This window comes from Glycine soja, chromosome 15 (assembly GCF_004193775.1).
Source record: "Glycine soja cultivar W05 chromosome 15, ASM419377v2, whole genome shotgun sequence".
NCBI lineage: Eukaryota > Viridiplantae > Streptophyta > Magnoliopsida > Fabales > Fabaceae > Glycine > Glycine soja.
The window spans coordinates 6598813-6712980 of record NC_041016.1 but is presented as its reverse complement, the minus strand read 5'-3'; the positions used below and the strand labels follow the sequence as shown (position 1 = coordinate 6712980).

General features: G+C 30.8%; 15 protein-coding genes and 1 pseudogene across 22 annotated transcripts in view; 4 read left to right on the top strand and 12 right to left on the bottom strand.

The window, feature by feature from the left end:
* Window positions 1-3823: 3823 nt before the first annotated feature.
* On the bottom strand, window positions 3824-6339 carry LOC114387168 (nodulin-26-like). Its single transcript, XM_028347298.1, has 5 exons — window positions 5997-6339; window positions 5174-5398; window positions 4749-4946; window positions 4374-4435; window positions 3824-4205 (listed from the first exon to the last, which is right to left on the bottom strand). Exons 1-5 carry the CDS (start codon window positions 6120-6122, stop codon window positions 3995-3997), a joined length of 822 nt encoding a protein of 273 aa, XP_028203099.1. The 5' UTR covers window positions 6123-6339; the 3' UTR covers window positions 3824-3994.
* Window positions 6340-30379: 24040 nt separating this feature from the next.
* LOC114388110 (probable LRR receptor-like serine/threonine-protein kinase At1g53440) lies at window positions 30380-31511 on the bottom strand. The gene is made up of 3 exons (XM_028348443.1): window positions 31487-31511; window positions 30709-30827; window positions 30380-30616 (listed from the first exon to the last, which is right to left on the bottom strand). Exons 1-3 carry the CDS (start codon window positions 31509-31511, stop codon window positions 30380-30382), a joined length of 381 nt encoding a protein of 126 aa, XP_028204244.1.
* Window positions 31512-33830: 2319 nt separating this feature from the next.
* Window positions 33831-35382, bottom strand: LOC114387872 (pyridoxal 5'-phosphate synthase subunit PDX1-like). The gene has a single exon (XM_028348101.1). The coding sequence runs from the start codon at window positions 35273-35275 to the stop codon at window positions 34340-34342; it is 936 nt and encodes a 311-aa protein (XP_028203902.1). The 5' UTR covers window positions 35276-35382; the 3' UTR covers window positions 33831-34339.
* A 7652-nt stretch (window positions 35383-43034) lies between these two features.
* On the top strand, window positions 43035-44301 carry LOC114387344 (probable C-terminal domain small phosphatase). Its single transcript, XM_028347517.1, has one exon. The coding sequence runs from the start codon at window positions 43161-43163 to the stop codon at window positions 44025-44027; it is 867 nt and encodes a 288-aa protein (XP_028203318.1). The 5' UTR covers window positions 43035-43160; the 3' UTR covers window positions 44028-44301.
* Window positions 44302-47035: 2734 nt separating this feature from the next.
* On the bottom strand, window positions 47036-47727 carry LOC114387615. The gene is given in 2 exon segments (XM_028347816.1): window positions 47036-47576; window positions 47578-47727. Coding segments are annotated over 2 exon segments (354 nt in total). The 5' UTR covers window positions 47668-47727; the 3' UTR covers window positions 47036-47312.
* Window positions 47728-51430: 3703 nt separating this feature from the next.
* LOC114388243 lies at window positions 51431-55815 on the top strand. The gene is made up of 5 exons (XM_028348637.1): window positions 51431-51803; window positions 52153-53079; window positions 53663-53863; window positions 54251-54446; window positions 55362-55815. Exons 1-5 carry the CDS (start codon window positions 51690-51692, stop codon window positions 55544-55546), a joined length of 1623 nt encoding a protein of 540 aa, XP_028204438.1. The 5' UTR covers window positions 51431-51689; the 3' UTR covers window positions 55547-55815.
* A 479-nt stretch (window positions 55816-56294) lies between these two features.
* On the bottom strand, window positions 56295-61407 carry LOC114387496. 2 transcript variants are annotated; one of them, XM_028347694.1, is made up of 6 exons: window positions 60811-61407; window positions 60184-60333; window positions 59150-59359; window positions 58198-58242; window positions 57575-58095; window positions 56295-57179 (listed from the first exon to the last, which is right to left on the bottom strand). In XM_028347694.1, the coding sequence occupies exons 1-6, from the start codon at window positions 61385-61387 to the stop codon at window positions 56520-56522; spliced, it is 2163 nt and encodes a 720-aa protein (XP_028203495.1). In that variant the 5' UTR covers window positions 61388-61407; the 3' UTR covers window positions 56295-56519. The 2 variants fall into 2 exon arrangements, with proteins under 2 accessions (XP_028203495.1, XP_028203496.1); XM_028347695.1 differs by having other exon boundaries at window positions 59150-59341.
* A 699-nt stretch (window positions 61408-62106) lies between these two features.
* Window positions 62107-63310, bottom strand: LOC114388108 (transcription factor bHLH149-like). Its single transcript, XM_028348440.1, has 2 exons — window positions 63284-63310; window positions 62107-62677 (listed from the first exon to the last, which is right to left on the bottom strand). The coding sequence occupies exons 1-2, from the start codon at window positions 63308-63310 to the stop codon at window positions 62207-62209; spliced, it is 498 nt and encodes a 165-aa protein (XP_028204241.1). The 3' UTR covers window positions 62107-62206.
* An 18-nt stretch (window positions 63311-63328) lies between these two features.
* LOC114388107 lies at window positions 63329-65837 on the bottom strand (annotated as a pseudogene).
* A 430-nt stretch (window positions 65838-66267) lies between these two features.
* LOC114385691 (transmembrane protein 230-like) lies at window positions 66268-70440 on the top strand. 7 transcript variants are annotated; one of them, XM_028345721.1, is made up of 6 exons: window positions 66274-66425; window positions 66520-66637; window positions 66825-66935; window positions 68602-68656; window positions 68764-69057; window positions 70009-70440. In XM_028345721.1, exons 5-6 carry the CDS (start codon window positions 68787-68789, stop codon window positions 70086-70088), a joined length of 351 nt encoding a protein of 116 aa, XP_028201522.1. In that variant the 5' UTR covers window positions 66274-66425; window positions 66520-66637; window positions 66825-66935; window positions 68602-68656; window positions 68764-68786; the 3' UTR covers window positions 70089-70440. The 7 variants fall into 7 exon arrangements, with proteins under 7 accessions (XP_028201524.1, XP_028201522.1, XP_028201521.1 ...); XM_028345720.1 differs by having other exon boundaries at window positions 66274-66637; XM_028345718.1 differs by lacking the exon at window positions 66825-66935 and having other exon boundaries at window positions 66275-66425; window positions 66537-66637.
* A 7245-nt stretch (window positions 70441-77685) lies between these two features.
* LOC114388244 (heat stress transcription factor A-4a-like) lies at window positions 77686-79746 on the top strand. The gene is made up of 2 exons (XM_028348638.1): window positions 77686-78481; window positions 78611-79746. Exons 1-2 carry the CDS (start codon window positions 78263-78265, stop codon window positions 79568-79570), a joined length of 1179 nt encoding a protein of 392 aa, XP_028204439.1. The 5' UTR covers window positions 77686-78262; the 3' UTR covers window positions 79571-79746.
* A 6506-nt stretch (window positions 79747-86252) lies between these two features.
* Window positions 86253-93873, bottom strand: LOC114388106 (transcription repressor OFP5-like). The gene is made up of 2 exons (XM_028348439.1): window positions 93775-93873; window positions 86253-87376 (listed from the first exon to the last, which is right to left on the bottom strand). Exons 1-2 carry the CDS (start codon window positions 93871-93873, stop codon window positions 86333-86335), a joined length of 1143 nt encoding a protein of 380 aa, XP_028204240.1. The 3' UTR covers window positions 86253-86332.
* A 2373-nt stretch (window positions 93874-96246) lies between these two features.
* Window positions 96247-99074, bottom strand: LOC114387827 (U-box domain-containing protein 17-like). The gene has a single exon (XM_028348030.1). It carries the CDS (start codon window positions 98620-98622, stop codon window positions 96472-96474), a length of 2151 nt encoding a protein of 716 aa, XP_028203831.1. The 5' UTR covers window positions 98623-99074; the 3' UTR covers window positions 96247-96471.
* Window positions 99075-106218: 7144 nt separating this feature from the next.
* LOC114387028 (fasciclin-like arabinogalactan protein 11) lies at window positions 106219-107411 on the bottom strand. The gene has a single exon (XM_028347130.1). It carries the CDS (start codon window positions 107309-107311, stop codon window positions 106370-106372), a length of 942 nt encoding a protein of 313 aa, XP_028202931.1. The 5' UTR covers window positions 107312-107411; the 3' UTR covers window positions 106219-106369.
* A 2883-nt stretch (window positions 107412-110294) lies between these two features.
* Window positions 110295-111428, bottom strand: LOC114387571 (fasciclin-like arabinogalactan protein 12). The gene has a single exon (XM_028347769.1). It carries the CDS (start codon window positions 111325-111327, stop codon window positions 110476-110478), a length of 852 nt encoding a protein of 283 aa, XP_028203570.1. The 5' UTR covers window positions 111328-111428; the 3' UTR covers window positions 110295-110475.
* A 2398-nt stretch (window positions 111429-113826) lies between these two features.
* LOC114387678 (protein STICHEL-like 3) overlaps window positions 113827-114168 on the bottom strand; it is a 7459-nt gene continuing 7117 nt past the window's right edge. Inside the window, exon 6 of the mRNA XM_028347886.1 lies at window positions 113827-114168. This exon is cut by the window's right edge and continues 34 nt beyond it. Coding sequence (XP_028203687.1) covers window positions 114110-114168 — 59 coding nt within the window. The 3' untranslated portion in view covers window positions 113827-114109.

Below are 114168 nucleotides of genomic sequence, written 5' to 3'. Positions count from 1 at the left end.
AAAGGTTTAAATCATTGTTTATAACTGTTAGTAATTACAGTGATAGAATTAATCATCGCTCTTGAAAAATAATTCTTTGGTCGGTATAAAATGTTGTTCGACCATATAGATAATTTGGCAGTATCCTAGAAAGAAATCAATGTAGTTTCTTTAGTTGGTAAGTTCAAAATTGATACAAGTTCTAATGTAATTAAAAACTTATATTACAATTGACACATGGACAAGGAGAATATGTATTTTCCATTTCCTCGCTAAATTACAGGGTTATGAACACTCTAAATGGGTGATTCTTCTCTTGCACTTAAACCATAACACATGGTAAATGTTCAAAATATGGAATTAAAAAACAAAAAAGACTATTCTAGCATTTGCTTTTGAATCACTCAGCTTCGCGACCTTTGAGGAAAGAGGCACTCTGGGTGATCTCACGCACTGGCTTGTTTGTGTATCTGATGAAAGTGTAGACCCATGTACCAGCCAGAGCTCCAAGAATTGGTGACGCCAAATACATCCATATTCCTCTGTACTCATGGTGCAAAATAGCAGGCCCTAAGCTTCTTGCTGGATTCATTGATGCTCCTGTGATAGGTCTGTCAAATTTAATAAATAATTAATCTCGTTACTCAAAAGTGAGTTCTAATAAATAATTTTATTAAAGGTTGATATTTATTAGATGCATGGAATTAATGTTGAATAAACATGAAATATGTGATGATCAACGTCTAATAAAAACATAACACGTGTCTATTAATGTTATCAAATAACCGTTAATGTCTAATTTTTGTAAAAAAATTAGAAAATAAATTTGTGAATTAAATTATATGAAAATTAAAATCGAATTGTGAAAAAAAATAAAGAAATTAAATTTATAATTTTATCCTTTTCTTTTAAGTTTCATAGGCAATTGTGTTTTCCTCTAGTCCAATTATTACTCCTTAATAATTTCACTGTTAAATTAGTCCAATTAATCATCATCTCCACCCACTTTAACTATTTGTAATTTTTAATTAGGTACTTGAATATCCTCTATTCTGGGCTCTAACATGACCCTGTCAAAATATATAAATTAGTCAAGGAAATGCAAAAGAAGCGGATACTTCAGACACCTGTAACATAATTACAAAATTAAAAAAAAAGAGTCTAACTATAACTAATAATTGATGATGAATTTTAGGTTTTCTTCTTTATTTAAATCAATCAAAAGTTAATATCTAATTCCCAAATACTCATCTATTTAAGAAATTGATATATCTGAATAAATTCATTCTATACGAATAAACTAACAATGAAACTCACAATTATATATTTAAAAGAGAAAGTCATTATTAAATATGTCACATTTTGTTGATAGGTTATTTTCTTCTTCAATGAAAAGGAAGAGAACATAATCATTTATCTTCCGTGCTCTTGTTGTTTTTACTTCCTCATTAACAAAAAGAGGCGTGTGTTTAAAATTTAACGATGAGGGGTTCTAACAAAAACCAAAAATGCACACCTACACAATCAGTGCATTATCCTCGTGTATTAGTGCATAGCATTCATGTGATTCTGATAATATTTTGACGCATGCTATGTCAACATTCAACAACTCAGCCATGTCTGATCTTATCCGCTCTTGACGAGTCACTGCAAAATTTTGTGGATAAACTTTTTAGTATTCAATTCCACCTTTAATCATCAACTCCTGGTCAAAAATGTTTAGTAGCCCATGTTTCCCTTTAATACTTCACATTCTTGTTCAAGTTACAAACCTGTCATATAACCCATCATCTTAATGCGTAGGATTCAGCACACCACATATTATTGTCGAACAAAATATAATTTCTATCTCTTCGTTAGTAATTAATCAAAATATTAAATATTTGTCTTTCTTAATACTCCAAATAACAACTAACTCGGAAATTTTTATCAAATAATTTTTTTATGAAGAAATATATATATATATATATATAACATTCTTAGTAATAAATAAATAATTTTAAGAATTAGGGTAATACTAAAATTAACAATCCGTGGAGCTCCAAACCAGCACACAAAAAACATTATGACTTATCGGCATTATTTAAGGTTTGTCATAAACTTATTGTGTAAAATCATTAATCAAATCTCTCTTATACATAAAAATTATCAATAAATTTAATTAAGCTTGTGTTTAAATTTGAATATACAGGATCGTGTAAAAACTTCTCCATTACATATTGTTGGTATGAACTATGAAGCACATTGAACATATTTCCTATTATATTTGTGTCAACTCTAATCTTGGGCCGATCATGACGAACCCAATATTAGCTTTTTGTGGCCTAATACACTTCTTTCATCACTAGTGACCCTTCTATTGATCCCAAAATTTTATTGATACCGCCTTTGAAGAAAGAGTCAATGAAGTGATCATATGTGGTCAAGGTCCCGTATGGTACATTCTTTCAAAATGCCAATTTTTGGGGTGTTAGATAGAATTTTCTCTATGAGGATGACTAAACACGAAACTTTACAGCAACGTAGCAAAGTTAGTTAAACGCACACCATACATTTTTAAGTAATCTTTTTTTTGTCAAATGTTTATTTTTATTCTATATGATACTATCTGATATTAAATTAATTTTAAATGTCATTAGAAAAATTAAATATCATTAATCAGCTTTCGTGTAAGTTAGTTAAATATGTTTATATTTAGATTTAGATGTAGTATTTTTTAGCATTGATTAACATTTTTCATGAATAAAAATCTATTAAAAACTCATTAATGATTACATTAACAAATAAAATTCATAAATATAATAAATAAATTCATAATAATCAACAAATGAATATATTAATTCAAAAGATTCATTAATGACACTATTAATATTTAAGGTATTGGTTAGCATTTATCATAAATAAAATCTATTAAATATTTATTAATAGTACCATTAATAAATAAAATTGATAAATAAATGCATAATAACTAATAAATGAATGCATTAACTCAAAATACTCATTAATTACCATACTATTAAAACCTATTTTTCTTCTCCCATAATAAAAAATGTGCATTTAAAATTTATTTTTTATTTAAGGCCAACTAACTAATATGATTTATTAAATAAATTAAGACAAATTATTTGAAATTCCTTTATTTTGGAAGGAAAAAAGTTCAACAAAACCTCTTTACAAATTATAATTTAGATATGATATTTTATTTTTAAAATTAAAATTTATAAATATAATATTTAATAATTTTAATATTCATAAATACAAAGAAATAGATTTTTTTTAAGTTTTTTTATCGATAAGAACAGAAGACAATTGATTACCAAGTTTTTTTTATTTGTAATCATTTAAACCAATTTTTATTTTTCAATACTTAAAATAAATGTGCACTTAAACAATATTTCTTATTAAATGTGGCATTAACTTATATGATTATTACAAAAAGAAAAATGAAATTATTTGAAGTTCTCTTATTTTGAGCGGATAAAATTGCATAAAAAAATCCTTATTTTAATAAAAGATAAATGATTTGGATAAATATAATTCCCTTGATTTCGTAATTTGGCAATATTACAAAAAGAAATTTAGTCGTGTGGTTTAATTTCATAAGGCGGCGAATTCTAATTTACTTATAATTTCTCCTAATAAAAGAAATAGAGTAATGCTATTTTTTTACAATATTTTAATAACATTTTTCCTTATTTCTCATTAATCTTATGTCACAATTTGTTGTCTTATTCTTGCCTTTATGGTAAAATATATTGTAAGTTTTTTAATATATGAATAGCACTATCCAAAAATATATACTAAGTCTTCTTTTTTTGTGTGAGAATCAAAACATATAGAAGGATTGTTGCATGGATAAGGAGAAACTGTATTTTTCATTTCCTCTATCTATATTACAGGGTTATTCGGCACACTAAACCAGTAATTCTTTCTTAAATTTTAACCCTAATGCATGGTGAACTTGAAGATAAGAAAATGAAGAAGAAAAAACAACATTCTTGCATTTGCTGTTGAATCACTCAGCTTCACCACCTTTGAGGAAAGAGGCACTCTTGGTGATTTCACGCACTGGCTTATTTGTGTACCTGATGAAATTATAGGCCCAAGTACCAGCCACAGCTCCAAGAGTTGGTGACACCAAATATATCCATATTCCTTTGTACTCATTGTGCACAATAGCAGGCCCTAAGCTTCTTGCTGGATTCATTGATGCCCCTGTGAGTGGCCTGTCAAATATAAGTAATAACTAATTTCAGTACTCAAATGTGAGTTCCTAGTTTCCCAAGGGTTCAATATCTTAATTTTAATTTATTGAATAATGTAAATTATATTCTTTATGTTAAAAGCATGCAATGAAATGGCATAATCAATTCGGTTTTAAGATAAGTAAATACCCGGCAAACATCACATTCAGCAGTACCGTAGACCCAACTGCAAGCCCTGCCAACTCTCCAATCTGCAGGATTTTAAAACAAAATAAGTTGAATTAACAAAAGTTGTGAAGTAGTGTGGAAGAATATTCAAATATAGATTTTGATACGCATTGCATTTGTTGTGTTGTAAACTTCTATTCGACACGTACAAATATGCTTATGCAGTTAGGCAGTTTTAAGTAACCATCTTTTATGTGGAAAGGCTAAAGAGTTTGGCAAGATATGCCAATGCCAACCCCTATTTGCTAAATTCAAAATGTTCAACACAAATTAGGACACACCCATCATTAAAAAAGCAAGTTTTTCTTTCTTTTGAACAAGAACAGGAAAGATTACCGCTCTGTTATCGGTGGCAACGCCAGAAATGACGAACATGAGATAAAAAGTGATTATGAATTCGACCACAAAAGATTGCAAGTCAGAACCGCCAGGGAGTGTTCCTGTAAAGTGGTCACTCTTGCCATTGAATATAAGTCTGAGAGTTCCACTAGCAAGTGTGGCTCCAACGACCTGAGCTATCACATAGGCGGGTACCTAAAACATATATAAAATCAAGGAAAATTCAATAATTAGCTAGAGACAAACTAAGACCATCATACGTTTTGTTTGGAAATAAAGTATGGTTAACCAAGCATAAAATCCTAAGAAACTATAATGGAAATGACACAACATGCTTGACCAAATTAAATGAGCATAATATAGCAGCTGAAACAATAAGTAAAGTGAAAGAGGGTGTAATAGGTTCACTAATTAACACTCACCTGCTTCAGTGGAAACCTTTTGGTGGTAGCATGAGCAATAGTGACAGCAGGGTTGAAATGAGCACCAGAGATGTGACCAACAGAGTAAACCAAAACCATAACAGTGAGGCCCCAAACAATTGAAATCCCAGGTTGTGTGACCACTTTGTCCTTGTCAAGGTTCACCACCACTGAAGCACACCCTGCAAATATCAAGAAGTACGTCCCCACCACCTCTGCTACCAACTATATTCAATAAACAACCAAACCAATTTAAATTTCCAGCACAACATTATTATTCCAAAAGTTTTGGATCATTATAAGCTTCTAAGATTCTAAAATCAACTAATTGAAAGAAGAAAAAAGTGTGATTTTATCATATACATCAAGTAATCACTATAAAGAAAAAAAAAATATTTGTAACGAAACAATTTATATTTAAATTTTAAAAAAATTGTCACTAAGAACGCGTTTATTCCTGTTTTCACTTTTAATTTACAAAACTTTTCAATATGCTCTTGTTTTCAAGTATATTTTTAGCAAACAATGAAAAACAACTTTTTAGCAAACAGGAAACATGTTGAAAAACAGATGGCCATTTTGTAAATTAAGAGTGAAAACAGGAAATGAAACAGAAGTAAACTGGTCCTAAAAATTTTGTGACACAATCATTAGTAACAAAAAAGCAACTTTTTGTCACTAAATTCGGTCGCTAATAGTTTTCTGTGTGAAATAGTGAATGAAATCCATATGGGGTTGGAAACAAGAGCACTTGAATGAGTTGTGGACAAAGGAAAGAAAGGATTAGGATTCAGGAGAGAGAGAGAGAGAGAGAGAGAGAGACCTTCTGCAGAAGTGGCACACAGTCTTGGTTAGATGAGTCATCACACTTTTTGGAGGCATCACCGTTTACATTTAAAACCACCTGGTGGCTTCCATTGTTTGCTGAATTATCGGCCACCACAGACATGGTCTTTGGACAAAGCTAAAGAGATGATGGAATGAAAAGGAAAAGGGTGTCTTGCTTTGTTAAAGAAAAATGCTATGCTAGCTTTGTATCAAAGACCACAAGTGATGGAGAAGCGAGGGAGGAACTCCAATTTATGGGCACCAAAAAGTTGTAAAAGAGTCAGGGAGCATACAGAGAGAGAGAGATTCAGAGATTATTGGACTTTTATCATTTTTTTCCAGGGGACGTTTAGACCAAACAACCACTTTTAATGTCTCCACATATTTTTTTGGTAAGTACGTTTTTTTAAATTCTTATTTCTCACCGAATATATTTTCTACCTTACTGTACATTGTAATTTATAGATAAAACTATTATCTTATATCATAGGATATGTTAATGGAAAGTGTAATAATTATAAGATCTTTTTAAAAATTTATTTATTTTTCTTTGTAAGATTATTTTATAATTTTTAGATATATTAATCATTTTTTTACATACACTTATTTAATTATTTTCTATCAAGTATCAATAAAAAATAATTAAGTGAATAAAAAAATAAGATAAGAATAATTTTAAGATGTAATACAAATAATTAATAGATTTAAAATTATTAATTAAATTATTTATTTTTATTAATGGACGTGAATGAATTAAAAAAAATATAAGTAAATAGAGACAAGTAATTCATAGTTGTAGCTAATGAGTTGTGTCGTGACTCGTGAGGAAGGCATTGAAGGCTTGTCCAACTACCCACCGGAAATGCAGACGGTAGCATCAATGAACAATGGCATTTTACGTTAATTTTCGACGAGATTTAGGCTTATTTTTGGGTCTATATGTTCCTATTTTGTCGACTGTTTTAATTGGAAAATTGAATTAACGAAGCAAAAATTGAAAGCAAACAAACTAAACTAGGCCTTTGAATAATTTTGGATCGTGGTAAAAAGTGGATAAGATCACGTGAATTATAGGAATTCTAGTTTTAGTACAATAGGAACTCTAGTTTTAGTAATATCAAGAAAACGTTGATTAGAATTTCAATTTTCTTTCTTTTGTTTTTAATGGTTGCCATACACACACCATCCTGAAAAACGTCTCCTCTAGATTTTTTTTTTTTGTTTAATTTTCATTTACGTATACTACTTTTATAAAACTAAAATAAAATAATAAATGAACCTTTTTGTTGTAATAAACTAAAATAATGTGCAACATTTTTTGAGACGTTGAGTCGGAACTCGGAAGCGGGTTACTCTTAAATGTATCCCATCGTGACAAAATGTTGCGACAACAAAAGTCACTTAAGCCTACAAAAGTCTAGTTTATTTTATCAATAAAATAAAATAAAATGTAGCATTGAGAGAACATGTTACATATAAAATCATTCATAAACATTATGTAATAAGATCTCTCTTTGTAAGCGTTTGATTAAAAACATGATAATATTTAATATGTAGGTGTTTTTCTAAAAATAAAAAATAAAAGCTCCATTTTTATTCATTTTTTTGTTTACATAAATAAAATTATTGAATTTTTTAAAACAAAACAAATTAAAAGATGGAGTTTGAATTTGAAATGAATAAATTAAATTAGATATTATTATGTATATTAATCAATACGTATAAAAATAGGTTTTTTAAAAGATATATTTATAGAAAATGGTCTATTTATGTCTTATAAAAATTGAGACATTTTCACCTGAAATTAAGTGTTTGTTATTGTTATTTTAACGCGTGGTAAATTTTACGAAGTTTTCTAACTTTTTCTTTCTTTCTCATGTAGAGGAATTATACTTCTAAAAAGGTATAGGAACGATAATTTTTTTATTAAGTGTTAAAATATAATATTTTAATTAATTATACGGTGATAAAAGAATTGATAAACATTAGAAGATATTAATGGTAGAGATTGAATATACAAGTTATCAAAGATTAAAGACCAAAAGTCATTGACGATAAAAATTAAATACAAAGTCATCGATGATAAAGATTTAATAGAAGTTTGTAGTGATTAGAAATAATTATAATCTGCACTCTATAAATATATATAACTTGTATATTATAATAAGGGGGTTGATACACAATTGCCTAATTCATCACAACACAAACACACCCACTATCAAAATTCACAAAGATTTAGAACTTAATCATATATGTATTTAATTATCAACTTTTATAAATTTATTTATTTTTATTTTACTACACATTTTTAAATCTTTAACTTTTTTCAATTTTCATTTTTTCTCAAAATTTTACTTTTTCAATTCTTATTTCTTATTATTATCAAAATTACTTGCAAACTAATTATTGAACCAAAAATATTTTTATCAAAAATTATTCTATTATGTTATGAATTATAACCTTATTATAACTAAAATAGATATGTTTATCAAAATTAATATTGTAATTTGTATTAAATATTGAACAATTTTCTATTAAATTAAAAATTATAAAATTGTTTGTTTAACTAAAAAGAACTCATAATTAAAAATGAATTTTATATTTCACTTTTAATAGAATCATTTATTAAAAAATCTTTTATTATCTTAAAAATATTTTTCTTTAAAAAATAGATACAATTTTCACGATTAATAATTTAATAAGCTTGCATACAGCCGTAATTGAATGGTTTGGTCTATATACATTATTTCGTACTATTTTTTTGTTGCAGATTAACGTCTTTGGCTATGTGAAAGTGCTAAGTTTTCCTGTGAAAACTATTCATCAATAAATATGATAGAATTAATACTTCACACATATAAAGTATAGGAAAAAATATATTAGCAACTTCAATTTGTAAATCGCATGCTCAATCCATTTAATCTGCGAATTCTACTCATCAACTTTGATAAAGTTATGAATAAACGAATCATTTAATTTGAAATTAATAAGACTCGTAATTTTAGGAACTTTACGGGTCTAACTTGAGGGCAAAGTGGATATATCCAACCCTAAAGTTAGAAGTTATCAAAGGAGACGTCAAATTCGATGGCTGAACGTTATTACTTCATTGCAATTTGCAACGCACGTGACATGTGGAAACCCTTCTTTCCGTAATGTAAAAAATAGCATGTGAATCATGCAGGAAAGGTACGTAGTCCCCCTTTTCATAAATAAATAAAAAAGTTATATAATTAATAACTGGATTACATACATCCTGTTTAATAAATAACTCTACAGGATGTGTAAAAATTAGTTCAATAAAAAAAATAAATTGAATTAATTTTGAATTGTTTTAATTAATTTTTTTATATTTAAATAGTTAAACTAATTTAGAAATTGATTTAAAATTAAATTAATTTTAAATTGAATTAGTTTTTAAATTTATTTTAAGAGCTGAAGTAATTTTAAACTGATCTTTTAATGAAAATCAATCGAGTTAAGTTCGGTTAGATTCCGATTCAATTTGAATCGATTATTTTACACATCCCTACCCTACAAGATGCAAATCATAGAAAATAATTTATTTTTTAATGAAAATACAACGAGAAGATTTTAAGCATTGAGCATTGGATTTGGGATTGCATCATTTACATGCATGGTCGTCGTACAGTTTTTTTAGAATGAATTGTCGTGATTGTCTTACGCCAATTATCTTACCGATCAAGACTGCCTGTAAAAATCCTCCAACTTTGCCTCAAAAAAATAATAATAATCCTGCAACTTTGTAACTACTGATAGATAGTCTAAAGTTTCATAAATACATGTTTGTATAACACTAATAAATATGTAGTAGTGTATGAGTATTTATAAACATGTAACTAATGTTGAAAATATATATAATTTAATTTTTATAAAAAATATATTATTTTATTGATAATATAAACATAAATTAAAATATAAAAAAAGTACCTAATAGTTTTAATTTTAAAATATTAAAATTAACTCAATTAATGAAATATTTTATTAATAATTATTTATAGTAAAAATCTCTTTATACTTAATATTAATTAAAAAGCTAAGTGATTGATTAAAATAATTAAGGGGATTAAAACATCCTTTGATTCAATAATTAACTAAAAGAAAAATATTAATTTAAATTCATATACATACATATATATATATATATATATGTATATAATCTCATACTATTGTCTGAGAAAACGAACACATGGTCTGTCAAAAAAAGAAAGAACACATCTTGTTGGACATTTTAGTGTAATTGATCTCTTTATTATGTTAAAATAAGAGTGCACGCTTGTTTTAATGTAATAACGAGATGTTCGGTTTAGGCAAAGGTTGGAAGTTACATGGAAGTTACTAAAACTTCCATCAACGGTTGGAAGTTACATGGAAGTTACTAAAACTTCCATCAACGACAATTTTTAAAAATAAATAACTTCCATCAACCGCCAATAACCACCTGTTCTTTGATTATAAATAATCATCCTGGTTCAGAAAGCATAACATGTGAAAAACTCACAAGACCAAAACAAAACTCTTGAATTATAATCTTCTGATTTTATCCGATTGAACAATTTTGGTTGAACCCCGAAATTTGATTCAATCTGAAAGTGTTTATACACGACTTCAGATTTATCCAGGATTATCTCGATTTTCAAAATTAACCAACAAAAGATTGAATCAAATCTTTCGAGATGACGAACGATAGTTCGAAGATGACAAGCAAGTTTGCAAAGTTGGACAAGTTTGAAGGGCAGGATTTCAGAAGATGGCAGAAGAAGATGCACTTTCTCTTGACAACATTGAATGTGGTGTATGTGCTGAGTACACCGATGCCGGTGTATATGGAAGGCGAAACTCTGGATCAAACAAGGAAGCGTTCGAAATGGGAGAACGACGATTACATTTGTCGTGGACACATTCTGAACGGTATGTCTGACTCTCTCTTTGATATTTATCAAAATGTTGAGTCTGCTAAGGAATTATGGGACTCTCTTGAATCCAAGTATATGGCAGAAGATGCCTCAAGTAACAAATTCTTAGTTAGTAATTTCTTTAATTACAAAATGATTGATTCGAGGCCTGTTATGGAGCAATATAATGAACTGCTGCGGATTTTGGGTCAGTTTACTCAACATGATTTGAAAATGGATGAATCCATTGCAGTTTCATCTATAATTGATAAACTGCCTTCTTCTTGGAAAGACTTCAAGCATACCTTGAAACATATGAAGGAAGAGTTGACTCTGGTTCAACTCGGCAGTCATTTCATGATTGAGGAGTCGCTGAGGGCTCAAGAAATTGACAAAGTCAATAATAAAACCGTAGCAGGTTCCTCTTCCGTTAATATGGTAGAGGAAAGTGGAACAGTTAAGAAAAATTACAATGCTAAAGGTAACAAACGGAAATTTCAAGGAAATAAGAACAAAGGTCCAAACAAACAGACAAAATTGTCATGTTGGAAGTGTGGGAAACCTGGTCATTTAAAGAGGGATTGCCGGGTGTTCAAAGGAAAGAACAAGGCTGGTCCAAGTGGGTCTAATGATCCTGAAAAGCAACAAGGATGATGACGTTGCTTGGTGGTTTGATTCGGGAGCAACAAGCCATGTGTGCAAAGATCGTCGTTGGTTCAAGGAATTTAGACCAATCGATGATGGCTCTATTGTGAAGATGGGCAATGTTGCAACTGAACCAATCCTAGGATTAGGTTGTGTGAATTTAGTTTTTACTTCCGGAAAAAGTTTGTATTTGGATAATGTCTTATTTGTACCTGGTATTCGTAAGAACTTATTGTCTGGTATGGTTTTAAATAATTGTGGTTTCAAGCAAGTACTTGAAAGTGACAAGTACATCTTGTCAAGACATGGTTCGTTTGTTGGATTTGGTTATCGTTGTAATGGAATGTTTAAATTAAACATTGATGTTCCTTTTGTTCATGAATCTGTTTGTATGGCCTCGTGTAGTTCTATAACTAATATGACAAAATCAGAAATTTGGCATGCTAGATTAGGACATGTTCATTACAAAAGATTAAAAGATATGTCAAAAACAAGTATGATTCCTCCTTTTGATATGAACATTGAAAAATGCAAAACTTGCATGTTGACCAAGATCACTAGGAAACCTTTTAAGGATGTTAAAAGTGAGACTAAAGTCTTAGACCTTATTCATAGTGATTTGTGTGATTTGCATGCTACTCCATCATTAGGTCATAAAAAATATCTTGTTACTTTTATTGATGATGCATCAAGGTATTGTTATGTATATTTATTAAATACAAAAGATGAAGCTCTTGATAAATTTAAAATTTATAAGAAAGAGGTAGAACTTCATCAAAATGGGCTAATCAAAACTCTTCGTACGGATAGGGGAGGTGAGTATTATGATCCGGTTTATTTTCAATCTACTGGAATAATACATCAAACTACAGCTCCCTATACACCACAACAGAATGGTGTAGCCGAAAGGAAGAATAGAACCTTGAAAGAAATGGTGAATTCCATGTTATCCTATTCGGGTTTAAGTGAAGGATTTTGGGGTGAGGCTATGTTGACAGCCTGTTACTTGTTGAACCGAATTCCTAACAAAAGGAATAAGGTTACCCCATATGAACTTTGGCACAAAAAGACACCAAATTTGAGTTATCTCAAAATTTGGGGATGTAGGGCTGTAGTAAGGCTTACAGAACCTAAAAGGAAAACCATAGGTGAAAGAGGTATAGATTGCATATTTATTGGATATGCTGAACATTCTAAAACATATAGATTCTATGTGCTAGAATCTAATGATTCTGTTGCTGTGAACTCGGTTATAGAGTCACGGGATGCTATCTTTGATGAACAAAGGTTTACATCTATACCTAGGCCAAAGGACATGAATTTCATGTCGAAAGTCTCAGTTAATATTGAGGATATACCTTCAACTAGTACTGAAACTAGAAAGAGTACGAGAGTAAGAAAAGCTAAGTCATTTGGTGATGACTTTCAACTCTATTTGGTTGAAGGGTCAAGGAATGATATTCAATTTCAATATCAATATTGCCTTAATGTTGAGGAAGACCCAAAGACTTTTAGTGAAGCAATGGCTTCAAGGGATGCTGTATTTTGGAAAGAAGCAATCCAAAGTGAGATGGATTCCATCATGCAAAATAATACATGGAAATTGGTTGACTTACCTCCTGGATGTAAGCCATTAGGATGTAAGATGATCTTTAGGAGAAAGATGAAAGTGGATGGTACTGTTGACAAGTACAAAGCCAGATTGGTTATCCAAGGCTTTAGGCAAAATGAGGGTATTGATTTTTTCGATACATATGCTCCTGTTGCTAGGATATCCACTATTAGACTGTTGTTAGCACTTGCTGCTATCCACAATCTGATGATTCACCAAATGGATGTGAAAACTGCATTCTTAAATGGTGAATTGGATGAAGAGATATACATGAAACAACCTGAAGGGTTTGTTATGCCAGGAAATGAAAATAAGGTGTGTAAACTGATGAAATCTCTTTATGGCTTGAAACAAGCGCCTAAGAAATGGCATCAAAAATTTGATGAGGTTGTGTTGTCTAGTGGTTTTGTTATAAACCAAGCAGATAAATGTCTATACAGCAAGTTTGATACTCATGGCAAAGGAGTTATCATTTGTCTGTATGTAGACGACATGTTGATCTTTGGTACCGACCAAGATCAAGTTGATGAAACTAAGGCATTTTTGTCTTCTAAGTTTGATATGAAAGATATGGGGGAGGCGGATGTGATCTTAGGAATAAAGATCAAACGTGGAAACAATGGTATTTCCATCTCTCAATCACATTATATTGAGAAGATATTGGAGAAATTTAATTTTAAAGATTGTTCTCCGGTAAGTACTCCCATTGATCCTAACCTGAAGCTATTACCTAATAAAGGTGTAGCAGTGTCTCAACTTGAATACTCAAGGGCGATAGGATCACTCATGTATGCAATGATTAGTACTAGGCCTGATATAGCTTATGCTGTTGCTAAACTCAGTAGGTTTACAAGTAATCCTAGTTCTCATCATTGGCAAGCTATGAATAGAGTATTCAAGTACTTAAAGGGAACCATTGACTATGGTTTGATATATACTGGATTTCCTTCGGTTATTGAAGGTTACTCTGATGCAAGTTGGATAACCAATATGGAGGATTATTCATCCACAAGTGGTTGGGTATTCCTCCTTGGAGGAGGTGCTATCTCTTGGGCATCCAAGAAACAGACCTGCATTACAAATTCAACAATGGAATCTGAATTTGTAGCTTTAGCAGCAGCTGGTAAAGAAGCTGAGTGGCTAAGAAATCTGATCTATGAGATTCCATTGTGGCCCAAACCTATACCTCCCATGTCTATCAGGTGTGATAGTCAGGCAACTTTGGCTAAGGCATATAGTCAAGTGTATAATGGGAAGTCTAGACACTTGGGTGTTAGACACAACATGGTTCGGGAGTTAATCATGCATGGTGTGATATCAGTGGAGTTTGTGAGAACTCAGCATAATTTGGCCGATCATTTAACCAAAGGGTTAAGTAGAGATCTCGTGAAAAGGTCGGCTGTGGGATTATGATTAAAGTCCATCTGAAATCTCTTATGTTAAGATACCCAATTCCCATCTAATATGACATTAGGTGCTGAATTCAATGTGGAAAGCTTAACATGTAGAGATTGGAACACATCATCGAAAGTATCCCAAAAGGAATGTGTTCGGTTCTGTAAGTTAAGGAGGTTGAAGTATAACTTCTTAATGGTCCTTTTGAAAAATTGCATTTGCAGGTGCAAGAAAGAAAAGGACTACCTATATAAGCATGAAGTTTAGCCGCTTCAAGAAGCTGGGACTTGGCTTTGATATGCTTATGAAGGATAGGGACACAGGCTAGTAAAACTAGTGTCGAGCAAGAGTAATGTTATAAACTATTGTGCAGATTATCTTCATGTATTCATTATGAATAGAAAGGGTTCAATCCTTAGTGACACCCTGATATTCGAATATTTGAAACGTGTAATTTGCTAAGATGAAATTCAATCGTCACGATATTTCATCTATGCAGTAGTTTGTGGTATGTTATGACTTTGGTGATTTGATCGGTAATTACACTAAAATGGGGGAGGTTTGTTGGACATTTTAGTGTAATTGATCTCTTTATTATGTTAAAATAAGAGTGCACGCTTGTTTTAATGTAATAACGAGATGTTCGGTTTAGGCAAAGGTTGGAAGTTACATGGAAGTTACTAAAACTTCCATCAACGGTTGGAAGTTACATGGAAGTTACTAAAACTTCCATCAACGACAATTTTTAAAAATAAATAACTTCCATCAACCGCCAATAACCACCTGTTCTTTGATTATAAATAATCATCCTGGTTCAGAAAGCATAACATGTGAAAAACTCACAAGACCAAAACAAAACTCTTGAATTATAATCTTCTGATTTTATCCGATTGAACAATTTTGGTTGAACCCCGAAATTTGATTCAATCTGAAAGTGTTTATACACGACTTCAGATTTATCCAGGATTATCTCGATTTTCAAAATTAACCAACACATCTAAGTTGTATCGTTTCTAAGATCGAGAATCTGAATTTATAATATTTACTACATGTGTATATAATATCTTATCAACTGAGAGTGGGAAAATATAGATTAATTAATTAATTAATATATTAAAATTAAAATTAATTAAACCTAAGTAAAATAATTTTGAATATCAATATATGATTGTATGGTTGTGTGTGTGTCATGACAATCAAAATTATCTAAGTTCCTACAAATTACAATTAGGTCGAGGTGTGTGTTAGATTGTTAATATTACTTGCTTATTACATTTGTTTAGTATTAGAGAAGCAAAAAAGAACAGTAAAATTGATAAAACAATAAGATTAGTATTAATTTACCCTTTCTTCTTACATCGATTTTAAAAAAAATGTCTTTTTGGGTGCAACAACTATTTTTTAATGAGGGTTTTTTTTAATTATCAAATATAACAAGTAAAAAAATATTTTGGGGGGACAATTGTCCCTATTCCCATTAACATGCATTCATTCCGGCATGCTAGGAGTGACTAGGACTTCAAATTTAGTCTCTTTGTACTTATACATTCAAGATTGTAAGATTATTTATGATTCGATCTAATATATTACAAGGTTACAAATATGGCTATGTAAGCTGGCGTGACTGAACTATGACATCAGCTTAGAGAAATAATCACTTTAGTACGGGAGTACGATGACAATTTAAATTATGTTTGATAAAGTTAATTAAAAATTAATTGAAAAATATAAAATAAGAGAAAAATAATAAAATTATGATTTATTTTAAAAAAATAATTAAAAAATTTAATAAATATATTGAGGATGAAAAGAAAAGAAAATATAATAAGTTAATATTTTAAAAAAAGTTATTAAAAAACTTGTCTATCAAATAGTCAATTTTTTTAATTAATAAAAAAATTAAAAATTAATTAAAATATATTATTAAAAATAATTTTAGTCACATAAAATAATTATCATACTCTTCGTATATTCATAGACTAAATCCTACTTTTAGAAGTGGACAATTTTTTCTTTAACCAGGAATTATCTGTTTGACTCGGTCACGGCGATATGGGTCATCGAGTTAATATGAACTGAATCTTTAGAGTTCGCACAGGGACAAGAACTCTTTCACACTAGAATCGCAAAACAAATTATATCTTTTTTGTTTTTATGCTTTATTTCGATTATTAGAGAAATATAGAGATAAAAAGATATAGTAACAAAAAATTAAAAGTAGAATAAAAAAATGTGTATTTGAAAAAAGATAAATAATAAAACGAGCAAAGGATAAAATTTTTCATCACTTATTTGGATATGTAAAAAATTAGAAATAAATAAAATAAGACAAAATGGAGAATCAAACTAAAACATAATTAAAAGACTAATTTTTCCTATAAAAAACTTAAATATGTTTTAGTATTTCTAATATATATATATATTTTTTATTTTAGTTCTTATAATACTTTTTCATTTTGAATTAATTTAAAAAAAATTGATAGACTAAAAATTAACAAATAATCTACATATTATTAGGACAGAAATGAAAAATAAATATATTATAAGGACTAAAACAAAATAGCAAAGATTAAAATTTTAAAAATGTTTTACAGTAATTTTCTTTTAAAAAAATTGTATGAAGACTAAATAACAATATATATATTACATGAACAATAACATATTTCTTTTTTTTAAAAAAAAATCACATCTGCATGTTAACATTTGCATGCACACCAACACTAGTTTCTGATCAAGTACGATTGACCAACTCTTCTTTTCATTCTATTCTGAAAATTTCAACTATAAACTTTGTAAAGTATAGTTTCCAAGGTTGAATCTTTTGATAATAGTATAAAAACACAATAGTGCATTTCTGACACTAATCGTTCTCTAATTTCAACTCAATCATAAGCACAAGTCTAAGTGTTTAAAGCAATGAAGATATTAGTTCAATGCGCATGCAAAGTTTTTCCAACCTCCCACTGTGAGAACCCCCATTTCAACGCCAGGTTCAATTAGGTGGCCACGAAGCATTTATTCTTACATTGACTTACTTTCACTACATGCATTCTGAACCGTTCGGATATTGTACATGTATAATTAATTGCCAGAGTCGTTATAGCAAAAGCTTATACAAAGTATCCACGTACATAAATTTTTTCACTGTATCCGTGTTTTAACATTGTGCAAGGTTGCAAAGCTATTTATGACTCTGGACAGGTTACATGGAATCATATCCCGAGAAAACCAAACCAAGTTGTCGACTAGTTAATTACCGAAACAGGCCGTCTTGATAGATGATGATTTTCATGTTTTTTATTATGCGCCGGATTCTTTCCCTCTCATTGAATAAATCTCTCTCACACAAGTCACAATTTTTTAATTGGTCAGATAACATGATGTATATGATTCATATTTAATTTTTTCGTTTTTATATAAAATACTTTTTTTTTCATATGATATATTTGTTTCTCTCTCTTCCCCTCACACTTAGTTAATGAATGTTTACATCAAAATATGAAAAAGATACATGAAATTATTGAATAAACTACATAAATCTTTCTTAAAATATAAAAAAATTACATATATTTTTCTTCTTTTTTTAAAACTTATATAAAACTCTCATGAGATTTAAAAAAATTACACATAACTCTTCTCTATTTTTAAAATATATATAAATTTAATGTTATTATAGTTAGAATAATTTCATTTAATTTCTGAAACCTATAAATAATTGTTTTTGTGACTTAAGAGTTTCATGGAATAAGATTGATTTAATAGTTTTGTTGTTCATAATAGTGTTCATTTGACTTATAGGTTTATTGGTATGGAAACTTGATTAAGTTTTATACAACTTAGTTTTTTTTTATCAAAATTATCCCATGATTGAAAAAGAAATATAAGGACATTTCGAAAAGAAAAAAAATCCTATTAAATGTTTAAATGACATTGAAGATGATTTATGTAAGTTTTAAAAATTGAGAAGAAACATATGTAACTTTTTTAAATCTTAGGTTTGTGTAATTTATTCTAAATTATTTTATTTTAAACAAATGATGATTCTTTTTGAAAAAAAATAGTTACCAAATACATGTTCACTCACTTCTTTTTATAAAAAAAAAAATCATAAAATTTGCTAAGATTAGCATAGTGGTGAGTGGATTAAAGTAAATGCATAGATATTTAGGTTCAGTTTTCATTACTGTTTTTTACACCAAAAACTAAAAAGTGATATTAAAAGAATTTGTCCTCTTCAGTTGTTGGGTATAATTCACTCTAGTTAATTTGTCTCATAAGTAATTCACTAGTTGGTGAGCGTGAGACTTTGAAACGAGTTTTACCCATGAATCATGGATAGAATACTTACTAGAAGTTAGGTATGAGGAGTACTGTATAATATACTTGATTAGCGGGCAAAGACCCTTAGGACGATGTACCGTTTCTTTTTGCGGAAATTGAGTATATCAACGGTTGTTCAGAAGGGCGATCGTTAATGGTTAAATAATTAAAAGATTTAATTATACTGTTTTTATATAGTATGGACTATTTATATTTTATCTAAAATTCTAAAGTTCTCATATGTTATTTAAATATTTTAGAATTTGGGATAGTCTTGAAATATGAGTTAACTTAAAATTTTTAGAGGTTAAAAAATTGGTGAAATTTTAATAATATACGAATTTTTTAGTAATTTTGGATGAAATTTAATGTTTTGATTGCTGAGTTTTAAGCAGAAGAAAGTGTGAAACTAATTAATTAAGAGAATGGATTAGTAAATATTTTAATTTAATGGTTTTAAGTAGAAGAAAAACAATAAAAGAATCCAATGTAGTTAAATTTTTAAAAATAAAGGAACTGATTGTTGAAAAAAAATGAGAATTCAAAATAATTCAAACTAACAAGATTAAAAGTAGAATTAAAATTAATTTCATTTAATGTGGCAAAAAATTTAAATATTTAATATTTGAAAGTTTTTTTTCAAAAAATAGTGTTTAAAATTAATTAAGATAATTCAATAAATTATACGAAATGTATGTTTGTTTCGATTTTTTGTTAAAGAAAAGTATTTTATTTTCAAAAACAGTAAAAGTAAATAATTATCTTCTCAAAATAAAACCGAATATTTTACCTTTTAGCTATAAATTTTACTTTTTCATTTGAGCAATTGTCTTTTACAAAAACACTCGGTTTTTTTTCTCGGCAAACAAGAAGCAAATATATATAAATGATAAGAGATACCAACATACAGGGGTAGAAATCAGTTACAAACACTCAGTGCTTGCCACAATAAGTAACATTATATGATTATCTTCTAACACCAACAAATCGAAATAGTAAAACATAAATAAATAAAAAGTTGGTAAGAAATGCAAAATAACTTGTAAGACTCATTTAATGAATTACTTAGAATTATACTACTAGTGTTTTGTTTTATTTTATTTTATTTTATTTTAAGCAAAGAATTATGCTACTAGTAAAGAAATGAGTTTTTATTGTCACTTCTCATTATTTATCGCCGTTCCTTTTTAACTACTCTTGTCTTTATTTTTCTCACATATCCTTAATTTGTGTTATATCTGTATTCTATTGGCACTTTTACATTAGTTGAAAAGAAGTAATAATAATACTAAAAAGTGATGACAAACACACCCTATAGTGTCCAACATTTACCTAATAAAAAATATATTATTAAAATATTTTTCCGAAGAATAAACAACTCTTTAATAAGTTATATTTGTATTCTATTAAAATATCACGAAGGCCTTAACTAGGAAATTAGACAATGTCAGATAAACTCAAACTAAACATGCTGAACTAAAAAAGAAATAACAATTGCCAATTAAATAACTGAATAAGTTGGGTGTACGCTAGTATATATACTGTGCCTTAATGAATTCATATGATTTTTTTTTTACATTAGAATACTGGTTTTATTCAAATAGAAAAGATGATGATACATCATTTGCAATCAGAAAGTCCAATCGATAAGGGACTTCCTCTAACCAGTGCATATCATGAAAATCAAAAGCTAAACCCGCTAATCATATGATTTGTAAATATTTCCTCGATTGAATCTTATAAAATAGGCTACAACTTTTATATACTATATGATTAACATTAAAATTGCTATTAGTTAGTTATTACCTCGGATTCTTGTTCGGTCTAAAGTATATTTACTTATGAGAAAATGATTGTTTGAATTTTCAATAACTATAATACGTTTAATTTCAAATCATAAAGACTTTTGTCGCTTCGAATTTTTCAACAAAGAAATTATATTAGAAGCCGAGTTTAACGCATTCACTCCGTCAACTAATTGTAATCATAGGATGGAAATTGGACCGATCATATTTTATCTTCTAAATTACACTTCAAATATATATACATCTGAAATTTGAACGGCCCAACCTTAATTACTAGTTCATGACTTTGTTTAACACTTTATCTATTGAGTATATGAAATTAATTTTGTTTAAAACACTATTTTTAATATAAGCATTCTTTTCCTTAAAAAAAACGTCATATTTTAATCATTTTTAATTATTTTTTGTTGGCGGCAACTATTTTGAGAGGGGGAATGCAAACAAAAAAGTGGTTTGAATGTTTGATGGAGATGAGAATGTGGAATTAATTTGGGTTTAATGGGTTCCACAATTAATTTTTTTTATCCTTAATGTGATATTGAGTAATACTTTTTGCATTCTCACTATTTTTTTTTTGTACTTTTCATTATATTGTGAAAAACTTATTCCAAATATAATTTGTATTTTGGAATGAATTTTTCATAATACAACAAAAGGTGCACGAAACAATAGTTTATGATGTTCATACATGTGATGAAAATTGAGGAGTGTATCATTTATATTTGTCATTTTTTGTGTGTCTATTTTAACCAACAAAGCTGGTAAAAACTAAAAGGGCACACATGTTAACTAGGATATAGTAATATTTTTACAATTTTATTATTTTAATTGTATTTTATTTCTCACATATTTTTCTTTAAATCAAATAACTTAACATCTTATTTTATTTTCACTACTTTTCTTTTTTAAATTATCTTTCTTATATATTCATCTATTTTATTTCTCTTCTCGTAATCAAACAAAGCATGAGAAAATTAGATGGAACTTTCTAAGTGCTTTTTCAGAAATTATTCACACATCAGTTATACAAGTACCCAAAACTCATACTCTGACATAATTTTTAATATATTTTAAAATGTTGTCTAAATTATTTATATATCACTTATGATTTTATATATATATATATATTTTAAATTACTTAAATGAGAAGAAATTGCTGCATAGAATTTTGTTATAAAAATTGGAAGTGGACGGGTTACGGATGTTGCACGCCATCATATCTCTTTCCTTTACAGCAATTTCTTTCTTAAAGATAGTGATTGCATGAGTCATTAGTGATGTATTGCTTATGAACATAAAATGTCTCACTGACTCACGTAGTCCACGGGCAAGATATATATTTAAAAAGTTATAGTAATATTAATATATTATTTAATACACTTTTTTATCAACTAAAATTTATTAAAAATTATGTAATTTTACGAATTATATTTCATATTTAATAAGCTCACTTATAGATATATAGAGTTTATATATACGTTTAATTTTCTTTAAATAATTTTTTGAGCCTTTTTTTTCAAAAAAAAAAAAACCATAGAGAGGATCAGCTCTATCTTGCTGTCAACGTGCTTATTTAAGAAAAACAAAGGAAATAACTAATATACTGATAGAGTTTTGTGCATCTATTTGCGTAATTTTCAAATTGCAACCTCTACGGGCTTACAGTAGACAAAGTTCTTGTTCATTTAATCAACAGCCTATGCATGTTGGTCACTACAGATCGTGAATTAAATAGATTTTTTCAGCTAGCATATATATGTTGCAAACTAATTTCTTTATTTGCATAAAAATAAAAAACCTTCTAGCTATTTTTAAAGTTAAAAAATACCATTTTAAATTAAATACCACAAACTATTTGAGTTGGTTGTGAAGCAATTATTTTATAAAAATAAAATAAAATGTAGGCATGTAAGCCAAACTATAGTCCAATTCCAAACTCAGTACGGAAATAATAAACTTATTAAATGCCTATCAATTAATTTATGGGGAAATGGGAACAATTCTCTTCAATTAAATTAAATTCATTTTTTCTTCTTTAATTACTAATTTATCAAAGTAAAATTTTAGTTTCTGACCATGCTATAGATGTTTGTAACCTAAATAAAATTGTCTCTTGTAAAAAATACTAATGGTTCTTGACTGAAAAAACTAGGTTTAGTTTATTTAGTTTTTTAATCAATAATCAATTTTCTTCAATCAAATTAGTTTATTATAAAAATTTTATAAATACAATTTTATTATAAAAATTTTCTTATAGACTAAAAAATACTAATGTTTGAAATAATGTTTTTATAAATAATTTTTAATATAACAATTTTATTAATTAAATTAGTTTTAAAAATTTTAAAAAAAATCTATAACTTAGTATTTAGTTTTTTTAACAAACATTTTTTTTGAATTAAATTTTTAAAATATTTTTAATATTTTCTTTTTACGTTACTTTAAATATTTGTGTGATGCAAATACTTGTCTATTAAGATTACCTTTTTAATAATGTTATTATCATGATGCAATCGAAGGAGAGAAAAAAAAAAGTATAGAATAGTGGTACGCACGTAGTTTTGATTCCTGAATTGCACGTGTATTTACTAGTAGTCGTTAGTTTTTCGTTATAACATGAGATGTAAGTTAATGGAAAATTAGGAAATAGATGAACTATTTATAAAGTAATTTAATCTTAAAATTTAAAAGATGGCGTTATGGACTAAAGTACTCGTATGAATGCTATAAAATATAGAGCTGTCGGTGGGAATTTTTTTCATTAAAAGTGACAATAACTAAAATACGATTGTGTTGACAATAGAACATTTAGGAGACAAAAAAACAGACCGTTTAATTTGTTGACGCCGTTGACTCGGAAAGTGTCCTTGCCTTGGGTGGTTGGGTTACTAAAATGGTAAGTTAGTTGGTCCGGCTGTGCTTTGTTACATAGAGTAATGATTATGTCCATAATTGATAACAAAATTTTGGTTCAGTAATCAACATGAATTGAACAAGTTGTGTAACACTGTAACTTCTCCATTTCAGTTTCGTCTTTGTTCACACAATGTTTTACTCACTAAAATAATTACATTTTTTTACAATATTCTTAATAATCTTCTAAGTAATTAAATAAAAGAAATATTATATGTCATAAAAAATAAATGGAATATTTCTTTCTTTTTATGCTCACAATATTTAAATTTTATGTGTGGATCATGCTCATGGTGTGAAAGAGTGCTTTAGTGAACTTTCCACTTACGTTGTTTGTTTATTAAAAAATATATTGACATTTTTTACTCGTGATCCTTTTACTTAAACTTTTATTTATTTGTATGTCTTTAATTATCAGCGTGAGACTTGTTCTTTAATACTTTCATCACGTGCAACTAGCTTAACCAAATTTTAATTTTTTCAGTTTTTACCCTAAACTTATACTTTATATTTGGACTTCCAAGGCCGCTAGTTTAGCTTTTATTTATTGTATGAACTTATGCTTTTTTTCTTGAGTTTCTAAAAGGGAACAAATCTATTTTTATTTACTTTGTCACAGTTTGTGCCAAGTTTAGTTTTAATATAATAATATTCTTTGTCTTTCAAAAAAAATCTTAGAATACAAAGAATATTAAATAAAATAAATTTTCAAAATTTTAATGTATTAAATATTATATGACGTGAAACCCTAACCATAAAAAGAGAATTCATGCTTACATTCTGTTATTTTGTCATTCCTTAATAATGATTAACTTAAAATGGATCCCTCTTTTATGTTAATACCCTATTGTAATTTTAATTTTCTCTTTAATTTATGAAAAAAATGTTATAATGTTCATTCGTATGATTAAATTAATTTAAATTTACTGCAAATTTCCTTCAAAAGGCTCCAATTTTATATATACCCGAAATCAACCCGCCAACAGGCCAATTCTACCCCATACCCAGCTATAATATGAGTGTGCAAAGTCTATATATCCACCACCATCAGCTATATAATGAGTTAAATGATCAACATACAAACTAGCTTATGGTCTTGTCATCTGTTCAGTCTCTGCAAGGAATTGAAGCAGTCAATTGCTTGAAAGAAAAAAAAAAAAAAAACAGATTAGAATCCTCTGTAGTTAAAAATCATCGGTAGGGAGATTTCAACCATGCAAAATTTTTATCTTAAAATAATAGTTATAAGTGTCATTTTATAAATACACACCAGGCCACTTGGAATTAAGGATTAATTCTACTTGGGCGGATGGACCTTCCTCAACAAATAGGGTAAGTACAATTGTAACAGTTGGGTCTGCCATCTTGCATCCATTAGATTGTTCATATGTTCATATTTGCCCACATAAGAATTTGCATCATCAGCTTATATTTTAATTAAGATCTTGCGCAGCCAAGTAGTCGTTTTGATTTGAAGTTTAGAAAGAAACCGCTTGTAAATGGGCATCCGAATGCATTCCAAATACTCATTATATGTGCTAAATAAGAATAGAAATTAACCATTTTATATAGGTCTTGATTGGGTGCATGTGAGTTTCTAATTTTTTATTTTTAAATGTAACTTTTAAAATAAAACACGTTTGACATAAATAAAGTCAAATTAACTTTTAATTCAATTTTAAAATAATTTTATATTTATTATCAAAATCAATTTTTTTTGTGCATTTAATTTTAAAAAACACATTTTAACGATCATCATACTACTACTACCATCACTATCTTCGTTAGTGCAGTCGCTCCCATTATCACACCGTTGCCACCATTGCTACTACTGTCATCACATCCACCATTCTATCGCTTTCATCTTTATTGTTGTTGTCGTTGTCACTATTCCATCCCACTACCATTCATAATTTTAAGCATCGAACCAGTGATCGACCTAATCAAATCATTGGGTAATTGAGTCACTGGATCACTAATTAACTCGCATGACCCAACCTTTATTAGGAAAATTAAAATTTTATACCTAAGCTTAATTGACTTGCATGACTAAGTGTGTTTCCTTCCATAGGCGTGACTCAGCCCAAGTCAGTGGGTTATTGATTTAATCACAAATCCGACTAGGTTGCACCAGGTTCAATGCATGATCAATCTGATAGGCAACTCAGTCTAACTAGACCGCTGGGTTGTAGTCAAACCGATTCGACCAAGTTTGAATTTAAAATACTATCATCACAATTTCACCTCTACTATCATCATCATTACCATTCCGCCACCACTATTTCATCGCCACCACTATTTCATCCTCACTGTGTCACTGCCACCATTCCACTGACACAACCACTATCGTCACCATTATCATTACTGTCACTCCCACCACGTTATCTCTATAACCATCATTCTTTCATAATAAAACGAGATAAGATAAAACGATTAATTCATTTTATTTATCTTTAATTCTTAATTTTTTAAAAATTAAAAACGAAAAATCATCCTGAAAAGGTTCTTTTAACTTTTGTGTTTATTAGCCATTTGACCTGATAAACTCCATTTGGAATGTACTTCCAAACACGCTCATTCTTCAATCTCAGTCTGAATCCGGTTAATTAATCAAACAAATCTATAGCAAGGGTCCAGATACGTGAGCTCACCATCAGCCACTCCATTGTTAAGTGAATCAGGACACGATAAAGTACAGTTCTTACATATATATGAATCAGACGTGTTAATTTGGTAGGGAACATTTTCAACTAACATCTACACTAGTAGCAAAATTAATAGAATAAAAGTAGCCTCAAATTAAATGAGTGGTGACTAATTTACCAAGTCTATGCCCACAACATGAAAGCTGGGAGAAGCAATCCCTTAGAGCATCAAAATTAAACAAGTTGTTTACAGACCCTGATTATTCTCTATTCAAATAAAGGCGTTTTCTTTGAGAAATTAGTTCAGATCCTGATCTGATCATCATCACCAGTGGCGGATCTTCACTTTCTCTTATTAGTTAGTGTATGTATGTATTATTTTAACACATGGCCCCCTCTTTGTAATTAAAATTATATATGAATGTTATATATAAGACTGTGGCGCTTATATGAATTAGTAAAAGACAACGTCATGCTATATTAAAATATAAAAAATATGAGGAAGTAACTGCAAAAGTGACACTATCAGGACAGAATTTTACCGAGAAGCTTTTAAAGTTTTGGTTTGAAATTTGAATTTTAAAAGATAGGGAGATAGTAACAACTATTTCTCGGTAGTTAAAAGGCATGGAGATAATTTGATAACTAAGATGGTGGAGAATATTACATTAAATAAATGTGCAGTTTTCAATTTTGTTTTTTTTTTTTGCTTAAATTTGTTTATTTAAGAGGATTGTTAGACTAACTTTTCATGAGAGAATGACACTCGTAAAACTTTCCATTTTATGGGGACAGCTTTATTTAGATTATTATTATAGATTATAGATTAGTGCAAAAAAGATATATCGTGCTTGCACCTGAAAGTTACCTGTATATGTACTTAGTTGGATATATTTGTTGTTGTTGAAGTTAACATAAAATATAATAATTAAGAATAAAAATATCCAAAAAAAATAACACCAAATAAGATTATTTTCTAGTTATAGATTATTATACGTCATAGATTATAAATTATAGATTTCATTCAGATCTATTGGCCAACCTCTCAAGTTTATCATCGGCAGGGCCGTGCCAAGAGAATTTGAGGCCTAAGGGGAAAAAAAAATTAAACAGACTTAACGTGATATTAATTATTTTTATTAATTATTCAGTTTTTTGAGTTGAAAAATAATTCATCAATATTTTATAATTTATTAAATCTAATATTTCAATCTTAATAGATAATCTTAATAAATAATGTTGATAATTTATTTAATCTATCTTATAATATTGTTGATTTTAAATAAAATTTAAACAACTTTAATAGTTGCAACTGTTATGGGTATAATATTCTATAAGTTCAGTAAATCTTTAAAAATTCAAGATTAATACAACATTATTTTAATTTATCTTCACCTATTTTTTTATTTTAAATAATAAAAAATAGAAGAAAATGGTTTATAATTAGTTTTAATTAAATTATCTTATAAATGGTAAAATTGTCTTAAAAAACACTATATTCTACTATTAGTTTTAATCACCGGTATTATTCCATAACTTTCACGAGCAGTACATGCGGCAATGTCATGTTGAGGCCTTTTTTATTATATATATAATATAATAATATATTAATCAAAATAAACTGCGCAGACTTTTACATTACATATTAAAACAAGTTTTTTTTTACCCTACTATGCACAAGACAAATAAAGTGTTTTAAAATCTGTGTTTGGTCTTTTTTTATATACTTTGACAGTAAATAATAATATGTAAATAATTATTATATTTTGAGAACAAATAACAATGAAATTGTTCATAAACTACGATACATGACATTATTCTAAATATAATAACATTTTGTTGACCTTTCTTTCGTGTTTCATAAATGAATAACAAATATTAGAAACACATTACTCAAATAATGTTACAATAACTAAATCTTGAATCCTTCAATCATAGAGACATCTGAAAATGGATCATAAATAAAAGAAAAAAGTGAAAAGAAGTAATTATAAAAATATATTCTAAATCATACTTATAATAATATTTTCATAAATGTAAAATAAAAGGGATTATAATTTTTTTCGTAAATTTATCATAGTTAAAATAAATAACAAATAATAAAATGTAACGATACCTACTTATGTATTATGACCTTAAAAATCAAAATGTTTGCTTTTAAAAAAAATGTATTGCCCATAAAAATTTTTTTGTTAAAACGAATGTAAAAAATAAAAAAAATAAAAAATAAAATAATCATAATAATTTTATTATTTAATTCTTTTAATTTTTAATAGTGCAATTCCTCTGATAAACATCTAACATCTACAGAGGGATGAAATATTTTTGAATTTTTGTCATTACATGATGTATTTTGTATAAACATGTAATATTTTCTTTTAAAAAAATACTATAAATTACTTTTTGCACCCACAAAAAAAAAATCCTGGATCCGTCACTTCTGATCTATTATATTTTATATGCTAAGTTAAGTTTAAATTTCTCTTCATATTTTCATGAAAAACATTTATCCTCATTTATTAATTTTTTTTCATACTTTCTACAATGATTATAATCCCGTGAATTTTGTGTGGAGTTGTTTATTATAACCATTAATATATTTCGTACTTGATTAGATACACAATTTTCTAACTATCATCAAAATTAATATATTAACATTAAAAAAGATAATTCATTCATTATTTTCATTTAGATAATTTTAATCGTAGAATTAAGAACATTAATAAAATAAATTTGGTACCAAAATTAACATTTAATTTAATGTTGAAAACCTCAAAATCAAAGATGAATCATTTGATTTAATCAATCATGTATTATAAACCAGTTTTATATTATAATCATTATAAACCAATTTATTTGATATATAGGCATTTCCCCCCGAACATTTTTAATTACACAACACAATGCAAGAATAACTCTTGTTAAAGAATTATTATTTTAATTAAGTAAAAAATTGGTACAATAGATATTTAATAAATTTATTTTTATATAAGTTCCTATACGTTTCCTACCCTAAAAATAATTAATAAATAAAGTTAGAAACCATTTAATTTTCTCATAACGCTTTTTCAATTATATACAAATTTACTCAGCTAGGATGATTAATATTAATTCCTAAGACAATAAAACATTATAAGATGAATAGAAAAGTAAACCGAAACAAAATAATTAATAGTATTAATAAATTTGGTAATTTTTATAATTCATTTTAGTATTTCAACTTAAAAATTGTTTAAAAACATCAAATATCTTACTTTTTCTAATGATCACAACATAAAGATCATGCGGATTGACAACATCTCTAGCAACTTATTTTTTTATCCTTCAAAAACATGAACTATCCAAGACCGCTCCTTTTACCTTCTCTTTTTGCATAATATTTAAATAGACAATTAACCACATATTCTGAATAATATTTAAAACCAGTTAGATAATTTCAAATACATTTATATATAGGTAATTATATTTTTAAAATCGCACCCAAATATATTCAAATTCCAACATGATCAACCAAAAATACATATATATAGTAAACATATCAATAAAAAAATTAAAGACCAAGAAATTTAAAGCATATATTTTTCATCCATATAAATATCAAAAAAATTTAAATTTATCCTTATAAAAATTTTGATATGATTTCCGTCCTCATAAAATTAAAATGTGTTGTTTTTGGTCTAGAACCAAACTTAAATAAATACGAGCCTATGTGTCATTTTTTAAAACTAAATTATAGGTTAAAATATATTTTTAATCTTTATAAATATCAAAATATTTAGTTACTAAGTCTTTTTTTCATCCTCGTAAAATTTAAATTTTTTATTCAGATATAAGTTTGCTATAGAAGCCTACATGTCACTCTTTCAAGTCAATTGCTTGCGGAAGTAAAATTGAGTACTACTCAGATGACCAACCTTAACCGCCTGCTCGAAACCACCAACGACAACATCATAGGAAAATAATTTAGACATAGAGAAAAATATTTGTTAAAAGAAGGATAAAAAAAAATATTTTAATCTTGTCAAGTTGTTTGAGAAAATTAACTCAAGAAGTTAAAACCACTAATATCTGATTTATTCTTTTTGAGTTTCTCATATGACCACTTCAAACATGAGATGTGAAGAAATTCACGGACAAGTACTGAATGACTCACCAAATAAAGCTCGGGCAAGGCTGTTATTTTCCAAGTACTCATATACCAGCAAGAGTTGTTCCCCTTCAGCACAGTATCCATGAAGCTTTACAAGGTTAGGGTGTTGCACACAAGATATCAAGCCTATTTCATTTATAAATTCACGATTTCCCTGCCTTGATTTTGATGACAGTTGCTTGACTGCTATAAAAGTACCATCTAGCAATTGGCCCTGCATCCAAGTAACCAGAAATCCATTATGCTAGACATTGACAGAAAATTCCCTTTGAATGAAATAATATTATTTGGAAGTCATCCAAAAACCTTGTATACGGGACCAACACCGCCTTCCCCAATCTTATTAGCAGAAGAGAAGTCATTAGTAGCATCTCTGATCTGCTCCAAGCTAAAATTGCCTGCCTGAGTATCTTTATCTTTTGTACCTGTCCATGTAAGCCAAGAGAAATGTGTATTAATCAGCAGTTATCTAAGTTCCAATTATTAACAAAAGCCTCAAATCTGATCAGATCTGCAGAAGAATATTGGTTGAAAACAATATAGTTAGGCTGTGCAAGATGTTGGTGATGTTTATATGGCTACTTCTTGAACCTTTTCGGTGATAAATTGATGGAGATAAATTGATCAATGGCTTTCATATTAAGGACTGTGGTGTCCAAGATGTTGGTGATGCTTATATGGCTACTTCTTGAACCTTTTTTGCATGTTCTTTTTTTTTTCATATACTTAGTTTATGATGAATTTTACAGTTCCCCGTTTGATCAGGGACATAGTTCTAATATATCATGTTGGATTTTTGGCACTGCTTGAGACCAAAATCAGTCATACATACTAAGGCAAATATGATTATCAAGAATCTTGGAATAGATTCTTGGTATAAGGTGGATGCTTAGGATTTTTTTTTGAAGGTATTTAGGTAGTTTGGGATTTGCTTGTGTTAAAGGTGGATATTATTGGTTCTCATCCCCAGTGTATCCACCTTGATTGATCACCAATGGATGGATCCAATGCTTTCTATACTTTCGTGGTTTATGGAAGTCCTACTTCGGTTGTTAGGGAGGGACTTTGGCAAGAACTTCGTCACCTTGCTGAGACTTTGCAACCACCATTGGTAGTACTAGGTGATTTCAATGCCTATTTAGATAAATCAGAAAAGTCAAGTGGGACTGCCCCTAACCGTGCCTCAGTGAAGCAGTTCAAGCCTTGTTTGTGTCCATTTGCACGACCTGGTTTTTAATTAAAGGGTCTCCCTTCCGAGTCTCTCAACACAGTCTCATTATAAAGAGTTTTGATCATTACAAACTACTTTGTTTTATATATATTTATATAAAAATTCATTCATAGTTGAAAGAGTAAATTATACATGTTTCTCTTGAGATTTAAGAAAATTATATATATTTTTCTTTTATTTTTAAAATTCATACAATGTAAATATTATTTAACTATTTGATAATAATAAGTTATGTGTGTTGATAATTTTGATAAAAAAGATTTAAATATATTTTTTGTCCTCATAAATATGGAAATATTTAAAATTTATAATTTTTTTAATTTATTTTTCGTCCTTACAAAATTTAAATGTGTTATTTTTTTATTTGAAGCTAGGTTCAGGTTACTTGAACTTTTACATCTCAACTTAAGCGAACATTGTTATATAGTGTCAGATCTTTTAACTTTTTTGCATCAATTATATGTATAACAAATATAAAAAAAATTTAAAAAATATGACGCTTTCTAAATTTTACAACAACATACAGGTGAATTTAAATGTATCTGAACCTAGTTCCAAATAAAAATAATAGATTTAAATCTTGTCAGGACAAAAAAATTTACAATGATAAATTTTAAATATTTTTCACATTTATGAGGATGAAAAATATAATTTAGTTTTTTTTAATTAAAATTATCAACGTATAATTATTATTGTCAAACATTTAAACTACATTTAAAAAATTTATGTAAGTTTTAAAAACAGAAGAAAAAGAAAAAGGTGTTTAATTTTCGTAAACCTAAATAAAGATATATTTAATTTCTTTAAATCTTATAAGAAAAATATTTGTAGGTTTTAAAAAAATGTATAATTTTCTTAATCATATTAGGAGAGAGATGTGTACGAGAATGGGCATGCGGAGTTAAAAGACAAGGTGCACATGAGATGCTAAGCTAGGTGAAGATTATAATCATTACTTAATTAAAGGTGGTACAGTTTGGATTTTGCGCACGAAAGTCGAGCAGGAAACGTTAGACTTACATTGTGTAATACATTTTTCCATCTCACAGCATACATAAAATATTTGTTGCCTGTGAACCTAGTAAGCAAGCGGTATGGGGATTCCAGATTTTCTGCAGTCGGTAAAGTGACTGCAAAAACCTACATCCCAAATCCATGGTTTATATATATTTTCTGCAGTCGGTCAAGAATTTTTTAAAAATAATTAATTAATTTTTTCATAAAAAAATATCATATGATGATAATTTAATTCCTAAAAAATATAAATTTAATCCATATATAAAAATACGATAAATTAATTCTGTAATTAAATTTATGAAATTATTTTATTATTAAATTATAATATTTAAAAGTCAATTTAATAATATATTATATTTTTTATGATTTATTTGATATTAAATTACAAAATTTAGATATGAATTTATTATTAAATTATTTGTAAGATACAAAATTTAAATATCAATTTATTATTAAATTATTTATAAGATTAATTTATCGTATTTTTTAAACATCTAAAAATTAAATTTAAATTTTTTATCTTTAATAAACCAATTTTTTTTTTTTATGAACCATTTTTTTAATCTTTTTTTTAGCTTTTTTATCTTTAATGAACCAATTTTTTTAGCGCTTCTCATTTTTAAGACGAATTTAGTTATCTATCCAAAATTTAAGCTTACCATTTTGTGCACATGTTGTGCCTGCTGGGAATCCCATTCCGTAAGATTTCAACAGAAGATGTTGGGTAACCTGAGGCTGATATTACAGTAAACTGCTCTTGTCACAGCTACTGCAAGGACAGAACCTGGTATTTTGGGAGATGATACACGGACACTCTCATTAACACATTTTTTTTTCTTCATCTCTCAATTAACTCAGGCATGCAGGCATAATTTTCCATTTTTAAAACTAATTTGATACAATCCAAGCAGTTTCACAACCTTTATTAGCTCGGTTCAGAAAAGGAGTTACATATATGATATATGCATCTCTAAACATCGAGACTGAAAACACGGAAAGGAGAAAAAATAAATTCTGTCCACAACTCAATCTTTGCAACGGAAGAAGGTATCTAGTCTAGTACTAGTAAACATCACGAATCGTACGCTTAGAAGTTCGAATTTAATGCAATTAAGAATACAAGAAAAAGTCAAGCTACTGAATGGATATTAGAGACCGCACATGTACATCAACAGAAGGATGAGCAAAAATTACAAATAAAGTGAATTGAGTTACAATTGATATTCAGATACACAGAACAGTAACCTTCCTTTTCAGCATCCAATTTTCACTTCAGCGGACATAAAAATTGCCAATTTCGAATCGAACTCGTTCAACTAATGCAAAAACTAGAACGAGAAGCTGAAAGCAACAGACTTTGAATCCAATAAAAAAAATTAAACCCAAAAATAGGATTGAATATCCAAAAACAAGAATGATTCGATTCTCGTTTACCACGAACGCACTACTAACTCAACACAATACCACGACGCTGAATATGTAAAAACAAGTATAGGCATATTACAAGGCATGCCCAAATAGCTACCAATCTATTTTTTCTTTTTGGTTTTTCTAAAATCCAATTAACACGGTTCAAAACACCGAAAACTAAAAACATAACCTTATTATAATATATAAGAAGCAACTAAAACCCTTAATAGTCCAAATTGAAGCGCCACAGAGAAACAAATCTGAGAATTATTATTCATTTCATTCAGAGCGATTGGCGAACCTCTCAACCTTGTCATCGGTCAAATTGATACCAACCATGGCTTCACCCAATCCGCAGCTAACCTCCGCCAAAATCTCAGGGTCGCTGTAGTGAGTCACGGCCTGAACAATCGCCCTGGCGCGCTTCGCGGGATCGCCGCTCTTGAAAACGCCGGAGCCGACGAAGACGCCGTCGCAGCCGAGCTGCATCATGAGCGCGGCGTCGGCGGGGGTGGCGACTCCGCCGGCGGCGAAGTGGACAACGGGGAGGCGGCCAAGCTGCTTGGTCTGCATGACGAGGTCATAAGGCGCAGCGATGTTCTTGGCGAAGGTGAAGACCTCGTCGTCGTCCATGTTGCGGAGAACCCTAATGTCGCTCATGACGGAGCGGACGTGGCGAACGGCCTCGATGATGTTGCCGGTGCCGGCCTCGCCCTTGGTGCGGATCATGGCGGCGCCCTCGCGGATGCGGCGGAGGGCCTCGCCGAGGTTGCGGCAGCCACAGACGAAGGGGATGCGGAAGTTGTGTTTGTTGATGTGGTTGGCGTCGTCGGCGAGGGTGAGGACCTCGCTCTCGTCGACGTAGTCGATGCCGATGGCTTCGAGGATCTGGGCTTCGACGAAGTGGCCGATGCGGGCCTTGGCCATCACGGGGATCGTGACGGCCCGCTTGATATCCTTGATGAGCTGCGGATCGCTCATGCGGGCCACGCCGCCCTGGGCCCGGATGTCGGCGGGGACACGCTCCAGGGCCATCACCGCGCAGGCACCGGCCTCCTCCGCGATGCGGGCCTGCTCGGCGTCGACGACGTCCATGATGACGCCGCCGCGGAGCATCTGGGCTAGGCCGACTTTGACGGAGAAGGGGGACTTCTTGGTCTCGGTGATGGCGCCGTTGCCGTAGACTGTAACCACACCGGATCCTGATCCTTCCATTGAGGGACAGAAGAGGAAGAGATATGTTTGTTGTGTGAGAAGAGAAGGAAGGGATTGTTGTTGTGCGGTGAGAGAAGCCTTAAGTAGGACTCATATCTCTCCCATTGGGCCAGCCTTCACCCCTTCCAATCAAAACCACCCACGCATTCTTCTACTCCCTCATCAACTCATTGTTATCTTTCTCTCTTATTATTGTTCAATAATTTACTTTAAAATATACTAACAAGTTATTTTTAAAGTTTAAGTATAATAGTGATTGTTTTAGATATATCAAAGAATAAATTATTTTTCATTTAATAATAATTAATAGTGATAAGGATTACAATAATTATTAGATTAAATTGTATTTCTAGTCATTTTTTAGTCCTTTAATTTCAAATACATGATTTTAGTCTTTTTATTTTTAAATCAAGACATAATTTTCTTATTTTTTTAAAAATAAGTAATTTTGATCATTTTATCATTTGATAGATGGGTACTAATGTTAAAAAGATTTTAATAGAAATTGAATTCTTGATATTTTATTTAAAAATAAACTAATAAACTCTTAAGATGTTTGTTTTGTTTAATTAATTTTATAAATAATATTTTATATGTATTATTAATTAAGAGTTATTGTTTTTTTCGAATTATAAAATTTATAGATTAAAAATAAATAAAAATTATTTAAAATATTTGGAAAATTTAAAAATATAAATAAATATTTATTATCAAAGAAAATACATGAATTTAAAAAAATGAAAATATTTTCTTTTAATAATGTAAACTCAAATTTATAATCATTAATTACTTCATTTCATCTGAAATAAATTAATCTGGATACTAGCAAGTAATAATATCTTTTGCATTTAATGATAAATTTTAATTTAAAACAATAAGAATAAGTTTGCACCAAAGATTTTGAGTAAAAATAATTTTTAAATTTGTCAAACTTACTATTTTTCACTAATTTTTGCTCATTTTTTAATCTTTCTTCTTATTTCCACTCTTTATTCAAACACTTTTTTATTTCAATTTTATTTTTTATTTATTTTTACTCATACATCTTATTTTCATTTATTCTATTTCTCTCCTTTCTGACAAACAAGACATGAGGTGGTATATAAAGAATAATCATTGTTAAAGTCAATAAATATTTTATATTTATTATATGTTAAAAAAATTATATAGAATTATTTTATAGCATTAATAATTAGGAATTCAAATATAAAGTATTTTAATATAAAAAATTAAAATAATTAATAATTAGACATTTTAGAAATATATAAAAATGTCAAGTAATAATAATTGTCGGTCTTATGATACATATTTCTGTATTAAAAAATTATTCGGTCTGGATATAGATTTGTGTCTATGTTATGCCATTTTATGTTATTACTAGTTTTGATTTAAATTAAAAATTGCAGAAAAACAACCCATAAAATCATATCATTATCATGTCGTCAAGTTAGCATTTTAGACTTTATTGTAGCGGCGTCTTGAGTGCGTGCTTTTATTATAAAACAGGGGTTCATATAATATGTTTGGCAATTAGCACCTAGCTTTATGTAGAATTGCGACGTATCAATGTATCATTATGTCTCTTCTCTGTTTAAATACGTTGTATTATGATTCTTTTCTAAAATAGATATGACTTTTTTCAGAAACGGAATTTATTTTTCATATATATTAAATTAATTTTAAAATTCAAGTTATTATCTTTTTGTTTATGTTTTAATTATAATAATAATTGTGACTTTATAATACATTAATTTTAGTATCTATCTTTTTATGTTTTAATTATAGTAATAATTTTGATTTTATTTTAATTTTTCATAATATTTTTTTTTATTTTACGTTAAATTAAACAAAGTCCGAATATACCAATAGTTTATTTTTCTTTTCAGAAGAACCTTATTCAAATGAATTTGTGGCTACGATCTACATGAATAAATATTAATAAAGACAGTTTTCCTTAATTATTTAAAAACCCTGGTGGCATATCCTATGCCAAAAAAAAAGGAGTGGAAATAACAAAAACAAAATAGGAAGGTGACAGATTTTTCAGTTATCTAATGAATAAGAGAGAAATTATGACACATCGATGATTCGATGTCCTAAAAGCATACTTTTATTTAATTATGTACTATTGCATTACTTAATAAATAAATAAATAATCTTTAAAGTACATTTGGTTACCAAATGAGTAAATAATGATAAATGTACCATTGAATTTGAATATGCTAAAGTTATTACATAGTTTAAATTAAATAAAGTCTGAATATATCAATAATTTGTTTCCTTTTCAGTGAAGCCTTATTCAAATAAATTTGTCGGTACAATCTAAACAAATAAATAAAAAGCTGGTTCTTTTTAATTATTTTGAAGCCCTGTTGCCATATCCTAGGCCAACAAAAAAGGTGGTTAAAAACAAAAACAAAAGGTGACTGATTTTTTGGTTATCCGATGAATCAGAGAGAAAGTATGACACATCGATGTAGTAAAAATATAATAGGAATACAGATATAATTCTGTACGGTCAAAATACATTTAACAATATTACTATATTGAACTAAAATATAAATTGAGAATAACATTACTATCAAAATATTTTAAGTATTTCTTTCCGTTGAGATGACAGCTGCCCTTTATTATATAAAAATAACAGAATATTGTTGTAGTATAAAACTTTTTGGCATGCAAGGATGACAAGTTTTTTATCATGTTAGAAAAAATATTAAACCAAAGGAACAATCGTCGCATAAACAGTTAAACACAATGTTTATAAGAATAACAATATAAAAAAACAAATATCTCAGTTGAATAAAAAAAATTCAAATATTAATACTATAATAATATGCTCAGTTGCTCACATAAAAAAAAATAAAAATTATCGTTTAAACAAAGGCTTATTTAGAGGACGAGATAAAGAAATCAAGAATGGCCGTTCGTATCCAATCTTGAGTTTGCTTCCTCTCCAATGGTGAATATCAGTGGAACGTGGAAATGAGAAGAGAAGAGATTATATTTGAATTCAACATGTCCACTACACTACACTCTTCCACCTCCACTTGTCTTTGTTTTTGTTGATTTGTTCCTCAATTACTACGTCACACAAACAATAATCAATTCAATTGTTATTTTTTTTCGTCATCATGTGTGGTCTGGCGTCGTCTAAGTGTCTTATAACCAATTAGAGTTGCCAGTCTCTTTCACTGAATCCTCCTTTACTCTAATTTTGACTCTCTCTAGACCAATTACGTTTTCTATTAATGAAAAAAAAATCTTCCACTGGTGTCACTCTCACTCCCAGGTTTGGGCTAATATTGGATTCTTGTTTTAGTTCAATCTCAATAATATCATTTATTTTTATTAATTTGGACTAGTTATCATACCAGTTTTTTACCTCAATAATACAAAAAATTAAAAAATTACCCAAATAATATAACTAAAAAATTTTCTATCCAAATGATACACTTTACTATGTTAGATATGAAATTGGTTCCCTCCAAATCAAGTTCACACCGTGATTCTCTTTTTAACGTGAAAAAGTCGGTTTTTTAGGAACTGATTTCTTAATATGATATTTTTTTTTTTTTTGTATGACATTTTTCTGGAGAACCAATTTCTTAACATGATCTTTTTTTCTAAATTGATTTTTTTTATTTTTAATTGTTTTTGTTTTTATTTTGTAATTATTTTTTGCTTTTAATTAGTTTTTCTAAAAAATTATTCTATTTTGTTTTTTTTATGTCTTTGTATATTTTTGTTTATTCACTCAATTTCTATAAAATTATCTCGATCTTTCTATAAAAAAATGTTATTTTTGTTAATAAAATTTATATTAACCCACACATTTAGTTGAACTAAAACAGAGATCATGTCAACATAATATTTAATGATATCAATTTTATTGTTCTACAATAAGAAGAATCATACATGAAATTCATAAAACAAACATAATTAGGACCATACAAAACAAACATAAATGTGAAAACTATTGCTCAAACATATTACTGAAACATTATTTATCACATTTGAAGACATGTTGTACGCACAAAATACACACTTGTTATCATGAGATCAATTCTCTTTCAAAAACACATGTGTCACATATTAACAACACATAGACATACCATGAAAATTTGTGAATACCAAATTTATTTGTAACCTAAAATGAAAAATATTTTCTTGATAATATTGTGCAGTGTAATATTCAAATAACATTTGGAGTGAGGAGAAAATGGAGAAAACACAACCACTTGTAGAGTATATAATTTAGTGCCATAAAAAATAAACTTTATGTGACACATAGATTAAGAACCTAACAAGAATAGTAAGAAACTTTCCTCTTGCAGAACTAAGACACAACTAACCATATATTGGCCAAAATCTTCATCTTATATGATTGTTTGTCACAAAGTGATATCAGTAATGTTTGTAGGATCCTGAAATTAAAACTCCCATGAATGAATATCCCAAAAATAATAATGTAATCATTAGAGATTGAATTAAGCTAAACTACCTTGAGTGTAACTCTCATGTTGCCAAAACTGTTGGCGGTACAAGTTTTGATAATGACGACTATTAAAGGTACACGGTCAAAAGTATAATCAATGGACCCAACGGTGTCTTGTGAAGTGTGTCACTAGCATTTAGAAATCCTATAATTATATGAATCAACAATCAATTGAGGGTTTAGGTATATCAAATACAAAAAATGTTTTATAGTAGCTGACCGCATGATTGAACGAATTCTAAGGCACATAACCATGAATTTCTGTTAAATTCACGTTGGTTTTCTTGGTGGGCACACATTATGAATTCTTGAGTTGAGAGTGGCTCCCTAGATTGGCGATTCACTATGATAGCTTGTACGACCCCTGCGAGACCAAGGACAAGTGCTATTGAACTAGAGGATGACTAATTTGGGTTAGAAGGGCGAGCAAAGAATGGGAGGTTTGATTCGTCAATGTCGAGAAATTTCCCCGATGTACTGTCCATGATGAATGGGAGCTTGTGAGAAAAATAAATGATTTGAAAATTATGAGATATTGAAGTTAACATCCATACATTACCCATATTTATACAAATATGTTGTCGAGCATTTTCATTCATTGTCATCTTGGTCAATCCTTTTTTGGCACAAAACTCAAAGCTCTACAGAATTTTTGACGGGTGAACAATAACCTCATTTACATCAATGCATTTTGGGTTGTTGATTGTCATCGGTGTTATCTCAACCATTGCTTTTCTTCCATAATATTAAGATTGCATGTTTCTAACTGCTCAACATATGCAAGAATAAAGCCTACTTTCTAGTCAGAGCAGTCAAAATGGGTTATGATCCGTGGGTCAGCCCGGCCCACTATGGGACCAGAGGTGGGTCGGGTTCAATTTTTTAAAAAAAATCGGTACCAGCAACTTTTCAACCTGGCCCACTTAGCCTATGGGTTAGGTGGGCTCAACCCGTGGGTTGGTGGGTCAGCCTGTCAACCCACCAAATTTAAATAATATATTATTTTATTTTATTATTATTATAAATTTATAATGGTTAAAAAATTAAATTTTTATTTTGTAGCTAGCAACCCAATTGGCAATTCACATTCAGTAATAGAGCAAGCCCAAACAATAGCAAAGCCCGAATGAGCATTTGTTAATTTGTTAATGGTACACAACCCAACTTTGCGCACCTTTCTTAATTTCTTTGCAACCTAAAGCACAAACAAACAGAAAAGAGAAAAGTAGGCCAGCTCGCAAAGCCCAATTGAATTAGTAATTATCTTAATGTTGAATGTTTATTTTGAAGACTTTAATCACTTTAATATTGAATGTTTGGATTTGATTTAGTTTGATTTTTATATTGAATTTTATTTTAAGTTGTTTGGAATATTTTATTTTTATTTACAAAGAAAAAGGTAGAAAAATAGGTTAGTCCGCATAACCCACCAACCCGTGGTGGGTCGGGTCGGGCTGGCATTTTGTTAGCCCACATAAAAGTGGGTCGAGCTGGGTTAGCCCACTTTTAGCTCAACCCATTGCGGGCTAGTCCACGTAGGCCAGACTGGCCCGTTTTGATAGCTCTATTTTTAATTGCTTTTCTCCCATAATATTCCAATTTTGTTTAGTCTGTTATACATCTCTATTCTTAATGTAATTTAACTGTTTTACCTCTTAAAGGGATTTGAGAGAGAAAATACATAAATTAGACTCTTTCACTTGAGAGATCAATGTTAAAGTATATAAGTAGATGCAGGTAAAAATTGGAATAAATATAAATAAAGAAAAATCATTAACATTACATTAAGAGTAATTCTGGTAGGTTAAACCCTCAATATTCTCATCTTTTGAATTAACACTGTAATAATATTGACTTCTTTCATGTTGTCTATTTTAATTAATAAATTTCCTTTTATGTTTGTTTTTCTCTTGTTTAATTTAAATTAATTTTGTGTCAATTTATTTTACTATCTTTTTCACAATCTTTTAAACCAATTTATTTATTACTTGAAGATTATATATTCACCTACCTAAGTACAAATAAAGTTCATACGAACTTGACACTCAAACTTCCATTTTACTTTATTACTTGGAATAATTTAGTACACTTACCAATCATTGAACAATACACAATAAGAAAAAGAATAACACAATGATGCATTAGACAATGTGAACCATTGGGACTAACCTAGTGCTTAAGCTTGGCATTTGTTTGTTGTGGAACTTCTTAGATTCTTGGTTAAGTACTTAATTTGAGTCCATAATTACCATCTACCAAACTCAGAGACATTAATCAAGTTACAAGTTAAGGACCGATTAACCCAAATTCTAGCTAATCAACCCCTAATATGTGTCATTAAATTAATGATATTATTCTATATGAAAACTCACCCACAACAAAAAGAAGATAGAAAAAACATAGTAAAATATCAAATGGTGTTAATCTTTAAAACTAACCTAATACTTAGAGTTCAACCTTAGTTACAACGGTGGTAAATATTTTTTTATAATAAATTAATAATCAATCTAACTTAAGGTACATTATGAACACCATAACCACTTTTTTTTAAGAAAATAAAATATGATTTTTAACTAACTAGAAATTTTCTATTTTTTACTCATTAACATTCACAGTATAATTAGATAATTTTATCATCTTCTAATTTTAGGTACGTAAATTAAAAAATAATAAAATAATATAATGTAATTTTTTTTTTGTTAGAAACATAACAAATTCTTTATTTTCTAATATTAGTTTTCATGTTTTAACAAATATTTTTTTTTATAGGAATCAATGTAACTCAAATTTCGATACGAGCACCTTAACTTGTTGCGGTAACAATTACTAAAAAAAACTTTATATTTCTCACCTTCTAACCTATTACATTTTGATGCATACAATAAAAGTATTTTTTTTATTATTACAATAAAAGTATTATTAATTCATGGTTTAATTGGATAATTTAATCTTATCTAATTTTGAAAATACGAAAACAAAAACATACACTAGGAATTATTTATTTCAAGTAGTTTTTTTTTTTAAAAAAATAACTACAATATATTTTTATGTAAATTACCATTTCATTAACAACAAAACCAGTTGTTTTTGCTGGGCATTTTTATTAATCTAAAAAAAACGAAGCTTCGTTATCTGAAGATAAGATAAGCATAAAAAACAAACAACAGTGCAACACAAAACAACACAACACAACATTAACAAACCAAAAGGCAAGAATGCCAAACAAAAGGTTGGAATATAGCTTCGGTTCCGAAGCTGCTCTTGACCGTTGCACCGTACCTAGAGTTTAAAATTGCCCCTTAACTCAACACAACAGCACAGACACAATCACAAACCACATCATTTTCGCCACTCTCTCTCTCTCTCTGATATCCAAATAATCCAAAAATGGTATCAAAGGTGAAGAGAAGCCCAGTGAAGTCCATCAAGGACCTCCGCAACAACAACAACCGTCGCTGGCGACGGAAAACCCCCATAAAAAATGTGGTGGCGGCTTCCTCCGCCGCGCTGGCCACCATCCGCCGCCGTATCACGAAACTCTTCTCGAAGATCGCGCGCCTCAGCACCAGCGCCCACAAGAAAAAAGCAACCTCGTACAAAATCCTCAAAAAGACAACAACAACCGACGAAGAACTCGACAACATTCGCCGAACCCTCGTGTTCGACGACACCACCGCCACCACCACCACCCCGCTCCTCCCTCCGTTGTTCTCCGTCCGAAAAACGGTGTTCCTCGACCTCGACGAAACGCTCGTCCACTCGCACCCCTCGCCGCCGCCGGAGCGCTTCGACTTCGTCGTCCGGCCGGTCATCGACGGCGAGCCCATGGATTTCTACGTCCTGAAGCGCCCCGGCGTCGACGAGTTCCTCGAGTCCCTCGCCGCCAAGTACGAGGTTGTCGTTTTCACCGCGGCGCTTAAGGAGTACGCCTCCATGGTCCTGGACCGGCTCGACCGGAACCGGTTCATCTCGCACCGGCTCTACCGCGACTCGTGCCGAAACATTGACGGGAAGCTCGTGAAGGACCTTAACGAAACGGGTCGCGACCTCAAACGGGTCGTTATCGTCGACGATAACCCGAATTCGTTCGCGAACCAACCCGAGAACGCGATTCTGATAAGGCCCTTCGTGGACGATATTCTCGACCGGGAGCTTTGGAAATTGAGAAGCTTTTTTAATGGGTCGGATTGCTGTGAATGTGATGATATGAGGGATGCTGTTAAGCACTACGTCACTGTGCAGCATCGACGTTAGATTGTTAGATTCTTTTTATTATTTTTTTTTTCATGATTTATGTCTTTACTTCCCCTCGTGAGTTGAACAATCAACAATGAGTTGTTTGTTCAATGCCTGGTTGTGAGTAGGGAGGGAAAATGCTGCTTATTACTAATTCTTTAGATTGAATAATCAACTTTGATTTAATTGATGTATCTAATGATGGTATGTGTCAAATGGATAGCACACTTCCATTCAGACATGATGTATGTTAAGGATTAAGTTTGTTAAGTTGCAGCAAATAATTCTCCAATGATTAGAATCTCACATTTTAAGACAAGGGTTGCTGCCAATTAAATGATCAACTATTCGAAAACTCTGGTTCGTTTAGAGGAAACAAAGTAAGGAGGGAGAAATTTTTAAAATTTGAATTGAAGAGTAGGAGAAATAAAGAAAAGTTTTGAATTTTTGCTTTTAAAAAGTCTGTTCAGACATTTTTCTTCCTTTTTGTTTTAATTGCATAGGTTTGAGATTTAGCGCTTGATTGGATAATAATGAATTGCACAATTCAATCGCACACCCAGTTTACCAGAAAGAACAATTACGATTAACAAAAAATACACTTAACTAAGTAAATTCGAAACTGATCACTACCATTTCAGGACTCATTTTGGCATAATAATATCCCAGTGTTAGAAAATGTGAAAGTGAATAAGAAATTCCGAAGACAACGGTATCCCTATTTTGAAGCCCAGTTAGAGGCAGAAGGCATGTTCTTAGATTTCAGTGTTCACCATTACAGTATTTCATTTTTTGGCCCCATGTTATTACAGTATTTAGTCTAACCCAGTAGAACCTCTCTGTGATCGAAGCTTACTTTTTTGAGATTTTTAATGGCACATACGAAATTGAACTATACCACTGCTGTTACATATGGACATCTCTCATTTGCTGGGAAGAGAAATTGACTCAACCGAAAATTTGATGTATTCTTTTGCCACCACATTTTTTTACCCCAGTAATACTCTAGGGAGGAAGAAACACTAGCTTTGAGCATTGGTAATATGAAGGTTGGTATTTTAAAGTAAAGTACATCTTTTCTGCTCATCAGTAGATTTGAAGAATTGTAGTTTCATGTAGCATGGAAAATTTCACAAACGACTTTAGATAATCCATTACATGGCAAATAAAGCTCACCGGCCATTTTTTTGTCCCCATTTTATAATCTAATTTATTTCAATGGCTTTTGAGCTCACATGAGTGACCTGCACCTGCAAAAAAAAATCAGAAAGATAACCACAAATTCTGTTTTAGAGAGTATACTGTTATATCTACTCACCCAGGCACCTTTTGCACTATTAAGGTATTTCTGAAAATGACAGATGCATCTGAAGAAATTAACATGACATCCCTGTCACAATTTGTAACATTTTACCATGTTTAAATTCTACCATGGTGATCCACTGGTAACTGGAAAAGAAAGTTTAGGAAACACTGTAAACAAACTGAAGCTTTTGATGCAACTTATTATGAATTTCATGAATACAATGAGATTGAATCAATAAATCAATTAATCTATCAATCTTTGTCTTTTCTCTCTCAATAGTTTCCATATCAGCTATCCTGTCACAGTAAGCCTATCCTTAAACACAGATTTTATTTTATTTTTTAGCATATTGCTCAGTGAAGATCAGTCACAAATGTGAAAGAAAAATTTCAGTTCTCTATTCTCTAGTGTACAGTGAAAGTTGTAGCTGGTAGATTACATAAGCCACTGTTGTCTCCTTTAACTACATTTTTAATGCCATAGCTGAGTTACTATACAATACTAATAAAGAGCAAGAAAATTGCTGCTCATGGAGAACATAAGAATTTCTCCAAGAAACACGGTCCAGATAGGAATATATTATATATGTAGCATCAAAGATTGGACCTTTTAAGCTATCTTAGACTTAGTTGTCTCCCAGATGGCACAGAAATGCAGATTTCAGGCACTGTATATATGGATTAACATAATTCTGTTTATCATGAAGAAACTGGGTTTTGAAGTTATGATGATTCATTCTCAACTATACAAGGAAAAAAAGGATCTATTTTTTTCTTTTCTAGTTGATGGATCTGTTTTATTGTTTGATTTGTGCACTGATTTTCGTAATCACTAATCAATCATGGTTTTGTTCATCATCTTTGCTTCAATTTCTTCTACTGTTTTTTTTAGTTGCTGCCTAGGTTGATTTCCCTACATGCATTGATGGGTCCATTTTTTACTTTCTGATATAGTGATATACAAACATTGATTCTGCAAGATGCGGTTCCTTATTTCAGATGCTAACTCACACTGTTCTAATGAGGAACGGTAGGGAAATCAATGTATGTAAATTAACAGGAAATCTTTGATCAGGCTCAACCTTGATTGCCTTTGTTTGCCATCTTACTCGTGGCTATTTGGCTCAGTTGGAATGTGTTTTGTGATGTATAATGCTCAAATCTGACATGTTCTCTTTCTCTCTCTCCATTTGGTTTGACATTTCCAGGTTGTTCTTGGCATTGTTTGTTGTGGTCATAGCTGGTTTGTTGTTATTTTGACTATTGTATGAATCCTATAACATATTGTATAAATCTTTTCCAATGCAGATATAGCATTGGGGAGGGAGCGAGTTTTGATGGTGTTTGACTTCACCAGCCTCTTTAGTTCTAGACACAAATTCTGCCTTGTGGTCTCCTCCATTTCCAGCCATTATCATCTGGCACTCCATTAAACCTCTGTCTCAAATGCAGTCTAGTCCTGCTAGTCCCTAATCCTAGATAGAGCCTGTACTTTCCATTTCCATTTCCATTCCCAGATTACACTTCCAACTTTCTGAATCTCTCGATTTCATTTTATTGTTGTTTGAATCTTCCAAATGTTGTTTTAGGGTATCTTAAATCATCTCTAAGAAATAGTTTCCTTGTTTTTAATTCCATGATTTGTTTCCTTATTTAATTATGATCAGGAGTATATCATTAGTATAGTTAGAGCTTAGTGCTCAGTCTTTTGGATCATATCCTTCACACCAATATCAATATAATTTTGTTATTCTTAGTACACCAATGCTCATTTTAATGATGTCAATAACTTTCCCAAAACCATCAGGTCAGAAGACAAAATTACACATGATTCCAATCTAACAAATCGTAGATCGAATCAACAAAACAATAACAATTACAAGTTACAACAACAACCCTCCAACATCAACTGAAGATTTCATACACAATGAGAGTAAAAAATTGCAGCTTTGGGTGGCACAGATCCCAATGACAAATAGGAGCAAAACATAATGGATCTCACCGGATCAAGCTGCAAGAGTAAACCTGTTGTGGCAACCTCCACGCCTCAGCTGGTGCACCTGTTGTGGCAAAGCTGAAACACATGTCATCAAGGTCCTCACTGGTGCACCAGCTGCACTTTGAGTTCTGTGAGCACTGAGACTGCGCCACCAACTCTCCACAGTTGTTGGGGTGGTGCTTAGTGTTCCTCGACTCAAATAGGTGCCGAGTTGAACCATCCTTGGAAATTCTAGCGCCATATCAGGAGAACCCGTGAGAGGGGTTCGCAGAGAGAGGCGTGGAGGAGAACAAGGAGAAGAAGGGTTGGCACCAAAGTGAAGGGTTGGTTGGGGATGAAGAGAGAGAACGCCATGGATGAAATGAATAAGCTCCAAGTTTTGAAGTTGGTAAAGCTCTCAGCACACACATACACTACAATGAAAAAAATAGAAAAGGAAAAGAAAAGAAAAGAAAAAAGGTTCGTTTTATATTTGACTCATTATTGAAATGTTTTTTTTTTTTTTTTTCAAAACGAAAATTTCTACCTCTTCCCCCGGTAAATGTCGTTTTTTCCTTTGACGTGACCGGTAAATGTCGTTGAAAACAAGAAACATTGTTTGTTTTTTTTAAAACAATAAAATTATACATTCCATACAACGGCATCGTATCTGCTTTTCTGATGACAACGAAATAGTTTATAAAATAGTTAAGATGTATAAATCGTAAAATATAAAAATATAAAATAAATTAAAGTGTTGGGATTGAAAATATATATTAATGTTTGGAATTTTATTTTTTATTTAAAATAATTTTATTAATAGTTATAATAAAGGTATAACATTTTTTTATTTTGTAGATATGTAAAATAATAAAATCGTTGATGAATAACCAGCTAATCAATATAAAGACTTATCATCATAATAGCTGGAGTTCAGTTGATAAGAAATTACAGCTGAATGTATAATGAATTTATGCAATTTTTTTTCTTTACAATCGTATACGAATTTAAAATTAATATTTGTTTTACTCGTGAGTCTTGATTGGAAGGTCTCCATTCCATTCAGCATGTGTTTAGAAGGTTAATTGCTGGCCAATCACAAGCAGCAGGGGCTGCGTCATTTCCAGGAGTTTCTGGTTCTTTCTTCCCTTCACAACTCACAAGCCTTGCACTTGCAGGCTGCAACAACGGTTACTTTTTTTCTTCTGTTTAAATTTTAGTTTCGCTTTTCTTTTTTAGAATTTAATTTTCATGTGTTATTCGTTTAATTTTTTAATAGTGATAGCCAATTAAAATTTATTTAAGATAACTTTTAAAAATAATTAGAAAAATGTTTAATGAATACCCATAATATTATCTTATATCCATGGAGAGTTAAAAAGAAAATAATTATAAATGTGATAGAATTTATGATGTGACAAGAAGAAATAAAAAAATAAATAAATGAGGTTAATGATGTGTTTAAAATAGATGGATGTATGCTGATTATTATTTAAATAATTATTATAAAAAATCAAGTTGTGATTCAATAATAATAGTTTGAAAAGCTTTTACACACGTTTTAATTAAATTCTCTTTTTTTTCTTAAGAAAATCATGATAAATTTATTTGACATAAAAAATTGTAATAATTATAAAAGAATTAGCATGTATTTAATTTATAATCCCCTTTTAAGAATGTGAGAAATATAACTTTCGTTCATATTTACTGGGTTGTGTTAGTGATGAGGAAGTTTAAGTAATATATACACGTTCCTAAGCTCTAACTTTGTTATTGTTGTAGTACTAAAAAATATTAAAAGTTAATTAATGTTTCAACTAAGTTCATTGCATTTGAAGTATTCTCAATTTTGATTTTCATGGGCCTTTCAATTTTATCCTTTAAAGATGTTAAATGGATTAAGAGGAAAAAAGATGTTTAAAAATTATTATTGAACTCAATTTTTAAATAACTAGACTTTTTGGTTTGAAATATTATTCATTTTGATTGTTGCAGACCTTTGGGTAAAATGACGTCATGGGGTTCCTTTTATAAATTTATTTCCAAAAGGGGTTCATTTTTTAAACATATTTTTTAGGGGGTCTGTTTTGTAAAAAAAAATCACGTGATATCGTCATTCCCATCAGCGTAACCCCATTATTCATGTCAGTAAAAAAAAATCACGTGTGCCAAATGTGTTTCACCATCACCACTGGTGAAACACACTGCTTGCATGGCATGCATATCGCCAACTCCAACTGCGTAACACCACTGCAACAACACTGTTCATGCAGAAAAAGCATTCACGTGCCACATGAGGTTTCGCCTGGTAGTGGCGAAACACACTGTGCATGTCAGCAGCATCCCCATGGCCATGCCATGTATCGCGACACCATTCAACATAGGTTCCGCTAGTAGTATTGGCGAAAACCATCCCCATAGGTTCCACCATCTGCATTGGTAGGATGCATGTCAGTGTACGCTTATGTTTCCCATGTTCATTTTTCCTTTTGATGAAGCCTTTAATTTTTACAGATATTTCTTATGTTTTGCCTTCTCTTACATAAATTCAATTGAAATCTTAGAATGACATAAAGTGTTAACTTTAACTTTCTCTAGTCTTTTATCACTGCCACAAAAGTTAATCCAATTGATAAAAAATTAACTCATATTTTAAAAAAATAAAGTATAATAATCTTTCATATCTCAAAAGAACGTAGGAAATAAGTATTGAGTCAGTAATTTTATTAAAACAATATTTTTAAGAGTTTTTCTTTATTGAAAATGTGTTTATATTTTTTTTAAATTTCTTATTTTTTTATCTATCCTTTTCATTTTTATTTTTAAATTAAATTTTAATAGAAGTTATTAATAATTAAAACAATCTTATATTACAATATATATATTTTTTATCAATCTAAAATATAATTCATATATCTAAAAAATAAGCTTACAATAAAATAAACATTTGACCTGGATTAAAGCACAAGTATATTTAAAATTGCGCATGTTTACATTTTCGGCCTATACATAAAAAATAAATAAATAAAGTTTGCAGCAGTATGTACCAAACAAAAGTTTCCAGTACTAGTGTAAGGGATATCTCCATTAGGGTAGTTTGTTTCAAAATATTATCGTAGGATGAGGATAGGTAACATATGCAATCAATTAAATCAACTCCTATGGGGATGATTTTCGTGAATACTGTTGGCGAAACCTATGTTGGATGATGCGGCGATACATGGCATGGCCATGGGGATGTTGCTGACATGCACAGTGTGTTTCGCTATTACCATTGGTGAAACCCACATGGTATGTGAATATTTTTTTTGCATGCACAGTGTTGTTGCAGTGATATTACGCGATTGGAGTTGACGATATGCATGCCACGTAAGCAGTGTGTTTCGTCAGTGGTAATGATGAAACACACTTGGCACACATGATTTTTTTTACTGACATGAATAACGAGGTTATATTGATGGGAATGACGATATCACATGATTTTTTTTTTACAAAACAGACTCCTTGAGGAATATGTTTAAAAAGGAACCCCTTTTAAGAATAAATTTGTAAAAGAAATCTTATGACGTCATTTTACCGAAACCTTTGCAATATTGTTTTAAAAGAGATCACTTATAGAATCTATGAGACTCACACAATAAGATTCAATCGCGCAATTCTATGCCATATGAATTTAACCTTTATTAATGGGATCAAATAAAATAAAGATTTAATTATTTAATTTTTATAATTTTTAAATTTATCTCTTTTAATTCTTGTAGTCAACAAGTAGATGTTTTAGTATAGAAGTTTATTAAATAACTTTTTTAATTCCTAAAATTTATCTTTTAATTTTTAAAAAGTTTATATATTAATTTTTTTTTGAAAATTAAAATGTCGTTAGGGATTAAAAAAATTCAGGACTAAATCGAATAAATTTTAAAAATAAGAATGAAATGAGTAATTAAATTTAAAATAAATAATGAAGACTTATTTTTTAATATAATCATTGAAAAAATAAATTTATTTTAGATTATAAAAAAATATTAATCATTAAAATAATTATTTTAAAAACAATCAATTTAAAAAATACATGTATAAGATGACAAATTAAAAAAATCCAGCAAAAAAAAAAGGATAACAAATTAAAAAATACGACAAGGAGAAGAAAGTCGAAAATATTCAGGGTCTGCACGCAAAGAAGACGTAAAACCTTTGGGGAACTCTGTATTGATTACACGCCATTGAATCTCTAATTCGAATTCTATCACAGACCCTTTTCGTTTGTCCTCTCAAAGTTTCGTTCTTTTGGCCCGGAATTGATATATTCAGAGCAAAATTTTCTTTTTGCCTGATAATATATGTAAACAGTATATGCAAATACATGCCCTATTTTGGTGTTTGTTTTAGGTGTGCCAATGGAGGGCAAAATCTTGGATTCTCGGAATCAGGTGCAACTTGTGGAAAATTTATCTGCAAGGGTTTCTAGTTGCTCCCTTGGCGACAAGATATCCTATTCCGATTCTCCTCTGGTGAATTTTCTCCTTCCCTAATTAGATATGCATGTGTTTTTGTTTGGGGAATTGGAAATTTCTGCACCTGTTTGGATTTTTGTGTTGTTTGTGTATGTGTGGAATTTGACCTTGCATATCTTTTTTTTTTATTGGGGGGTAATTTGATGTATTGATGTTGCGTTTAAAAATGAAACTGGAAGAGAAAGAGGATTAAGGGAACTATTCATGGATCGTTTACGGACATTAAATTATAATATATTACTTTAAAGTTCAAATGATATTGATTTTTCCCTTTGAGACTGGGTGTAGTTTAGTGCTCTATGGTTTATATGGTTAATTTGTTTGTGGTGTTTGATATCATTGACAGGATGATGAGGTGGTTGGTATGAGGAAGAATTCTGTTACTAAAGAGTATTGTGATTCTTTTTCCACTGATAGCACTGAAGGGCATTGTATAAATTCTTCTAGATTATATCCTGAATTACCTGAAAAACAAATGGAAAAGAATAACGAGGACATGGAGTCTTCAGCTAATCTTCAGAAGCGGGGAAGGTACTTCTATTATGATACTCCACTGCATGAAGATACTGGAGTTTGGATACCAGTTTCAGTTCCACCTATGTTGGAAGATGATCACAAAGAGTGGACCAAGGGTTTTCACTCGAATGGTGGCTATTTTCCTGATGATGATATGGGATGGAATCAATATGTTGGAGATGAAAGGGAATTGACTATGTGGGATGTGCTAGCAGAAATGTTACTTGTGGCTCGAGGAAAAGTGACTTCTTTGGCATTAGGAGATATTCATACATGTAATTTTTCATGGATATCCAGCCATGTGCTTGAACAAGCTTGGAGAGAAATGGCACAAACTCTTACAGAGGCCAACTTTGGTAATGTAAAGGAACTACTGGAAGCAGAGCCTCCAAAATGGTTAGCAGATAGTGCTGCTGCTTCTTGTATGCTTTGTGGTGTGAGATTTCATCCCATCATGTGCTCCCGGCATCACTGCCGATTTTGTGGAGGAATATTTTGTGGTGAGTGTTCCAAGGGGCGGAGCTTGTTGCCATCAAAATTCCAAGTTTCTGACCCCCAAAGAGTATGCGATGTATGCTGTGTCCGACTTGATTCAGTACAGCCTTATTTGATGGATCATGTAAGCAATGCTGCTCAGTTGCCAACCCATGACCTGACAGATCTGAGCACTTTGCGATCGTGGATTAATTTTCCTTGGGGGCAGTCCATGGAATATGAAATTTACAAGGCAACTAACACTATCAAGGCTTATAATCAGGTATCATTTCCAATTCTTGAAGCAGAAACCATGAATGACTTGTGTTAATTATTATGGACCTTACATCTATAAAGAACTTTCTCCAATGCTGATCTGAACTAGAAAATCCATTATAACTATCCTGTTATTTTGTTCAGGATTCTTAGTTGTTTGTGAAGTGCGCTGTTCTAAAAAATAATGGTGAGCAGTTGGTTTTTTGTTTTTAGGGACTGGTGTAGTGACATAGATGAAATCATGAAAAGTTAATCTAGTATCATGTGGGTGGAGCTGTTATGTAATTACTTGGTAACAATCAAAGATTCAGCAGCTATGTTGATTGTCTGTCTTCCTGACCCTAAACTGCATGTCACACAATTCTTTTCCCCCTCTCCCAAATTGTAAATTTGATTGTGTCTTGGCATGATTGTTCGTCTTCGTATCTGTATATTTTCTTGATGTTGGCACCCCTCTGTAAATTTTAAGATTAAAAGTTTAGGTTATTAATGATATTATGTCTATACGACATATTGTGAATATGGAAGTCTACTGTTTAAATTTATGTGCTAAAATAAGTTTTACTTCATCTAGAATTTCACTTTTGCAGATAGGTTTTCTAAAGCTCGAGAAGTCAATTCCAGATGCCATTCTAAGACAAGCAAAAGGCCTTGCAATTATCACTGTGGTCAAAGTAGGAGTGGGGGTTACTTACAATATTGGAACAGGACTTGTGGTTGCCCGTAGGGAAGACGGTTCATGGTCTCCTCCATCTGCTGTTTCCACCTTTGGTGTAGGGTGGGGGGCTCAGGTGAAGTAACTAATCTTTAACAATATTGGCCAAACAGGGCAATTACTAATGACTTTGCTTGTGAATGACTATGGATCAATTGCCAAAAATCTATCACTATATGCTGTGCATACTGTTTCCAGTCAACTGTAATACTAGAACATTTTATTTTGTTGGACTCTAGAATTTCATAGTTACTTCTGATGAAATTTACAGAAATATATGTTATGCAATAGCTAAGTTTCCACACGGATCTTCATTTTAATATTATTCTGTTTACTCCTCAACTATACCAAGCATTGGTTCTGACTTCCTACTCCATACATATGTGGCCCGTCTCCAGGTTTTATTGATATTTATTTATTTCTATATATTCTGAAGTGTTGATTTATTTCTTTAACTGCATAGGCTGGAGGCGAGTTGACAGACTTCATCATTGTTTTGAGAACAAATGATGCTGTCAAGACATTTGGTGGCAATATGCATCTTTCACTTGGAGCAGGTTTAAGTGCTGCAGTAGGCTTTGTTGGTAGGTCAGTTAAAGCTGATGTTCGAGCTGGTGATGGTGGCTATGCTGCTTGTTATACCTACAACTGCAGTAAAGGTATGTTTCTTATTTGTGGTCATCTAGTATACTGAAACCTTTGTTTTTGCAACAGTATGCAACTTGATCTTTTCTTTTTGTTATTCAATGTAAATATTTCTTAGTCTGGTAGTTCAACTTCAATATACTCTGTGTAGTCTCTGCCTATAGGATCATATGACTCTTTTGTTTTCATCAACTACCAATGAATATATATATATATATGCTTGAACTGGAATGGCTGTAAACTATTTCTCTGCTGTTTGTGAAAATTTAGTAACTGAAGATGCTATCATTGTCATAATTATCTAAGTATTGATTTGTAGATAAAATTCTTCAATAGAAACGTGTGCAGCTAATGTTCCACTCTTAAGTGAGCACAGTTCAGTAAAAGGTTTTCTTGAGGGTGGAAGAAGGGAGAGGAAAACATAATCTGAGACTAACCTTGACTGCCAAATTCCATTTGGCATTGATGTAGCTCAATTTCTTAATTAATTGATTGCTACAGAAAATATGAGAGCAAATAAGCAAAGAATTCTCTCTTCTATTTTTCATTTTATCTTTCCTCTTCATACAATCTTCAGGTATTTGTGATCACATGGTGGTTAAAATTGACTTAAATATGGAACCCATGGAAGGCTGGTTGAGGGGACTTGATTGTTTCTCACTTAACAAGACACACTGAAACTTGTATTTTAGCAATGAACAAGCATGCTGCAATTGAATCTCCAATATCCAGATTCGCACATAAACTTCTCAGATTGATGTTATGAAGTTAATAGTGTAACCTTTATATCCTAGGATTAACTTGGTTTATGTTGATTGAACTTGATGGTTCTTTGTTCCATTTGGAGTTTTTGCTTAGGTGATTCAAGTTGAGTCTGATCTGTTTTTGTTTTAGGGTGTAATGTTTGACCACAATAATACTACATGCAGGTGCATTTGTTGGATGTTCACTTGAAGGAAGTATGGTGACTACTCGCACGCAAGAAAATTCCCGTTTCTATGGCAGCCAGTCTATAACTGCAACAGATATACTTTTTGGCTCGTTGCCTAGGCCACCTGCCGCTGCCATTCTCTATCGTGCACTTGCTGATTTGTATTCGAAGTTTGATGATTAATTGAATGGTTCAACGTCGCCTTTCATTCCTTTCTCCTTTTGGACATTGGCATTGAAGACATAGTTTGTACAGCTGCTAAGTCACACTCATTGTAAATGTTCATCGTGTCATTATTTGTCTTGTAAATATGTAAATGTTGATATTGTACACTCCACGTTGACCAAGATGGAGGGATTGGTGACCTGCTTTAAGGTTAATTTTATTTGGCTAGAACTGCCTATGATGATTTTTGAAGTTCCTCAACTCAAAAAAAAATAAAAAATTATCAACTATATGTATTTTAAATTTACAATAATAATTTCCACTTTATACATTTAGTAATATAATTAAGTATCTTGTTAACTAATGTTCTTAGGACTTTTGTTAAAAAAGGAGAAAGTATTTATTGTGAAAATCAAATCCAATAAATTTTTTCTCTTTTTAGTTCTTTAACTAATGTTTTAAGAATATTGGTTAACATTTTCCTATAATTAATTAATTTTTATAATACTACTATTCATAGGGCATCTGAGAATGTAGGATTGTTTTTCACTGCTGTCATTGTAAAACAAATAAAAAAAATCATGCATTTGATGATATTAATTATTGTCTCAAGGTGATGCAGTGTATGGTTCAGATTTTTTGTCGTAGAAGGGATAGAGAGAGCTGCTAGAGTGGATGCCAGACTTTACTAGCGTTCATTTAACAACACCAGATGACCGTAAATGTTATGTTTAAAATACCTATTGCTGTTTCATGTTACCAAAAGTCACGATAAAGACGTAATATGCTCTTATTCATGGACATCCATGTCCAATGGTTATTTTACCACAAATAACCCATACGGCTATACAATCACTGCATGTTGACGACCTTAAAAAAGTAAAGTGGCATAGCCAATAGCCAAATGCACAAAAACAAAAGAAACTACAATTGAAGATAAAATATGAAAAAAAAAAGGAAGGGGAGGGGGGCACAAAATAGAATTTCCAATTCAAATGTCCCACAATTTCTTTCTCCTGCTCTTTTTGAGCAAGTTGAGGAGGAAACGAGGAATGATCTTCTTAAGGTTCCTAAGCATGCTCCGCACACATCCTTTCATGGCAACATATAGAGGGAACTGCACCAATGCAAATATACAGACAGGAAAGAATGCTGCAGCATATGTCAAACTTGAAGTCCATTTGTTCTTCTCTAACTTGATGTTGATCAGAATTGTTGCACTGAATGATAGCATTGTTGTGGCCATGGAGAAGAACAGCAAGGCAAAACCTGTGTTCAGTTTCCTCGGGAGAGACTTCCGAAAATCCCACATCTCACAAGGTGATGTGAGGATTGAAAGGAACATAATCACCGAACCGAGTGAACTTACAAGAGCCACAATATCCATAATTGTGAACACCATGAATATAGTTTCATGAAGAAATCTAGGGAATCCATTGTCATCTGTGCCTCCAGGGACAGTGTATGCCGCGGCAAAGACAACAGTGGCAACAAGAACAGCTACTGCAGAGCATGATTGAGCAGTTTCTTTTATCCATTCACGAGCATCGTTGAGCAGTGCTTCATGCTTTTCCACAAAAAGTTGCTTTGCTGTTTTGTTGTATTGGTTCTTGTGAATGGTGTAATGATAAGGGAGTCTCTTTTCTATCCGCTGTACAAGTATGAATGCACAATATGTAGACACAAAAAGATTAGAAACAAGGGTATCAGTTAGAGACATACAACTAGAGATAGACACAGATTAGATTGTAAGCAATGATTACTTGTAGTCTTTTTTACTACCTTTTTTTTTTTTGCAAACTTTAATAACTATGTGAATGATGTTTTGCAAAATTAAGGTTTTATAAAGTTAGGACTAAAATGGTGGTATTTACAATGCTTTACTAAAGTGAGAGTATTGTATCAGCAAGGTTATTTTTATTTTTCTCTTGAGCACATTTACTCTTGTTATGATTAGAATATGAATGAACACATCAAAATTGTGAAGTAGGAGGAAACTGTTTATGAATATCATTTCTCATTAGGACAAAATATAATGATACTTACATCGAACCAATGCAACTCCTCTTGCAGTTGCAGAGCAAAACCCGGTTGGGAACCCCCTTGAAATTCTGCAGTGTAGTGAAGGACAGTGTTACTTTCCTTGTCAATTTTTCCAGCAAGACTTCTTACCATTTTCAATTTCTTTAAGATTTGGTAAATTTTCTTCTGGCGGTGTTTGACAGCCATGTATAATATGTTCTGCTCGTCGTCACTAACATGCTCAATCGAATGAGGATGGAAATGAATTATAACTTCAACAATCTCTGTAATTCCATTGCAAGCAGCCATAAGCAAGGGGGTATATGTTGGTTTGCTTGCACCCTCTTGTTTTTCTCCTTCCTCTTGTTTCCCTTTTATTTCTTTAGGCTTTCCTTCTTGTTGTGATCTCCCCATGGAAACTGTTCTATCCCTTGCAATAGCAGTATTTCGCCATGAATAGTCTTTTTGTGCTAGCAAGTTTACAAGTTCCTTTGCTAAATTATGCATTTCCTTTTTCCTCCAAAGTTTATCAATCTCTTTCCATTCTGAACATTAACAAAGCATACAAGTAACATATGAGAAGGAAAAAATAATGTCCAAACAATAGAAATACTTTTTGTTTGAAGAAATGTATCATGAACTTGCACCTTTGGCCATAATCTTCCACATGGTATACCACATCCATGAAAAAGCTGCAATTTTGAAGATATATATTTTAGCAAGAGCATCAAAGGAGTTACTCTTGATTATACCAGTTATACATAAATGATCATGATTTTTTTAATTAAATTTAATCTTAATCATTCTTTTATAATTACATGATAAATTATTTAATTTTATTTTAGATTCCTAATAATTTTTTTCTTTCTAACGAGTCCTTAATAAAATAAAAATTTAGAAAGAAAAAATTGATTTTTGATTCTTGTTATTTTGTTTTAGTTTTTTTAATATATTGATTTTTTCATTTTATTCTTTGTAATATTTTATTATTTTGTGTTAGTTTCTTGGAAAAATATTTGATAAAAATTAATAATAAATTATTTATATATTTTAGGCACTAATAACATAATGATCATTTGGTAATAGACTATGGGCATCTTATTGGTCCATGTGGGCAACAACGTAGGCCTGGGTTCATGGTGAGAGATGCAGAGGGTTGATATATACTGATAGTTGGGTTCCTTTTGTCATCATTATGATTATAATTGCTTGCTTTATGGCTTGTTTTGTTTTTAACCGTGATTGAAAATATTATCATGTGGAGGAAGACTCGGCTTTTTTATTTGCGTTCTGCAGGAAATTTATTGCGCAATATAATGGTGACTGTAATCATGTGTCCTAATTTCCTGTAATATTATAATTGTTATGTGCTTAATTTTTTCTTATAGGTCTCTCATCCATTGAAATCACCCATTTCCTCCTTGCATTTAAAACTTTCCTATTCCCCGCATCTTTTAAATAGTGAATAAATTAAAATGTTTAATATAATAAATAATTTTTTCTAATAAAAATGATACATTTATAGTTTTTTAAAATTAATCTTATACCAATATTATCCAAAATTGATATTTATATTTTAACCTATCCTTTCATGCATACCTGATAGTTTCCTTTGAGTTGTAGGTGGTTCATTTCTCCTTGCCTTCCCGCCACTTTTCAAAATTTGCCCTTCTCTCGTATTATCCTCGAGCTTCATTTGAGTTGGAGATGGCTCATTTTTGTCCTCCCTGCCACTCTCCAAATCTTCCTTTTTGGTTGTGTATTCCTTATTTTGATTGTAGTATTTGTAATCTTGAAAGTTAGGAAGCACTGTGTCATAATAGTACAACTATTAACTTGCTATATAACTTGAACTAGGATTTTACTCCTTATCCCAGTCTACCCACACTTAAGATTAGAAACCAACGTTGTAACTAATGTGAAACGTTGTAACTAATGATCACATTAAAATAACTATAATGATAATTACAATTTAAAACCTTGTTTGAGCACATAAGTATTTCTAGTCTCCTAATCTTAGGTATCATAATGTGTGATTTTAATCCATTAAGTTTCAATTGTGCCAATTAGATGTCTACAATGTAATATGTAATTTTAATCCATCAAATTCAATTGAGCCAATTAAGTTCACTAAATATTACAATAATATGATTTTAGTTCCTAACTATATATATTAACAAAAATGATGTTGGTCTATTAAACAAAATGATTAAAATCGCATAATTAAGATATCTAAAAACCTAATTGACTTAAGTAAAATTTTAGAGATTAAAATCACAAAATTATCAAACCTAGAAAACAAAAGTACAATTAAGTTTTCTCTTAATTTGAATCCTCTAAAAGAAAAGAAATTACATTTTAGATGATAAAGTGTAATAAATTAATAATAAATATTAATTAAAAACTTAATATTGAAATTTCAATTAATTTCAAATCATTATATATATGATATGAATTTGATTTTATCACAATTTTCAAATCTATATTTTTTAATCAACGAAGCACAATATTTTTTAATGTAACTATACAAGCTTAATTTTGAACTTTTTTTTCTTTGATAAAATTGATGTGTTTTTTATGGGTATATGTGCATGCTTGTTATTCAAAAGCCGAAATAGCTGGCGGAGACTTACAGAGGTATATGAAATTTTTCAAAGGCCCCATTTGGGTTTGACTTTTAAACGTAGAGGGCATTTTGGCTAGCAATTGCAGAGTTGTGAGTTCATTGTCTTCCTTTTCATAAGCGAGGTGTTCATATCTTTCCAATATCCATAAAGCTGTGCCTGCATTGAAAATCAACAACATTTGTAGTTCTTACAAAGGTAAAACTTAGGTATATATAATTCTCTAAATCATTTTAGTATTGGTTATTAAAGCTTCACCTCATAATTCAACGACCACTTTAAATATCAACATTATGTTGCATGTGCAAGCAAGAACACCATCACTGTACATATTTGTATGCACGTATGCATGAAGAGAACATCATCGACTCAATAATACAATTAAAATTTAAATTATAGATTTATCAATAAAAAAATATTTTGTTAATTTTTACAAGTGATTAATACACTAAAATTATGATAATTTTATCGTTTAGATATTAGTTAAGTTGGATCTTTGTCAGAAATAATTATTAGACAAACTTACTTATTTTTATGTTGAATCCTGAATTAATCATTTTTTTTTTCTGTGATCAACTGAAGGATTAAGACGAAAAGAGATATATATAAAGAATGGAGAGAACTAGACATAGGTACCAAAGAATTGATCAATGACAGCAGTGTGCAGAATGGACATCTTATCCCCCTTTCGGTGAAAATGTATATCACGATGAGCATCTGCTCCCAAGTCTTGAAGGAAGAAGCTGAGCAAGTCAGTTTTTCCAAGTGCAGCAGCTCTATAGACGGCGGTTTCTCCCAATTTGTTTCTCATTCGCAGCAATGGCTCATACTGCTGATTTGGGCCTTCTTCCTCCTCGTGCTCCAGAATGCTCTTGGTCATTTCCACTTCTCCAGTGAATGCCACCTCGTGAAGCGGAGTGTTCCCCATGTCGTCCTGCAACCTCAGCACACGCTTGATGTCTCCCTCTCCCACCCACTCGATCATTTCCCTGTACATTGTTGGGTTCCCACAGTGAGCTGCGTAGTGAAGAGGAGTGCTGTGGTGCAAGTCAATTTGCTTGTCCAATAGATCCTTGTGTTTGTTGAAAAATCTGCCGAATTCTTCCCATTCGTATCTCTTGGCCAGTATATATGGCTTTTTCATTTTCTCAATTAAGGCTACGGAGTGCCTTGTCATCTCTAATTTCTTTCTCCCTATCTGCAGCTCTCTCATAGCTACTGATTATGATTACTCACCACTAGTACTGATCATGGAACAGTTATTATTAGTGTCTCCTTATATCATGGAAAGGAATATATTTTTATCAGCATATATGCCTTGCTTAATTAATTAAAAGCTAGAATAACTAAAGTTAGAGGTTTACCTTTACTTTCCAACATTATTTATTCCTTGATCCTTGTAGTTGGGTTGCCCTCGATGATACTCTACCTTCTAGAATTTTATTAGGTAAAATTACATTTTTAATCCCCTACTTTAGGTTTAATTTCGTATTTGGTCCCCCGGTAATTTAATTCGCACTCCCCTGTTTTGTAAAATCCTGCAATGTTGGTCACGGACGCCTTAATTGGACGTTGACTGTTAAGCTCAGACATTGATTGTCACGTGTCAACGTCTGAGAGGCTTTTGAAAATTTTTATTCTTCTGTGGTAAAAAAAAATTACGCTAACCCAATCCCCCATAACCCTAATCCCTAACCTTAAATGAAAACCTTAAAACAAATGTCAATTAATTTGTAGAAGAAGAAGAAGAAATCCTGATCAAATCTCAGACTCAGAGACCATGGATCTCAGTACTGCAATATATCCGCAGAAGTCATAATAGGGTGGTTCAGATACCCCATATTCAACGGGTTGAAGAAGCTATTATTATTATTATTATTAATTGGCTCAACGAAGGTGCTCGATGTTGTTGCTGCTCCAAAACCCGCCACAATAGTGGCATTCAACACGTCAACGATCTCATTCAGAGACTCTAACCTGTGACTAAGCTCACCCACCTGAGCCCTAAGCACCGAGTTCTCAACCTCAACACTCAGGTACTGTTGCATGGTGATGTTGATGCTTGTGAGTATTTGTTGGTTCTCTTTTCTGAGTTGAGCCACTTGGGAAACAAGAGCTTCGGGAACGACACCTTCCGGCAACTAGGGATTAACTTTCTGAGAACGTGCGCTTTCTTCTGCACCGCCGGTAACCTTCTCCGAATCTCCGGTGTGGTCTTCTTCATACATTTGTTGGCGGAGTAGTTCTTGACCTTCTTGTGGTGCCTCTGCTTCTGCTTCCTCCACCGACCGAATGAATTTGCAAGAATGGCGCGGCTCCAGCGAGTTCGGCCTTTGGTAGTGGCGGCGAGGACGCGGTCTGCGGTGGCGCGGACTTGGAGGGCGGAGGTAGGATTGTTGTTGCGGCGGAGCGCGTGGAGGAGGTTGGAAGAGTATAAGCGGTGTTCGGTATGGGAAGTCCAAGGAGTGAGAGTTAAGGAGTTTTGGTGTGTGATTTTCCGGCGCTTGTTGTAGCAAAGTAAGGGAATGGAGGTTTGAGTGCAAAGACAAAAACATCATTATTGGAATGGCAAATTTTTTACCACAAATGGATAAAAAAAATTCAAGGTGCCTCTTAGACGTTGACACATGACAGTCAACATCTGAGCTTAACGGTCAACGTCCAATTGAGAGGTTCGGGACCAACATTGCAGGATTTTACTAAATAAAGGGATCCAATTTGTAAATTAAATTACTAGAGGACCAAATACGAAATTGAACCTAAAGTGGGAGACCAAAAGTATAATTTTACTAATTTATTATATATTTATTAATTTTTTTATGTATAATAACAATAATGAAACAAGAACTTGAGACTTCATTTATTTAAAATTATGATAGTAGGTCATTTTTACCTATTAGAAACAATTTAAGTCCCTATAATTTTAAAATTTTACTTTTGGTTCTTCTGATAGTCTATGTTAAAGAGACAACTTCACACTACTCAAGACACAATTACAAGCAATCAACACATGATTTTGTAATTATTTAAAGCACTAGCAGGCAACAACATACAAAGACTCTAATCATATTGTTAGAGAAAGCATATAAAAGGAACATCATATACCTACTGTCACATTTAAATGTTCTTTCTCCATAGCTTACGGAAGGTTAAATTACAAGTTGAACCTGGATAGGCAGAATCACTTATACTTGGTTTTGCAAAGTACACATCAGGTGTTGGAGGCATAGTAAAGCTTATCACTATATGCAGAATTTTGGTTATGTTGGTCGAAAATTAGTATTCGCCTATAATTGACGATAAAGTATTAGGGACACACAAAATAGGCAACTAACAACTCAAATGTCACGTAATTTGTTTGACCTAGTTGAGGAGGAAACGAGGAATGATCTTCTTAAGTGTCTTAAGGATGGTCCGCACACATCCTTTGACGGCAACATATAGAGGGAACTCCACCAATGCAAATATGCAGACAGCAAGAATGTTGCACTATATGTCAAACTTGAAGTCCATTTGTTCTTCTCTAACTTGATTTTGATCAGAATTGTTGAACCGAATGCTAGAATTCTTGTGGTCAAGGAGAAGAACAGCAAGGCAAAACCAGCTGGGGGAGAGATTTCCGAAAATCCCACATCTCACAAGGTGACGTGAGGATTGAAAGGAGCATAACCACTGAAGCCAATGAACTTACAAGAGCCACAACATACATGACTGTGAACACTATGAATATAGGGTTATCAAGAAATATAGGGAAGCCATTGTCATTTGCGCCTCCAGGGATAGTGTATGCTGCGGCAAAGACAACAGTGGCAACAAGAACAGCTACAGCAGAGCATGACTGAGAAGTCTCTTTTATCCATTGACGAGCATCCTTGAACAGAGGTTCATGCTTTTCCATAAAAAGCTGCTTTGCGGTTTTGTTGCTATTGTTCTTGTGAATGGTGTAATGATAAGGTAGTCTTTATTCTATTCGCTGTTTATGAGTCAGTGCACACAAAAAAAAGATTAGATAGTTCACATTGAAGTTGAGAAACAATATGAAAATACTTACATCGAACCAATGCAACTCCTCTTGCAGTTGCACAGCATAACCAGGTTGGGATCCCCCATGAAATTCTGCAGTGTAGTGAAGGACAGTGTTACCTTCCCTGTCTATTGTTCAAGGGAGACTGTTCTCTATATTCCTTTTCTTTCTGGCGATGTTTGACAGCCAAGTTCAATATGTTCTGTTCGTCTTCACTAACATGCTCAATTGAATGAGGATGAAAACTAGTTATTGATTCAACAATCTCTGTAATTGCATTGCAAGCAACCATAAGCAATGGGGTATATGTAGGATTGCCTGCATCTTGTTCTATGGGGGCGTTCATGTGATCTCACCACGGAAATTGTTCTATGCCTTGCTGTAGTTGTATTTTTCCATGAATCATCTGTTTCTGCTAGCAAGTCTACAAGTTGCTTTGCTAAATTATGCATTTCCTTTTTCCTCCAAGGTTTATTAATCTCTATCCATCCTGAGCATGAACAAAGCATACAAGATTACAAGTAACTTGTGAGAAGTAAAAAAAAAATTATGATAAAACAATAGAAATACTTTTTGTTTCAAGAAATGTATCATGAACTCACACTTTTGGCTAGAACACTCCACGTGGTATACCACATCCATGAAAAAGCTGCAATTTTATTGGCAAGAGAATCAAAGGAGTTAATCTTCACAATATAAATATAAAGGGTGAAAAATATTTCAATTAATTCTATTCTTAATTATTCATTTTAGTTATTATACGATTAAAAGTCCGCTCTTCTCATGCTTTTGTCTCTTACTTAATACACTTGCAATGTGTTGTGTGTGTAACTTGACAGTGGATTAAACTCATAGTTAAAAGAACCAATTCATAAAGACGTGCATATTTATACTGGTCTACATTTAATTACTCCATATAAGTTTATGGTTAAACATATCGGTACACATTAATATTTTTTAAAATCCTTTTTAATAAAAGAAAGTTAATAAAAGGGCTAATGTGCGAGTCTATCAATGTAATAAAGGGTTAAAATATAAGTTTAACCACTTATTTATATTTAAAGTTTGAGTTTGGTCTCTTAGGTTTAAAATTTTTCATTTTAATTTCTTATTTCCTTTTTACACCAAATTAATTTTTTTTAGTTTATCTCACTAATTTGATAATCTGTGACAAACTATAAAAAATGTAATATTAACCAAAATTTACATAATTAATGTCAAAATCTGACAACAGACTAATTTAGTGTAACAAAAACAAAAAATCTAAGACTTTAAAAACTTAAAGAATCAAGACCGAAAGGATTTAATATCTTTTTAGTTGATAAATTTTTTTTTAAAACAACGCTTCTTTGCCATCCATTAAAATCCCTCATTTACTCTTTCTTTTATTAAAAGTCCCTCCATACGTTTACTACATTAATTATACTTTTTATATATTAATCTTTTTTCTTAAAATTCTTGCGTTTTTGAATTAATGATTTTACCCAAAACTGTGTTATTTATGTTTTAGACTATCAAGACATACCCGAAAGAATCCTTTGAGTTAGAGATGGTACATTTCTACCGTTCCACCTTCCAAATCATTTCTTCTCATGTCATCTTCCCTTTGATGGTAGTATATATAATCTTCCCTTCTCATGTCATCTTGGTCTAATTTTTAATTATATATGTTGATTGTTTATCTAAACCGTTGACTAATAATGTGTCAATATTTTGATGGGTGAAAATTAACATTTGATAATTAAAATTAAAATTAAAAATTAAAAATTAAAATTGAAGATTAAATAAAAAATATGATTTTTCTAAGTTATCCAATGGATATAGGTCAGTTGACAATACACTACCATAGAATTTGAAAATGAAAAAAAAAAGTTTAATTGTGATTAAATTTTGACCAAAAATTAATCAGATAATCAATTTAAAGGATCAAACTTATAAGAATATAATAAAAAAAAATCTAAGGTTCTTATTACTGTAGTACCAAATAAAAAAAAATTAAGATCTGAAGACCAAAATTTGTAGAGAAAAAAAAAATATAGAAAATCAAAATCACAGATGAAGAATAGAAGAAACAAAATTGCAATTTACCTTAATTCTTTTTAGTCAATGGTGATATACTTTTCCCAATTTCATTAGACTTGGACCAGCCCAAACACCCATCCATTGCACGTATCACCATAAACCCACCATCGGACACAAGAGCACAATTCAAGGCCAGCGAAAACAGGTTCCGATTCTCTTCTCGCGATTTTGCAATGATCTGCACAATTTTTAATTTTTTGAGACAGTTTCTCTAAAAAAATTGATTTTTTATGTATGAGGTTGCAAATTGCTGCAGTACTTGTTCCCTGAAACCCAAACCAGTATCCACAATAAACTATAGAGTTCCTTCGCTCACACAATATTCGCCCTTTTCAATTTGAAATTGAGGGGAAGACGGTAATTCACCCTTCGTATTCATTAGCTATGTTTATCCATATGTTCTGTTTTGAGCTGCTTGTTGATGATTGTAGAAGTTAGTAATGGTAATTTCACCCTTATTCATCTGTGTTGTGGGGAAATTTTAATTCTCTTATTTTTCTTATTTGAGCTCAATTTTCATTGAAATCATGTATTCATGTCACAGTTTTAAATATGGATTTTCTCATAAATAAGGGTTGGTGTCAAGTAAATATGGTTTACCGCACAATAGCTGCAAAGGCTCTTTTACACGTGGCTATGCATTACGGAAGAGTGGGTTTGTGTTGAATTGCTCTTTTTCTTCTTTTATGTTAACTGTCTCTGCTCTCTGGTACTTAAGTACTTTAGTGCGATGATAGGTGTGAATTAAATCATTAATGGCAATGGGAGAAAACAACTGGCATGCCTAATGAGTAGAATTGTTTGTTGACTAAGCATTTGTTCTTAGTCTTCCTATATGATAATTTTAGACTGATTGGACATATGAAACTGTGTCAGTTTGTTTATTAGACAGTTCCAGTTATGCGTGCTGCACCTGTTTTGACTCGTGCAGGTATTTGGAATAATTTTTTGAGTACTTTCCTAATTGCTAATTTTCTGATCGAGAAAACTTTGATTTGTTCTTAATTTTTCCAAACTGTTTATGACTCTTTTAGATTGGACCTGAGATAGGAAATGTTTTCTTAAACAACTAGACTAGGAAATAGGAAATGGATTCATAATTGGACCTGAGAGATTCTATCCCAAGACTAAAACAACTGGACCTTAATTTCTCAAATTATTGGAAATTAGTCCCTATATCTTTAGATATAAACTCTAATTCCCAGTTTAAAATTACCATGTAAATTAATATGATAATCCTAAATATCATCCCCTCATACTGCAGTACTTAATATGATAATTCTAATAAGCTTAATTACTATTCTTCAAATCTTTGGAAAAAACATTTCTTCACTTTAGAACCTGTTGTCATAGTTCATTATTTCTATTTGTTTTCTGTAATTTGTGAACAGATGTTATCACTTAGAACTTGTGAAATTTTTTCTTAATGAATATAGGTTTTCTTAAACTAAATGTCCAAGATTTTTCAAAATTGGGTGAGAATCTTTCTGCTGATCTTACATGGAAATAGTTCCATTAGATATTCTAGAAATAATGAAGATGATACCCAACCTATCTGAGTTTTAAATCAAAATTCTCTTCAGTTCCATTTATTCTGCCCGGTAACTACGAAAAAATTCTAGTGCCAATAAAATCAACTTAATTTTAGTCAATAATAGCAAAAAGGGTATTCATGTTTTAAATTTTATCACCCTAGTGTTAGTTAACAGAACCTGCCAAGATCTTTAACAGTTTTTCCCTAGTACAATTACAACATGGCATATCACCGAATAAAGATTTGAAAGCAGATCTATTACATTTACATATGACTGTATTTAATATTGTTCCAACATTAGAATTGGATATATGATGCATTTATTTTATTCATTGTGATGCTCCATTCGTCTGATTCTGAATTTTGGCTTTTCTAGAGGGAAAAGTACAGATATATAACCATCGATTAAAAAGTCAATGAAAATGTGAGCAGATACATGCATATATGTAACAAACCATGAAATCGTTAAAATTTACTCTGTTGATTAGCAACTGCTATTACTCTGCATTTTTTTTTCTCCCGTGCATCCCTCACTTTAGAGGATCCAAATTCTCTGTTTATTTATACTGCTTTTTCACCATCATCACTATCACAATAGGCCTGTGCAGACTGCAGAGTCTCTAAACTGACTCCTAAGTCCCTTATGCTCACATAATTGAATTATGGCTCTAAATTAGAGTTTGTGTAATAACTTTTAAATGTTGAAAACTTGAAATTGTGCATATTATTGTATCTCTATTGTTTATGAATTTGTTAGTTTAGTGATGGATTTTTTTTTCTTATGCAGCACAACCTTCCCTTGACTAGAAGAACCTCAATCTTCAACAATCTGCCAATTAATTGTAAGTCTTTTCATCCCTTGTAGTGTTAAAGTTTTGGTTTTGTTCTTTCTCTGCACCTGTCAGATCTAAATCTAATGTGGTCCATTTTTTTGGGTTAAAAAACTTAGGAGTAAATAACTCAGGAATAAATATGGCTACTAGACGTGTTCGTTACTCCCCTCTTGCCACGGATGAGGATGATTATATTGGTGATAGGAATAGACCTTTTGACCCACGATTTGATTATACACCGAAAGCCTTGGATAAAGTTCCCTGGAAATCAATTGCTCTGGCACTGTTCCTGTTATTCCTTGGTACAGGACTTTTGTTCCTTTCATACTTTATCTTCACTGGTCATATGGGGGGAGAAAAGTCTCAAGCATATGGCCTTTTAGCCCTAGGGTTCCTTAGCTTTCTCCCAGGTATGTTGATTTTCTAAATGTCATATGCATTATATATGTTAAGTACTCTAGTTTAATACAAAAACAAAGGAAATTAATTGTTTTTGACAACTCTGAGACTGTTGATATCCTTTTGGACGAATTTGTTGATAGTTATGGATTATGAACTACAAAAATGTTTTTCACTCCAACTTACCTTTTAGTTTTACACCGAGAAACACAGAAAGCATGTCGATTTTGTCAATATTCAAGTGAATTTGGTCAAATTGGGAATAATGAATGCACTTCATGATTAGCAGAAAAATAATTCCTATATCATAAACTAGATAAACTATGCATCATTAAAAAAATGTTCCAACCTTTACAATGAATCATTAAAAAATGTTCCAAAGTAATCGAATACACCAATACTCACCAAGAACATAAATAATTGTTCCATAGAAAAGTTGCGACTTCACAATGTAAGTTGCATACTATGTTTGAACTAGAATTGCAAATAATATGAGGCTTACAATTATGGATCCATATCACCTGCCCTCATTGTCTATCCCACCACTTAAAATATGCTACCTAGACATTAACGTGTCATTAATACTATAGTCTATAGTAACACAATTTCAATTGCTAACACTTTAATGTTCACTTTATTGGTGGGAGTAAAACTAGAGATGGGCATGGAATGGGGATATGTGATCTCCATCCCTATAATTATGTTTAGAATTATGAATTAATGATTCTTTCCATCTTATTTATATGTGGAATGATGTTGCTTGCGTTGATTTTTTTTTGCCGGTTTTATGTGTTCTATATCTTTAAATGTCTAATAACTATTTTTTTTCATAGATGCTTCTTCAATAATAGAGAATAATTTAGTTTGTATCTACCATGACTATGCAGATATTATCATATCTGTCATGTGGATCTTTTGCTGGATAAACTTGCAACCTAATTTTTATTGATTTTTGGATACAGGTTTTTATGAGACTCGAATTGCATATTATGCATGGAGGGGTGCTAAAGGATACCGCTTTTCTGCCATCCCTGATTATTAGAGTGTGACGGTAAATGAGAAATAGAGCTATCTATACCGTGAAAACATAGTAATGATCAAATTCGGTTGCAACTTGTATGCTTCAATGGCAAAGATGGAACAAAATGGTAGAAAAGTGTAATCGTACTTGATACTTAAGTAGTTAATTAGGTAACAAAATTTAGAAAAATGATGCATTAAAGTTTGAGGTTAGAAAAATAAGCTTAAATTGTATCGTGAAATTGTTTCTTTTAGGCAATATTATTGCCTTTGTGCCTGTTTTGTTCCCTTAAACTCGTGATTGACGTTTGGTTGTGACAAGGTTTGCTAAGGATAGTCTTTTAGAATGACCCTCGCACAATTTTATTGAACTAGTTTAAAATATGTTATTATTTAATACATGATAGAAGTGTAGAAATTATATAACTATATAGATTGCACTTCTGCACGGAGATCCTTCTCACGTGCAGCTGAATTATAGTCTCTTGGAATAATTACAAACTATAGGTAGCCCCATTGATATTATCAACAACAACAAAAAAACCCCCATGGAATACTTCAATAATTAACTAATAATATTGGTTATCAACCTATCATGGGTGAGTTTTTTAAAAACCTCTAGCTTTTCAATTTGCGGTTTCATCTATCGTATTATAACAATCACTTTCAATCGTGCATTTTTCATAACTACCCAGGGCTTAGATAAATGAAGAACGTGTGGTAAGATCATTTTGCTCGGGGATAAGGTCAGATGAAAGCATTAAGATAATAGTTCTTATGATCACTGTGATTTAAATTTGCGAGGTGGGCCTACACAGTGCACAATAATATTGCTTTTTTTTTTTTTACAAGTTGATAGGAGTAGTCTTAGGCTTGATTTTCTTAAATAAGATCTTGGGTTTGAATTTTATAGATGAAAAAAATATGATTGAAATAAGAGATTTTATTAAAAGTGATTAGTGAGGTCTCTAGATAAAGATTAATCATTAATAAAATTAATGAATATTCTGTATTAATATCACGGTGATAAAAAAATATTTTTTTTTTGTATTGATGCTTTTTATTGTGATTAATAACAGAAATTAAAGTAATAGTAGAGGAGGAATTCAGAAAGGTAACAAGGCCTTCATTTTCAAAGTTTAAGAGAAGAAGGATCAACAAAAGTCAACTGGTTGCATTTTTACTTGTATAGTCTGTTAATCTTTTTCTAGGACAGTATAATATGATTATTGAACAAATGGAATAAACAAATTTACCCTTATATCGTCTTAATGATCATTACAACCATCCATACAGACAAATAAGCTTATCTTTCCATAAAATATAAAAATCAAATTTATTTTACAAGTGTCTTTAACTAAGACATGATAACATAGCCTTGTAATGTAACATCAGAAGAAACAATTTTGATTTTATCCACTACACACAGGAGATAGCGGAAAGTCACTTGACTATCGAATTTATAAGTCTCACGTGTTATGTGCTATGTTTTTCTCCCCTCCAACTATAGGATTCGGATTTGAAACAATTCCCATGAATTAAAAATGAGAATTTCAACATTTTTTATATATAAAAAACAGTTTAATAAAATGAGTAGTCATTTAAATAATAAAACATTAATCCTTTTTATTCCTATGTTCTTTTAGTAAATTGGAGTAAAAATGGGGGAGAAAAAACTAAAGAAAGAAAAGAGAAAAAAAAAGGGAAGTGTAACCCATTTTCCTTAAGAACTTTTTCAATAGATTAGTAGCATTGTAGCAACCCTAGCGAGGCGCTATTGAATTAAAGGCGTTCTAATTAAAAAACTAAATGATAGGAAAATATATAGTAAAGCATGTACATTTTATTTTAGTTCTAATTCAATGAGTTACTTCTTTTTAGACATTATTGTTTAATTTTTTTATTCATTAAAAGAGATTTATGTGTCATATTGGGGTTGATTAAAATTAAACTTTGATTACTTCTATAAGTAACAATTACTTATGATTAAAAAAATATTTTTTTGTCATTTAAAGATCATTTAAAAAGATTACTTAAAATTATATCATTAGAATAAAATATGTATGAATTACTTTTGTGAGGAACAACTAACAGGAGATTTAGAACTCAAATTATCTTGCTTAAATTATATTTATTAGAGATGCTCTAAAGTTTTCATATTTATAATCTTGAGAGTCTTCTGCCAAAAAAAGATCTTTGAGAGTCTATTCAGTTTTTTTTTTTGTTAGGGACCAAATAAGGTCTTATAATTTTTTTAGAGATGGAAATGGGTGTTTACTCATTTTAAAAATAAAAGGACTAATCAACTTAATAATTAACCAAAATCACACACAATCTAAAAATTAAGATATGATGTGTTTCTTTCGTTAACGCGGATATGGCATCGACTTTTTCCCCTTGGAAGAGAAAATTATCAATGACTTTTAAACGCTCCTTCATAAACTAAGGCACAATAATTTGATTTTAAAAAAAAAGTGACAGAGATTTATTCTTCCTTAATTAATATCTGCATTCTGTATTGCGTGGGATACTTTTCTTTTGAATTTTTTAATACACTTTTTTTCTCTTCCAAATTAATATCTGCATTCTGCAATCTCCAGTTGCTTCTAATTTAATCTTACATCTATAAATTTAACCCCACCAAATTATCAGAAGCCTAAATAGACCGAGGCTGAAAGTGATATAGGCTGAAAGCACTTCTCTCAGAACTATTCTACATTTATAATCACAAACTCGGCTTCTCTTTTTTTTATTTTTATTTACTCCTAACGAATAATCATAGCAACATTCAAATAATAGACCAGCATAATTCTTCTCTCAATCATTCATTTTACCAAACCATATAGATGCAAGCCACGCGTTCCCTTAAGGAGCTTTTTCTGTTTCTCTCTCTGCATAACGTGGGAAAATTCTTTCAAACTTTTAGCCTTTCCCTTTATATATATATATAGAGAGAGAGAGAGAGAATAAAGAGAAGTTATTAACACATTCTCTAATATACTTTTAATCGCAAAGTTTTAACTCATTTTGTATTTAATAATTATTTATAATTTTAAAAGTTTTAACTAATAAAAAATATATATATTAAAAAAAATATAATAATAACAACAAAATCTTATCTTATTAGATGTAATTGTGAGAGACGGAGACAAAATTTTTATATGGGGTAAAAAAAACACAGGTGCCCATAAAAAAGCAGCAAAATATATATATATATATATATATATATATATATATATATATATATATATATATATATATATATAAAATAGGAAAATCCTTCTAAAAAAAATAGCATCCCTTATCTCTCCCGGATGAAGATGAAACTTATAAAGTATAATGCTAACAACAATGCTAATGATTTTCTTATTATCAAAATATACATCCATAAAAAATTAATACATTCCAAATTTTATATATGTTCTATGAATTTTATCTTGTTTATTAATATGTTAATTTCAAATTGATGAGCTTTTTCAGGATCACATATCAAAGTATTAATATTTAGAACTAGGTGATTGCTTTTTGGTTGACACTCTGGATTGTTATTCTTCAACTATACTTTGAACATTACAACATTGTGATTTGTGAATAGCTTTAGTGTCGATTGGGGAAACAACACAAAGAGAGGAGATGCCCACATGAAAGACGGTTGTAAGCATAACAAAGAAGTTATAAGTTCAAGATGGCACAAAAGAAAATTTTCTAATTTTGAAATGACATATTTTAATAATAAGTTATAAACAAGTAGAGTGCTAAAATTTGAGAGCCCAAATAAATAAGTAAAGTGCTGAAATTTGGAACCCAAATAAACAAGTAGATTGATAAAATTTTAAGGCAGCCAAATCATAGGCTCTCCACTCGGGTGCTTCTTGACATCGATAGATTATACGATGTCTTTTAACACGGTTAAAAAAATAATGTTTAGAAATATTGTTTAACAATTAAAACAGTTATCACTAGCAATCTTCGTATCGAATATAATATTCTTATATTTTAAGATTCATCCAAAATTAGGGCAAACTATATTCCCTTGAATTCAGCTGCATCCACTGTATCCCAAATGTCATCCTCACGGTTACCCAAAGACAATTCCAATTTCCAGTATCCTGAAACAAAATATAATAGTGATGATAAGCAATATAAAATAATAATAATAATAATCACGAGATAGAGACAAGAAGGAGGCAGGAATATTGCATTAATGTTTATTATTGAGCCCTCGGTACTTCCATCCTATCAGGCTTAGCTTCAATATTGTTTCTTTTATTTATATGAAAGCTTCAATATTATTATTTGTTACGTAAAGTGTATTTTATAAGCAATCTCATTTTTCATTTGTCTCGCATCGCATTAAATGTTTTTTTAGGGAAAAAAATCTTAGTCCAATTTTTTTTTTAATGTCCAAAATTCATTCTTACCCATCGTTAAACCTGATTGGTTGATTTTGAATTTTATATATTTTGGTTAATTTCAAACACCTATCTCATTGGTTACTTTTGTCATTTATTACAATTCCTATTTCCTATTCTCATCATCAATTGAACTAGATCATGTGAAATTTAAAGTTGCGGTTAGAAGAGAAAGGCTGTCATTAGAACTTATAAGAGTTTATTTATCAATATTATATTTAAATTTATCTCAAACAAAAATAATTGCATAAATATTAAGAAGAGCTTTGATAATTGTCAAAAATATTTAATTGAGATATGTGAATTTAGATAATTATTCCATCTTTTCTCTTATTTAAGACTTTATTCATGTCTTTTTTATGTTAATTTGTGAATTTGTAGTTTTTCTCTTTAACTTATTATTTTGCTAGGTTGCATGTGTGGATTATTTTTGTAGGAATTTGAAGTGACTTGGAGTAAAGTTTGTCAAAGCTTGAAGTGGAAAATTGTAGCAAATTGTACTCAAGCTATGAAATGTGGGCTTGAATTGAAGTTCCTTTTTGAAGAAAATGCAAAGAAATTGTAGATGAGAAATCAATTTCAACCAAACAACTTTTGGCTTAAGTTAAAACAAGAAAGAAATGTAGAATTGCAAAGTTGCAGAATCATCTACTTAAACCTAAAAAATTTTGCTTAAGCAATTTTTCATTAGAGTTCAGATTTTTAGAGATTGTATAAATAGATTTCATGTCCATTTGGAAAAACATGTGTTTTATCTTGTAAAAAACACTCCTTTGGGAGAAAAAGGACTCTCCTTGCTACACATAGGAATGAGTAGCTAGATTTTGCCATTGCTTGGGATTAAATTATAACTTAACCTTATAGTCTCATGTGTTTCATTTGAACTATGCTTATATATTTATCTTGTTCTTCAATATTAATGTTTTGCTTCTATTATTAATGCTTGTTATGGTTTGTTATTGAGAAATACTTTCATAGCTTGATTTTAGGATGTGACTATGATTGAGAATACTCTCTTTATCTTGATTTGCGGTAGAACACTCATTAACTCTTGGAACTGGGAATATGATGAAGGTTATTGGTTAACTTTGGGTCATTAAACTTAAAACAAGTTCATTTGTCAAATGTGTAAGGAATTAACATTTAATGGAGAAACTTATATTTTTTCACTTCAGAAATTAGTGATTAAAATACCTTTTTTGAACAATGACTAATATTAATATTGAATCTCAAGTTGGATACGATGCTTTAGAGTAAAGGGAGTTTAATTTGGTGAAAATCTAACCTTGACAAGCTTTATTATTTGTATTTCATTTGCTTTTAACATGTTCTTATCCAAAACCCCCCAAAAACATTTTGAAAATTTTGGTGTTGTTTAACATGTTCTTTATCTTTGAATGCTAAAAGACTAATATTATTTTATTTATTAGTTTAGATGGTAAAAACTTATGATATTTATTAAGTATTATATAAATTTTTGTGGGGAGGATAACTCTTACTTATCAAATATAATTCGATGACTTGATAAGTTTGTCAATGAGTCAACAAACTTTCAAAAATAACTTATAGTGATATATTTCATAAATTATTTTTATTTTATCCCATTAAACTTTTCTTTTATTTGAATCTAAAATCTTATGCAAATTATTTAAATTTTAGTGTCACTAGATCAACCTTAATAGATTTTATCATATTTAACTTTTCAACATAACTTATAAAAATAATTGACAATTTATATGAAAATAGTTTATTTCATATCCTCTTTAATTATAAAAAGAAAACCTATACATAGACAAGACTCTATGTAGAATTTAGATATTTTTTATTCAAACAATCTCTTGAATTCAAGCCTTATATAAAAAAAAAGATTGTTAGAGAAAACTTTGCTAAAAAAGGTCAATTAAATTCTCTAAGAATAATTAAATATAAAAAATGTTGATAAACACTCCATCCCAATAATATGATAATGAAAAAAAATGTACTAAAGTTTGTTAAATGTAAAAAGATGCATATGCCCCAAATAAAAAAAAAACAAAATCATGTTGTTGAAAGGTAGGACATGATTTTGTTATTATGAGTTCAATTTTAATACATCAGTTGTGTAAATATTTGTATATTATTAATTAAAAATTATTCTTGAATATTAATTTTAAAATGATTATTAAAAATTTAATATTTTTAACATATTTTAATCCATATTTAGATAATAGTTAAAAAATTACATTTCCTTTTATATTAATTGAATTTTTATTATTGAAAAATGAAAGAAAATAAAGAATTGAAATAAAGACTTTACTATTATAAAAATATTGCATTGACTATGATCTATGTTTTTTTTCCTTTCATTTTAACTGTGTTCTCAAAGAATATTTTAAAATTTCAATTCAATTTAAAAAATATAAAATAAACAATTAAATTCTAAGAAGATATGCATAATTATTTAATACAAAATGAAAATAGATATAAAAAGAATAATGTTTTGAATTTATACAATTTATAAATAAACAATTTTAAAATAAATTCTGAATTTAAAAGAAGAAGATAATTATTAAAAATATTATAATATTTTTTTACTTCATTATAATATTGTTTATAAATTCCATAAATATAATTTTAAAAAATACTTTTAATTATTTTTTCTTTATATATAACAAAAGGATTTTTCAAGTTATTGCCATTTATTTTTTGAATTTTCATTTGTCTAAGTAATTAAAAACTTTGAACAACATATAAAAAGAAATATTAAATATATTTGTTTTTAATATAATAAATATTAATATTTTTATTTTTAAACTAATGATTCAGGGACACTCATTATATCGTACACATTCATGAACTTCCAATCCATGTACGAGGTCACAGCAACTAAATTTCTGTGCTCGATGAGTCAAAGACACTTGGAATTTTCTTTTAATATTTTTTTTATTTTTGGGTAATTTATATCATCTTTTTCTTTTGTTTTTATTTTCAGATAAAATCAACCAGAATAGATAATGTTGAAAAAGAGAAACAAATCAAAGAAGAAAATTCAAAATTGTCTACCTTGTAGCCTCGAAGGATCCAAACATATTTGGAAGCACTAAATAGCTAAAAGATCTCTTTTTCCCTGCACCTTCTCATCAATCTCCTTCAAAATGGTAATTTACCTTATTTTATTGTATTTCTAGTTTTTTATTAAAAAAACTAGTAATTAAATATTCATTTATTATTTACTTGACCTGCAAGTTCTTTTTCCTTTTTAAAACTTTATGAAATTAGATATTCCATTTTCTCTGGAAAAAAAAAACCAATTCATTAATACTGTCGAAAAACATGGTCAGAATTTGAGCTTTTGGCAACTATGGACAGAGATATGAACTTTCCATATTTGGAGGAGAAGCAATCCCTTTTGTGTTTCGCTGTTTCCATTTTCAGCTTTTTTCTTGTGTTTGAGCATTTGAATCTGGACAAAGGTTTCACCTTTGGGTGAGTGATTCAACACCAGCTATAGCTGGGGGAGTGAAGGTAAGGTTGTGAGCATTAATTTGCTTGAAGGAGGGTTTGTGAATTGAATTGGTAAAAAGGGTCTCTGTTTTATGGGAATTATTAATTGGTGTTTACTGGGATTAATGAAACCTAGATAGAAAGGAAAAGGGGGAAGAACAAGGGAGTCTATTTTTTATATAAATATGTATATTGTTTTGTAGTGGTTAAATTTGTGAAAAGGTAAAAGGTTTTTTTCTTTCTTTCTGGGTATACTAAAGGGCTTTTGAGAGTTCACTTTGCTGTGAGATTTGTGTTTTTGATGATGGAGGAAGCTCAGGGCAATTCTAGTTCCCTGCCACCTTTCCTCACCAAGACTTATGAGATGGTGGATGATCCTTCCACTAATTCTATTGTTTCATGGAGTGCCACCAATAGGAGTTTCATTGTTTGGAACCCACCAGAGTTTTCAAGGGATTTGTTACCCAAATACTTTAAGCACAACAACTTTTCCAGTTTCATCAGGCAGCTCAACACTTATGTAAGCAAATTCAATCTTCTTCATATTTATGGATTTGATAACTTGTTTTTTTCTTCTTTGTTTTGTTTTCTTGTTTTCACATGAATGGTTTGATTGCTTGAACTATGCCATGGTTTTCTGTTTGATCAGGGCTTTAGAAAGATTGATCCTGAACAATGGGAATTTGCAAATGATGATTTTGTAAGAGGCCAGCCACATCTTTTGAAGAATATCCATAGGCGCAAACCTGTTCATAGCCATTCTTTGCAGAATATCCAGGGTCAAGGGTCTTCTTTGCTGACTGAATCCGAAAGGCGGAGTTTTAAAGATGAGATAGAGAAGCTTAAACATGAAAAAGAAAGACTTCTTCGGGAGTTAGAGAGGCATGAACAGGAGTGGAAAATGTACGAGGTACAATTACAACACTCCAATGATTGTTTGGAAAAGTTGGAAAAGAAGCAAGAAAGTTTGGTTTCTTCTGTTTCTCAAGTGTTGCAGAAACCTGGGATAGCCTTGAATCTCTTACTGCTGACAGAAAACATGGATAGAAAAAGGAGGTTGCCAAGAAGTGGTCTCTTTAGTGATGACGCTGGCATTGAAGATCATATGGAAACTTCCCCAGTATTACCAAGGGAAAATGCAGATGGTTCCTCTATTTTCTCATCGAGCACAGAGCGATTGGATCTGCTCGAGTCATCCATGACGTTTTGGGAGGATATTACACATGATGTTGGTGACATCTTTGTTCAAAGTCATTTAAACCTGGATTTTGATGCATCTACAAGTTGTGCAGATAGTCCAGCTATATCTTGTGTGCAACTAGAAGTTGAAGATCAGCCTAAGTCACCTGGAATCAACATGAATTCTGAGCCATCTGTAGTTGCTGTTCCTGATCTTGATGCATCAAAAGAACAACCAGTGGGAAAAGCCCCTGTGACTACTGGTGTTAATGACATATTCTGGGAACGATTCTTGACAGAGAATCCTGGTTCATCTGAAATGCAGGAAGCACAGTCTGAAAGAAAGGATTCTGATGGCAGAAGTAATGCCAAATTTTGGTGGAACATTAGGAATGTAAATAACCCTCCAGAACAGATGGGGCATTCTTAGTCAAGCACAGCAAACTTAGTTGCAATTGATTATTACTTTTAGCTTGTGATACTCCTCACTTTTCATGTAATAAATGTAGGTATGCATGGTTTTGGCTCTGCTATATATACATATACCATATTTTTGGTTAAATGATTGCCTCCTCTATAGAATTTAGTCAATTCTTATACTGCTCACTCTCTTATAGTTCTACCGTGCCAAAACCTGTGCTGTAGTGTGGTTCATTTTTCTACACTTTTCTCCCTATTGACCATTCTTTATGTTGCTTTGCCATATAATAGAAACCAACTGCATATACCATCTGTTGCTGTCTCCTGCAGGGTGGTACCCAATATTGACATTTAAAAGGGGTCTATAATGGGATTTTGTTAAATCATGTAATGGATGACATTATCTGTAAATAGATAAGTTAGAAAAGAATGCATACCCTTTTACCCCATATTGTACTACTTGTGAAGAAGTAATTGTAGTAAGTACCTCTTGTCTTGTTTGGGATTAAGGTTGAAGAGTGGTAGTTCTTGTCCCTTGCTTTCACTATGAACACAAATATTTTTTGAGATTGTTTAGGGCTATGTTGCCCCACTAATTAGGATGGAGAGAGCTGTTGCATATTGAATTTATGAGATTTAAATGATACCAGGCTTAAGAGTATCACATTTAAAAACAGATTACTGGAAATTGATATTTTATGTATTGGGAACAAGAAGATATCGTGAGTAGATACTTTTAGCTCTAATATCATCATTCAATGATTTTCACAGGTCTTCTGATTAATGAATTTAGAGTCTCGAGTTGAGAGTATTTAAACAATAGATAACTAGAAAACTCGGATTTTTCATATTAGGAAATACAAGATAAAATGATTTATGATTGTGAGTGTATAATTCTAGTTCGATTTTCCTCATTCAACTATTTTCACAGGGTTTTACATCTTTCTGTCAATCTCACTATATTATTATATTACACAAAAACTACATTAGTGCAAGGCTGAACAGTGACCACATATAAGTACAAGTTGCAAGAAAAGAAATTCTAGATAGAATGAGGGGGATGACCTACTATGATGTGAAATTAACTTCTAGATTTATAGTCTACATTACATTCTTTGTACTTGTGTTTCTAAATTGGGTTGGAATTCTTAGAAAATGCTGATTGCTAGTTGTAGCTTAAACTTCGATGAGATTGGCTAGGGAAACATTCACATACATTGATAAGCAAAATTTCAATTGACAGAAGTAATGCTTTGCTTAGTTGAAGCTGTTTAAAGCAAATTAAATCTGCATTTGCATGTATAAGGAGGAACGTGGAAGATTATTGCTTCATGCACATTGAGACACACGCACACACACCAGAGACTATGGATATTTTATTTTTTACATATGAAAGAGGGGGAATTGTTAACTGATAGGTCAGGGATGTAAGGGACTTGTGATCTATTTCTGGTTATGTATAGTGTATGTATCTATCAACTTTCTTTCTTTAAATAATTTTTTTATCCATAATATTTTAATTTTTTTACTGAATCTGGAGAACTTGTCAGCCATTCCTTTCTATGTTCAAATTGTCCATTTTAATAATTTTCTCTCCGCTTTTCTTTGATTATTGCTATTGTTGATTTCCCTGGAGTTCTGGTTATTCAAGTTTGGATTTGACTATTACATGTTTAGATTTGCTTATTTTAGGGGCTCGGTTTATTTTGGTCATGAAGCTTTCTGCTCAACCATGTGATGGCATGATGTGCACCTAATTTCTTAGTGGAGTCCTTATATTACTCTTGGCTGCTGCATCTAGCAGTTTATCTTTATTTTTATTTCAAATTAGGTTTATAGAAAGTAGAAGAATAGGAGTATGGTAGAAATAATAAAAGAAATTTCAATTTATGTTGCAGACTTGTGAATTTAAGTTGCTGATTAACTGGAAAACGTGCAATTTATATTTGATTTATACTTGACATATCGCAGGCATGTGTATTTAAAAGAAATTCTCTGACCAATATCTCATTGATATCACAGGACACTTTTTAATATTGATTAAAATCCAAGTTAAATTTGCTGATTCTATTAGATAATTGGTTAAGTTATCGGTTCAGACAACTCATGATACTGATGGAGTGAAAATTCAATCGATCGAACCAGTTTAAAATTGGCCAAAATTTTGGCAATAAGAAATTGGTTTAAAATGTTTTTGCTTTTATGAATATCTTTTTATTTATTTGAAAAATCTTTTGAGAGAAATAGTTACATAGAAAAAGTTAATGTATAGATTGATATTTACTCTTTCATTATTGATTTTTTATTTTATTTTGTAAGACATGTTTGCTTTCTATGTTAATTTAAAAGTTTGTTTATTTTTTGTTATATGATTATATCAGTTTATTATTTAATATATCATATAGTATTAAAAATAATTTACCAATTCGATGATGATACATCTTATGAATTTAGTGAGATTTTCTAAACATTGCTTACAGAGTTCAAAGAACTTCCAACATATTTTCAGCAGTTTTGTAACGATCTATTTAATAATGTGTTCAGCCTTTGTCTTCACGTGTTATGTTTTTATTAGGGTAGGGTTATATTCTAAAAAATACACAAAACTTGTCGCTTTCAAATGCCTGCAGCAAAATACCAAGGCTGTGATGAAATCATGATAAGTGATTTGAAGATGCAGTTGCCCAGCAATTGGACATTTAAATAATTTTGTTCGTCAATTTTCTTTTTTACGATTTTTTTTCCAGTTCCTCGAGCCCCAAAATGCAAAACAAAAGTTAAACAAAAAAGTTCATTGCAATTGAAAATTTCATCAACTTTTAGTTATTTTTTCATAACCGCCGATTTAACATTTGACATTCGATTAATGTACTATAAATTAACCCAAATAAAATTATTATAAACAACAAATTTTTATTTCAAATTATCTCGGTTGCACTTTTAAAAATTCAACGGCAGCTTTCCGTGCTTGGTGAAATTAAAGCGTTAAATCTTTCTTTTACATAAAAAAAAACTTCTTGTATAAAAAAATAATATCAAATCAGTGAAATAATCATTAGTAAAATGTTTTTGCTTGCAACTTGTGAACAATATACAAAAAGCAGAAGTTGCTCACAAGTCACAAGTTGTTATCCACTTCACTTTCACAAACCCACTGAAAATGAAACTGAATGGGGGTAGTGGACGAGACCCAGTCAAAGGCAAAACAAAACCGTAGACTTTGACCAAAGTGGAAGATCGCACCCATCGCATGGCCAAATCATTGTGCTCGTAACTATGATAAGTAAATATACAATTTGTTTGTGAAAGTGAAAAATGTGTTTGATTTAATCCCTATATACAATGTTATGGAATATGCAAAATTTATTACAATTTTTTTCCTTTATTGACAATGGTTAAGATTTTAATACTTTATAATGAAATGGTTAGACTCACATATTAATTGAACTTATGAAGTGTTAAATGTCCATGAGCAACCACATGTATATATAAAAAAAAAAGCAAAGTTTTATTACGAATTAGATCTTCTACTGCTGTAGTAATTAAGATTGTTTAATATAGTAATTAAATTGATATTTATGTTAACTTAACACATAGAGAGTTGAATATCGTACGGAATATACACATACGTAAACATAAACAGAAAAATGAAAAAGAATAATCATTAAAATATAAGTATGAAATAAAATCTGAGAAATAAAAAAATTAAATATAAATGAGGAGAAAACCTATAAATTAAAATCTTAATATTTTGAATTAAATCATGGTGTCAAATTTATTTATATGATTATTCTTATAACAAAATATAAAAGAAACAATCATGCAATTATGAAATATTAATATTTAAAATATAAATGATTTTTTATTTGATGATCATCATGATTATCAATTATTAGGTAGACTTATAAGTCAAAGTATAAAGTCTTCCAAAACTAAGTTAGATGTATTTCATGCAACTTAATTTAGGAAATTGATAACTTTTTATCTATATGCCTAAATCTGGTCTGCCTCATGGTGCTTAAACTAAACTTTTTATTTATTTATTTAAAGAATAAAGGTGACACATATTGAATTCTAGACCACTTGGCCATAGTAAAAGCTTTTATACCATGTTAAATAAATATGGATTATCTGTAACTCAAGTCCAAGAGTTAGTCTAGAGAAGAGGGTTAGCCAAACTTTATTAAGAATATTTTGCCTGTATTTCTAATAAACATGGATCATATTAACTCGACTAATCTTATTCATATGTATGTTGCATGTCATCCATTGTTAAAACTTTAATTGCTTTGAAATTCGAATCTTTCAAAAATATGATGTTAAGTCAAGAGTCAAATAGGGTATCTTTTTTGTATTATTTATTCTTTTATATGAGGTAGTTAGTCAAATTTTAAATCATACCTTACAGCTAAAAGTTTTACCTTTATTGACGAGGATCATTTTTATTTTTTAATGATTTTGAGTTGTGTTTTATTTAAGCCTTTTGAAATTGAAAGTAGTTTGAAAGTAAGATAATTAATATTTTACGTTATTATTATGGAAGAGATTATTACTTTTCTAGTTTTTCTTCATTTATGTCTTCTGATGGTATTTTATATCAAATTTTCCCTATTTTTTTTAACTTTTTGATAAGTCCTTATTATTATTACTTTTTAATGTTCACATCCGTCTAGGATTGCTTTAATGTTGTATACATCATTTAATGTTTTATGTATGCAGTTAATGTGCCAAACTCAACTATTTGATAAAAAAAATCTTAAACCATCGATAAAAAGAGACTCATTTATAGTAAGTTTATCATGTTTAAAGACTAAATATAATTCACTAGGATGAACTTAATGGTATAGAGTTTGAGTTGTATACATGAGAATATAGGTTTGAGCCTCATTATCGTTACCGAAAAAAGACCATATAAGTCATTCCATATATTTATTCTTATGCATACTAAACAAATACATATTTCTACTTTAAATCTTTTTTGCTTTAACATTTTTTTATTATCAAAATATTTCTTTATATAATCATTTTAAACTAAGATTGCATATTATAATATTTTCAAAGTAAATATTTCAGTGACTGATTTAGTTTAGATTTGATTGTGTTAGGAGAAAAAAAAAACTAGAGTAACAAGGAATCACAGTTTCAGAAACTAACTTAATTTGTCATTTACTAAGGCTATAAATTATAAGGTAAAGGCTAATCACTATTTTAAGGGTATTAGTTAAACAAAGTAGAAATATTTTTATTGGAAGACGAAAAAATGTTATCTATTTTTTTATATATTTTTTTATGATTTACCTAATAAATATTTTCTTTTTTTAATTTTTTAATCAATATTTTAAGAACATTGATTAACCAGATCCAAATTATAAAAGGGTTCATGAAAACAGTGCTAAACAGAAAGCTTTAATGATTCAGAAATTGGTTGGCTTCAATAGTGGATCTAGCTAGCATAGACTCATGCCATAAGTTGAGAGAATGTCAAGGAGTTAGCTCTATTCATTTCTGCTATTTTTATGTATATATCAAAGCTTTAACTCAAAATATCAAGTTGCTGAGAAAAAAGCCTGCTGAAGCATGGTTCAAGCAGATAGCATTAAAGGGAAATGAAGCTTAATTGCTTCTGCTTTTCAACAGTTATCCCAAGTACCATATTCAGGCATTGTAACTTGTATCCGCAAGTGAATTGGATGCAGAATCTAGTTGTACTTAACCAAATTGTGTATTGGGGCACCAATAGCTCCCAATTTCTTCACATTGTTTTTTTCCCCCCTCGAATTGTAGTTTTCCCTTTTTCTCTTACTTACATATATATTGTAGTTTTTGATAATGGTCATATGTAATACTTTTTTTTTCATATTGTATCATTTATTTATCTCAAAATATTAATTCAACATATCAGGTGACACTTACAACTGTACACATTGTCACATAGGGAGCATTGGTGAACTGTGAAAAAGAAACGTTGTTTGACATATGGATAGAGGCTTCACTGATGCACTGAGTGCCTCCAAAGGAGCGCACATACTACTTTATTTAAGCAGATAAATTTATGCAATGTTGAGATAAAGGGTAGACATAGAAAGGGGAGAGGAAGAAAGCTTCTTCATCTTTTTTTTTCTTCTTCTTATTTTTGGTTGAGACTGGAGAAGTGAAGAAATGGGAGGAATAGTCCACTTGGTAGCCCTGACAGTTCACGTTTTCTTGGCCCCATATGAGGTTAAAAAATTTACTCGTCTAAAAGTTTATATGTAAATTTAGTATTTATACTCTTCGCATTTTTTTCCTTTACTCATTGCTCTTACAAAAACAACAATAAATATCATTTCATTTCATCTCTTTTCCTTGCTTTCCCTTCTTTCTTCCCGAAAAGCCATACATGATGTGCATAGCAGTGTGTGCGTTAACTCTTGTTAGCTAATATTGTCATTTGGGTTCCTAATGTAACACCTACTTCCAAAAACAATGCTACCAAATGCGGATTGAATATAATGCTGAGCCAAACATTTGGCAGATTATTAATCATGATTTGATTGTGATTGTTTGTCAACAATTGCACCATGCTTCCAAATACTAACAAGAGTTCTTTGTGCATGTTATGTACATATCCATGCACATTGCACAATGAAGAAAGAACTCCTATTAATAGTTATTTGGAAGCATGGAGAGAATATTGAGTTCCAAGAAAAACTAAAGCATGGCAAGAACAACATATATATGCTTTTAGAACGAATATACGTTGGGTTCAAGTCTGTCAACTGGACACAGGTTTTTATTCATAGTAACTCCATTGCATGTTTAGTTTAATACCTAAACCACCTTGGCTCATGTCAGACCATACCTGCCGGAACACTTTGATGATGAGATCATGATACTCATCTGCATTCAAAGTCAGATAACATGCCAAAAGATCTTCCATTTCTTCTGGCCTGCTAATCCGATTCTCCGTGATCATCTCAGTCATTGAATCACTGAAATCTTGCTTTGGATCCAATGAAGACTTAATCATAGCAAAGCTTTCTAATCCCGATGTTTCTGTTTCCTCTACAATTTCCTCCCTTTCTTTCTTCATCTTTAGTTTTGCTTTCTTCATGTCTTCTAGAGCCTTTATTTTGCAGATTTCAACCTTGGAAACCATTCTTGGAGAATGTATTTTGACCCTAGAGCTTGGCTTTTGTTTCCTCCTCTTAAGTTCTCTGCTGGGAGGAAGATGATGTGGTTGCTTCTGCCTGTTAGTCTTTACCTTCAACTCCTCAGATTGTTTCAAGTTCTGCCTCTCAGAACTCATTTTCTTGTGAGATGGCCTCTCAGTTTTCTCAATCTCTTCTATAATATTTCCAAGTATAGAATTCTTTGAAACTGCTGAAGAGGAAAAAGCATGTGTACTTGGGGTGCAAATTGTTCTAGGTGATTCAGATTGCAACACATCTTTTTCCACTATTTTACTGGATCCAAACTCAACTTCCTCTACTTCTCTTCCTAATGTCAAGAGTTGCTCTTGAAAAACTTTCTTTGCTTTCCTCTCAAATCTCCTCCTTAAGTTTTCATATTCCTTTTCTCTATTGTACTCATCCTTCTCCTTTGAAACCTTCCCATCATTCAGCAACTTCCTTTCTTCTCCAAGACCAATATTATCCTTCTCCTTTAACTTGAGTGTGCCTTCTCTCTTTCCATGTTTCTTAGCATCCCTTCTAACACCAAGGCAACTTGAGGTTGAGGAGGGAATGACATCATCACCAATATCTTCATTCTTCTTATCCTCATAACTCTCTTCATTAAATGGTTGTCTACAGAAATCACCATACTCACAAGAATACTATGGTGAACCACTCTGCTTGGCCTTGTGCTTCATTTTTCCAGCAGCAGGCTCTGAGTTGATTCTCATGTGTTTCAACTTGGACAACCAAGAGAAAGGAGATGCATGAGAAATGAAAGAAGAGCTAGAAGAAGAAGAAGAAGATGCTGAAGAGTGTTTTCTTCCTACCCACTTCATCATTTGCTTTTTAGGCAAGGTGATTATCCTCCTTTTGATTTGGTTAAGGTTTTTACTATAGTTTGTAGAAGATAGAAATAAAATAGAAAGGAAAAAAACTCAAAGTGGAAGATAATGTTTCGTAGTGGCATAACTCGTGAGGCATAGTAGTGGGACGGTTGGGTTGTTAAACAGGAACGTGGGTTTCCTACTGTTTTCTTCTGCAGTCTTTCAAAAGACACAACAACCCAAAACCTGTGACCATTTACCCACTTTTGGTGCTTTTTAGTTTGTACTTGCAAAAAGTTATGTGCCAATGAGGGGGGGCCTGTTTTAAGGTCAAAGGAGTGAGTAATGGTTACATATTAACAATTTATTGCCATTGATTAAAGAAGAGGTTAGAGGAGAAAGAAATGTTACACTCTTACTTTACACACTTTTAAATATAATGTTTTATTAATTAAAATTTATTAAAAATAATAAAATCGTATATCTCACAAATTTTTATTTTGTGGATTAGTTGAAAAATTCATGTCTCAATCTTTATTTAAAAAAAATAGTTAAAAAAAATAATAACAGTTTTTTTAGAGAAAAAAAATTGTATATCTCACTTCTTATCGTAGTACCCCTTTAATTTTGATGTTATTGGCTGGAATATGAATAGGATTATTGAAATTTTAATTTTATTTATATATTTTGTATTTTTTAAAACATTTTTTTATGAAGTAAAAGCAAAATCATTTAAGCCTACTTTTTCATATATCACATACAATACATAAAAGTATGGTAAAAATAATATAAAATCAAAATTCAAACATTTTTAATTTTATTTACATAAAATAAATATCATATGTAATTGTGATGCCTTAATTTGATTGGAAATTTTATTCTAATATTATCTTTCATCTTTAAATATAAAACTCTTTCCATTAATTCACATCTATTCAGAAATTTAGTTAAATAGAAAATCACTATTATAATACTTCAAGGAAGAAAATAAAATTAAGTCTAACCTCGCCATGAGTTAAGAGTCTTTTAATTAAGGATGAAGGTTAATATTTTATCCATTCCCATACATTTTTGTTTATGAACTTCATTGTATATCACATTTATCGTGAGGATAATGGTTGTGCAGATAAATTGGTCTCTCACGATACTACTTTAGATACTTTTGGTTGGTGGGATTTCATCCCTTCCATCATTACAATTCCTTTTGTACATGATAGACAAACTCTTCCCTATTACAGGTTTAGATATTTCGCTCCTCTCTCCCATGGGTTTGGTTTCATGTCTCCTATGGTTTTTTTGTATGATTTTCTTTATTCCTTAATTAATATATGGATTCATCTGTGCAACTTTTTGCTAATGGTTGATGGGGTGTCAACCTGGTTGGAATGGTAGCAACCATTTAACTAGTTGTGTAGGCTATTTTGCTTGAAAAAGAGAGAGAGAGAGAGAGAAGAAAGGAACAAAATTTCAAATCTTTCTTATTGCTGATTGAATGTCTCAATATTTGCTAAAAAGACTTTTAATTAAGGCCGAAAGTGAATCTTATTTCATTAGCATATATTCTTGTGTAAAATGACGACAAACATGAAGAACGGTGTGGCAGTATGAAGGAGCAAAATTGTAAATATTTATTATTGTTTATTGAATTTCTTGTTGTTAGCTTTTTTTTTTTTGGTGATTTCTTGTTGTTAGCTAAAACATTTAAATTAAGTGAACACTAGGGCTAAAACTTTAATCTAAAATCTTAAAATTTAAATTTATGAGTTTTATTTTTATTTACATAATGTTCAATCTTTTTATTTTTATTTGATGTTATCTCACACTTATTCTCTAACATTAATATATGATTGATGGTTCTAATTTCACACCCCGCTGTTCGGAAGGTCAAAATTATGCTCGTGAAATCACTGTTATTTCAGCTAAGGTTCTTACTACTTGCTCATTAAGTTAACTATTGGCTTCAAATGCATTGAATGGTGTGATAATGGCAATGAGTTGGAATTGCTAAATTTCAACCAATGTTGAAATAGATGGATAATCATCACTTACCACAGTTATGCCTTGCTTTGAAATTTTCTTCCCTTGATCATAAAACTATTTATTAAAAGCAGCTTTTAGCTAGTAAATGCAGAATCCGATCCTTTAAAGAGAAGCACCAAATTAGAGGTTCGTTAGAAGAGCCCTCACAAAGGAACATTCATTTTTAGCTAAATACAAAACATTTAGTATTCATGAGTATATCTAGATCCTGAAAGTGTATTTAGCACTTTAAGAAAAACTAACCGAAGTGTTTGATGTGTGCCAAAAAGTAAGGAAACTGGAGAAGTGGTCAAATTGGAAATATTGTTCTTTCCTTTTTATGCATACTACTTTTTTATGAAACGATATGCATGTAACCACAGGCGGATCCGGAAACTTATTAAAGGTTTAAAAAAATCTTCCTTTGAATTTGTAATTGTTTAAAACTAACATTTATTATTTTTACACATAAAATCGAAATATTTTTTAAAATGATAATAATCTTAACAGTACGTTATCGTAAAAACAACAAATACATAGTTTTACACAACTAATTTTATAATAACTAATCTTAATGATTATTATTATAATAACAATAATTAATTTTATATAATTTTACATTTATTAAATTATATATATATATATATATATATATATATATATATATATATATATATATATATATATATATATATATATATATATATATATATACACACACACATGAGAAGTGTGATGGAAGAGGAACTTGAGGCAGGAATCAGTGCCCTGTCTGCCCTGTCAATATCATCAGAAAAATCCGATTATCTTTCATGCAGCTGCTGATTCTACATGTTTTGCAATAATTGGTCACTGTAATGAAAAACTTTTGGACTCCCAGCCCAACTAAATGAACGAGAAAGAAACGCTCAAATTTTCCACATTTCAAAATTTGTCTATTTTTTCTTCTTGTGATATTATACAGTCATGTTTTAAGGAAAATAAGGATCCATCCGTTGATATGAATTTGACAAAGGTGTTAAAGAGCCCCGTCATATTTGAGAGGAAATTTGCAGCAGCATAAATAAGACGTTACTTTAAAGTAAAACACTTGGAGATCGTAATGCTTACGTCACCTTCATGTTGAGCAACAAAAAGCATTTATAAGAAAGTGCGGGCTCAATTCAACAATACTAGTCATGATTTTTCATAGACTAATAATACATGAACACCCAATGTATTAATTGACACATAAAGAGAAAAATAAAAAGAATGAAAAAATGTTTATTAGGTGTTTAAAAAATATAAATATTTATATATCACCACTCTTTTCATACTCGTTGGCAAATGATTCCTGCCTGAGGGGTCTTCATTTTTTCACTAATGGTAAAACGTAGGAACTTGTTACAAGAGAGAGAGAAATAATTCACTTTTTCTAACATATTCTTTATTATTGACTAAAATTTATTATAAGTCACAAAATTGTGTTTGCCTGACTTTTTATTTAATAAACTTCACTCATTATTTTGTATTTTTGTAATGATTTTAACTAATAGGAGAGTTTGATACATTCTTTAGAGAAAAAAAAGAGTATAATAGAAAGTGTATGTTTAAGAGTGTAGTTTGAAAAAACAAACATTTTTTTAATTTTGCTGCAGCCAAGTATATTCGAGCTGTAGGTGGTCCATGAACAACAAAGCTTGGCCCTAGAGAAATCAAGTAAAGGAATCAGTGCAATAAGTTTCGAGAAGAAAGAAAGCCCAATAAGCAAAGGCTATCAATTACTTTCACATTATGGTGTCTTCGTGGGCCTATGATAAGCTCTTTTCAATATGTACAATGTATATACAGATTAAACTTGTGAACATGACCATTATTGCTTCAAGATGACATCAATTGTACTCAAACGTGACTATGGTCTATAAAGAGACACAGTACAAGCCCATCTCCGCAATGCAAATTGACAATTAATCCTCCTATGTTTAATTTAATATTTCTGGAACAGATTTGTAGGCTTCTGACACTTGTCATTATTTGTTATGCAACAGAAAAACTGCCCTTTACCAATATAGTATGGTTGGCATATATCCATGTGATTAGGAGTTCAACCTTCAGTGTGTATGAAAAAAATCTATTAAGAGAAGTAAGTTCCTAAAATAAATTTTCCTAACTCAACGGATATTTGTCCGTGACTTTCGATCAGGAATATTACCATGGACAACCAAAAAATTTCTCTTTCTTGAATTACCCTCCGTCCACAGAAACAGAATAAAGAAGAAGAAAACAAACTACTAGGTGGTTCGGGAATCTGATGATCATGCTCAAGAGTCAAGACTATGAATATGGACATATTGGTATCCAAGTGACCACAAACTGTGATAGAAGCTTGTCTACCATAAAAAAATGTGATTGAGCCCACGACGCCAAGTCACCAAATTATCTAACTGTGCTTAATAATATAACTCCTTGTAGGAGGCTGACATTCCACCAGATTTAACTGTCGAAATTAAAATATACTATTAAGGAGGTACTATTATAAGCTTAGAAATTTGTATTGACCGCTCCAAATTCCTTAGCTCTCAGTTCATATTTTTTTGGGTTATACAGTTCATCATTTATTTGCTGAAGAATTGCTTCATGGATTGTGTTTTGGGAAACAAATATGGCCTCATATCCCCTCTGATGGTTCCATTTCAGTAAACATATTTTTGTCCGTGTATAGTGGAGTTAATGTTCTTTTAGTCTTTTACATATTGTCCTAGTCATAGATTCTTATTCCATTATTGAAGAACTGATTATTGTTCTTGCTTTTGAAAGCAAAATATAAGCTCTCATTTGCAACTGGGTGATTCCATTCTAGAGTACTTATTTGCCTCATATACTGCACAATCAAATTATACATTTTCTTTTTCTAGATTAATATAAATTAACTGAAGTCCCTAAGTCCTTAATCTCAGATTTGCCCAAACAACAAACTTGACATTTTTTTATATATTAATAATTTTATTCTCAATAAATCCTTTAATTTGTTTGTAACCGTTCATCTGAGTTTAACATTAATTATATTTACCCCATTATTCCTAATTCCTTTTTATTAGGAAGAGTAAGCCTATTTCCTTTCCCTTTACACATGGAACAATAAAATTTTGCAATGGAAACTAGGGATGGAATAGCATTCCTTGCTCATGGCAACAAATTAGTTTAGTGAGAAATGAGGATTTTTTTTTCCTTTTTAACACACATTAATAGCCATTATTTTTAAAAAAATTACACTTACTTCTTCTATTTTTGTATACAGACCACATATCAATACCCTTTAAAACTACAAAGCAAGAGAAATATAAAAGAAGTGTGCTTAATTTTTCAATAAAAAATGTAAATATTACTAATACTAACTTTATGGGAACTTAGTCTTATTATCTTGTTTGTTTTATCTTACTAAAATTTCATAAATTATACGGTGTAATAAATTATGATATAATAAATAAGATATATACAAAGTTGAGAAAAAAGTATTTTGAGAAATTCAAAATTAACTAATTGCCCATGATGACCAAATATAACTAAATGAAAACCACACATAACTCTAGACATCTGATTAAGAACTATACCAAAAAAAAGAGGGGAATACATTATACTATATGTGTCAATGTTATCATGACTATAAATTTTGAAGATTGCGTAATTTGGGAATTTAAAAAAGAAATCCAGAAGAGGAGAGATTTTTATATAAGGCAAGTTATATCATCATAATTCACACATCGTTCTAGTAGTAAATTTTGTATGTCGCCTAAAAAAAAGTAAATTTTGTATGAAGTGATAGTAAATTTACTACCACCTCAAACAGAACCTTAGATAATTATGCTATATGTTTGCATGATGATAATCGCATGAAGTTTTATGTTCAAATTATGGCAATTTGCCTTAAATTCTGATGATACTTTACTACCACTTCATACAAAATTCACGTTAGAATTTATCTCTTCTTGTTTGATATTTATCCCTACCTTTCTTTGATAAACTCTAACAAAACTCGATTTTCATGAGCAAAAGATGACCCATTGTTGGGACATAAGACGCTCCACTCGACCTGCTTCTTGGTCGGACAAAATGATGGAGCAACGAATTAGAACTAATAGCTGAGAATCATTAATAAAGCAATTGGAAATTAATAATACAGTGTTATTGTCACCATTAACAACCCGTCTTTCTCCAACTACAACATATTACTCAACCTTAACCACCACCATGTCTCTCTGATTATAAGTTTCTGGCGGAATCTCCAATTGTTTTTCATTTGTGTCCCCTGTGCCTCCACTTTCTTTGTCTTTCATTTAGTCTTGAATATTAAATACTCGTCTCGTGAAGCCATATCTCACCTTACCTCACCCGTACAATAAAATTTATCTCGTGAATACTACTATGCTCATAATGGAATTATCTAAGCAATTAGATGTGTATGTATGATATTATAGGTTCAAACTTCATTAATGTTATTGTACACAATTTTTTTTTTAAAATGAGATGTATATATGTCTGTTTAATTCATACCCACAAGTTTAAGAGAATTTGTTTTAAAGTTAGATAAAATAATTTTCATAATAGTCATTTTAAACTATTAAAATATATTTAAATTAATTTTTATTATAAATTTTAAATTAAAACGTGTCTACAGATATTTAGATTTTAATAGAATATGTCTGTTCTTAGTCAAGCACTTAGAAAAGCCACAGTCAAGTGTGGCTCCAATTACTTCCCAAAAAAGCGATGGTAGAAGCAAACAAGCTACCCCAGAAAGGATTTATAAGAAATTTTGAATCACAAAATTAAGATTTATCTTGTAAATATTTAAGATAAAACATAAGGCACGTAAAAAGAAGATATAATACAGGGGATTCAGAACAATGGGAACCTAATCATATCAAATAATTAGATATAAGTAATTAATATATTGGAATTAAAGTTAAATTATTTGAATAATATTTGAATTTAATTATTAATAAAAATAATTTTTATTCAAGTTTTACTTATCTCTCACGTATAAATTAAAATTATTACCAATTCATTAGTTGGAAATAAATTAACCTTACAAACAAATCGTTGAACACCATATTCTCCATGCGAAAAATTCAATTCTATTTAACACCTTTTCTTCTTCTTTGGCTAATCAATCTTTTTATTTATTTATTTATTTTGATCGAAAATATAGAGCAGAAACATTAGAATTTGTTTACTTTGAAAAAATATCTTTTATTTTAGTTTCTTTTTTTCTTTTAATTAAAAAATTCCTATCTAAATTTTATTTTATTTTCTGTTCTCCAAAAATTATATAAAATAATACAATTATTATTTCCTATATGAAATTATGAATAAAAAATCGTTTCTTATACAAAAAATTTAAAGAAAATAAAATAAAATAAATTGTCAAATTTTGGTATTGAAAATGAAAAATTATATATATATATATATATATATATATTCACATGTATCCTCAAATTAAACACTAATGGTCTGTTTTGTTGGATGAAAGGAAAATAAGAAGAAAAAAAGTTTAAAATTTGAATTGGGAAAAAATCAAATTAAAATTTTTATTTATAAAAGTCAACTTTTTTTCATCTTTTCTTCAACCAAAACAAAAAAAATAAAATGGTAAGTCATGTTTTATTTTCTCAATTTTGTTTCCTCTCACTTTCTCTCCAACCAAATTCACCATAAGTATATATACTTTCTTAACAGGATTTGAATCTCAATGAGAGACTAATCTCTTGTATTATACCTGTTACTGTTGATAAAATATATTTATTTTTCAAATGAAACATGTGATCAACTTATAAATACAGTGGTGATGTGCACCCACGGAAAAAATCTGATTGGAGGAAACTTGGTTGGGTCATCAGCGTCATGATTATGGGAAGGAAGAATAAGTGATGAGTCTGATGACTATCCTGCACCACTCAAAGGGGCCAATTACTTTAATTTCGAGAATAATATCCCTCTTTGAAATATCTACCTCCTAACCTCTTTTCAGGATCTTCATAAAATTACTCGAAGAATTTTCTCCCTCGTACCTTTCCACGATACAAATGCACACCCCAACTGAATGCTTTCTCATACACACTCGAGGCACGGAGCATCTCATCTGTGTGATCTACCTTCGTTTAACTTTATGCCAATAAAAAGTGTATCAATGCCATCGTGGACAAAAGAATAGAGCATTCAACCATATAGTCTAGTTCAGATTCTTCTAGGAACAGATTTAGTGGACTGTGCTAACTATAGAATTTAAGAATCACGTTTGATTTGAGGCATTCTCACACAATATCCAGCTAGACGCAACTCAATCTGAAAACACCCATTTTGTTGACTGAGGACTGGAGAACAAATTGAATTTATGAAAACACGTTTTATTAAATTATAACATAAAAAAATATTGTAAATGTTCACACTATGGTCCAATTCAATACTCACAAATCACTAGGCTGGTCCAACCACTAGACTTTTGGAGACAAAAAAAAAATGAACACAACTAGTGTATGAAATTCATAGATTGTTTATGAATTTGTGGTATTAAAAAGTGATAATGTGACACACAAACATGTCCCCAATTACATATGATATGATTGCGTATGTGCGTGGTTTATTGTCCCTATGGCCATGATCGATTATGAATAAGTAGAAAAAATGGGAGTGGGGGCACGAAACAAATATGATTCCAGAAATGGTCTCTTTTTCATGAGCAATCTCTATTCTTACATCATTTGACTCATTACATATGTGTTGAGGCTAAATGCTCAACAACACTCGTGGATCTCTTAGAATACATGATGATTTTGCTATAATTTCTTATGGCTTTAAATTTCAATGAAAGAATCTGTAAAGACTTACAAGTTACAACAAAAATTGGGAACTTAGTAAATACTGGAGTATTACCACTATAATACAGAAATGGACATTGGTACTGAAACATCACCGGCAAAGCTGGTATCCCTAGTTGTAGTTGAATTGCCAGCAAACGCATAGCCTATACCTAATCCACCATAATGTACAGATGCATGCTCACATCTCTGAAAAACTCTTGCAAGTGAAGCTGCTTTTCTTCTTGCGCGTTTTGTCCCTGTGAAAAGAAGGGTTTGAAGTAATCCGGCCAAAGCTGGTGCCTTCACAACTCTTTCTGTTGCAGCTGCGCCTCCACTCCGGCACAACTCAAGCAACGCTGCAACCACATTCTCTTTACCTCTCGGTGTTCCACAACGCATCATCCCAATTAGTCCAGCCACTGCTGATTCCTCATTCACCACTGCTTTGGCCCCAATTGGCTGCCGAACGATCAAGGCCAGCGCACCTGCTGCTTCTTCTGCAACTCCTTCATTTCCCAAAGCACCAACAAGAGCTGTAACTGCCCCAGCCTCGATCATTCTAACACAATTCTCTGTGTGTGTGGAAAGATTGAACAAGGCTGTCACGGCATCCTTCTTGCCTCTTGGAGTCCCCTCTTGCAACAGCCCTGCTAGGGCCTCAACCGCTCCTATCTCACCTGCAATTATTTTCTTATAGTCATGGACGGCCGATAGACTGAACAACGTTGCAGCAGCATTTTCCTTTGCCTCTGTGGTGTGTCCAAATCTCAACACGTCAACAATTGATCCAAGACACCCTTCCTCGTCCATAATCCTACTTTTGTTCTTGTCAAAAATGGACAAATTGAGCAGCGCAGTCACAGAATTCTCCTGAGCAACCGCATTGGGTGATGAAAGTAAATTCCGAAGATACGGAATCGCCCCAGCTTCTGCAATGAAGGCACGATTTTCCTTTCCAGTTTTTGCGAGCAACCGAATCTCCCTAGCAGCCACAGTCTTCCCAGCTTGAGACCCACCAGCGAGCTGTTGAATGAGAAGTGTTGCTGTGGCTCTGTTGGCTTCAAGGGCAGCTTTGGAGGGACAGGCCGATGGGAAAGCTTCACCCATCGCATCCGTGACCTCTGGTGGCTCAAGAGGAACTCCATGTGCAGTACACCACTGCACAATCAAATTCCTCAGAGCCCGGTTCAGAACAAGGCGAGTGTGAGCAAGTATTTGACCCGTTTTGGGGCAAGTAGTATGCCCTTCTTCCATCCACCTCGAAATTGAACTCCTATCATAGGTTTGACCAGTGGAAATAATTACAGGGTCTCTCATCAAATCCAACGAAATTGGACAGCAGAAGTCCTTAGGAACAGTCAAAAACGTTTCAGCTATTTCCTGAGTAATCAACCTCCTCTTAGGCTTCTTGTGACTTCCCCTCTCAAAACCAAGCTCATCCTCCTCAAAACCAAAGAGCAAAAACCTGCAATATCTAGTCATAGCCACCAACCCATTAAGCACAGATATAGTAGGCTCAATGTCACCCTCATGATTAACAATCTGCTCCTCCAAGCCCTCAATTTCAGACCTACAGCTAGCCGCATCAACAATCTGCAACTTCTCAACATAGAAAGATCTCAATTCAGCAGAATCAGGAAGCCTTCCATTCTCAAACTCATCAAGAAAGGAGAAAAACCGAACCCTGAGAGCATCATCCTTCATGTCTATAAAAAGCTTAGCCCTTCTAGATTGTTTCTGCAAGAGCTCAACCTGTTCCCTAACATCCTTACTCAACAAAACATCCTTAACAGGAAAAACATCCATAATGGTCGAAATCTCCTGGTTCAAATCATGGAAGTGAGCAGATATGGAATGGTTCTGAAGCAAGAGCCACAACTTACTCGATTGGGCGCAGTAATCGAGGAGAATCTTGGAGCGGTAGAGCAAGAGGTAGAGCTCCTTGAGACAAAGCACCGCCGTGGGTGGAAGACACGAAGAACGCGAATCAGAATCACGCAAATACTCCAAAAGCAACTGAAAAACTTCAACTTTTCGGATCAGAGACCGCGAGTTCTTGCGCTGGAAGAAGAAACAACGCTTCGAAAAACAAGACACAATCTCGTTGGCAACGGAGATGAGGGTCTGAACCAACGCAACGGCGCTTAAGTCAACGGGGGCCAGAAACGCTTCCAACGTCGGCGACCTTCTCCGCCGGAGCGACGAGAAAATTGCCCCTGAAGCCATTCAAGAAATTCTAGGGTTTCCGCGTTGGAACTCCACTTGGGGGATTTAATATGTTGTTATCTTCGATACCCAAATAATAATAATAATAACCCAGAAGTTTTTAAGGGAAAAGATAAGAACTTGCGGAAGTTTTAGATCTGGGGTGGGAGAGAAGAAATTTTCCGAGAAAATGATTCTGGGAAACGCAAGAGAGAAAGAAAGACTATGAAACAGTTGTTGTTGAAGGTGGTGTTGGGTGAGGGGGTTTGAATGTTCAAAGGGTTAAGAAGAAACGATGAGGATGGAGAAATAAAAAATGGGCCGAATCCGCGTACGAGTACAAGAAGGAAAAGAAAGAGGGACTGAATTTCCTACGACTTTGTGTTGTTTTTTTTTTTTTTTTCTAATTTTCAATCCCGTAGGAGGTTCGATGCAGCCTGCGTGACAATGACTTTCCTAGGTTTGACGGATTGATCATGCAGATTCTGGTCCATTCGTTTTATTTATTTGTATTTATTTTGGGGTTAGGTTTGGTTTCCCCTTGCTTTGCTGCGTGCGTGGCAGGGAAAGTGTAAAGCAAAGGGTTAAAGATAGATGGGTTAGGCTTGTCAACCGAAAAAAGAAGGGTTCAGCTTTTGTGGGAAATTACAATTTTGGTGTTCTTGGAATGGCTTGAGGGAGATGTTATTAGTTGTTACATTTTTTCAGATGAGGCTTAAATGGTAATAGATGGGGAAGTTGGGACTCTTTGCTGGCTCTGTCTTGTGTGTTGTTTTGGTTTTGACTTTGTGAGTGAAATAGTGTTTGAGGTACACCTTTCTTTGACGCCCTTCGTTCGTTCGTTCTTGCTTTCTTCGGTTATGATTTCAGACTTGCTTAAAGTCCACACTGTTTTGCAGTTCCTTGACATGCGTGCATCATGTTTTGTTTCTTTTCCCCCACAAGATAAGAAAATAGGATGGATGCATTTGGCATTTGCTACCACCGTTTTGAGGTTTTTTTGTCACTTTTTTTCCTTTAATTCAAAACATGGGTAGATGATTGTATAATTTTGAATGTCGTATTTATTTTTTCATACATCGATCTCCTAAATCGGTAATTATCCCTTGATAAAGATCTTTGTCATAAGGAGATAGTCTTGATGGACAGACAGAGATGTAATTTTTTATCATTAATTTATTCTAATTAATTCTTTTTTACTAATAATTTATTGGTATCTTAAATTTGATTCTTCAAGAAAGAAAGAAAATATTGTTCTTAATAATTTCATTATATTTGAGCACAATTTTCTCTCATAAAATAAAATAAAAGTATGCATAATAACCTGATTAATATAGGTGATATTTGTTTGTGTTTTTTAATTAAATGATTCAAAATTTAAATCTTGATTTTAGATATAGAATAAATTATTGAAAGACTAGTGACTGTTTATTGTATAATCCATACCAATATTATGATTAAAAAAAATTCATAACTTAGAGACAAAAATGTTATTTTGTTCTGTTGCATGTTTTATTATACAAATTTCTTATATTATTTTAACAACTATTTAGTTTGAACTAGATTTTCTTTTGTGGAAAATAATTATTGTTTTTACTATAAAAAATAATGAGAGAGATGATACAATTTTTTAAATAAATAAATAATTTACACTTAGTTATTTCAATCATAAATCCCCTTTGAATTTAATGGAGTTAAAATAATAGCTAATATTTTAACAACGTAAAGAAATTTAATTTGTAAGAAAAAAAATACTATGCAGTTATCATAAGGAAGAGTCAGACCAAGTATTTTAATGCGATGAATTATAAAAAAAAATGCATAAAATATACGAACTTTTTAATTTAAATTAGTATTAGTGTATATTTTTAATTGATATATTTTGCTTTAAGTATATATCATAATAATTTTATCAAAAAGTATTAACAGAATTAAACATGAATATATTTTTTTTAATAAAAAGTATGGAGTGAAGAAGAGAGAAGAGGAAGAAGGAGGGTTAACTTGAGAAAAGTGATGTGGCCAGGGCACGCGATTATGATTTATGAGAGGGGATTAAAATGCGGGGTTTTGTTCTTTTGACTAAACTAAAGAACTAGGCACCACTCCAAACGGCAACTTGACCGCTGAGAAATCAGAATCTGAGACATCATACCTTATTCTAGAAATCAGTACTATATTATTATAATACTACTTTTTAATAATGATAATTTGTTGATTATGTTTTTTTATTGTCGCTTAAGTCAAGTGGTAATAGTTTCCTTTTTTAAAAACTCTTTGGAAAAAAATTGATAAATTTAATTTATTATTTTAAAATATATAAAATATATAAAAATAATTAAGATGATATGTAGTGATGATTTAATCATTAACTTGATTTGTTAAATAACGTAAAAGTCTTAACCAACCAGATCTCTTTAGACTTAACGGGGTTTTTCGTTATAAAGGATAATGATACCAACACGTTATGTTTTTAAGAAAATGCTAATGTATTAAAGTATTGGTTAAAAAATTAAAATTTAATTATTTTTCTATAAAAATAATTATTAATATTTTTTAATGATTGCCTTTATTTATTAAAAAAGTGGCATAAATTAAATTGTAGAAATGATTATCGTTTCTTTATTAATTTTTTAACCAATATATTTTAAAGAGTTGCAGTAGTTCTCTTGTAAAATTCATTCAGCAAAAAGAAAATATATATATATATATATCTTGTAAAATTAGCATTCATAAGTTTCCATTAATTAATCTTCCGTTTTTCTTACATATCATTAATGGCTCACTTCTATTTATGCCACTAATTACGTTTTAAACTTCACCGGACGTGTTTACAGTACTACGATAGAAAATTTGACGCTGTAGGCTGTAGAATAATATAGGTCGCATAAAAAAAAGTCACGTGTCACACGGTCAATTGAGGACTTGTTGGAAAGTCGAAGGAACAGGTGACGCTTACGTTGGATCATTTGACCTGCGCCCAAGGATGACTGAACTGGTCATTGGTCTGTCCGACTGAAATAATAAGTGCTTGCTTTGCCTTTGAGCGAGTGAATCACGTTATCACCACACGCTTTCAGTTGTTATCTGTCACTAATAATGTATTACTCATAATATCATTCATCTGCAAAACAATGCTTTGCCTAGGATCATTCATTAAAATACTTTTACAATCTGTCTACTTTTCCTTTCCATGAAGAGATTTTTTTTTTTCAGAGACACATGTAATTTTTAACCATACGGAATTGATTTCAATAAAATTAATTCAAATATCCTAAATAAGATCTTTAATTTAAATTTTGTAGATTGAAGCATGATAGTTAGAAGAAAAAAAAATCTCATACAAGATGATAAATTAAATTATTTGACATAAATTAGTTATCATAAAATAAATATTTCACATCTATATTATTAATAGATGGTTACTTTATAAGAAAAAAAATATTAAAGGGTGGCCAACGCCATTATACTCAATAAAATTGATAAATTCTTTTGTATTTATAACATTAAAAAACAAATATATATCACGTGCATTCCAATATCCAAATGCTTCACATTTACAAAATTTATTAATAATATATATGTAGTTAATTTGAGTGAAATTCAATTTAAATTTCTTAAATAAGATCTCATATTTAAATTTTGTATAAAAAATATTCATTTTAAAAGTCAGTCAAGCTCCCACAAATATTGGTTATCAACGACACTAATGAAACATGATAAAATAAAAACCAATATCCAAATATCATATTCATTCCAAAAAAAATGTGCTAATTCTTTCATTTCGGTACAGTTTGAAGTTTCTTTTTATTTTTAATATCCAGATATCACATGCATTTGGTTATATAAATTAAGTCAAGTCAACTACAATTACTTTGAACAGTAAATTATTTTCTTTAAATTTTTTAACTTTATAAATAATTTAAAATTTTGTTTCAATTCTTAGAAAAAAATTAGTTTGGTTTGAATGTTTAATTTTTAAAAAGAATAATTTTTAATCTCTGTTATTAATTAATTTATGTTAAATGCTGAATTTTCTAACGACTTAGACAGTAATCTTAACAATATTGCTCTAATTAATAAAAAAAAACAACGTAATATTGCCAGTTCTATTCCGATTATTATTTCTAAACTTTTAAACTGGTCTGGTTTCTAATCTTATGTGTTTGTATGCCGTTAGTAATTACTTAATCAATGAGAATACACTCATGGATTGTGTTACAAACGTGTTTTAGAACACGTGCCAACTGTAAATCAAACACATTATCATTAGATTGTTGAGTAAACGAAATAAAATGGAAGACATTAAAATATAATGATATTATATTTCAATTTTTTAATTTGCTAAAATAAAGATAAAATATAATGGAAACCAACGAAATCTATTTTTTCCAACAAATTTGTTTTCTCACATTTTTCTATTTTCATTGCATCATCTTTCACATTTTCGCTCTTATCTTTCTTATTTACGCTCATCCACCTCCAAGTTTGAGGTGAACGTTGCTCATTTTCCATTATTCTTAACACATGCACCTTAAATGCACAACTACAATAATTATTTCCTTTTAAATCGTCAGATAATACTAGTAATTAAAAGGAATATTCTTCTACGCCAAAAGAGGTGTCAGAACCTTTCTTATATTACGGGTCCGAGCCCTTTTTCTAAACTTAATTTCGACCTCAATTCAAGTTGTTATAGTCATAGATCACCTTATACCACAAATAAAATAAAATAATTTGAACATGCTATTATTTGAATATTGTCGAGAATAAAAAATAGTTTTTCTTCACGTTGAAAAATATTTTTGTAAGAGAAAAACGTTATTCTTGATATTTGAATAATCTTTATCCAATCCTCACTCACTTCAACGATAGTAAGAGTGCATTTCCCTGCATGGGGTTTTGCCAAGCGGCAAACGCTAGAATGTGCTAGTGTCTCTGCTTAATTTGTTGTTTGGGGGAAAAAAATAAACATAAAAAAAGTCACGCGACGCTTTAAGCTTTAAGCCTTTAATAATGAAATCACTGTGATTGCCCTTTCAGCAAAGGCACAAGAGATTCATTCGGTTTACTTCTTTTGTGGGGTTGCGGTTTTCTTGGTTAACAAAATGACCCACCACGGAAATTTCAATTTCTTATGATCACACATTTTTCTTTCCTTACGATGAAGGAAGGCAAAAGTCAATATATTTGGAGTACATATATGTACGAAATAACAATTAAATAATCAAAGAAATCAAATTCGTCACTCCTAATTAATGTGAACCACGAAAAGGAGGAAGCTTGGAGATAGCTAGTTATTAATGTAGCTACCTGTTTGTTTTTGAAGTTAATACAGTTGATTTGATGAATTTAATTTTGAATATGATGTGTAAAATGTCAATCATTTATCTCATTTGAAACGTGTGTAGCTAAAAAAACATTAAATGTTGCCTTTTGAAGAACTTGAAAAAGTACGTTTGCCCTTTTGCTCTCTAAATATATTTTTTTTCAATTAAACAAATTAGTGGAAATCGATGAAATCGTATGTGTTCTCGCTATCATAGGTAGAAACGGAATCAATATGTTGGAAGTGATGGTCTTTGCAAAAGTGCTTTTGAAAAATTGTACTAATATCAATACATCTACTAAATTTCGAAAGGAGCAAGTAACTAAATATGAAAATCAATAGAGATTGAAATTTAATTTAGATTTAGATTCACATTTTAGTGAAATGCTTGAACTTATATTTACTGTTTTTTTTTATAAATTAACTTAAACTTAGATTAAAGTATTTATTGACGAGTTAATTAAAAGAAACTAAAAAAAAATCATTCTAAACAAATTTAAAATTGGATTGAATCAAATTTATATTTTGAACTAAATTAGTTACATGTATCTTCGGAAACAATCTTAGTTAAATCTTGTAAAACTACTATAGATAACAAATTCTTCCTCCATACATTAAAATATATCTAAATAAATCAGCTTTCCGTAAAATGATAAAACCAGTTCCTTTGATATTTTCATGGGTGTGAAAATAGGTCAGATTCATTTACCTGCATTGAATAGCTAGGTTGACATATGGTATGGATATAAATTAGGTTCTGAAAATTTTGTTCCAATTTTAATTTAACTTAGTCCAGTTCATCTTAAAAATTGGCTAGTACATGAGAGCTACCCACAAAATCCATTTTTTTTATTAACTACTTGAATCTTTATTGACTTGAATTAAAATTACAATCTTCGGCCAAGTGTTTGCATGTTAAAAAATGATAAGAAAATACTTAAAGTAGAAAGATATTTGTGATGAATTTTATTGAATTATAGATATATTAAATACTTCTGAAAATTTGGTAATGTTAGAAGAATTTAATTTAAATATACTGAGAGTATAAATTGTGATGTATAAAATTATTGACTTTGCTAATGATTATTTTAAAAATTATATTTAAGGTGATTTCAGATTAATTGATAGCATAAATTTTTTACACCAATAGTCATGAAATTAAATGCATGCTAGAATATGAAAAAAAAAATGAAACTTTTATAAAATGTTACATGTGATAATCATTAGTATATTATTAAGAACTAATGTGATGTACGTACCATATTTCAATAAAAAAACAAAACACTAAAAATTATTAGGCGGCCCATTAGGCCCGCAATTCAGAAAGGAATGGATTGGACTAACATGACTTGGGCAATTACTTAATGCATCCGAATTTTATTTGTTGCACCCCATTAGCTAAAATAGTGAGCCCAAATAGACTATTATGCCCCTTGGTAGTGTTTTACTACACCCCATTCTCTTCCCAAAGCTGTCGCACCTTGTCCCTTCCTGCACCCTTTCCCAGCTGTGTGATTTAAGTTGTGTCGCATGCACCTTCGTTCACACACTTGGTTAAGTGAATTGAAGCCATTGCATCTTTGTAAACATGCATGCAAATGTATTACACATTAAATCTGTAATGTAATACATTTGTATGCATTACGGATATCTCAATCCATAATACATGTTAAGTTTTAAGGGTTCGTTAAGATTCAACATGTGTCTTAGAGCTAAAAGAGAAATGTAATTCTTTACATTAATCACAAGTTGTTATATATAGTAAATTGTTTTTATGATAATTATATTAAAACTCATATTAATCATAATTGGAAGTGTGGTTTTTATTTTATTTTATTTTATATATATTTTAATAGTAGATAAAATTAAATTAAAAATATAATAAGAAGAATAAACAACACATCGGTATCGCTTTTATTCTTGTCCTCCTCCACATTCTCTTTATTTGCACCACGTACGTTAGTTGCTTGCATTCCCACCTTTTTTGGCCAGGTAATTTTCTGGAGAGCTCATGATCCCATCCCATGAATTACACTAGTCCTGAATTCGTTGGTCTTCATCTGGTGGGATTTTATGTTCCCAAGTTAAAGTTTAACAAGTGGAACTATGATCACAAGGTTTTGACTAGCTTATATGGTTGTACAATAAAATTCCATAGGTAATGTGATCCGTGCGAACAAATTGGATTTCTTCATAACAAAGAAGTATCCTACTAATAGATTTTCGTTTTCGATTAAACTTATTAGCTATTAGTTTAAAGAAAAAACGCTTACCATCACCAATATTCATGCACTAACAAAAAGAAAAAGCAATCCACCATGTATACGTTTTAATCCAATGCTACATGCAAACAATTAAACCAGAACACAAAACACAACAATATCCATCCCTAACGTACAAAACCTCAAACAACACAATTGAACCACTAACCCTTTCACGTCACACCATGGCTTCACCCATCAGACCCACCCCAAGAACAAACGCAACCACTCCAAACTTGAAACTCACGGAAGAACCAGCAGAAGAAGCTTCAGCGGGCAAGTCCTTGTTATCACCATTGTCACTATCATCCCCAGCGGCACCGGACTTCGTCTTATCCGTCTTCGGGGAAGCCCCTTTAGCCTTTCCTGGCGCCGGTGCCGGAGCCTCACTGGGAAGCACAAGGTCAAGTGGGAGAAGCACCTTGTCCACCTGGTATATGGCGAGCTTGTTGTCCGTGTAAACTGTTCCGGTGACGGAGGCGTTGACGGCGCCGGTGGCCATGCTCACCTGGCTGCCACCAAACGTGGTAACGTTGAGCTGGAGCCGCTTGGGGTCGTCTCCGGCCTGAGTCTGAACGGGGTTGGTGAGTGTGTCGAAGTTTGAGATGGAAATGAAGGAAGAGAGTGTGTGGAATTGTAAAAGTTCCACTTTTTGTCTGTCACTAAGAGAGTTGAGGAAACCAGCTTTTAGTTTTGAGAAGGCACTGTCTTCTGGGGCGAAGAGGGTTAACCCTCCTGAGCCTGAGGTTAGAAGCTGTGAGTTGAGTTGGTTGATGAGTTGAGTGGTTTTGAGAAGCCTAATGAGAACGGAGAATCTCTTTGCTTTTCTTAGGATTTGGACTATGTCAATGGATGGTGCTTTTGGGATGGTGGGTGTGGGGGCGCCACTTGGTGTCACGGGGACTAAGGGTACTGTGTTGAATCCTGGGGCTGGAGCAGTGGCTGGTGGAGAGGGTGGTGTGAATGCTGGTGGTTGTGGTTGTTGTTGTGGTGGGGATGGGGGTGATGAAACTGGGGCTTGAATTGGTGTGAGTTGGGCTGAAGTGGTGTGGAAGAAGGTAATAAGTGCTATAACTAGTAAAATTGAGGCTGAGAAGAGAGATTGTTGTTTGATCTTCATTTTAGGGATCAGGATGAGAGCTTAAGTGAGGAGGGTGTAGGGCACTTTGAGGCTGCTGCTACTTGCTAGTGTTGTTGTGAGGAAAGAGGAGTAAGAGGTTGAGCTTTTATTTTGAGACTGGGAGAGTGAATGTGTATAGGTGTAGGGTTTAGTTAGAAAGGAAAGGTAAGTTGCATCTTTCTTATAGCTAGTAGGAAATCTGTTTTACCTATCATGGACATGGAAAGGTGGTGCATCTTTGTTTGATTAGTTGTGTGAGGCAGAAGAGATTTGGCAGTGATAAAGGAGTAGGAATCCAAGGTGGACTGAAATGTGCATGTATGGAAATGGAACTATTTGTGTTCAATTCGTAGTTATTGGTGTGTGATCTGTTTAGGGGTTGAGTCATTACATCCATCAGGGAGAAAAGGAAATCAAATAATTAGCTCCTTAAGTGGCATTATCTGTTAGGTTTTGGTAATAAGGACTGAGGAGCTAAGAATCGCACTTGAAACCTACAATACTTCAACGTTCCTACGTACAACTCCATTGTTTGTTATATATCCCAAGTTCCTACGAGAGATATTTGAGTTTACTTGGCTCTTTATTTCAACAACTGAAAGGAAAAAACTTATTTGAATTTTTTTTTATGTTGTATATTTGTTTTAAATAGCTAGAGCTACAAGCAGCACTAGTCATGATGAAATATACACCACAGTCGATTGAACTTAAGATGTTTTAATTTTGTTCTAAATATTTTCTTTCCTGTTTCAAGTACTTGTTTTTTGTATCCCATCGCCACGAGTTTTAACTTCATTTTTAATAAATATTTACTGTTTTATTAGGCCAAAGAATGCAACTAAACATTAGTATTAGTGGTATCCCTCTAGCATGATGTCTTGATTGTCCCTCAGGTAGGCTTTCTTTTCGGTGCTATATATACGGCCACTTTTTAAACGAAAAAAAAAAGGAAGAAAAAATGGAGGGTATAGCAGTCTCTAGCTATCAACATAACACCTAACATAAGAGCTAAAACACCACATAATTTAAGAAAAGGCACCCATAAAGTAATAAATTATTGTTCGACTATATTTGGGTAAGCTTTTCTTGAAATATTTTAAGGAGAAAAAATAAGAAAAAAATTAAATGAATTTCTTCATAAAATAAAATTAGTTAACTATTAATTAATTTGTAAATGTCTTATCGTATTTTAAAAATATTATATGAAAGAGTTTTTACAAATTTTCATTTGAACTTATGGAAAAACTCATCAACTATTTTTCTTTCTTAGAATTATTTCTAAAAAAACTTACCCTAATAGGCCATAAAAGAAGAAAAAATACCATAAGAAATGGAAAGTTTCATTTTGATTAATGTCGTATTTGAACTCAAATTACTATAATTTTTTTAATTAATTATATTATGCATTTGAAAAATATTTCTTAAAAATCAAAAGGGATAACAAAAATTATTCCATTTCAATCATACAAAACACATTTTGTTAGAAAAAAAACTAAGGCAAATTCCTCTACTAATTTTGTCTTTAGTATAAGGCAAAGAGGAAAGGATGTTTATAAACAATTTTTTGTCTTAATTCTTAAGGAGCTTGAGACTTTGTGATTTATCGAAATACTTTTTTAATGAAAAATATAGGTTTTCTACTAAAAAAAGAAATAACCAAAACATACGTTTTAATGCAAACACTCAACTTAAATTAATTTAAACATGTATCTCACTTATGCATTAAATCGTTTAAAATTAATTCTAACAAGCTTTTAAACTAAACTAGCACTGAATCTGTATTCAGTCATTTATTTTCTCCAATAATTTTTATTATCATCATTGAAAGTGTATGCCATTTTATTATCTGCTACCCATTCAATCAATTCAGGAGGTGACAATTTTCTGTGAGGATAAAGGCTTTCACAAGGAAGAATAAAGGCGTCAATGATTTAAAAGTTGAGTAAAATTTATTTAGATGGAAATGATTTTGAACTGTTGAAAATAATTGATTAGGTATGTAAAAAAATTAATTAATATTAATCATCAATTTTACATTGGAAGATGTATACAATGTGAAAAATTGTTTTTGACCATAAAACAGATAAGTCCTAAACAATAAATCATTTTCCTAAGTGATTAAAAAAATTAGCAAAGCTAATTATCCGAATAAGAAAGAATTGAGTTGGTAAAATTTATTTTGATCAATTTATTTAAAAAATTATCATTCTTTGAAATTCTACATGAATAATAAAAAAAATTGAAAATAAAACCTCAATTAAATAAAGAGAGTTTATATGATGGACCCAATAATTTAGAGAATTTTGATACTCTTAATTTTTTAACCAATTAAATTATATACCATTTTCTCATTAATTATTTTTTGGTTTTTTCAAATTAATCCTTGATTATTACTTTTTAAATTTTAAAATTACAAGAATGATTAAAAATAACTTCAGAAGTCTGATCTCTAATTTTTTTTTTGTTACTTTTAACGTTTTTTATAAGACCTATGCTTAAGAAACAATGATAAATAATTTTTAAACCCTGAACCCCATAGAGATTTTTAAAATCTATACTTAAAGAAACACTAATAAGAAATTTTTAAATCTTAAAATCCAGAAGATTTTTTTTTTTATATATAAAAACTGGAAGTATGCTTTACGACTAGAATAGCAATTTAAACACCTTGTAACTCAAAACATTTTCAACATGGACTGATAGTCTTCTATCGCGTCTTCTGCCGCATAAGTCAAAAAACAGAACCCTCAAATGCCATTTGAGCACAACAATGCCAATATATTATTATCCAACAGAATGTGAGCATTCAACATGCTTAAGCCATTTTATTATATGCTTGACACATTTTATTCTGCACAACCACCACTTCAACACGTTTCCTGAATCCTGATAGCATTGTGCATGAACAAACATTTCCAAGCATATTTGATTAGATGTTTGCAATTTCAAAACATATTATAAGAAAATAAAGTATTTCATTCAGTTTTCTCAAAACATAGCAGACATTTTTTTTTATTTGAAGAAAATTGGGCAATACAATAATCTTTCTGGATACGACAATACAGAGAAAACGAAGAAAAAAGAGCATAAAGATAACTTCACAAAAAATAACAGTTCTTGTAGTTGTTCTGAAAATTAAGTGACAGCCTGCAAATGACTCTTCCTCATATGGAGAATGTTACTGCTGCGACTAAAGCAACACCAAGGGACACCAACATTGTTCCACGAATGCTAATTAAATTGATGGAATTTGCAGCAGAAGTGGCCTTGTTTAACTCTCCCTGATCATCATCATCTGCTGATGAGTTATCCTTATCAGCTTTAGGTGCCTTTGCCAACGTGGGAGCAGGAGCTGGAGGCCTAGGCTTTGAGAAATCTAAAGGAATAAGCACCTTGTCCACGTGATATATGGCAAGTGTCTTATCAGTGTACACAATGCCTGTGAGAGTGGCATTTACCACCCCAGTTGAAATATTCACACTGTTCCCATAAGCTGTCACATTTATTTGATACCCATTGGGGCTATCACTGGCCAGTGTCATCACTGGATTGCTAAGAGAGTCAAAGTTAGAGCTTGAGACATAAACTGGAAGAACGTGGAACTGTATCAATGCTTTCTGTTGGCGATCGCCGAGAGAGTTGAAGTAACCTGCTTTGAGTTGTGAGAAGGCACCATCATCAGGTGCTAGAATGGTTAAACCTCCTCCAGATTTTGTGGTCACAAGTTGTGCATTGACTTGGTTGATAATTTGGGTGGTTTTGAGCAAGCGAATTAGCGTGTTGAATGATTTGGCCTTCCTTAGAATTCTGATGATGTCTTGATTAGAAGAAGAATCAGACAAGGGTGATTGGGGTAATGAGGGGACCAATGGTTTTGCTGGAGCAGGAGCTGGTGTGGCAGGGGCAGGTTTTGCTTGGGGTTTAGGGGCTGCAGCAGGTGACTGGGCTGAAGTTGTGGTAGAAAATATGGGAACAAAGAGAAGTAGTAGGAAAGAGAAGATGATTAGCTTCATCATCTAATTGATGATTGGAAATCCTAGTTTTTCTTTGCTGCTTTTGGAAAGATGCAAAGAATAATAGGTTAATTGTTTTGGCAATCTGTGGGAAGTGTAGTGGAGCAGAATGCTTTTATAGATGTTAAGTGAATGATAGGTTGGTGATGTGAAAATGACCAATTGTTTGGGGGTATATCTAATCTGTTGTGGAGATGTTGCTGGTACATCGAGGCAGATAAAAGAAGGGGGATTTCCCTGCTGTGTAATGTATGTAGCCACTAACTCTTGCTTTGAAATGCAGGGATTAATCAATGAGAAGTCGGTTGAGTTGTAAAACATGCACGTTAAGGGAACCCCCCGTTTTATTCAGAAAAGATAGATGTCAAATCAATTCAGTAAAAAAATAATAATTAAAGGGATGTAATTTTTTGTTATGATTAATAATGTTATACTAGGAAAAATAGCTCAAAAATAAAATATTTATTTGTACGATAACTTTTGAAGAATGATTATAATTTCTTTACTTTATTGTTATCTTTTAATGAAATAATAAAGAAATTAATATCTTTGTAATTTTTTATTAATAAAAGAAGAAGATTTCAAGTACTTTGAAGAAAAATTGATGCAAAAATTAAAAGAAAAAACTTTGAAGAAAAATTGGAAGAATTGGATAGTTCTCTTAAGGCGCAATCCAGACTTAGGACACACTCGCGCTAAACAGGTTAGCTAGCTCATGCTTAGCGCAAAGAAGCCCAAAGACATACTCGAAACTTCTAAATACTTTAATACTTAAGACAAATTAATACCCTTATCAATGAGTTAACATTTATCATAAAAAAAAATTTGTGTTTCACATATATATTTCAAAACTTGTGAATTGTAATTATGATAAGAAAATTTTGAAAAGAAAAAGAAAAATTAAATTTTCAATGGGCTTATCTTTCGATTTTTTATGGAAATAATTTTTAAATAAACTTTATTTTATTTCATTTATTACCTGATCAAATTTAGTTAGGTCAGGAATTTTTGTTGCCATTTGCTTCAGGGTAAGGGTTATCAGGAATTTATGATGAACACCTGTTGTATTTGCTTGGCTCTAAAATACCTCTTATCTTTAATGTCTTGAGCTGGAAGGGAAAATGTTTGTGGGCTTTCTTCCATTACGTTAATTCATCAACAATAATATAATATGTACACATGAAACAAATGAAAGAGTTATGAAAAGATTTTTCATCAAGACACAGAACTTGTGTATCATGTGAAATCCCGTTTTTTATCTTCTTAATTATTCAATTAATATTATTGATTTTAAAAAAGCCCAACCGTTGAATGTTACTTTCATGCGATTTGTGCACAGGATATTCGTGCTAAATAGCAACACTCTATATCGCTATTCATACGCGGTCAGGATCACTCGAAAGATAATATTTACCATTCACCATTTCAGGAGGCATATATTATATATACCAAGATCTGTCTTCAGACAAATTTTATTTTCATACTGATGCATGCACAAGTTGTTCAATTGAGGAAAGATGCAAATGTGAAAAGTATAAAAGTTATATGATAGATTCACAAAAAAAAAAACAAAAAACGAATCACACGACATAATCTGATGTGAAGTTGTCTTAAAATAAAGAAATGTTGTTGCAAACTTTCTATCTTATAAAAATAAAACAGCCAGAACTCTTGTCTTGAGCACAATCTTGTATATATATCATCATAATGTTATATTAAACCTTAAAAATATATTTATATCGTATAAACAAAATAAATTTGATTCATATAAAATCTAACATACATATTTTAATGTAAAATTGTCATAAAAAATCTTTTTAAATAGACTTATAAGTCAAATTCGCCTTTCATATAAGTCAAGCTTATGCTAATAAATAAATTAAGCTCAAACCATATACTTTTAAGAGTTTTTAACTTAGGTCAAACTTGGACCTAACAAAATCTAGCTTCTTTCACAATATATTCTTTTTTATTTACGTATATTTCAATAATTTTTTAAAAGAATTTATTAACAATTAAAAATATCTTATATCAAAATTTAAATTATTCATTATCTATCTAAACTATAACTTGTATATTTAAGAATATTTATTATTATAAAATTAATTATATCATTAATATATTAAAAAATACTAATATATGATAAATTTAATTATATAAAAATAAATAGTTCTTACATTATTATATACAGACTAAAACACCAATTGTTTTATTAAACACCCTTTGCTTTTGTTCCTTTAATAACCTTGAAAAGCATTTGCTAGTTTATCAATGTCGGAACAAGGAAGAGCAAGAAAGATACAACCATACGAAGCGGTGAAAGAAGATTGTTTTCATTTTTATAACAAGCAACCTGATAATCAACAAAATTGCAACAATAAATTCCCTTAAGTGCACTCCTCAGTTTACGGGAACTCAATCATATTTACTGCATTAGGAGTACCGCGACAAGTGAATTAGCATTAGAGGTCCAATGAGAGAAACTGGTCACAAACCAATAGTGACTAAAGATTGTAAACTGAATCTCAAATAAAATTTCCATCAAATTTATGCTACGAAGGAAAAATATACAATATCTTATCACTAAAATGGAATTTACTAGTTTAATTACTTTCCTACATTTTCTTCATCTGATATAATATAGCTACATGATTTTATTTAATTAAATGGAAAGAAGAAAAAAAAAGGCTTGACCCTGTAAAATTGGACCCTATAACACGTCAGGAAAAAGCCTAAATAGAGGCATTACAACTGGCTATTGAATGAACTCACGACATTCCCAAAACTACCTTGGAGATTTTGTAGACAGACATTTTCCACATGAGACAAGATTCAGCAGTGCAC

Coding starts and splice junctions, on each gene's coding strand:
- LOC114387168 (XM_028347298.1), bottom strand. CDS start 6,122: ATGTCTGTGGTGGCCGATAATTCAGCAAACAATGGAAGCCACCAGGTG. Junction 4,947..5,173: donor AAAGGTTTCCACTGAAGCAG/GTGAGTGTTAAT, acceptor TATATGTTTTAG/GTACCCGCCTATGTGATAGC. Junction 4,436..4,748: donor TTGCCACCGATAACAGAGCG/GTAATCTTTCCT, acceptor AAAATCCTGCAG/ATTGGAGAGTTGGCAGGGCT.
- LOC114388110 (XM_028348443.1), bottom strand. CDS start 31,511: ATGGTGGTTGCAAAGTCTCAGCAAG. Junction 30,828..31,486: donor GGTTGCAAAGTCTCAGCAAG/GTGACGAAGTTC, acceptor TTACATGGACAG/GTACAAAAGATAAAGATACT. Junction 30,617..30,708: donor GTGTTGGTCCCGTATACAAG/GTTTTTGGATGA, acceptor ACTTGGATGCAG/GGCCAATTGCTAGATGGTAC.
- LOC114387872 (XM_028348101.1), bottom strand. CDS start 35,275: ATGGAAGGATCAGGATCCGGTGTGGTTACAGTCTACGGCAACGGCGCC.
- LOC114387344 (XM_028347517.1), top strand. CDS start 43,161: ATGGTATCAAAGGTGAAGAGAAGCCCAGTGAAGTCCATCAAGGACCTC.
- LOC114388243 (XM_028348637.1), top strand. CDS start 51,690: ATGGAGGGCAAAATCTTGGATTCTCGGAATCAGGTGCAACTTGTGGAA. Junction 51,804..52,152: donor CCTATTCCGATTCTCCTCTG/GTGAATTTTCTC, acceptor TATCATTGACAG/GATGATGAGGTGGTTGGTAT. Junction 54,447..55,361: donor TACCTACAACTGCAGTAAAG/GTATGTTTCTTA, acceptor TACTACATGCAG/GTGCATTTGTTGGATGTTCA.
- LOC114387496 (XM_028347694.1), bottom strand. CDS start 61,387: ATGAGAGAGCTGCAGATAGGGAGAAAGAAATTAGAGATGACAAGGCAC. Junction 59,360..60,183: donor GAAAAATTTCATATACCTCT/GTAAGTCTCCGC, acceptor ATTATGACACAG/TGCTTCCTAACTTTCAAGAT. Junction 58,096..58,197: donor GTGGAAGATTATGGCCAAAG/GTGCAAGTTCAT, acceptor GTTAATGTTCAG/AATGGAAAGAGATTGATAAA.
- LOC114388108 (XM_028348440.1), bottom strand. CDS start 63,310: ATGGAGAAAGAACATTTAAATGTGACA. Junction 62,678..63,283: donor AAGAACATTTAAATGTGACA/GTAGGTATATGA, acceptor TGCTACAACAAG/CGCCGGAAAATCACACACCA.
- LOC114385691 (XM_028345723.1), top strand. CDS start 68,787: ATGGCTACTAGACGTGTTCGTTACTCCCCTCTTGCCACGGATGAGGAT. Junction 69,058..70,008: donor GTTCCTTAGCTTTCTCCCAG/GTATGTTGATTT, acceptor TTTTGGATACAG/GTTTTTATGAGACTCGAATT.
- LOC114388244 (XM_028348638.1), top strand. CDS start 78,263: ATGATGGAGGAAGCTCAGGGCAATTCTAGTTCCCTGCCACCTTTCCTC. Junction 78,482..78,610: donor TCAGGCAGCTCAACACTTAT/GTAAGCAAATTC, acceptor CTGTTTGATCAG/GGCTTTAGAAAGATTGATCC.
- LOC114388106 (XM_028348439.1), bottom strand. CDS start 93,873: ATGAAAGACAAAGAAAGTGGAGGCACAGGGGACACAAATGAAAAACAA. Junction 87,377..93,774: donor GAGACATGGTGGTGGTTAAG/GTTGAGTAATAT, acceptor GGTTCACCATAG/TATTCTTGTGAGTATGGTGA.
- LOC114387827 (XM_028348030.1), bottom strand. CDS start 98,622: ATGGCTTCAGGGGCAATTTTCTCGTCGCTCCGGCGGAGAAGGTCGCCG.
- LOC114387028 (XM_028347130.1), bottom strand. CDS start 107,311: ATGAAGATCAAACAACAATCTCTCTTCTCAGCCTCAATTTTACTAGTT.
- LOC114387571 (XM_028347769.1), bottom strand. CDS start 111,327: ATGATGAAGCTAATCATCTTCTCTTTCCTACTACTTCTCTTTGTTCCC.